Below are 142,310 nucleotides of genomic sequence, written 5' to 3' on the forward strand. Positions count from 1 at the left end.
GGGCTTCAATGAGAGGTACTCGAATGTGTTTTCTAGGTACATAAATGGCCAAAAAGTTAAGTCTATGGCCTAAATACATATTTTCTAATAAGTTTTCTGAGGCAGGTCTTGGTCCTGTAAGACTCCTACCATCAGTAATGACATTCACATGGGGAAAGGTTTGCTCTAGTTTGTACAGTATGGCTGGGAACACGGGGATTTTCTGACAGTTAAGACAACTTCTGAAGCTCACTTTTTTGGTATGCTGTGCTGCGGTTTTGGCATCTGTCCTAGTTTAAGACCTTTAAAAGCTTGGTAGACAATTGCAAGCTTACTTCAAAATGTCCAACAAATAAAATGTGTTAGGGTCTCTCCTCTGTGAATTGCTCTTCTATAGTCCTTGTGCCAGATAGCTGCACTCCAAAAGCATGTTAACAAAAATATATTTTTTACAAATCCGCCCAAACTTTCTGCAAATATCATATTTAACAGCCCTCAGACTGGCAGTTCACCCTTACTACATAGTTAGTGGTCATATTGTGAAATTCTTTAACTTTTTGTTTAATGAGGGAACTGGTTCACAGCCACTGCTGTGAATCAGAGCATGCTTGTGAAAACAGATTTCAGATTTTAACAGATTGTGAAAACTGCTCACTGGACATATTATGTAATTTTTAAAGTACTGGCATGGTTATCTGTTGCTGACGATTAAGCAAATGTACACTAAACTATCAAGCAGAGCCATTCTTGTATCATCGGAAACCCAAAACAGGTACTTCACAGGGTAGTTGTGAACATGTTCCCTTTGGTAAAGTTTATGTTGCACATGACACCTACAAAATACACCTTCAAAAAACTTATTGCAGTAATATCCTTTGGTGTACCACAAGGTTCTATTCTACTTTTTGTTAATAATATTATAGATCAGGTTTATTTGCCCTCTTTGATGGCCCCCATTGCCAGATAAGTGTCAGGATTGACTGCAGCTGTGCTCATCACCGGTGGCCAATCCTGACGGCACATAAAAACCCGAGAATTCCGCCCCTCACATGACCTCTGTGAGTGAATGAATTTGTTTTGAGTTCTGGCAATCGCCACACGCCTGCGGGTTTGTTTAAGTTCTACCCTTTGTTTAAATCCTTTTCAGCCACCGTGCCATTGTTTATTTGTATTTATTTATTGTTTATTAATAAAAACCCTTCCCAGCATGTCATGCCTCTGCGCTTCCTTCCCCCCTCAGAAAGCAGTTGTGACAATAAGACTTAGTAAATGTTCGTAAATGTTTGTAAATATCGCTTCTAGTACACGTAGTGGGACAGTGGTGGCCTAGCAGGTAAGGAAGTGGACCCATAATCAAAAAGTTCAATTCCCAAACCAACAAGGTGCAACTGAGGTTCTATTGAGCATGGTACTCTCCCCACACACTGCTCCATGGCACCTTTTGTGGCTGGCAACAGTTCCCTCAGCGACCACACGCAGAGACCACGTTTCACTGTATGCACTGGGTGCTGTGCTGTGGTGTGTTACATGTGACAATGAATCACTTTCTACTCCAAAAATGTGTTTTACGTTGATTATTTAAATCAGTTGTTGTTTCCATTGATTGATGTTTACACCTTTACCTTGGAAAGATAAAGGTGTAAACAACCTAAGTACCCACTCAGCATGCAGTCCTATTAATTATTATTAATTATTTCTTTTGCCAAATTTCCCCTTGCTTTTGTGTTTCTTTTGCCCATGGCAGCAACCTAAAAGTGGATTTTCAACCAAACCCAATAAATGCTATGCTCTGAATTGAAACTGCTGTCAACCTTTTCCTGTAATATGAACACTCAGTCTTCTGTTTTATTAATCTAACATCATCCATGACAACCAAACATTAAGATTTATCGAGGCAAAGAATGACTTTGGTCATTGCTGAGTTTTCCATTCAAGGGAAATACGTGTTTTTTTTCTACCTTTTGCACCTGGAATCAAGGCTATTTTTTTTTTTGATTGATTAAAATGCTTGCCTATGTTTATTTTTCACCCTATGGGTTTCACTCGCATACACACAAACAGTAAGACTGAATATTAATTTGTGGGGCCAAGGTATATCTACTCGAGGTATATAAATCGATTTGGAACACCACTTTGGGTCAATTTTGAGTCACAAACAAAAACTCAATAGCTGCATCTGCCTTCCCAAGCCCCTTGGTCACTCACCCTCTCTCAAGGATTTGATCTGAGTCTCGGCCTCGTTGCTGTTGCTGGGGACTTTCAAGGAACCTTTCTTGTTCTTCTCAGCCTTCTTGTTCCCATTTCTTACTCCTGAGGCGAGACAAAAAAACAAAACAAGAAAAAGCTGTTGGCCATTGATCACACCAGAGACCCATCTGGTTGAACAGCGTTACTCCAGCATGCTACTTCTTCATGATTGAGGAACTTTGAAACCTATAACAATTAACAAAAAAAAAATCTACAATATATGCATCAAATAATGGGGTTTAATAATGGGTGGAGAAATTTGTCTTTATCTCAGCACTTTCTGATAAAGCATTCCTAGATGCAACTCTACGGCCTACAGAAGCGTTGTATGATAGGTTAATTACACCTCCCATTATGACAAAAATGGATTTGTTGATTTAATAGATGTCCCCTGTGTAAAGGCATGTTTGTGTGGCAAAAAGCACCTTCTATGTATGCCATTTGATTTTCATGTGAAATAATATGCTTTTGTGTACCACAAGCTCAGCTGTCATGATCCTTACATTCACAGTATTCCTGACTGGAGTTTCTTGTTGGACTTGTATTGTGTTCCATGATTAACTTGATTGTTTTTATCTGCTATTATTGCAGTATGCCGTCCTCATTTTGTCATTTTTCTTTTTACCTGTGTTTCATGTATTGATGTCCTATGACTGTGTGAAGGCCACCGTACCCAGTTTAATTTATTTTAAAATCTCCCTGTTTGTTAGTCGTGCGTTTGTGTCTTCCTTCCTTCCTGCCATGCATTCCTGACTTCATCATATTGATACGGAAATGTATTGAACAGATGGCTCTTGCAACTGTGGACTGCATTTCCCCAAATAAGCACATTGAACTAATGTAGTTAATTTTTTTTCTGTTTGGAGAAAAACAAAACAAACAAGTTATTGCCAGTTATTGGTAAATATTGCAGCACATGGTTTCAATGGTCATTAGATTTTCTGATTCTGATGTACAACACATAGCCGGAGGGCTTCAATGAAGGATGTTCAAATGTATCCTTCTATCAGCATTCATTGGTCAAGCACCTCTAGGTACATGAATGGACAAAAAGGAACTCATTAGTGAATAAGATTCATGTGAATAGATTAATATGTGACAGGTCTTGGTGCCCTCTGTGATTTACATGGCAGCCCCTGACAGTAAATTGGGCAATTGGTTATAATTCCTATTATGACATAAATGGATGTTCTTGGGTAGTTCATAACTGCATCATAAGTTATTGCTATGTCATATATATATATTTGAGTGAGAGTGAATTTATGGGATGAAGGGGTGTTCCAAATGACCTTCCCCACAGATCACTGCCCTTTACAATCTGATTCCAAGCACATTTTTGGTCTTTAAAAAGACCTTTAAAAAGGTTCCACAGTCTTCATCTCCATCAATTGAGTTTGAGAAGAAGGGTACATTAGCTGTTGGAGACATTACAGGAATTATGGACACAAGTCTCGTCTCCACTCAATTGCAGTCTAGTAATTGAAAGCTCTTATGCACAGTGAAATGGGGACAGGTTACGCGCGACAAGCCCTACAAGTAATTAAATCAGTAGATTTGAATAGTGGAGAGGCACTGGACTCCAGAGTCATGCAGTGATAGTGTGGCCCAGCCCTGCAGCAATCTTTTGTGTTGGAAATTTGTATTGATTGTGATGAGACGTTATGTAAATCAAGTGAGAAAAACAGACATGCAATTTTCTTAGCAACATTCCATTTTGACCCTCATTTGTCACATGCATAATAAACATGTGACACAAGTAAAAGCAAATAGAGTGATGTAAGGTAGTCACAGAGTAATTTCCATTAAAAAAATGATAAAATAATGAAAAAACCTATGTATTTACAGGCCTGAATTTTGAGTGGCTTAAATAAATCCTGACAACATCATATTTCACCTTAAAATATACATACTTCATGCTTGTTGCAAGGTCGCATCACCTGTTGCTGTCTGAATGATGCAATTATATTACTTAGATAAGATCCCCCAAACCAAGCTATTTCAGTTATGGCTCAGCATGTTGTTTTTTGAGTTGGTGCACTCCCTTAACCTCGATTTTTTGTAAGGTGATCAGGATACTTTTGTCATTCTTTGTCTTGTCTTCATGGTCAGGAAATTTGGTAAAATGGGTCCAGTGTCAGTCAGTTTTTCTTAGAAGCTTGATGCAAAATTCTGTTAAAGCTGATATCTTGCATAATAGCTCATTTAAGGACAGGTATTAAATAAACCCTTCTTGAGAGAAGGTCAATTTAAATGACATTATTCTAAGGAACCAAGACCACATAAATAATGAGCCACACAGGGTCACAGGGTCAAGAGGTGAGCTTCAGGGCTATAATTGTTTTACAGAGGATGCACACTGGACTCGATCACATTGTGGTTGGCTGGATGAAGTGCTTCCAGGCACAGTGTTGCTCCATTGCTGTGTTATAAGAACTACTTAAGAAAACAATTTTCTCTAACCTTCAGCAAAGTCTACAACCTCTGACAGGGTGCCATTGAAAAAAAATGACTCATGTTGACCAAATGAGGCTACATTTACTGTGGTATTCATTATCTTAGCTCAAATAAATTACACTTAGAAGGGCCCACAAATAATTTCAATGGTGTTTTATTACAGTTCTGGGATCAGTTTGTTAAAAACCTGCAATTTTGACTCCTCCAGGCCTGTTGGTTGCCCACTTATGGCAGGTAATGTGCACCCACGTGACCAAGGATGCCCGAGGGATGAACAATTCCATGCACACCTGTGTCCTATTACCTGGCATTGGTCAGCCCTCAGACCGTGCCACCCACCGCAGCCTTTCCAAAACGGCAACCACTCTGCAGAACTCTGTGCCTCACAGGAAGATTATTCAAAATGCAAACCGGAGGAGCTGGAGGGTGTCTGAAAGAACATCCACCGTGGCGCATGCTGCTTTCATTAAGGCATATGGGTGGTAGTAGCCTAGTGGGTAACACACTCGCCTATGAACCAGAAGATTCGGGTTCAAATCCCGCTTACTACCATTGTGTCCCTGAGCAAGACACTTAACCCTAAGTTGCTCCAGGGAGACTGTCCCTGTAACTACTGATTGTAAGTCGCTCTGGATAAGGGCGTCTGATAAATGCTGTAAATGTAAATGTAAATGTAAAGGCATAGTTTTCCAGCATAGTTTTTTTTTTTTTGCTACTGTAAGTGCTGCACAACTGATATGAAGAAGAATTGTGGTCACAGAAACAATGAACTTCAGAGATTAATTTGAGGTTAATTAAAAAAAAATTCTGTATGTTTAATCTTTCATTCACTTCCCTTCACATAAAGCTGGCCATTCACAGGAGGGTCTGGAGGAAAGGGAGCTGCATGACTTTTTAATGGTTTGCTCTTCCTTGGTCCATTCATCACTTGCATATTGTAGTTTCCAGCGGTGCACAGCAAGACTAGGCCAAGAATCAGTGAAAACAGGCAGGAGAGCAAGGTCATGCGTGCTTCCACATCCTGAAGAGCCACGGTGCAGTTCTGCACAAGTAAGGTATGAGAAATGAGCACAATTGAAGAATCTCACTATTCTACAGCACAGCACACGGTGCACACAACAAAATGTGTCCTCTGCATCACCTTGGTGAGCAGTGGGCATGAAAGGCACATGGGGAGCAGTGTGTGGGGACAGTACCTTGCAGTGTATCCACAGTGGAACCTCACTGGTACTTTAGAGGTTCAGGATTTTGAACGTCTTTCACAGTTGCTCCATTCTTCTTTGTTCACAAGAAAGACAGGGACTTCTGGCCAGGTATCGACTATAGGCATCTCAACAATCTGACTATGAAGTGCTACCCCTTGTCTCTGCTGAATTCAGCCTTCGACCTCCTCGCTGACTCTAGAGTCTTCACAAAACTGGACCCGAGATTTTAAGGTGTGCCTGTCACTACATCAAATGCACAAAAATCATTAAAGATCATCTTTCTTTATTGTTTGATCTATACTTTGACTGTACACTTGCAAACAATCCCCACTTTTAAAGCACAATTTGCTCTAGTTTAAAATTGTGGCCCCATGTATCTCAAATTCAATTAAATCAATCCGTCCTTAAAAGACTTTATTTATTCCAGAGGGGCATTGCGTATTTCAACCCTTAAAAGCTCTGAGCACCTCACTTTTAGAATCACAATTAGATGATTTCAATCACTGATTTAAAAAACTGTGAAATTTAATAAACAGGACTTTATTCCACTGCCAAGAAAACACATTGTTGGCCTGCTGCTTAAATTCTGTTTAGAAAGCACAGGAAGCACAGGCTAGGCCAGGATTAAATGCTGGGTGGGTTTACAATTGTTTCTATTATAGTCAGAGCATAAAATAAAGCATAATAAACACTGATCTCAAACCTCCCCTGATGCCTGTCTAGGGCTGCTTGGTTTGAAAGTAATCTGATGCCCTGTTCAACTTTATGTTTCTCCCATGTGTTCAGCAAAAGCTACATGCCCCACATGACGTCATTGTTCGTCATGTGGGGCCGGTTGAGTTATGGTCAGAGCAAATTCAAGACATCCTTCATAATTACGTCATTAAATGCCTTCATCTGTGCATGCAGATGCTTCACGACAAAGTATTGCAAGAACACGTCAAGGCAAGACTGCTAAGTGGCAAGTGGCCAATTAACGAACTCCACCCAAAACCCTGCAACGAAAGCAGAATGGGGTAACAAATTGCAGCAATCATTCTGATTAACTTGCTCATTTATTTACCGTAATTTACTTAAACCCTGATAAAGCCCTCCAGAGTGATGTCATTTACAGTAAATACTTTTAACATTGAACTGATTCTGATTGCAAACTAAAGAGCAAATCATAGCAACACTTTTTTTCATGACAAAACATTCATTATTGTAAATTCATATATTTGATTTTAATTTATTTAAATGTTCTATTAATTTAATTCAATACAATTGAATTTGTACAATAATGTTATAATATAAAATAAAAAAAACTAAGTATATTAATAAGTATTTCTGTTATTTTGGATTATAACATGATGTATATATAATAAAATGTATTATATTGAATTAAAATGTCTACTAAACTGGGCCTATATGCATATGAACATATGAAAGCATATCAAAGAATAAATGTATAGAATATGATCACACTTCAATAACCATGAGATTACTGAGAGATTTGTTGATTCTAGGTGATTTCTCAAATTGGTGAAGGCTTGATCAAGATAAAGCTGCAGCACATCTGTTGAAGCCCTTTCCCAGATGCCTGGGTGAAAAATGTTTTACTGCCCTGCTGCTGAACTGCACTCAGCTTTGGTTACGCATTTTATACATTTCCAAATCATAGTTTCTTTGGGCATGAGAGACTTGATGTGTGATTGACATTTAAAACAAAAGTATATCTGACAGCTACAGAAAGAATAAAACCTTGTGGTCTACCTGCTTTAGCTTCGGTGCCCACTTTGGCTGGCTGTTTCCCATTCTCTGCCCTACTTCTGGGCACCTTCCTGGATGGAGACTCCCTGTTGTGTGACCCCTGGCCTTCGGCAGAGGAGGCAGTGATTTCCTCGGCCGAAGGGACGCGGTGGTAGTGTTCTCTTGTGAGGAGCTCCTGCATGTAGTAATCCTCATCTTCTGCTGGGTAACCATAGGAGACGTAGAGCCCCAGCAGGGACAAAGCCAGCAACATGGGGTAGTGTCCTCTTGTGGCCGGAGGGAACATCATGGGAAGGGGGACTGGGGCTCCAGAGGAGGCATCCAACGACTCCCTTCCGCCTCTTACTGACCCCTCTTCCCTCGTTTCTCCTTTTACAAAGTTCCACGTGCACTCCTGGTCCCTGAGAAGTGCCACAGAGGCAGGGAGTCCATGCAAAAACTTGCCTGTAAAAAAAAAAACTTGCTAGAGAGAGCGAGACGGAGAAGAACAGAGAAGGGGAAAAAATGAGAGAAAGAGGAGGGAAGAGAGTGGGAGAGAGGGAAGGGATAAAAGGGATTTTTTTCCTTAGATGTTGGCAGGTGGCTCAAGCGCAGGAAAAGTTTCTTGGAAAGGGTGCAGGCCTGTTTTGTTTGACACGTCTAATAATACTTTGAAAAGGAGGAAGAGAGGCAGAACACAAAACACAGCTGATATGAACAGAAGGCAAATAAAATGCAAGCAGTCGGCACGGAACACACTGACACTTACAGAGATCCCTTCGGCAGGATCCTCCTTTCGGAGACATCTCCTCCCACTTAGTCTGGGAAGCGTGGTGGCGGCGGTCGAAGGAATGAATCGGCTTAAACGCTGCAGTTCAAAAACTCGGAAATAAACCATGCGTGTGCATACAAATTACATGACCATACGACCATTTACAATAAAAACATGAATGACATTAATTTCAGAATTGTTGGTGTATTTTGATATGTTTTTTGTTTTGCATTTCCCCTAAAATATAGAAACCTGACATTTTGCAGCAATAGATAATTCAAAAATAGTAACATTTTATTTTAATTAGTTCTTTTAGAAAGAAAACTTTTTTTAATGTGTAGTATTGACATGCCGTCAACAATGTTTGTAGAAATTCTTTATGTGTGTGTGTATGCATGTGTGTACTGTCTGCATTTTTAAAGGTAAATGTATAAATATGTATAATTTCTTTTTTTTTTTTTTGCAAAACAGCAGCACATGATGCAATATTTGCAAATCTCAACAGGATTTGCTCAAGTTGGCAAAAGTTTTTTTGTGTGTGTGAGGTTATGTTATGGAGGTAACCTCGGTGTACAGGCTATGGTTTATTTCTGGATTCGAACTAATTGCCTCCCACGTCACCCCCTCATTCTGGAAGCTCAGGCCTGTTTGGACGGGGGTCTAATTTACACATTAGTGAGCAGCTGAGGTAAAGTCTCCTTCTGGGAGCCAAGTCTGGGCACGCCGAACCCGGTGCAGAGAGCGAGGTGCCCCCGTGTCAAAAGCAATCGCATCAGCTGAGGCAGCGGAGGCTTCTCACACACACTCGTGAAAAATATGCATGCTCGTGTATGCTCAAACACAGATGCTAATATGCACAGAAGCGTTCGTGCTCAAATAAATTCACCACGCACTTACACTTGACCCACCCTGCACACACACACTTTTGCTGACTACACACTCCAGTCACCAATAAACTTCACTGATCATTGGCCTCTTTGAACTACTTTTCCGGTGCACATCCAGCTGGCTGGATTCGTTTGATGGATTATATGTGAAACAGTCTCAACCCATCTGATAAGTGTGTGAGTGTAAAAGGGCTTTTATGTCTTGTGTACTCCTTCCTTGATAACATAGCACCAACATGCATTTACATTTACGCCATTTATCAGGCGCCCTTATCCAGAGCGACTTACAATCAGTAGTTACAGGAACAGTCCTTGTGGAAACATTTAGGTCTTGCTCAATGGAAGTAAGTGGGGTTTGAACCTGGGTCTTGTGGTTCATAGGCGAGTGTGTCACCCTATAGGCTACTACCACCCTAATATGCCACTACACAACATCCCTTCACCGTCACATTTAAAGGATTTTGCATCTGCTTTGCAGTACTGCCTACTGTCTTGCACAGCAGTATTTTTAGCGCTACATTATCTAATTCTGTCATTTTATAATTTTCTACAGTCATCCTTTTTGAGTGTTTATTATTGAATTGTGTGTGTCTGTATGTTTGCACTTAAACTTATGGAACAATATTCTGTTCAACTGTATACCCTGTATATGGAGGGATGAAAGGTATAATAAATGTTGACTTGTCGTGGCACGTTCCATGCATAGTTAATAAAAAACGGTTATTGCTCATCTTGTCCATTTTATTGAACTACTACAGTTGTCAGGATTGCCTGCAGCTGGCCTCCACACCTGACTTTAATCCTGACGCCCCATAAATGCCGGAAGTTTCCGCCCGTTCGGGGTCGCTGGCATTTTCGTGAACTCTATGCACGAACTTGACCTTGTTTAGTGTTATGTGTTTTGAGTTCTGGCAATCGCCACACGCCTACGGGTTTGTTTATGTTCTTTATTTAAGTTTAAATCGTTTTCGGCCACCGCGCCAGTCTTTATTTGTATTTCTTTGTTTGTTAATAAAACCCCTTCCCAGTATGTCAGACCTCTGCGCTTCCTTCCCCCGTAAGTCCGTAGTCGTGACAGAATGCCAGCGACCCCCCCAAAAGCGCAGAGGTGGAAAGCAGAGGAGAAGAAACGCCGCGAAGGACGCAGCCCGGCTCGGCGAACGCGGACACCAGGGGAGAGACGCGCCGCCCGTTCTGGTGGAGCGTTTTCTCCCCGAGAAGCCGTGGTACGCGGCGCCGCGTGATGACGTCACCCCCGGGAAACTCCGCGAAACCCGGAAGCGACAACGTCGGCGGGTGAGTGGGCGGAGCGAGGACGTTGGCGTCGGCAGCAGCGAGGAAGTGATGTGGGCAGCGAGCGCAGAAGATGCGACCCCCACGATCTTCGGCATGTCGAGCCAAGAACTCTGCGCTCTGCTGGCCAGGCTCCCCGTGGACTGGGACGACACGGACGACGACGAGAGCACGGGAGACGAGAGTTGGGCTCCGCCCATCGCGCCAGTCTGCGATCGTCGCAAGGTCCGTGGGGACCCACGTCACTTCCAGGGGGGTGAGAAGCGGCAACAACAACGGCGGCGTTCCTCCAGCGAGGAGGTGGGCAGCCTCCAGCCCGAATGGCCAGAGTACTGCCCATGGGAGCTTATCGCGCCATGGGTCCAGGATGTCCGCAGGGTGGACGACCCTTGGAGTCACCGGTGGGAGGACATGGATGACGAAAGCGATGATGACGTGGATTTTCGGTGGGCGGTCGGTGCCGGGATGGCTCCGCCCAGCGTGCGCGTCCGAGATCATCGCGGCGTCCGTGATGACCCATGTGACTTCCGGGGGTACGAGGTTCACACGGACGACGACCAGGATGACGCCGTTTGGGCAGTCGGTGCCGGGATGGCTCCGCCCATCGCGCCCATCCAGGATCGTCACGAGGTCCGTGGAGACCCACGTCCCTCCCAGCAGTGTGAGGAAAGCTGGTGGAAGAGGGCGACGGGAGGTCGCCAGCCAGCAACTGCGCTGCCGGGACTGCCTCGCAGGGAATCCTCCATTCCTGCTCCAGTCGCCGACCCGCCTTCCCTCTGCCCGGACGTTCCCCAGCAAAATGGCAGCGCAGCACCAGCGTCCACACCTGCTGGAGAAGATGTCCACCCCCCTCCACACCACACACCTACCACCATCTCCAGCGACGTGCCCAGCCCCGTGTGGGACAGCCCAATTGTCCCGGGACCCTTCAGTGGGGCAGCAGACACAGACGAGATCACTACCATCCTCAAGTGTCTGACTGGATCAGCATGGGGCTGGAGCACAACCCTCTGGCAGCAGGGAGAGACAGACAGGAGTTTTCGGGACTTCCAACAGAGACTGAGGGCGGAGTTTGATCGGCCTGAGCCAGGGATCGAACTCTGCCCCTCCACCACATCCAGTGCCAGTCAGGATCCGGGGCAAGAAGACCCAGCACTGGTGGGCGACGAGAAGGTCGCTTCTCCCGAGATCCTGGCTGTGCCCCCTGAGGAGGTCCCGGAGAGCCCAGAGAGGGAGCCAGACGACCCTCTCTTCTGTCTGTCTCTGTCTGTGTGTGTCTGTGTGGCATATGTGTCCGTATGTCGCCCCCACTTCCCCTCTTTGTGTCCACCAGATGGCGACCCAGCCGCGGAGCCGAACCCCAGGGAGGAGGTTCCTGACCCGAATGTGCTGGTCCAAGGCGAGGTGGACAAGCCCCAAGGTACCCCTAAGTCCAGCCGGGGGGGGTGCTCCCCCAAAGAATTTTTTGGGGGGGTGCAGTTCGGGTTGGGGACTCCTCCTGAGGGGAGGGGAGGTGGGGAAGCGATGGAGCTGGGTCCTCCGGTAGCCAGTGAGGAGGGCGGGCCAGGCATGGGCCTGCGTCTGCCTCCAGAGGGGTGGAGCGCCATAGAGCCCCCGGGTAGGCATGAGGACCCAGCTGGGACAGGCAGGAAGAGGGCCTGCTTGTCCCAACGGACGCAGAAGGGGCTAGCCGGATGGTCTGGCAATGCCCCCCCCTTGGCACCAGGGCCGTGCAGCGAGAGGGGCTGCATAGTCCCAGAAGGCACCAGCCTGGGGTGCCTGGAACAGTCGCCGGAGGCTCTGGGACAATCTCCCTGCGCGGTGCAGGGGGTGACACAAGACGTGTCAGAGGGGACATGTGGAGACAGGGCCCACACGTACCCAGATGGATCGGCCCTGATTATTGTGTGCAGGTACGGGAGTCCGGGGCCGCCATGCGGGACCACGCCGGGGAGCCAGGCCGAGGGTCCGGGGCCGCCATGCGGGACCACGCCGGGTGGCCAGGCCGAGGGTCCGGGGCCGCCATGCGGGACCACGCCGGGGAGCCAGGCCGAGGGTCCGGGGCTGCCAAGCGGGACCACGCCGGGGAGCCAGCCCGAGGCACCGGGGCCGCCACGCCTGACCACGCCGGGGAGCCAGCCCGAGGCACCGGGGCCGCCACGCCTGACCACGCCGGGGAGCCAGCCCGAGGCACCGGGGCCGCCACGCCTGAACCACGCCGGGGAGCCAGCCCGAGGCACCGGGGCCGCCACGCCTGACCACGCCGGGGAGCCAGCCCGAGGGTCCGGGGCCGCCACGCCTGACCACGCCGGGGAGCCAGCCCGAGGGACCGGGGCCGCCACGCCTGACCACGCCGGGGAGCCAGCCCGAGGGACCGGGGCCGCCACGCCTGACCACGCCGGGGAGCCAGCCCGAGGGACCGGGGCCGCCACGCCTGACCACGCCGGGGAGCCAGCCCGAGGGACCGGGGCCGCCACGCCTGACCACGCCGGGGAGCCAGCCCGAGGGACCGGGGCCGCCACGCCTGACCACGCCGGGAGCCAGCCCGAGGGACCGGGTCCTCCAAGGGGAGGATACAGCAGGGCAGGAGCCCTGTGGTTGCCGCCGTCCACCCCGCCGCCTCCACTGATGGTACTGTTGGGGCTCCGAGGACGTAGCCCTTGGAGGGGGGGCTCTGTCAGGATTGCCTGCAGCTGGCCTCCACACCTGACTTTAATCCTGACGCCCCATAAATGCCGGAAGTTTCCGCCCGTTCGGGGTCGCTGGCATTTTCGTGAACTCTATGCACGAACTTGACCTTGTTTAGTGTTATGTGTTTTGAGTTCTGGCAATCGCCACACGCCTACGGGTTTGTTTATGTTCTTTATTTAAGTTTAAATCGTTTTCGGCCACCGCGCCAGTCTTTATTTGTATTTCTTTGTTTGTTAATAAAACCCCCTTCCCAGTATGTCAGACCTCTGCGCTTCCTTCCCCCGTAAGTCCGTAGTCGTGACAACAGTACACATGAAACAGAAGGAAATCAAGTCATTGACTGATGTATTTCTGACCATTTCTTTCAGGTTGACCTGTTACATTACATACCACAATGAAAGCTGTTGCACACTTTACATATTTTTCTCAATAGACAGACAGGTCCTGTAACCTGACACATTCGCGTTTTCCCCTGAGGATGTAACATGGTTTCCCATGGAGTCAAAACTTTTCAGCTTATTGATTCAGCAACATCAGTGTCAATAAGGGTTACATTTCCTGGCCTATGTAAGAATTTTTCACTGCAAATTAAAACGAAATTGCCAAGAATAGTTCAATTTATATTTTGTTAGTGAATGACATTCATTAAGTACTGACTAAAACCATTAGTCTGACTGAAATCATATTCAATCAAACACGCACACATAGAATGTGATTGGTAGTCAATCTGTTCACCACTCAGCATTGCACACAAGTCAGTTGTTTGTCTGCTTTGGTCTGTTTGGCTGTTTTCCCTACCAAGACTTGGACGAGAACAGTAGTCCGATTAAATGGTACAGTCAAGCCAAAACCTTGCCTCCAACTGTATGTCACTTGCTTTTCAGTGGATAATTTGTGATCCTTATAAACAATATTATTACAGTAGTTTTTTGTATACAATTTAAACAGAATTACTTCCCTTAATGGTTTTATCATCATGATAAATCCATTTCTTTCTGGACAGGTAGATCAGGGTTTGAACTTTGCCGTGTGTTTACATCATATCGACATTTTTATGACTATTTAAAGGCTTATCTCCGCTCTTTTACGGTAGTGTAGCTGCCAATGACTTTCTGGGGGGTGGATGATGACGTGATAGATGCGTGACATCACCTTCTGACTTTTTCTTCGGCGTGAACAGTGGCCCGAAGAAGAGGGGGTGCGAGACGCATGACATGCATCACATGTTGGAGCACAGTTTAAACTCTGTGAGTGTGTGTGTGTGTGTGTGTGTGTGTTTGTGTGCACGCAGAGGTATGTCACACAAAGTACTCACAAAAGGTCGTGTGGAAATTGGTGTTCCACCCACACACAGGAAAATCCAGCCAGATACTGAGAGAGATGGCAGAGGGGGTTTGTGTAGGTGGACAGGGAGACATTTCCCCTTTACCATCGATGTGTCCGCCTTCTCTTCATTTAGACTTTATTTATGAGCAGCGCGCACACACACACAGAGTGAAATTCCCCCAGAAACCCTCTCTTGTCTTATTAAGGAACTTCAGGAAAGTGTACTTAATATGAAGCCAGACTTATTCAAACAGGGGGGGTTAGATAAAACGTTTCATTTATTATAAACCTCCAGGCTCTGACTGAACAGCTGGAGGCAGAAAGTGACTGACATTACTCACAATATTGCAGAAATAGTCAGGATGAGTGGCAGGTGATGGTGGATTCTGGCTTATGGAGGTACACGTAGTTTCCAAAGAGAACAACCACTGCAGTACATATGAACAAAATGTTTCATCACAGCATTTTAGCCATAAGCATTTTTTTCAACAGCTCATTAAGTGCTATTGTATGTGTATTCCTAATATCAGCTAATTCACCTATTACCACTTGTTATCCTGGTAATCTCACTCTTTTAATTTCTTACCAAACCAACTGTTATGATTAACAAATTCAAGATGAAAGATGGCACAAAACTGACACCTCTGCAACACTTTGGTCAGTTAGCTGAAGGAAGACGTTCAGTTTAATACATCATGGCTGTGTATGAATACACACTTGTTTGTATGTAACAAAAAACATATTTTTGTCAGTCACTTTGTTACAATTTTTTGTATATCTGGAGTATTTACCAAAAAAAAAAACAATGTGTCAACAGTGCTCTGAACTTTCTGTGTTTTCTTAATTTTTTTTCGTATGGAAATATTTTAGCATAGCTTGACATCTGACTTCAAACGCTGTAGACAGCATTAAAATATGTTTTCACATTGGTCACACCAGCTACGTATGGCCTATGTTCTGGTCATGCCAGTTTACAGTCTAACACTAGCTAAAACCAGCATTTTTAGCCAGGCAAGCTTCTTTCAAAACCACAACCACTTTGTGGTTTTAGACTGTGGCTGAGTTGGACTTGCTGTTTTCTATGCATCATTTGTTCACTATGGCTGAGCCCTGAAATTGGAGACAGAAAAAGAGATTATGGCTTCTCAGATTGCCAGTTCTTCTTGGCAGTGAAGTACTGTTGCTTAATTAAAAGCAAAATTTTCTTTACTTTCTGCATGTGTCTGTTCTATCTAATTGGGAGCACAGATAATAACAGCCTTAGGCAAGGGTTTGGTAGAATGTGCTAGCCTATTTTTACCTATGCAGGTTTTCAATGCAGATCATGAATGTTCCCTTGCCAAGATGTTGTCTTTCCAACCTACATTGTTTTCAGCTTGATTGTCTTATTAAAGTAGGCCTTGACTGTAGACATTCTCACAGTAACTCCAGTAACTACGATGAGAACCATGACTGTAATGAAGTTATTCTTGTTCTGCAGACTGACTTAATGAATCATGAAATACAGAAGACATGAGCGAGAGAGCACAACCATCTTCACCATGTCACTGTAGCCATATGTTATAGAGACCTGCACCTCCTAATACGTGTTTTTAGTTGTTTTCTAGTGGGACACTGAATTGGACGTGTTTTGTTTCCTGGGCTCCCTCTTTGGAAACTTATACGTCAGCACTCCCTTCAGAAGTTTTCTTCTTTGTCTCATTTGAATAAACTTGACAGGCTGCTGGAAATTAATCATTGTGTTTCTTCACTTTTGGCTCTTCATTCTCTGCTTTTTATTTCTATATATATATATCTCTAGTAAAATCTAAAGATGGTGATATAATTCAGGGTTGATAGTTTTTACTGTCTTCTGTAATAATATTTAGTCACCTAATTCCGTGGGAATGCAACCAATCCCCCTTGGCTCAAAAATGTTAAATCAGATCCAGTAGTTTCTTAATTTAGTGCTGCAATAAGAACTTGACACATAGCAGCCAAATGGTTTCAGCTGAGGTGCTGAAACGGGAAACTTTTGGAAAGTTTGCAGAAGAATAAAACACAAAGTTTAAGATCAGTGACTTTCTTCTGAAGTTCCTTCTCTAATTGGCTGTCTGTGCTGAGGATACTTCAGTAAAGATAGTAGGAAGTCAAAACTGGCGCATCTTTGTGCAGGCTGAATATTTTTACTCTTTGGTACATATCTTAGTTCTCATGCACAAAGACGCTTAATTGCAAATATATTTTTTTCTTTTTTTTTTTTAAATCAAATTAATAGATAGGACACAAACTGATCTGGAATTGATTTAAAAGTGATTGTCAAAGACTGTTAGAATTCTCTGTTAGAATTAGATTACTTGAAGAAGATGAGAATGTAACTATTCCAGATTAATGGCCTTATTTTGGCACGATGGTATGGGGCTTAATTTCTAGTGCAAGGTCAAAGGCGTCAAAAGGACTGATATGAATAACTAAATAAAACAAGAAAGAAACCGGGTTTTAAATGATGTTTGTGCATGTGGCATGTTGACAGGTATGGATTTTAAAGGTCCCATGACATTTTTATATGGGTCTTGGTGGTCCCCTAATGATGTCTCTTTCTGAAATTCAACCTTGGTGCAGAATTACAGCCACTATGAGCCAGTCCCAATGAGATTTCCCCAGGATGCACCTTTTAGGAGAGAGGCAGGATGAGGAGAAGAGCAGCTTATAGAAGTGAGGGGGCAATTTTGGTAATGACTTCATCAACACCAATCACCAACCACAATGTTTGCACAGACAGGAAGTCATGTCGGCATTTTTCCAGAAAAAAATTATTTGGTTCTTCAGAGTTTAATGAACTAAAAAAAATTATTTGCGCTCCTTTTTACATCCAATCACCAAGCAACTACAATGCTTTGCACATTTTGAAGCAATGACTGTGAAATTCTTTTTTTAGGGGAGGGGTGGGAAATTCTCTAGCTGGACAAAGTATGAGAAATGGCAGGTAACCTTTGCCCTTATGATGACAAAAGTGGACAAATTACAGATCTGACCTGCCGCTCTCTGAACGGCAAATGACCAAAGCTCTTGTTAGATATATCACCATTTCTAGCTACAGCAGAACCATAGACAGGATAGGGGAACTCGTATTAATGTTAAATAATCTCACAAAGTGAAACTTGAATTAAACAGGAATTCAGTCATTGGGCTTCTCTCATTTTAATGTTTTTTTTTTTTTTTTTTTTTTCGGAGAAGCAGACCAAACTGTTTTGTTTTATCAATATCTGTAATGGATACACTAGTCAACAAGTGTTGGCAACACTGTGCCCAACACTTGAACCAATTTGAAAATAGTGCCATAAATCTCTATTGATCTAGACATGAAGAGACTTACAGGACTGAGCTTGTCGTCACTGGCGCGTTATGTATAATGAATGTCTGATGTGTAAAAAGGACCATGTGGTGTGGGAGAGGAGAATAGAGTGTGTAGAAAAAACTCTTTCTCCCTCCACACAAAGCACTGTATTCAACCACTCCAATTTGATGTTACCTGGCAGAAAGAGGCATGGCACAATAGAGGTTAAAAATTAACAGTTTCTAATTTATTAACACGGGTAAATAATTATTGTAGTTACATGTGAATATTGAATGTAAAAAGGTACCAAGGTTACAGAGAAAATAAAACTGAGAAGAAAGAGTAAAGAGGGAGAAGAGAAAGAGAGGGGGAGAGAAAGGCTCAGAAGCCTTCCGGCTTCCGATGGAAAACCCCCTGAGCAAGAAAGCTCAAAGGTCTTTTTTCCACATGTGAGCAGACTTTTATACCCCTGGCCTACAGGAAGTTGTCACTGGCCTGCAGGAAGTTGTCACTGGCCTAAACATGTAAAACAGAGGTGTCGAATCTTCACGCACAACCATCGACACAGGAATGTCACACTTCCCCCTGCAGACATCTGTTATGCAAGGCAAAAGCAGGCTCCCGTGATGTCCATTCTTACAGATGTAATCGAGTGGACACATTCATTAATACTTGACCAATACAATGACTTATACGTGTAAGGAATGCACTCCCACTTCACTGAAAACACATCCAACTTGAGGATTTTATTACACCAGCTACAGTTTCACATAACAACAGTTTATGCAATACTCTGAAAGAGTGACCCTGGAGCCTAAGAATAGTCTTATAACTATACCTTAGAGCTTCATACAGATGGCCCACTGCATGGAAATGGAAACCTGCTTTATGTCATTGAGAATTGAAGAACATTGAAGATATAAATTATGTAAGACACCACTAGAGAACATCCAGTTTTGCTTTATTCATTTCTCAAGGCACAGATATGTAGAGAGTAAATTCAGCACAAACAAAAAGAAAACCACAACTAAATCAATTCATCAGAAAGGCTACATGTATTAGGTTTCAGTTATGGCCAATATTTTGTCCTCCCGGAGAGCTTCTTAAGCAAACAGATCCATTTAGCAAGACAACCTTAAAGATGTGATGAAAAAGAAACATTGCCTGCCATTCAAGATGATGGGCTTTACTTTCAGTGTGTCCATGGAAACAGCTGTAAACATAAGGCATGTTCCAGCATATTATTCTAACACTGGCGTCCATTCCTATGGAGTTTAACTCCTTAAGATCCAAATTTTGTTAGCATTTGCTCAGAGAGGAAGCATCTTTCACCACTGGACATCTGCACATACTCCGGGCTCACAGGGTGACCTTATGCCTCATTAATTCTGTTCCAGATCCCTGTGGAACAGCTTTAAGTCGGTGATATTTACCCACAGCAGCTGTACAGGAGGCCCACACAATTTACCAGCTTCCTTAACACGACGGTGGATTTCACTTTATCAACTGCAGAAGGTCAAGAGAGAAATGCTAGTAGAGGAGATATGAGAGTGGAACAGAAAGATGATCTGTGCGGAGCAGCCCTTGCTCCAGATGGTGGATGAAAAACATCTCATGGTCAAATACTCCCAAGTTTTTATGAAATGTGAAACTTAAGCTTTGACAGACCCTCATTCAAAATACAGAGCAATGTGTGTTAATCATGGGCAAAAGGAAAGGTGTCGTTAAGATTTAATTAAAACACGAATTAAAGAAATGTATGCACCATGTTAATGTGAAAAAAGTTATTTATTTAGACTGTTATTTGGTGACTGGTGTCATGTAAATTTGACTGCCAGTTTATTCTGGTTCTTGAGATAGTGGTAATGTATTTTGAACCTGATATCTGAGATCTTTTGCATTTGGACTTACTGACATAACTTTTGAAAGGAATCCAAATCTGAGCTTCAAAACGAGACTGATGATAGTCAAAAGCAGCCAGAACTGGCAAAGAATTCTTGCATAATTTCTCTTCATTACTCAGCCACAGTATGGCAGGGCCTAGGATGCATATTAATTTTTCAATGATTGTTCTGGAACCGTTTTACTCTCCTTCACATCTTGATAACTGTGCTGAGTAACAACAAGGTCTGGCAGTATGTTTCCAACAAAATATGTATTAACGGACCTAAAATTATCACTAGTCCAGGAAGCATAGAGATTGAAGAACTGAATTTCTTCTTTGCCTTTTTCCCTCCAATACTTCTTGTAAAAGCACTTCTGCCCAAATCCATTGATGCAGTTTGAAGCCCTGCAAAAGCTACTAGAGCAATTGAAAGATTTAAAAGTTTAAAAACACGAGTGAGCTATAAAGTGTTCTGAGGACATAGGATTATGTCAGGAGATAAATATCTTACAAGCAGTCTAACCAACAAGTAACACAAACTGAAACTGCATGGTTTGCTGTATGGAGGTCTACATACCCACAGGAACAAACGTAGGGGAAACCCTGTCAGTCAAATACTCCATTGGACAAAATTTGACCATATCCAAATCTGAGGGTGGGTGTAAGGGCATTGCACAAAATCCTACCCAAACAAGTTTCAACATATGTTGTTTCTAACACCTCCCAATCTCCCCATCATCACCTTCATCTCTATTCTCTCCAGGATAGCAAGGACAATGCGAATGCCAAAACAAAGCCTTCCAACTGAGGTCATTTCCAAGGTGTCAGAAATGTTGGCCACTAAATCTGGTGAATGCTGGCTGGAGAACTTTAAAATAAACTGAATGGAAGAAAAATGAGGGATTTAACACTTTAGATGGAGCCTCTGAAATAAAGTTGCCTGAAAGTGCATGGATGCCTGTCGGAACAAGGGGGAAGGGGCAAAATTTGGCCATAGCTATCCACGAAACTACATATAGTAGAAAGTGTGTGGTCCTTGGCCATAAGCATCACATGCTGTGTTTTGGCCACCGTGCTGGAGGGAAATTATTCAGAAACGGCCTTGGAAACGCAATGGGAGTCAGGAATGGAAAGGGGAAAAAAGTTGAAACTACAAGATGAAGTCCAAGCATTTTAAAATGTTCATTCTTATAAAACAGGGAAATTTATATTAACAATGTTAAGATTTTTGCCATTGATCCAGGCCATCAGTGCAGTTTTTAACAAAGCATTAATCTTTAAGTTCACTAAACATATTGTATTACTAAAAAAAAACTAACATGTTTAGAGCATTTAATTCTGCCTATGCAATTAATAATAAATCCATACTTAATGCCTCTGGTGGCTTATTGCCAATTATCATGCACAAAGAATTAACTCAGAACTGACAAATACACATCTAGAACATTCCGGTCACTTTTCCGGAACTTTTGTGGGACTTATGAAGGGCAGACAATTAGTGTAGATGGACCCTGTGAGATAAAACATTATTGGCACCATAAAACATCACTCAGTGTGATGTTGTAGCTATTAAAGTAATATGAAACTTAAAAAGTTCACTAGCCTAATAGAAAATTGGTTTGTTATATTAATTTAGTCCTTCATTAATGTGGCATAAAAAGCTAAATATGCACATCAGTGACATTATAAGATAAGCATTAATCAAAAACAATACAAGAATGCCAAAAAATTAACAAAAGGTCATATTGCAAAGATAATTTACTATTTCAAATATGAGTTAATTGTCAAATATAACAGTTGTATAAAAATAAACTATATATAATACCAATAATCAATTGAATAAATGATCTATATCTACAGTACTGTGTATCATGCCATTGCTTGAATCAGTTCTTTTTAGAATTGAGGTACATTCTGCAGTGTGTGGGGCTTTGCACCCTGTGGATGCCAGCACTATTGTCTGCCTTAACTTCTTCTGAGCACGTGAGATCCTGTACATCAAGCCTTCACATTCAATAGGACCAACTGCTGCCGTGCACCAAAATATGCAGCACCCCTCAGTCATTTTTGCCGCAGCATCATAGTACTTTCAGAAACGTGCAGGCATATCTTGCAATTACATTGATCGATTTGAATCTTTCACAGCTCGTTTGAATCGGATGAGCTTATAGAATTGAGGCATTTGTGGAAATAACTTCATCAACACCATTCACCAACCACAATTACCGGGAGACGTGCTTCGACCCTCGCCTCGCTGGGAAGATACCGCTCAACCAGCACGCGTGGGTCGAAGCATGGCGAGCACCACTGCCTGACGACATCAACCCCTGGGCGGAGCGATGACGATGGCGTCGGCAGCAGCGAGAAGGGACGTGGGCAGAAAGCGCAGAGGATGCGACCCCCATGATCTTCGCCATGTCGAGCCAGGAACTCTGTGCTTTGCTGGCAAGGCTCCCCGTGGACTGGGATGACACGGACGACACGGAAACAACAGTAACGCGTGTTGGGCGGTCGGTGCTGGGATGGCTCCGCCCATCGTGCCAATCCAGGATCGTCACGAGGTCAGGGGAGACCCACATCACTCCCACCAGTGTGAGGACAGCGAGGAGGAAGATGGCGCCAGCCAGCAACTGCGCTGCCTCGCAGTGAATCCACCTCTCCAGCTCCGGTTGCCGACCCGCCTTCCCTCTGCCCGGATGTTCCCCATCTGAACAGCAGCACAGCACCAGCGCCACCAGCCACACTCTCCACCATCTCCAGCTACGTGCCCGGCCCTGTGTGGGACATCCCTCTTCTCCCAGGACCCTTCAGTGGACCAGCAGGTACATGACAGTCATTTATAACATCCTGTGGCAAGAACTTTGGGGATGGAGTCAGGGCCCGGAAGGGTCGGCCCTGATATTTGCGGGAAAACACCGGGGAGCCAGCCCGAGGGACCGGAGCCGCCATGCCGGACCACATCGGGGAGCCAGCCCGAGGGACCGGGGCCTTCAAGGGGAGGACACAGCGGGGCAGTAGCCCTGTGGTTGCCGCCGTCCACCCCGCTGCCTCCACTGATGGTACTGCAGGGGCTCCGAGGACGTAGCCCTTGGAGGGGGGGCTCTGTCAGGATTGGATCCAGCTCACCGCCATGACAGTACTTTTGATTTGTGCATGCCTTTAGTTGAGATTCTCCACATTAAGACGATGTGCAGGACTTGGTAGATGTTTATGGATATTATTATTGTGTGCACTGTGCTGCCCACGTGGGTGGGGGTCTTAGCTTGGATGAGGTTACGCATGTTGGCAGCCTACTGTAAGCCCATGTATACACTCATATTTTTCCAATTTTCACAGACTACCTTCCTGTTTAAAGGCAATGGCAAACAAAGTTGTTTATTCACTGCTGTTTTTCCTACGAGCTCTGTTTGTTCTGCTTTCTGTTATCCGTTCTATGTTAACTCTACATGATTTCAGTTTATGACAGTAATTCAGAAATGTGGACTTCAAAGCTGTGATCATTCTGTTCACCATAGTGCTACACACTGTCAAGTGGTGTGCATCTGTTAAACAAACGTCTCATGGGCAAACGCAATCTTTGCTCCTGCCAGTATCAATACACATCACAGTGACTCAAATATGCTTGCAGATGTTGCTGGCGGTGTTACTGACGAGCCGGTAAACATCAGATTTATTATTTTTTAATTTGTCAGACACTGATGATTGTTATGTGGATCAATCCTGCACTGGACTCCTGATTAAACTTAGTTCAAGAGAGTGAAAAATAAAGTCAAATCATAAATTAATTACAAGACATTTGAGATCACTTCTCACATCTGATGACAGTATGAGAGAATGAAATAAAGATGGGAAGAGCTGGGAAACCGCATAGGAAATGGAGCTATACACAGGTCAATTTTGTATTGCAGTGCATTCCTCTCTGATGAAACTTTTTCTGTTTTCGTAGATGATTGGTGCATTTAATGCCATAATTCATGCATTTACTTTAATCCAGGATGTCATTTTGTGGTGTTCTTCTTCCTTTGGCTGCTCTCATTAGAGGTCACCAAACCGGTCTGGTTGTCCGCAAAGTTGACATGGCTAATGTTTTACACCAGATAACTTTCCTTATGCAACCCTCCCCATTATAACCAGATTAGTTCCCCCAGTCATTCTCTATGGACCCCGTAACAGTATAATTGTAATACCGTTCTAAGCAATGGTTCCTAAACGTTTGACTGAAATGTTCTTAACAATCTTTTTAACAATATATTTCCGTTTCATGGCTACATTTTATATTGACAGTTATGGGTTTAATGGGTGTGCAACTTGTTTGTCAGTTCTGAGATTATTGGACTGCGGTGCCATTTCCTTGTCCGACCACTGCATCTATGATCAATATTGATAGTTTCTTTGTGCCTCTTCAAAGAAGCTTGAACAGGACATTGTTGAAATCTTGAAATCTTTGTCTGGGAAAGACCTTGTTGATGCAGTATAACTACCCTGTGTCTTGTTGCTGTGTTCAGTCTGTGTCATGAAAATGTCTTCCTCAACCTCTTCTGTTCCAGTAAATGACTGATTCAACTGTCAAATTGATGATCATTAGCACCTGTTTGGTATAACTGATTATTTGATAATTGATTGGTATAACTGATTGTTTTGGTATAATTGACTATAAACCTGAATAAAATCTCTGACTTTGTGTAAATGGTCCTGATCTGAAGGCAAAAGGTAAAAACATCAAACCTAATTTTTTTCATGTTGAAATTTTTAATAGTTAAAATTAAACAAATATCATTTACTTTTTTTAATGCATTCGTAGTTTATACCAGCCTAAAATTTGCACAGTACTGTATATGTCAGATTATAATAGTCTTTGACTAAATCATTAAATGTGATCAAGTCAACTTGCAAGTCAACTTGCTGAAATTACATCTAAAATTACATCTAAAATTATTTGTTTAATGGTGTGCACACATTTGCAATCAACTTACTGAGTGGGTGGTAGTAGCCTAGTGGGTAACACACTCGCCTATGAACCAGGAGACCCAGGTTCAAATCCCACTTACTACCATTGTGTCCCTGAGCAAGACACTTAACCCTAAGTTGCTCCAGGGGGACTGTCCCCTGTAAATACTGATTGTAAGTCGCTCTGGATAAGGGCGTCTGATAAATGCCATAAATGTAAGTAAATGTAAATGAGTGGTTTTTAGTTTTCAACTAGCATTTTAACAGGAATGAGTACTATTTTATATCCACTGTAGTCCAAGCCATCCAAAGAGCCTGAAAAAGTATTTTACATTAGATATAAAAAAAAAACATTCATGGGTTTTATGGGGAATATTGTACCATAAACCATGGCATTGCTTTTGATAGAATGTTTTCAACCAGGAAATGAAAGTCAAGAGTGCTGGGGTGGCTACTTTGAGGAAAAACATGATTTGCAAACTACTATTTCAGTGAAAAGCATCTGGAAAAGTACTGGAGTCCAGCTGATGAGCTTGTCTCCTGTATCCATCATGCTGGAGTCAATCAAAGGTAAATGAAAACATTTATCAGTCCATGAAACAATCCAGTCACCCTGTCCCAAATGAGAAGGTGCACTTTGTAAAGTTTTAATGAACAGAGCAGACCACTAAAGAGATTGCAACCAAAACTTGTAAGAAACAAAGCATAGAGCAAGTTCAGCACACAAGCATAACCTGGTATTTGGCATTGGCAAACTTGGACACAAGAAGGAACAAAACAGAGAGTAGTGAAACCAATTAACATATCATGACATTAGAAACAGGCACCAATGTTGAATTCAAAACACCTTGGAACACCTTCAAAACACACATACAAATAGAGGAAAAAGCTGTTCTTATCAGTCTCTGAGTATCCAGAGTTTAGAAAACCACCCATATTTTCTGCGCTGAGCCCTGAGGCAGGTGCAGTGTGTTGAACTCAACTCGCTGTTTTTGAGGGGAACCACAAATCTTGTGGCGAGCACAGTCCGATCTGAAAGCAGCTTTAGATTTATTTCAGTGAGCAGAAAAACTGCCAGTGTCCACGCTCAAAGCGTCCACACGGGTGAACGAGACCAGTGAAGATTCACACATCTAACCACCACTGTAATGATTCCCCATTGGGTCAACAAACTGGCAGTCAACAAACTAATCAGGTGTTAAATATGAAATGCACACATCTGATGCTTTAAGTTTGAATGAGATGTTTTCCTTGGGGAAGACAATTTGAATCCAGAGCCTGTAAACTGTATATGTAATTTGTATTAGATTAAAGGAAATCAGATAAATCAATTAACTTAAAGGATAAGCTATATGCTATATAGTGGGTGAAAATACTTTGCTTAAACTTGAAGGAGGGTAGAAAACCAGATTTACACATCACTCTCACAGACCCATCCCGTTTCCTCGCCTCTCCATTTCACAGTAATGTAATGGTACTCTGCCATCTGCTGTCTACAACTGGTTAATACAGACAGTCCTTGTGATCCAAGCCCATCAAGGATTATGTCCATGATAAGTGGTTTATTTTTTTTTATATTTATGTATAAGTCAGTAAATACAACTAAATTAAATTTGAAGAAGTTTTTAAAGCCTGCTGGTTTCTCTAGCTGTAATTACTTTATAGATCCCATGAGAGTTGTTGACATTAGTTTATATTCAACAATGATCATTGCAAAAAAAAAAAATCAACTTTTGATATTGAGAGAAAAATATAATTTTACTCTCACTCACTATTCACGTAGTCCTTAGTCCTGTTATTAAGGTTCTGGTTCTGTTACTGCCAGAACCAATCCAGACACTGGGTACAGGGCTACAAGACTTACCTACCCTACAGCCAATGTAGAGTCACCAATCCACCAAGTGTACATGACTTGGATGACAGGATGAAACCCATGGCAACACAGTTAAAGAATGCAAATAAGTTCTAAATTGGGATTATACTCACAACCTTGGAGGTGTGAGGCCATGTCGCTAACCACAAAGTATAAGTCATAAGAAGCATAAGTCATATAGTCAAACCCAAGTTTGCTGATGCAACTAGGCTGAATTTGGTTAGTTTTATTGCTTCATTAATCAATCCAAAGGTTTTCAGCTCTACTGAGATCATTGCAAAAGAGGTTCCTAATAATCAGTTAAGCTTTAAATTGACAGAGCTGAAACATAGCATTCCATTGGAAATTCAATAGACTAATAGTTGCTGATAAAGTTCCCCTCTACACGTATGGAGACATTCCTTTTTTCACTTTCACTTTCCCTAGTTAATAGCTATTGCCAGCCACCAGAGTCATTTACAGCATGAACAATGCCTGTACAGGATTCAAAAAATTCTACTTTCAAAAATACGAATTAAATTGATAAAGCAATTGCTTTCTTTAAAGAACAAGGACATCTCTACATGACCCTAAACTTTTGAATGGTAGTTTGAGTAGCTAAATTATTGCTGTACCTACTGTAAACTGCCAGCAAGAGGCAGTATGCCAACACAATGGGACCTAATATTTGGTTCCACTAAGTGAATAAGAGGCTACAGAAATGAAAGACAACGTTAGACTTGGTATTTACCTTTTTTAATGTGTGAATTTAAAATATAAAACAGTGATCCATTATCTTTTTCCATAACTTAAAATAATTTATTTATTAACATGGATTCTCAGGGGATGCACTCCCAGTCCCCTGAAAAATGAAAGGCGTCACTGGCATCAGTGGTTTGGTGATGCGCTTGTTTTATACAGCTTTGGATCGACTTTCCCACAGGAAGGCGCCGTCCCTGAGCACTTTGGCCAGTTTCTTGTTGAAAGGCAGATAAAAATCCCGCAGGATCTCCCGAGTCAGTGGCAGCATTGGTCCCAGGTTTTTATCTGCCAGCCTTCGTGTGTTGGATGCTGGGCTTTTTGTTATCTCAGCTTCTTTCTGTTCAGTCAACGGTCCTGTAAAACACAAACACGTAACACACTTTTTTACACTTAACACTATTTACATTCATTAGGTGCTATTATTCCATAGTCTATATATTTTCATCTGAAAATATTATGTGCATCCTTTTTTATTATTATTTTTGATTAAGGCAGGGTCTTAAAAATTCATAAAAAGCTGTAAGACCATAAAAGCTAGTAAAATTAAAAATACTTTAAAAAATCTGTTTAAAAATTAATGCAGCCTTATTAAATTTACTTTAGAAAAATGACACAACAATTATACTTTTTGAAATTAGGGTCTACTTAACAGCACATACTGTTTATGCCAAGATGCTGCTATAAACTAATTTCTACAAGTCATGGTTTTTCTTGTCAATATAAAACTTAAAAATAAAGATTTATAAGATCAACTGTTCTCACACACACACACACACACACACACTGAACTGAAGAGAACTTTCTCCATGTCACAATAGCGTGCACCTGAAGACGCACCTGGCACCAATCTGCATGACAGCAGGGTGTTTATAAAGGACTTTGTTGAGCAGCCCATTGGGGCTGTGACATTTTGTGGACCGTGCAACATATGATTAGGTGTTTAGTTGTTTTCAGATCTGGGAATCGCCACACGACTGCAGGTTTGTTTTTTTCCCGTTATTGGCCCTCGTGCCATTTTCCTTTGTGTTGAATAAATCATTATTCCCAGTATGTTCCGCCTCTGCACTTTCTTCCCCCGTCAGCTCGTGGACTTGACACTACATTACACCACAGTACACAGATCGCTTACAGACCAAGTTCACAAAAAGGTCCCTTCATCTCTCTGCTCCTGAAAAAAAAAACACGTTATACCAGTAGGCAGCATGCACAGACCAGCTTGCAGAGGGTTACATTTCTGCAAGTGATCCTGGAGCCTGAAGTCATTATTAAGCACCAAATACTGTTTCGGATCAGGTTCAAAGTGGAGGTGTCGGAAGAAGTGAGAACCGATGTCCAATCATGGGATCACAGGCCTGAAAAGACAGCATGAATCTACTGCCCTCTTTTGGTGATTGGCTATAAAAGTACAATTCCACAAATCGAATTAAAAAGGGTTCCAATTGTAAATTCCAATTTACATTTATGCCCAACACATGGTGTGATACTATATTTGCATAATATGTCTCATTAGAAGCACAGATGCAGATGTGAACTTCTAGACTTTCTTTATATGAAACTTAAAACGGCTCATGACCTTCACATTTAAGTAAAATCAGGCCCCAAGTTCCCTGAAATGGGACCAGATTATTATTACATCTGAGTGCCCCTTGCAACTGTTTTCAGGTGAAACATTCTCTAGTCCTAACCTAAGCATCCAACTGGCCAGCCTGCCTGGTGAATTTCTATAGCGGTTTGCAGAGACAGATGGGCTGATAATGCAAGTAGTATGTAGATTGCATTTGCACAGACCTTCTGGCAAAACGTATGACCCTCTGTATGACAATTATTATTAAAATGTGTAACAGCCATGCAAATTAGGAGAGTTTCCTGGTAATGCACTGGAAGATGGCCTTCACTGAAGAAACCTAGGTTATCTTATAGATACAGGACAGATCTGTTACTTTTGAAAAAATGTTCCCTCCTGTCCCTTGCCATCTCTGCATACAACAGAATATAACATGAGGAAGAATGTAAGTTAAAAGAGAGGAGTTACAAAAAAGGAAGAGAAACAGTAGTCATGTAGACTTTATCCCCCAGAGAGGTTTTTTGGCATGCAGGGTGCAGAGAGCTTACACTTGCACCCCTCACTGGGCAGTTTAATGTGGGCACAGGAGCCAGTGTTCACCTCATCTTTATTAACTCACTAAACATGGTCTAGGGGCAACAAACCAATGGGTCCTGGATGGATGCCCGGGTGAAAGCTGGCACCATGTTTCCCTCTCTCAGTTTTCTGAGTGACCAAAGGGACCACATTGCTTCCCCGATGGCTTTTACACCATTATTACTTTTGAAAAAAATGTTGACTTAAAATGACTGTCATCATACCAAGTTTAAGGAAACTGAAGACTTTGTGCATGGTGAACTTCCTGTTGGAGGCGTGGTCTTCCAGTCGAAGGATGAGGAGCTGCTCTCTGCTGAACACGGTCAGCCAGTCCAGGATGTACACTATATATAAGCCCACCTGCATCCGCACCTGCAAAACCAACACTAGTATTAATTTCCACAAGCGACCATGCAACACACACATCCGTTTATATGTGTTCTGTAGTTCTGCATATTGCATTTATACTTTCGTATTTGTCACAGACTATGTTCTCACGTTATGTGCACAGACTATGCCAGGCGTCACGTCCACCATAGATTTAGATTTAAAATGTTTTTCTGCCAAATTGCAGTATGTAGCGAGCATAGATCAGACAATTTTAAGGACTTCAATAACCGAGTGAAACAATCATTTGTTGATAGTTCTGTGATCGGTGATTGACATGTGTACACAATCAAAGACGCTGACCAATGCAAGCCCAGAGCACGGGATGATGGAAAGGGACGGGGAACTTCAATTCCCATTATGAAAATGACAGCATATTGCCCACATATTGCCAAATGCTTCACCCCCATGCTTTTGTCACACATCTATATGAGTCCAAATATTGATTTGGAGATTCATGGGGTGAAAGATTGCATAATGAGTGACCCTGTCATTGTGTCATTGCTACTCTGTCAGTTGTGACTTGAATAGAACAGCAATCCAATGCCTTGTATAGCCTTGTCAGGGTTAAGTGTCACACTTGGGACACAGAAGAACAAAGTGGGATTTGAACCTGTGACTTTGTGGATCAGTTGCACAAGAGACATGATTTACATGCAATTATATATTATTTCAGCCTATAGCTATATTTGGTGCATTTGCAGTGAAAAACTGTAAGTAGGTATGACCGGTCTCCATTTAAGATTAATTTAATGCCGGTGTCCTCCAATCTCCGAAACATTGACAGCGTCACAAAAAGTGTGTGTGTGTGTGTGTGTGTGTGTGTCTATATATATAAAAACATATTTGCACGTTGCTAGCCTTCTCGTCGGGCGCATCTGACGAGTTCACATTCTTCCAGCAGAGGGTATGTGAATGCTGCCAATCAACCTGGTGCCACAACTGTTATTTTCTCCCTCCTGTCTCTTGCCATCTCTGGCATACAGCAGAATATAACATAAAAGAATAAAAACTCTGTCATAGAGTTAATCCTAGCTAATGGAAGAATGTGAGTTAAAAGAGATGAACTACAAAAAAAGGAGGGAACAAGTCATGTAGACTTGATCCCCCAGAGTTTTTTTTGGCATGCAGGGTACAGAGAGCTTGCACCCCTCACTGGGCAGTTTAATGTGGGCACAGGAGCCAGTGTTCACCTCATCTCTATTAACTCACTAAACATGGTCTAGGGGCAACAAACCAATGGGTCCTGGATGGATGCCCGGGTGAAAGCTGGCACCATGTTTCCCTTTCTCAGTCTTTTGAATGACCAAAGGGACCACATTGCTTCCCCAATGGCTTCTACACCAGGCTGGCAATGCAATGCTTGCACACACGGAAAAGATGCCTGGGGCTGTTACACTGGGTTTGTAGGGGTACGCAGCGGGTCACTGCTGGAGCTAATGAGGCTGAGAATTCAGCAATATGATAAAGACCAGGGCTGGACTGCCATTCTGCCCTGCTTCTATCTCTTCCCCCTTCTTCATTTTCACAGTTTCTCTCCCATTTCTCTGCCTTTTTTCAAGACGGTGGTTGTAAATTTATTAAGACCATAAAACAGGGGATGCATAGCTAAGCATTCAAGCTCAGCTTACACAGACAACAAATGTTACATATAGATTTATAGTACTGTGCGAAAATTTTAAGCAGTAGAGAAAATATTTAAAGGCTTATAAAATTGCCACTTTCACTTTGCAATTGTTATTATTTATGTTTACCCTTTTTTTGCACTGCCTAAAAACACATTAAAAATGCATCTTTATACTTTTGTAATAAAAACACATAATACATTTGCTTGTGAAGGTGTGTTTCAGATGAAAAAATTATTATGATGACATGATATATGAAAATTATGAATGATATCTGAAAATATACAGAATCCTGAAAATGAATGGCAATCCAGTTGTTTTAAATGGTTATGCCCTCTTTGACAACCTACCATGTTGTCACCAAGATGTCATTTTTAAAAGAAAAATGCAATGAGGTAATGTTTTTTGTGCAATCATACATGTGGACTGGTTTGGAATTTCTGCCACTTGAATGGGAAATTCTGCAACTCTGGAGGGTGGGGTTATATAGACAGACTCACAGGCATGGCGCTGTTGAGGGTGCTGTTGTAGACACAGGAACGGATGGAGAACTCCTGCAGACAACCTTCAAACAGCTGCAGAGACTCCGTCACCTTCTCGTGGAAGTCTTCCGCTGACTTGTTGGTGATGCCGAAGTAAAGGTAGTCAGAGTAGAGTCTGGGGGGAAAAAAAAATTAAAACAGCTGTTGGCCTGCATTTGACTCTGAATTAGAAATGCTTCTCAATAATTCATAAATTTGGCTCTTAAATAAAAACTGACTTGCACACTTTAAAAATAGTTTTGGAATCCTGCCCAAGGACTAGAACATACCTCATATGATGCATCTGCCTTCACCTGACCAAATCTTTTCATTTATGAACTTTAAAGTTATGACTTTTTCTGACTTGTGACTGAAGCATAAGGGTTCACAACTGATTGGCAAAATGGGTGTCACTCATAAGAAGTAATATTAAAAATGATGCAAAACTCTCTCACGAAATAGGACTTTTTTGCGCAATGATCAGTTACCAAAAGACATCCAGAAAAAAAAACAATTATGGATTTAGCAATAGATTGTTACATGTTGTCATACGCCTGCCCAAACTTTGGTGACATTTCGGGTGACTGGTGATATGCTCAGTTAACCTGTGTTTAATGATCAAATGAATGGATTAAATTAATGTAGCTACATGCCAAAAATTAATCTGAAGGTCCAACATTGCTGTAGATCTAAGCCACAGCTCAGGTTATTTGGTTAACTTGGCAAGTGACGATTTAGGTCAAAGTTGTAGATTTTTCCAATACAGCAGCAAATAATGCTTGACAGAATGGAAAATTAATTGCATGCTTGCAATTTGAACACTACTATAGTTTGACTGACAGGACCATTTAGGTCTATCAAGTTTAATGATCCATATTCCCACAAATGTCTGGAGGGCTTTGGCAGCAACCTGTCTTCTGGTATAGAAGGTCCATTAGAAATGGAGAGTGATTTGCAAATTGCAAACTTATCACATAGCAATAACCATTACAGCTGGACAACATGCCATTGCAGAACATAAATATTAAGAAGCCTACAGCTAAAGCGGCAGCTGTAGGCTTTATATAAAATGAGATTCATCATTAAAACCATTATGTACTGCCCAGCTTTAGAATGATTACCTCCTCTGTCACATCTGGTGGTCAGTAGGTGAGTTAATGTGGTCAAAAGCTCTGAAATGCAAAACCACTCTACTACTATGTCAGTATGTAAAAAAAATCACTTTGCAGATCCCTACTGACAAGGAGTCAAACTAAAGTTGCAGTTTCTCAAGATGTCTCAGAATCAGTCACAGAGAAAGTCCTGTTGCATTTCAAACTTTGCATTTAGTCAAGTACCGATGGAATGCCTGTCTCTCTTCTGCTCCTCGGCTCTGGAACACAGATTTTAACAGTGTTTATTTATTTATTTTGTAAGATGACCTAGGGTTTTAGAAAGGTGCCCTGAGATAAAATGATTATTATTATTATTATCATTATTATTTTTATTATTACCACCAAAGCTGCATCAGGTGGTGAATTGGGTAGTCAAATTACCTGGACGTTTTAGATGGAATTGGAAAACTGGCACCATGATGTAATGTATAAAAACAATACAATAACTTGTTTGTTGCTTCTGTTCTTCACTTTATTTGAAGTTATGGCAATGTTAAAATGCAGGGAAGAGTCTGGAATTCTTAGCTGAACTCCCTAGAATGGTATTTTTGATTGGACGTACACTGCATTTGGAAGAAAATAAAAACAGAAACCGGTCTAGCGTTAACTGGAAGTATTATTTTAAATAAACATTCTTGGTGCTTCTCATTAATATTCCCAGGAGTTCTACCCTTATTCAAAGATTTGTATTAGAATCCATAACCCTAACTGGACATGTTGACAACATGACAATCTGGCAATGCTGCAATAGGTCTGATGTCCATTTCATTCACTTCAATAAACACTGGAAAGAAAGTAAAATAGAGGTCGGGAGATTTCCCTAATATTTAACATATTCTTCTGCATTAGGTGTGCTATGCTGTGGTTTGAACTCTGACCTCTCTACAGGGTCCCTCAGAATGGCGATGAATCGGGCATCAGGCTGAAGGGCATGCACATAGTCCTGAATAAGAAATGGAGGCTCATCCCTGTTGGTGGCAGTGTTGTCATGGAAGAATGTCCAAGCATTGTTGTCCCACATGGTGGAGGCACTGGCTTCTCCTGTAAAAAAAAGTGCTAGAACTCAGTGCTAGAACTTTTTGGTGGTTTACAATGTTTCTCAACTTCAACACTATTTCCACCATACATCATACATCCAAGGTCCCACTGAGCAAAGTACCATGAAATACAATATGTAGTATCAAGACCTTTTGTCATGATTTTGTTGGTTCTGACTTTGTGTGCTGTGCCATGAACAGGCATGATTTTTAAGTCTTACATGTCTTACATTTTTTTGCTTTTATATAGGTCTTAATGGTCTCCTAATACTATATCTGAAGTCTCTTTCCGAAATTCAGCCCCTTTTAGCCAGTCCCACAATGAGATTTCCCCCGGACGTATTTCGATGTGTGTAGCTTTAAATACAAATGAGGAAGAGAGGGGTGTGACATGGCAGAGAGTAGTCTACAGAAGTGAAATGACATCATCAACACCATTCACCGACAACAATGTTCGCCACAAACAGGAAGTCGTGTAAGCATTTTTCCAGAAAAAATTCTAGCATGACAGAACCGAAAAAATACATTTGTGCTAATTTTTACATCCAATCACAGAGCAACTTCAATGCTTCGCACTTTTTCAAGCCATGACTTTGGAGATACTTCTTTATGGGAGGGGTGGGAAATTCTTTGGCCAGACAAAGCATGAGAAAGGAGAGGTGTCAGGATTGCCTGCAGCTGGGCTCCACACCGGAACCCAATCCTGACGCCCCATAAATGCCGGAAGTTTCCGCCCGTTCGGGGTCGCTGGCATTTTCGTGAACTCGCTGCACGAACTTGACCTAGTTTTGTTTCATGTGATTTGAGTTCTGGCAATCGCCACACGCCTACGGGTTAGTTTTAGTTTATCTGTATTTAAGTTAAATAGTTTTCGGCCACCGCGCCATTGTTTCTTTGAGTTTATTGTTTGTTTATAAATAAAACCCTTCCCAACATGTCAGACCTCTGCGCTTCCTTCCCTCGTAAGTCCGTAGTCGTGACAGAATGCCAGCGACCCACCCAAAAGCGCAGAGGTGGAAAGCAGAGGAGAAGAAACGCCGCGAAGGACGCAGCCCGGCGCGGCGAACGCGGACGGCAGGGGAGAGATGCGCCGCCCGTTCTGGTTGAGCGTTTTCTCCCCGAGAAGCCGTGGTACGCGGCGCCGCGTGATGACGTCACCCCCGGGAAACTCCGCGAAACCCGGAAGCGACAACGTCGGCGGGTGAGTGGGCGGAGCGAGGACGTTGGCGTCGGCAGCAGCGAGGAAGTGACGTGGGCAGCGAGCGCAGAAGATGCGACCCCCACGATCTTCGGCATGTCGAGCCAAGAACTCTGCGCTCTGCTGGCAAGGCTCCCCGTGGACTGGGACGACACGGACGACGACGAGAGCACGGGAGACGAGAGTTGGGCTCCGGCCATCGCGCCAGTCTGCGATCGTCGCAAGGTCCGTGGGGACCCACGTCACTTCCAGGGGGGTGAGAAGCGGCAACAACAACGGCGGCGTTCCTCCAGCGAGGAGGTGGGCAGCCTCCAGCCCGAATGGCCAGAGTACTGCCCATGGGAGCTTATCGCACCATGGGTCCAGGATGTCCGCAGGGTGGACGACCCTCGGAGTCACCGGTGGGAGGACACGGATGACGAAAGCGATGATGACGTGGATTTTCGGTGGGCGGTCGTTGCCGGGATGGCTCCGCCCAGCTTGCGCGTCCGAGATCATCGCGGCGTCCGTGATGACCCATGTGACTTCCGGAGGTACGAGGTGGACACGGACGACGACCAGGATGACGCCGTTTGGGCAGTCGGTGCCGGGATGGCTCCGCCCATCGCGCCCATCCAGGATCGTCACGAGGTCCGTGGAAACCCACGTCCCTCCCAGCAGTGTGAGGAAAGCTGGTGGAAGAGGGCGACGGGAGGTCGCCAGCCAGCAACTGCGCTGCCGGGACTGCCTCGCAGGGAATCCTCCATTCCTGCTCCAGTCGCCGACCCGCCTTCCCTCTGCCCGGACGTTCCCCAGCGAAATGGCAGCGCAGCACCAGCGCCCACACCTGCTGGAGAAGACGTCCACCCCCCTCCACACCACACACCTACCACCATCTCCAGCGCCAGTCAGGATCCGGGGCAAGAAGACCAAGCACTGGCGGGCGACGAGAAGGTCGCGCCTCCCGAGATCCTGGCTGTGCCCCCTGAGGAGGTCCTGGAGAGCCCAGAGAGGGAGCCAGACGACCCTCTCTTCTGTCTGTCTCTGTCCGTGTGTGTGTGCGTGGCATATGTGTCCGTATGTCGCCCCCACTTCCCCTCTTTGTGTCCACCAGATGGTGACCCAGCAGCAGAGCCGAACCCCAGGGAGGGAGTTCCCAACCTGACTGCACCGGTCCAAGGCGAGGTGGACGAGCCCCAAGGTACCCCTAAGTCCAGCCGGGGGGGGTGCTCCCCCAAAGAATTTTTTGGGGGGGTGCAGTTCGGGTTGGGGACTCCTCCTGAGGGGAGGGGAGGTGGGGAAGCGATGGAGCTGGGTCCTCCGGTAGCCAGTGAGGAGGGCGGGCCAGGCATGGGCCTGCGTCTGCCTCCAGAGGGGTGGAGCGCCATAGAGCCCCCGGGTAGGCATGAGGACCCAGCTGGGACAGACAGGAAGAGGGCCTGCTTGTCCCAACGGACGCAGAAGGGGCTAGCCGGATGGTCTGGCAATGCCCCCCCCTTGGCACCAGGGCCGTGCAGCGAGAGGGGCTGCATAGTCCCAGAAGGCACCAGCCTGGGGTGCCTGGAACAGTCGCCGGAGGCTCTGGGACAATCTCCCTGCGCGGTGCAGGGGGTGACACAAGACGTGTCAGAGGGGAGATGTGGAGACAGGGCCCACACGTACCCAGATGGATCGGCCCTGATTATTGTGTGCAGGTACGGGAGTCCGGGGCCGGCATGCGGGACCACGCCGGGGAGCCAGGCCGAGGGTCCGGGGCCGCCAAGCGGGACCACGCCGGGGAGCCAGGCCGAGGGTCCGGGGCCGCCAAGCGGGACCACGCCGGGGAGCCAGGCCGAGGGTCCGGGGCGCCAAGCGGGACCACGCCGGGGAGCCAGGCCGAGGGTCCGGGGCCGCCAAGCGGGACCACGCCGGGGAGCCAGGCCGAGGGACCGGGGCCGCCACGCCTGACCACGCCGGGGAGCCAGCCCGAGGGACCGGGGCCGCCACGCCTGACCACGCCGGGGAGCCAGCCCGAGGGACCGGGGCCGCCACGCCTGACCACGCCGGGGAGCCAGCCCGAGGGACCGGGGCCGCCACGCCTGACCACGCCGGGGAGCCAGCCCGAGGGACCGGGGCCGCCACGCCTGACCACGCCGGGGAGCCAGCCCGAGGGACCGGGTCCTCCAAGGAGAGGATACAGCAGGGCAGGAGCCCTGTGGTTGCCGCCGTCCGCCCCGCCGCCTCCACTGATGGTACTGTTGGGGCTCCGAGGACGTAGCCCTTGGAGGGGGGGCTCTGTCAGGATTGCCTGCAGCTGGGCTCCACACCGGAACCCAATCCTGACGCCCCATAAATGCCGGAAGTTTCCGCCCGTTCGGGGTCGCTGGCATTTTCGTGAACTCGCTGCACGAACTTGACCTAGTTTTGTTTCATGTGATTTGAGTTCTGGCAATCGCCACACGCCTACGGGTTAGTTTTAGTTTATCTGTATTTAAGTTAAATAGTTTTCGGCCACCGCGCCATTGTTTCTTTGAGTTTATTGTTTGTTTATAAATAAAACCCTTCCCAACATGTCAGACCTCTGCGCTTCCTTCCCTCGTAAGTCCGTAGTCGTGACAAGAGGTAACCTTTCCAGATTCAAACGTCTGAGCTGCCGCTCTCTGAAGGGCAAAGCAGAATTACCAAAGCACTCTTTGTACATATCACCATTTCTAGCCACTGCAGGACCACAGACAGGCATCTAAACTTCCAAGTCAGGTGACCTCTAGGTTACAAAGGCCCTATTTCAGTGATGGACAGGCAGTGTTATTGTGATTATTGCATGTCAGGTCATAATGAGCACCATCAACCAACCTGGCTGTCACTTACTCTTGACCTAAATGTGTCATTATAATACATGGTGCAAATGCAAAGTGTTAAGCTACCACTGCGGTAACACAGCTCATCGACATCATTGTCATCATCATCACCCACTCCAGGCTGGGCTAGCAGCCAGATCACATTGCTCCTTCTGCCTACAGTGGCGATTAGAGCAGCAAAATCGGATCATTTGTGAAATCTGATGAGAATGAATGTGGAATTTCCTGACGCATCGAGATTCAGGCCTAATAACTGTGCCTAAATCACATTCTATTTCAAAGAGGATCTGCTAATGGCTAATGTTTGCCTATTTCTGATTAATTGCCACACTGGGAAATGCTTGTGAAGGGCTGAATGACTGCAAATAGCCTTCTTATAATACGACTGTCCGAGTGTAGCTTGGGCTTCATGAGATCCTGTCCTGGGAAGTAAGATCTGCCAGTGGCCTCTGAGATCTCACTGGGAATATTAAGGAGGGCTTAACACAGTCCGTCGAACACGGATTTACACAAACCCCAAGCTGCATGCAAAAACCAGGCTCAGGAGGATTTTATTTTGTGTTTTTGCATGCTCCCAGTTCATTTTGTTTTAGCTGTTTTGCAAATGAGGACAGATATTTGTAGCACCCCCATGCCACTGGAACAGACATGCAATAGAATTAACATCACTATGGGGCACCCTGAGTTTGTAATATTATTACTGGTAACCCAGTATTTGTGTTTATCAATTATTTTGAGTGCTTTCTCACTGGACTGGATGTTTTTTTAATTATTCAGCAGCACTCAACGTACATTATCACTATAAAATATTGTAGTTACCAGTCCGGTTAACTGATATCAGTTTTATATCTAGACAATACCATCTGCTCATAACCCCTTGCTCTCACTCTCTTTCATTTTAACCAGTCATGGTTCAAAGCTCAATATACAAGTTCAAACAATAAAATACAGAAAATAAACCTTTAAAAAAGAAGTGAAAGTGAAGTGAAAGTGATTGTCATTGTGAAACACATCACAGCACACAAAATGAAATGAAATGTGTCCTCTGCTTTTAACCCATCACCCATGACAGGAGCCTGGGGAGCAGTTTGTGGGGACAGTGCTTTGCTCAGTGGCACCTCAGTGGCACTCCGAACCAACCTTCGGATAACGGGTCAGTTTCCTTACCAACTAGGCCACCACTGGCCCTTAAATAAAATACAGGCCTTCAGAAAATAAATACATGTCAGCATAGTATCTTCAGAACTTACATTTCTTAATATTTCAAATTAGAACAAATGTAAATATATAAAGATACATATAGCTACATAGGACTACATATGAAAGCAAGGGGATAGAAAGCGATGTGGAGATAGAGAGCGTCTCTTCACGCTTTACTTGTAATGGAAAAAAAAAAACACAAAGACAGGGCGAAATAAAAAGCTGATTTGATCTAGCAGGCACTTTAATGCGACCGTTGCGGCACACCAGGTTGCACAGTGTCACTGTCACTGAGACAGGCTCATCTCTGGCCGGCGGTGCCGGATTACCTAATCAAGCGTGTTGCAGCGGGAAATGAGAAAAGCGGATCGATCGCTGCAGGAACAAATGGGGTGTGAAACTCAGGGAAGATGGAACAGTGGTATATGTCAGCCCCAGCAGGAGCGCAGGTTCAAAATTTGTGCTGTTGGACATGGCTGTTCATAGCATGACGGCAGTCATGCTGGTTCAGTCAAAAGGCTTAAGTATCTGAACGAAATACAGGAAAAATATGCCACAAGTCATACACGTGGGTTAAAAGGTCAAGGTGACAGCAATCAACTTTTCATATATCTCTGAAACGAAACATCCTTCCCTTGGTTGATTCTATTCTTTATATATGTTTTATTGATATTTGTCATATTAATGTCTGTGTTATTATTTTATTGTTTTTGCATCATTCCAACAAGGCAAATTGCTCTATTTTTATTTTGTTTGATTCTGAATTTCAGGACCAACCATGTTCATTAAATTGCATTGTGGTTTCATCTGACCTAAGCACTTCATCTTATATACTTTAAATGATCTCTAGATTATGTACATTATAATTAGGGCTGGATGAAATATAAATATTATATAGTGATTGTGATCATTCAAATAATCAATAATTTGCATTTCAAGATCCTGGGGATGTAGTATTTGTATAATATATAAATTCCAACATTCTGTTTCCGTAATTTATCACATGCTTTATCACTGTCTCATTCTGTATAAGTATTACTACAACTTTTTAGCCACCTGATATTTTAATGTTTTAGTGTTACATACATGACATGATATGAAAATCATTAAACATATTGATTTGTGTCACAGGAAGGACCAGAGGGTGGTCTGTGTATTGGTAATGAAAGTAGGCAAGCAATGGCAATGGTACGAGTGGAGGTACAACAGGGCTGGGCTCGAAGCAATGATCCATCACAAAAAGGGTAAGCAGCAACAAGGCCTCTCTGGTCACCAGGAGACCCCAACTCTGTCTCCCGGGTGAAAGATCAGAGACGGCCTCTGGCGGCAATCTGTCTGATGCCTCATGGTCACTGCCATCCAGTGCATGATGGCCCAGGCACAAGCGAAAGGTTGACATGGGTCCTTCTGCCATGTCAGTGGGGAACCAGACAATACGGTGGCCTGTGGATGATTCAAAGTGTGAAGTGGTGGTGGAGACATGTGGGTTCCTGGGGAGCTTTACATGGAGGAGGAGAGAGGACCAGCTTGAGGGGCGGGATGAACAAAAAAACAGAGGTACTTGGTTCTCTTGGTTGAGAAGTTCAGTCTGGCCATTGGCAAACAGAACCGTGCAATGAATTATGGGCCACAGTCTGACAAACAGTCTGTTGGCAGTCGGTAGTCCTCCTCTTCGGAGTTTGGCTGTCTGGGCTGCGGTGGGGAGACAGGAGAGGGCAATGAAATAGCCCACCTTAGTAAATCTGTCCACCAGGACCAGGACTGGGGTTTTGCCATGGGAGAGGGGCAGCCTGTTAACAATGTCAAGGGAGATGTAAGACCAGGGGCGATGGAGGTGGAGCACGGGAAGAAGATGTCCCTGGAGTCTCTGTGTCTCAACCTTGTAAGTGGCACAGGTGGGGCATGCCGCCATTTCCCCAATTCCTGAGTTCTGTGGTGCCCAGGATGCTCTGCCAGTGAATCGTTGTGCCCCCATCACAGTACTTGAGGGGCAGATGTCAGTGGGAACATAGGTCCAGTCAGGAGGCATGTCTGGAAGTGGGGGTTTCTGGGCGTGACCGGCCACCACCACCTGGTGCAATCTCACAGTACAGTGGCCAGAATGAAGGGTGCTGGGATGATGTGGTCTGGGGTCATCGTGTGTCCCTCTTGAGTGTGACACCATGGCACCATCTGCCTCGTCTTGTGGACAAGGACAATGAAAAGATGCTCTGCTCCCTCCAACCAGAGCCTCCATTCTTTGAGCACCATCTTAACCGCCAGGAGCACGTGGTTCCCCACATTGTAATTCTGCTCAGCTGGAGATAACCACCTGGAGAAGAATGCACTACATGCCCCTACTACAAGGTGTCAGACTCCACCTTGAAGGGAAGTTGGGGGTCAGGGTGATTGAGGATGGGAGCCAAGGTGAACCTGTGTTTCAGGTCGCAGAAGACCCTATGGGCCTGGGGATCCCAGGAGATATGGGCGGGCTTTCCCTTTAGCAGTGCTGTCATTGGTTGTGTCTCCAGATTCACAAATAGTCAGTTCTGCAGCAGGTAACTCAGGACTGTGTGGATTTGGGTGACATGGGTTTCGTGATCAGGGGAGAAGATGAGTATATCATCAAGGTAGGGGTGATGAACCCCACCTTTCACTCGTCACCGTTCCTGATGTGCAGCACCCTGTGTTACTGAGGTCCAGCTTTGTGAAAATCTTGGCCCTCCTGATGAGATCAAAGGCTGAGGTCATTGGAGGTGGAGGATATATGTTCTTATTTGTCACCTCATTAATCAGTGCAGGGCCTGAGCACAACATCCTTGCAGCTGGGGATGTGGAGGGGCAGAAGATCCCACTGGCCAGTGAGGTGTTAATGCACTCTTCCATGGCTGCATGCTCTGGGCATGCGGTTCCCGGCAGGAGCTTAACATTGTATGGTCTATGAGGGGGAAGCTCAGATGCCCTGTCCCCCTGCAGGACGGTCTTTTGTGTAACGGGAAACAATGTGACACTTGGGGATCAGCTTGAGGGGGAGGAAAACAGGACCGGGCTGGTGATTCTGAAACTGGTCTCCCCAGAGCAAGACTGTTCCAGTACTCCACTGTTTCTGGGGTTCATGAGGTACCAGCCAGGGGTACATGGCAGTGATAAAAAAAAAAGACTATAGTGTTTGTGGGTGTCACGATCCGGTCCGAAAAGGGGTTACTCCGGTCCGGGATCCGGAGTTTCATTGTTGTCATGTGAAATGTTCCCTAATCGTTTTCACCTGTGTCAATTGTATAAAGCTGCCCTGTTCGTTTCTGTTCGCCATCAGGTCTTTGACGTTATGTTCCGTGTTCACCCATGTCAGCATCTCGAATGTCTCTGTCCTGTGATTCACTATTAAACCCCTGTTTCGTGATGTCAGGTGATAGCGTCCTTCATTTCTTGTCTGCTCTCCGTTCACCTGCCTCGTCGTGCCCGCATGGACGTGACAGTGGGTGGCACCAAATGTAATTGAAGGCGTGCGGTATGAAAATGTACATTGGGCATCCATCTAGACCTATAACGGCTCTGGGGGGATTGCAATGGATGCAACAGGTGATGGCAAAATCGAGGTCAATCAGATTCATGGCCTTGGTGGATCAGCGGCCGTGACCGTTTGTTATCTATCACCTAGCTTGAGTATGTTGCTACAGAGGGCCAATTTTTGGAAAAAGTGAACGTGAAGTGATTGTCATTGTGAAACACAGCACAGCACATGGCGTACACACTTCTGCTTTTAACCCATCACCTTTGGTGAGCAGTGGGCACCCATGAAAGGTGCCCGGGGAGCAATGTGTGGGGATGGTGCTTTGCTCAGTGATGCCTCAGTTGCACCTTAGTAGATCTGAACTGGCAACCTTCCGCTAGGCCACCACTGCTCCAATTTTAATCAAATCATATCTAAGATCTGACTAGTGGATTTATTTCCACTAGTACTTTTAGCAAATAAAAGCAATGCTAGTACAAAATCTCATCTTCATTACCAATGATTATGTTATGCTGCTTTGGGCCTGAAGAGGCATTCACCGTCAGGCTGTCCTGGATTTGGTAGGCACCCAGGTCAAAGAGGTCCAGGTAGTCTTCAACAGGGTAGCGGTCATGGAAAGCCTCGTTAGGGCGAATGATCCCTGAGGGGAGATAGGAGAATTTTAGCAATAAGCCCTAATGCATGAATAATCATTAAAATAAGGACAAAACACTTATGTGTTCCATGCTCATTGCAGGGGAATGAGGGAAAATCACACTGAAACCTGCATTGCACTAAAACAAAAGATAAACAAACTTAATTACAAAAAAGCTCTGAAGTGAAAATGGGAGCCTGGCATAGCCCCAAACCAGTTAGATGAAGGATTTTGACTGTGTTCACTGCAGTCAAAATCCAGATGTACTTCACGTGTCTAAAGATGCAGGAAGTGTATTCTAATCAACTAATGGACTAATAAAGCAACATAATTAAAAGGAAACACAATACAGCTACATTTTAGATTTGTTTTAAGATTTTGAAGATTTTCTACACATAATAAATTAAATAAATGATGCACCACACATGAAGCTTACATTTTAGTGCTAGAGGTCTCTGGTTGAGATTTTGTGTGGTAGAATGTTACAGATCCAGTAGGAAAAAGAAACCTGGAGATGGAGGTTTGCCATTTTAACAAAATCCTTGAAGGCTCTATCACTAGTGTACCAGTGTTGTCATCGAATGGGCTCGGTAGTGATTATTTCTATAAATATATTCTAAATATATTCTATAATTTCAAGCTGTATAATAATATAATGTATAATAAGATGAATAATAACATAAACAATGTTATTATTCCATGCTCAGGCAACAGTGGGGCAGATTATGTGTCAGTGTCTAGACTATGTGATATAATCATCTATGAAATCTGAACAATGACCCTCAGATTAATGATGGGGATTCATTCAATCCAGACCTGACCAGTTGAAACAACCCCAGATCATAACTGTAGGGACTAGTCATTAGGGACTAGGTATAGAAAATATTCATCATTGAAGTAATTAACCAAATCAAAGAGACTCTTGTCTCTTTGCTAATTTAAATTCAGGAGGCAACTTGTTTGTATTTTAACAGGGTGATGTGGAAGGTGAAAGACTGAGCAAGTGAAGATGCAGAGGGGGAGGTGCACTTGAAGACAGAAAGGATAAAGGATGTGATGATGAAGAAAGAATTTTGTGAACTAAAGAAAGCAAGCGAGGAAAGGTGCGTGACAGGTAGAGCGAATCAGACAAAGACAAAAAGGAAATGCGGTCTAATGCACTGAATAGATTCAGCTCTGGGGAAATGGGGTCAGTCCAGACTCCGGGGGTCTCTGTTGTTTGAGGGTTAAATAATGCAGTTACCGAAGTGTCTACGATGCAGCGAATATGCTTGCACGAATTGTGGCAGAGGGGATGTCATCACATGACCTCAGTTTTGTTTTTGAGGGATACAAAACACTTTTTCACTCCCACGCATTAGTCACACACACACACACACACACACACACACACACACACACACACACACACACACACACACCACTTACCACAGCTTCCTCTCTTTAGAAAACTAGACCTTTGCATCAGACAAGCACATCAGAGCATCCAATGCAAACCCAAAACAAAACAGATTTGGCTTGATTTTACTATCACACTACTAAGAAAAACGTACAACCTACACCGTTTAACAAGCCTGCTGCAAAATATCAACAAGTGTGATGAAACTTTCAGAAATGCCGGTTACAAGCACTTCCTCTTAAACAAGTTTGACATGATTCAAAAATTTTAAAGAGCATATAAAGAACGAGTTCTGACAAAGCACAAAGCTGCAGTTGTAGTTGTGGGTGATACAATGTTTTTGGATATCAAACGTGTGCTACAAATAAAAATAATAGAGATTTTTTAACTTCGGGAGAAATAAAAAAAGTGAGACATTTCAGAAATAGTCAGGCCCTGAGTCAAATTAAAGTAGGACAGTCTTACATAAGCAGTTAATGTTCTGAATACGCTTATCCTCAAGGCCGTGCACGAAAAAAACTAAAATTTAAAGCTTGAGTTCAGAGTTGAGAGTATTAAATGGCCTCATTATTAAGCAGCATAAGCTTGATTCAAAAAGATGTCTTCTAATTGTGAAAAATACAAGGAAAAATACAAAAATACAGTGTAATTTGTGTGTACCTAAGCAATCAAAGGAAATCATGGGCTCCCTCAAAGTTTAATAAATATTTGCAAAACTCAAATAACTGCAAAGAATGTCATTGTGACACCCCGGGCCATCGGGCCGTCACAGCCGGTGCCAAGGCACCTAATCACGGATTAAGCACGATTACTCAGGACAATCACAAATCACCCTCCTTCTCTCACTCCTGACCGGCCAAACCATGGAGGCACTCGCATCCGGGTCGCTCACCTAACATGAGTTTGTCCCCAAATTAAAAAAACACTTTTTGCCATCCGGATCTCATCTCTAACGTAGTGAGGTGTTGAGTCGGGAGATGCCGGAAATGCTGGTGCAACTGAGAAACGCCACTCTGGCTTCTCTAGCTCAGCAACCTCCCCAACCTGCACTCTCACCGCCTCAAGCCACCACCAACCGTCCCAAAACCTGTAACGCATTTCCTATTCTGTGGGTATTAGTGTGGTCTGGGTTTTGGGACGGTTTCATAACCCATTCCGCTCGGCCAGACCACACTAATACCCACAGAATAGGAACAGCGTTACAGAGAAGGGCTCTGCGCTTACTGGACCTCCAGATGGACGCACAGAGCCGTCCACACCTACGTCGATGCCTGTGCTGTTTGTGTCCATGCAAAGAACTCCACTTCACCTCCTGTGGGACCACTGCAACCCCTGGCCATTCTTTGTCATCCTTGGACTCATGTGGCAGTGGACTTTGTCACTGGTCTGCCGGATGTGGAGGGCCTCAATACCATCCTGAACATCCCCAGTTCCTTTCGGCTGTCTGGAAGGCATTCTGCCATCTTGTGGGAACCACCTGCAGTCTCTCTTCTGGCTACCACCCCCAGACCAACGGCCAGGTGGATAGAGCCAACCAGCAACTGGGACGTTTCCTGCGGTGCTTCACCTCTAGCCATCAACTGACGTGGCCCTGTTTCCTGTTGTGGGTGGAGTTGGCCAACAATCTGCAGATGTCCTCCTCCACCAGCATCAGCCCTTTTGAGGTCTACAACAAATACCAGCCCACCTTCTTCACCAACCAGAAGCCAACAGGTGGTGACCCCTCTGCTTTGCAGCTGGTTCCGGAACTGTTACCAGGCCTGGACCAAAGCAGCCATCCAATCCACCAATTGTCACATCACATGCCAACACAATCGACGACTATGGTTTCAGGTCAGAGACTGGTTCTGGCTCTCCACCCAGGACCTTCGACTCCATAACAAAGCCAATAAACTATCCCCACATTTCATCTGAGTGTACCATCATCCTCAACCAACTCACCTACCCCTCCATTCATTTGGGTCCACACCGTATTCCATGTCAGTCGACTCAAGTCCATGTTCATCACCTCACCCCTTCATCCACCTGCATGCACCCGCCTGCACAGTAGAGCAGATTCTGGACTCCCGCCGTCGGACTGGTTCACTGGGCTGGGTCCCAAAGAAAGGTCCTGGGTACCGAGCCATGTTATCCTGGACCCAGATCTGATCACAGACTTCCAACGGCACTACTCCCCGTTCCCAGGGCTGTCGAGTGTCAGCCATGGAGGGGTGGATACTGTCAAGTGACTCCAGTCATGTGACTGCAGGAACACGGTGACATAATTCCTATGTAAACCGGCGGCGCCATCACATCAGCGCACTGTCATTGTTTGCTTCTGCACTCTATGATCCAGCTCATCTCAGCTTAAGGGAGCCTGATCCATGTCTTTGTCTTTCTCCAGCTTTCCCTCATCCTGATCTGTGTTGTCGTATTTTTGTACTATTTTACGAGCGTTAACATCTGTGGGTGTTACAGCGTATCTGGTAAATTAATGGAGGTTATTCACCCTCCCCTTTGCGCTGCATCTGCAACTGGGTTATTAGTCTCCTCCTACATCTGCTCTTTCTCGACCCTGTGAATTTAGGGTCAATTTACATTGTGCACTTTATTTCCATTAGGTACTCAATGTGGACACTGAAAAGGTCCACCATCTCTACTGTGCATAGTGTTTTTTGTTACAGTTTTGTTTCATAAAATGAGGAGACTGGTATCCTTGCATTGATGCAGCATCCTGTCACGTGTAGTTGCAGATACATTTGAATACAAGATGTTTACAGGAAATTGTTAGTTAGATAGCCACAAAGGGACAAATCAAAGTAGAATGTGTCTCAATGTTCGCATTTGAAGAATCCTACCAAATGTGACAGGTATTCTAAAAATCTTCGCTCTGGCATATGCACTCAAAATATGTGTGCATCTATTTTTCCTGACATAAAAGCATATTTTGCACACAGTCCCACATGATAATTAGCACCCAAATGAAATCCATGCTGGTAATCAGGATTTACGTTCTCTTATATTCCACTTCATTTAATAAATGATTCACTCAAATACAGTGAGATATTTTCGTCTTAGTTTTGTTATGAATATCGCACAGTCAGGCATCTCCTAACCACATTAGTTTTCTCTTTATAAGGAGTTAACATTTTTTAAATTCCCCTCCAGTTTGGAAACAAAAGACATGTTCCTTTGTGTTATTGTAAGGTTTAGGTGGCATATCTTTTTTTTAAAACTATTTGCAAGTGTTAGTAGTAGTTAGGGGTGTGCATTGGCAATGATCTCACAATAGGATACGTATCACGATACACGGGTCACGATACGATTATCACAATATATTGTGATACATACACCTATTGATCGGTCTGTCACGTTTTTGATTTCACTGCCAAGCAGTTATTGAAAGTGCCCAGCTGTACAGTGCCATCTACAGGAGTGGAGGTTGTAGTTGTACGCTAATTCTCATCTCTGCTGATCTCACTACAGAAAGTGCTCGACAGCACCACCCGCTGGACTACATTTGTATACAGAAAAATTGATTTTTGATTTTGATGTCCCTGTAACGAAATCAATACGTGAAATATCACAATACATTGCTGTATTGATGTTTTCTAACAACCCCAGTTGTAGTGGTTGTAGCCTAGTGGATAACACACTCGCCTATGAACCAGAGGACCCAGGTTCAGACCCAGAGGTGGAAAGGTAACTCACATTTACTGTACGTTACTGTAATTGAGTAGTTTTTGTAAGTTTTGTAAGTAATTTGTGATTTTGAAATAGGTCATTTTACTTTTACTCAATAAAATTTTAAGACAAGTAAAAAAAATGAAATGCAAAAAAAAAAATTTTGTGCAGTTTGGCCCATTCCTCTTTGCAGCACCTCTGAAAGATGGGAAGTGTTGGTCACAGCCATTTTAAAATCTCTCCAGAGATGTTCAATCGGATTCAAGTCTGGGCTCTGACTGGGCCGCCCAAGGACATTCAGAGTTGTCCGAAGCCACATCTTTGATATCTTGGCTGTGTGCTTAGGGTCGTTGTCCTGCTGAAGGTTGAACTGAACAGTCTTGAGTTCAAAAGCAGGTTTTCATCCAGGATGTCTCTGTACATTGCTGCAGTTATCCTGACTAGCTGAAAAACATCCCCACAGCATGATGCTGCCACCACCACCATGCTTCACTGTAGGGATTCTATTGGCCTGGTGTTAAGCAGTGCCTGGTTTCCTCCAAATGTGACACCTGGCATTCATACCAAAGACTAGAGAGTTTTGTTTCTCATGGTCTGAGAGTCCTTCAGATGGCTTTTGGCAAACTTGTGTCATGTGCCTTTTACTAAGGAGTGGCTTCCGTTTGGCCACTCTACCATACAGGCCTGGATTTCTGCATACATTGTTGTCCTTCTAGAAATTTCTCCTCTGTCCACTCTGGAGCTTTGACAGTGTGACCATCCAATTCTTAGTCACCTCCACGACTAAGGCCCTTCTCCTCCGGTTGCCCAGTTTAGGTGGACGGCAAGCTCTAGGTAGAGTCTTGGTGGTTTTGAACTTCTTGCACTTATGGATGATGCGGGCCATTGGGACCTTCAAAGTAACAGAAATTTTTCTGTAACATTCTCCAGATTTGTGCCTCAAGCTAATCCTGTCTCGGAGGTCTACAGACAATTTCTTTGACTTCATGCCTGGTTTGTGCGCCGACATGAACTGTCAACTGTGGGACCTTATATAGACAGGCAAGTGTTATATTTTCCACAGGTGGACTCCAACTAAGCTGCAGAAACATCTCAAGGATGATCAGGGGAAACAGGATGCAACTGACCTCAATTCTGAGTTTCTTGGCCAAAGCTGTGAATAGTTATGTTCTTGTGCTTTCTCAGTTTATTTTTAATAAATTTGCCAAAACCTCAATTAAACTTTTTTCACTTTGTCATTATGGGGTGTTGTGTGTAGGGTGAATTTAATTACGCAACATAACAAAATGTGGAAAACGTGATGTGCTGTGAATAATTTGCGGATGTACGGTACATGTTTTTATTATTACATATTCTGTACATTACATTGCTCAAACTAAACAAGAGCCTTAATGTCTAATGCTGTAGTATTATGTGGGGCAGGGTGCTTTATTTATTTTCTTATATCAGCAGTCAGTGTGCCCATTTTGCAGTAAAAACAGCCAATATACAACTGTTTGCTACAGAAAGAACAAAAAGCTCAGGTTTTTTTTTTTCAGAAAGACGATCTTTCTTTTTGATACATAATTTTATGCAACTCATTTACAGGCAGGCAAGTTTAGATCCAGAATGTAGAAGTAGTGTGCTTGAGAGCTGCAAATCATTGGGATCCACACATTTTAAAACCATCTATTTATGTAAATCTTAGGGACACCTATTACACACAAGGGCTGCACTTTTAAAATAGTTTAAAATAGTTTAAAATGCCCCAGGTCTCCTGAAGGTAGGGTTTTTTTTTTTGCCATCAAGGTCACCTTGTCCCAAAGCAATGTTTCTACACTACACAGTATTTTATTTTTGTTTGGAATTTTCTGATAAAGATAAGCAATCACAAGAGATTATATTAGTATGAATGTTTGCCTGTAAGCCATTTATCTCCTGACACCCATGCTTATCGCAACATTACAAACAAGCAATCTTCGATGTCTAAAAGTGTACATCAAATGGGTCCCCATGTTGGAAGAGATTATTAGGGTGAACTCTCAAATATCTGTAACTTGAGAAGAATGTAGGGCTCCTCTAAAGCTTGATCAATCAATCACAAATTCTAACACCAGGCCCAAATGAAGAACAGTTATGTGATATTAAACATTAAACTGAACATTTTTGCAATGTCCTTCTGTTAATAATTCTTATGATGAGCTTTTTTAAATCTGCAGCCTTTTCCATTAGGATTAACAGACATCACACTGATTCCCATGTTTTCATTGTGAGGATTAATAAGTAGTTTAGTGTACTCAAACCAGGTAGCATATTATAGATGATCAATCCACTCTCACTTACCAAAGCGCTTCCTGGTCCACCAGTGTGGCTCTTTAAAAATGGAGAACCGCACCTCCGGGTGAAGTCTCAGTCTGTCGTATAAGTCCGTGGTGCCACATTTGGGCTGGCCAATAATGTAGAAGTAAGGCAAACATCGGATGCGGAAATATTTCCCATTGCGCTTGAAGAAGTGTTCTCGGAAAGCATTCCTCAAGTAATCAAACACATTGCGGAACCTCTTTGAGTAGCGTGCATACTGGTTTTTCCTATATGGGTTAGCTGTGATGTTCCCAGAGTGCTCCTCGTACCAGCAAGGGTTCTTCACACCGGGAAGAAACTTTTGAGGGATGACAGAAAACATCTGGGAGAAGAAGTAGCAGAAAAGTGGTATATTAGGACCACTGAATTCACTGAAATAGCCTGTGAATTTTACATTACAAATATGCAGTTAATTAGAATTCATTTGGCACAATAACGTCAGAAACTATTTCATAATGTGTGAAATATTGCATGAGATATATTTTCAGATGGCCCAGAAAAAATTAAGACCATAACATTAAGGGCCCTGTTTTGGTGATCTGACAAATCAGATCACCAAACGCTGCCCTGCTGCCTGGCTAAAGCTCAAACAACATTCATGGTCATATCTATTGTGCTATTTTGGCAACAGAAATACAGACTTTGTGCCAGCACATGTGTGTTTTGGTGTTTCACTGGATTTCCCTGCCCTTATAAAAGCATTCAGCCACACCTTTTGTAAATCACTCTAACAAAACACACAAATGAATTTATTGTTTTAAGGATCAAAGCTCAGCACTGTCTATGCACATCAAGGCATAGCATATTTATCATATTCATATATATCTGTGATCTAATAATATGTATCAGGAATAAAATTCTTCTGCAAATGAAAAACTGTATCTGCCTGGCTGAGAGCAAACATCAACATGTATTAGTATAGAGTTTAATTCAGCAAGGAGGCTTTGGCAGTAGGCAAAAAACATTACAAATGTCAAAGACTATAAATCATAAAGTATTACATCTAGTCTATTAAATTTAGTCTATTAAAATTATAAAGTAAGCACCACTATATGAAGGGTCATGAAATGTATCAATCAACCCATAGTGGCCAGTTAACTGTATAACTGAATGAATAGGAACGTGGGGATATTATGTGTCTCATGTGAATGTTAATGCTAATATAACAATGCCATAGAACATATATTGACAACATTCAGATCAGAATAGTTTGACATCCCTAATAACAGCACATTATAACACCATACATCTTCATGATGTAATAGAAACCAATATACACCACTGGGCCAAACAGATTGTGTGCACTGGCTGAAAGGATAAACAGAGGTGAGAGGAAACATTATTTCCTGGATTGGAACAAATCATTTGTGAGTCTTGAAATGGGAAATTTCACTGCCCCTTCTTCCCAGTGAAGGTGCTGATTTCTGCTGGTAGGTGACAGCAGTAACACAAGAGCGAGACAGTAAGTGCAGCCACCTCTCAGGGCTTATGATTACTCTTTCTCTGATTTTCACTGCCCTGCTGCTACCACTGTATTATATTCTCACTTTCATTAGCTCATGTGCTGCCAAATTAAGAGTCACATGAATGCCTCTTTGATGGGTCACCATGACTGGTATTTACTATTTAATTGAATTCCAGCCTTTGGTTGGAGGCAGAATATGTTAGGGTCAATCTTAAGGATGATCCCGCAGTTCAAATCCCATAAAGAAGATTGCAGTCAGGCGCTTAAGAAAAAGCAATTAATGTGAGGCTCAGAAATGGGTCCCTGGACACTCGGGCAGAAATAGATTGTGCCTTTCGGTCACCCACATTAACAATTTGAATGAGTGGCCATAAAATCTGCCTTCACACTCTGAAATGAGTGTGTATGCCTATAGGCCTGAATAGCAAAGGTGAGTTTGAATATGTTCAATTCAAAATTGGCCAAGTACACACAAGCACACACACAACGAATTTGGTTCCTGCTATTATGTCTCTCTCAAGCAACAATTTTTTTTGCAGCCAATTTTTAACCTTTAATGTTCGGACAATGGCGTAACGGCTGAGGGCTGATGGGGGAATGAAGCGCAGGTGAAGGAAATCATGTTATTTATTATGGATAGCGGAAATGGCTCGATGGCCAAAACAGGAACAAACGTAGGCTAGCCCTAGTATGTGGCAATTGCCAGAACTGAAAACGCACAAACAGTAAGTCTTCCAATGCACATCAATGTAGCAGCATCCTCCAATGGCTTTCTCTCTCTATTTATGGAGCCCTGACTGATCAGGCTGGATTGTGCTCGGCTATAATCAATCAGGGCTCCCCAATCAGGTGCATGGCATCCTGCTGTGAGCGCCTAGTAGTCCCCAGGCTTCACTGAAACAGTGAACACAAGACAGTGAGCAGTGGTCAATGCTGTGATCACACAGTTGTACAGAAAGAAGGTAAAATGTTTCAGTAGATTTCTTGCTGTGCGCTTGCTGTGTGCCTTTTTTTATTGCAAAAAACTTTACAACATTCATTGTCAGTCATTGTTTTCTTTCATAAATGTGATTTAAGGGAGCAGAACATTTGTTAAAGGTGGCATTGCCAGCTCTTGCAATAGTGTAGAGCTGGCCCCGTGCAAGATTCTGGAGGGACTGATTTAGGTACAGTACGGTTATTTATGTATACCCCCCCCCCCCCCCCCCCCCCCCCCGTATGTGTGTTTGTACAAGATTCTAACAGATCAATGAATGTACAGTGCATCCAGAAATTTATGTTGCAGCCTTATTTCAAAATAGATTACATTAATTTTTTCCCCAGAATTCTAAACACAACATCCCATAATGACAACGTGAAAAAAGTTTACTTTAAAAAGGTGTCAAATTTAATAAAAATACAAAAAAATCACATAAGTATTCACAGTCTTTGCCCAATACTTTGTCAATTCACCTTTAAGTCTTTATTAATATGATGCCAAGCACATCTATTCTAGGCCAGTTTCGCCCATTCCTCTTTGCAGCACCTCTCAAGATATATCAGGTTGGATGGGAAGTGTTGTGCACAGCCATTTTAAGAAACCGGATTCAAGTCTGTGCTCTGGTTGGGCCACTCAAGGACATTCCCATAGTTGTCCTGAAGCCACTCCTTTGATATCTTAGCTGTGTGCTAAGAGTCATTGTCCTGCTGAGAGACGAACCGTTGCCCCAGTTCCAGTTCAAGAGAGCTCGGGAGCAGGTTTTCATACAGGAAGTCTCTGTACATTGCTGCAGTCATCGTTCCCTCTATCCTGACTAGTCTCCCAGTCCCTGGCACTGAAAAACATCCCCACAGCATGATGCTGCCACCACAATGACTCACTGTAGGGATGGTGTTGGCCTGGTGATGAGTGGTGTCTGGTTTCCTAGAAATGTGACACCAGCCATTCACACCAAACAGTTCAGTCTTTGTCTCATCAGACCAGACGATTTTGTTTCTCATGGTCTGGAAGTCCTTCAGCTGCCTCCAGACAGTCTGCCGTGTGCCTTTTAAGGAGTGGATTGCTGTCTGGCTACTTTTTACCATACAGTGACCATTGGGACTTGGTCACACCCTCCCTGACTAAGGCCCTTCTCCCTCTATCGCTCAGTTTAGGTGGCCAATCAGCTATAGGAAGAGTCTAGGTGGTTTTGAACTTTGTTCAATTATGGATGATGGAGGCCACTGTGCTCATTGGGACCTTCAAAGCAGCAGAAATATTTCTGTAACCTTCCCAAATTTGAGCCTGGAGACAATCCTGTCTTGGAGGTCTGTGATCTGATTGTGATCTGACATGAACTTCTAACTGTGGGACCTTATATAGACAGTTGACTGCCTTTCCAAATCAGGTCCAAATAACTGTTTTTCCACAGGTGGACTCCAAGCTGCAGAGAGGAGGGACAGCAGAGGAGAGAAGGTAGTACTGGCCTTTTAATATCACAAAATTCGTCCTTCACACCAATGCCTCTCCCACATCTTAATATTTCTTCATTTGTATTCCATGCAGTCTAAGTTTCTTCTCCAGCGAACATCCTTCTCATTGTCTTATATCACCCTCCAGGGCCACTTTTATTGATGAATTGGACACTCTGCTCAGCATTTTCTCCTTAGACATGCCCCTAACTTTCCTCTGTGACTTCAACCTTCCACCCGTCAAACTCCAATCATCCTGCCTTCTTCCCCTTCTTCACTCTTTTTCCTTGACCAACAGCAACATCTCTCCCACACAAAAGGAGGGAATGTCCTGGACCTGGTCTTCAGTCATCCTTCTCCAACTTCTCCTTTCTTCCACTCCACTTCACATCTCTGACCACCACTTCCCGACCTTCACACTCATTCTACCTACAGGTTCCACAACTGTCCCCCATCCTTCCTTCATTCAACACAACCTTCACACTGTCTCACCTTCATCTGTATCTTCCTGTATTCTTTCATGTCTCCCAACCTCTGACTCATTCTTCTCCTTATTACTAGAGACAGCTACTAACTCTCTCCTCACCTCACTTTCCCTTTCCATGGATCACCTCTGTCCTCTATCTTCTAAACCAAAAGGACTTCTCCCCCTGCACCCTGGCTCTACAATACATTGCGCAGTAATCAAAGACTACTTCGAGCAGCAGAGAGAAAATACAAGAAATCACAGCTTGACTCAGCCTACTGTATTACCAGAATCTTCTGCACAAATTTTCCACTAACCTCACTACTGCTAAAACTGCTTTCTACAAGGCAAAACTGGAAGCCTCTGCCCACAACCCTCAAACACTCCACACCATATTCTTATCCCTACTCGACCCCCCGACTCCCCCTGCCCCATCTTCCCTAACTGCTGATGATTTTGCCAACTTCTTCACAGGGAAGATTGAAAAAATCTGTGATACATTCTTCGCCACAAATCCTACTCTACCCTCTGAAGATTCTACAACTACTCTAAATCAGTTTTCTAAGCTCACATCAGATGAAATCATTCAGATAATATCTACAGGCAATCCAACCACCTGTCCACTAGATCCAATCCCTTCTGCAATGCTCCAAACCATCTCCCCTGACCTCATCCCTTTCATTGCTTATATCAGCTCAATCTCATCTGGCCATTTACCATCTGCCATTAAAACAGCCACAGTTCTTCCAATCCTAAAGAAACCAACCGCTGATCCTACAGACATAAACAATTACCGACCAGTTTCTCTCCCCTCATTTCTCTCTAAAATCCTAGAGCGCTGTGTCTACAATCAGCTATCACTTCATCTGTCACAAAACAACCTCCTGGATCCTAACCAGTCTGGCTTCAGAACAGCTCATTCTACTGAGACGGCCCTTCTGGCTGTTTCCGAGCAGCTACATGTGGCCAGATTGGCAAAACTGTCATCTGTACTCATTCTCCTTGACCTCTCTGCAGCATTCAACACAGTTAACCACAAGACTCTCTTGTCTATCCTGAAGATAGACTCAGCAGGGCTCAGCATCGCACTGGTTTGCTTCCTACCTTGATGAGCAATCTTACAAAGTGACTTGGAAAGGATCCACCTCTACCTCACATAGACTCTCCATTGGTGTCCATCAAAGCTCAGTGCAAGGTCCTCTCCTTTTCTCCCTCTAGACAAGATCACTTGGTGAGGTCATTTCCTCACATGGGTTATCTTACCACCACTATGTCGATGACACACAACTCATCTTCTCTTATCCTCCTTCAAATCTACATGCTTCCAAATTCTCAGCATGTCTAACTGACATTTCAACTTGGATGGAATCCCATCACCTCAAACTCAATCCCACCAAAACTGAACTAATATTAATTCCAGCAGATTCTTCACCACATCAGGATCTTGCTATTTACCTGGACAACTCACAGCTCTCTCCTCCTACAACAGCCCGCAACCTTAGAGTAACAATAGACAACCAACTCTCCTTCTCGACTCACATCAGCAATCTTTCCTGCTCATGTAGATTCCTTCTCTACAAGGAAGGAATCTACTGCTATGATCTCTCTACTGGCTACCAGTAGCTGCACGCATTAGATTCAAAATACTGATGGTGGTCTACAAAGCCAAACATGGATAAGCACCATCCTACCTCACAGGCCTTATTACACCTCGCACTGCACCTCGTATTCTCCGAGCCTCCAGTACTGCTCGCCTGGTCCCTCCATGTCTGAAGGTAAAATGAAGACACTCATCTAGACTATTCTCTATCTTGGCCCCGTCGGTGGTGGAATGAACTTTCAAACGGCAGCTCAAGACCTTCATCTTTAGAGAATAATTAGATTTACTTGTTACCTTTTTATTGTCTGACTTATGTATAGAAACTACTACAGAGTGAATAATAAGATTGTATTCATAACTGGGGGTCCTAGTGAACTAGAATTGATCACTTCATTGATGGTAATGCGCTGTAAGTCGCTCTAGTTAAGGGTGTCTGCAAAATGCCTTAAACATTTCAGGATGATCAGGAGAATCAGGAGGCACCCGATCTCAATTTTGAGCTTCATGGCAAAGGCTGAGAATACTTATGTATTTTTAATTTCTCCATTTTTTTTTATTTTTCATAAATTTGCCAAAACCACAAGTTACCTTTTTTCACGTTTTAATAATGGGGTGTTGTGCGTAGAAATCTGAGAAAAAAATTATTTTAATTAATTTTGGAATTAGGCTGTAACATAACTAAATGTGGAAAAGGGGATGCACAGTAAAGTGATGTAAATGCATCTAAAGATGTTGATTGTGCTTGAATGGTCAACTGACTGCAATATAATAAACATCAGTCTAATTAATATTTTGTTAACAGTTTATTTTGGCTAGAATAACCTACAGCACAGTTCATAAACCCACGCCGGTCGATACTCACATGTGGCTCACTATGAACCAGTTCCTCCAGATCTGGACGTTTCCTTGGGCTGAACTCCACTTTGGAGACAATATTTCTCACCACCTGCTTGATTTTAGCTAAGCCCATGGGTGTGGAGAGGTTGAAGGTCAAGGATGCTCCCGGGCTGACCAAAGTACTGCCAAAATTGTAAGGCAAAGGTGTGAGCAGGAGCCCTTTCCTTTCGCCTGCCAGGACATAGGATGCCATGATGAGGATGGTGACGACCAGGATGAAGCCAAAGCCACAGAGACGGATTTTGGAGAGGCAGGCCAGGTTGCCACAGTACTGTTTGTGGTTCTCCCGACTCACTTCCAGAACAGCGAACATGCCCAAGGGGCTGTCATCCACCTGCAGGAGAAGTGGTCTTCGCCGGTGGTCTTCAAGCAGGCTGTATTTGTAGTTGGTCAGGGTCATGGTGGCTGTTTTTGGCAATGTTGACTGCAGTACCCACTCTTAAGCAGGCAAAGAGGACAACAATGTCCTCAGTCTGGGATTTTGTTCAGCCTAAAAAGAGGAAGAAGGTATTAGCATGAATTTATATTCTGTTCTAATGATATCAAGCCTAAAATGATTTCATTTCCTATAAAGATGGTCACATGCAGCACGTCATAGAAAAGTGAAACCTCGACAGATTACTGCTTCATTCTCCTCTTTATGCTCACCCATGAGGCTGAATTCAGCATAAGACATTAATGTCTTAACAATGAAAATGCAGTTCCTTTCATGCGTCTTATGTCATCAAAAATACCCATAGCCTGAAGTAAAAATGCAAGGCTAGGGTTCTTCCACTTTTCCACTCTGACCTGCTTTCTTACTGAGTGCATTACTGGCTGCAAATGAGTCATTTGAGTTATAAATGATGTACAAGACCGTCACAGAGCGGATGGAGCTGAACTGAGGATGTTGTTCACATCCTCCAAAACTGCTGACTCGCCTAAATGAGTAAATAGCAACCAGGTCAGGATCGGGGTAGGTTGCACTACTACTGATTGAAGCCACAAAGAGTTCAGCAGTTCCACTTTAAAGAGTGGGAAATTAGCCCAGTTTTTCACAGTTTCATAATACACAAATATTAAATCTATTATTTATATTTGTTATATTATTCATATATGGTTTTTAAAATCTGCTTTTTAAAAACCATATCCTGTAGCACAAGGGGGGGTGCTGCCTTCTTCATCTCTAAAGAATAAATCATTGACAGGCTCAGTCCAAGTACGTAAATGGCTATTGATAGCTCTGAGAAACCTCTCCGTGTCTCAAGGCCAACACAGCGTGTACCTACATTATCAGAAAATGACATTTCCTACTGACCCGCAGAAGAGCGCAAGCTGCAACATTCCGATAAGGAAGAATGTTTGCTGTTTCACTGTTTGCTCTCCAGTGGTCTTCATGCGAACAGTCGCCCATCTTATGACTAGATGAATCCAGATAAGTCATACACTGATTCTGAGCATTAGTCTTCTAAATGTGTGTAAATGTACATGTGTGAATGATTATTATTAATAAGGACATTTGAAAAGATCCACTGCTTCCTGACACAGGCCAAATCTAGACCTGTCCATTATGTCACCAACTGCACATATCATGTAGAAGCCAACTTCACCAGTGCAGAGTCTGTTTATTCTGCCAATTACATAGCAAAATGGAGTTGGACATGTGGAGTTGGATTTTGTGCACTGTGCACAATAGATTAAATTGTCAAAATAGGGCCCTTGTTCATATGTGATGTTAAACTAAGGTCATTCTAGATTTCTAGGTGTTTTTCATAGGTTTTGTGGATTTAGTGGTGTAATGCAATGAAAACAAAAACAGTATTTGAGCTCTTCAGTTCCCAACTCTTGCTAATTCAGTATAAGATGGAACAACATGCCTGCATAATAAGGATTTGTATGATGCATTAAAGGTACCAATGGAACCCTTTTCCCCTTTCTCATGGCATCCCTTGTAGTTGGGGGGAAAAAAAACAAGATGTCACTGCATTCAATGAAGGCGAGGAAACCAATTTCAAAATAAGGACAGCAAATCACAGACTTCTATCCCTCTGGGATTGTATATAATCAAAGTAATCAGGATGGGTTTGATATTTCCTGCGATGGCTGTCTGGTACCTGGTATGCAGAAGTTAATGACAGAGTGAACCGCCTCTCTGTGGCAAACACCACAGCATCCCAGCTATTGACTGTTGGCTCCATACTCTATCAAGGCGAACTGGCAGTTTTTTAGGCTGAAAAAAAAAGATAGGAAAGGGAAATGGATGAGTGGGAAGAAAAAAACTGCCCTTCATCTGCCTGAAGCTGTCAAACGAAAGCTGTCAAATGAAAGGGCACAATTATACTGTCACAAAACCTTTATACATAGGGGGTGGGGGAAGTGGTTAATAAATCTTTCGCATTTCTTGTGAAACAGTAAAAGTTTTACAGATGTGGTGGGAGGGGGATGAGGAAACCTTGAAAAGACCTGCTGCCTGTTTATGTTATAGAACCATGACTGAGCTGATGAGGAGATGGAAAAAATACACAGCAGTGCTAATTGACATCCGATGAGAACGAGGAGCATGCGGTGTGCGGTTGCCTGTTTCCTGAGATCTGCTCCATTTGTGATACATCAATTCGCTATTTCCAGCCTTCCCGTGGAGCTCTAAAGCTGCCATCTAAATACGAGAGTGATGAAGTGGCTGATCCTTTAAGACTCATTAGAGCAGGCTTAAGGAGGTTAACCCTGTCTTGCCCACTGGCTCACTAGAGTTTTTAAAAAGAAAGACATTCAGCTGTCTTTTTCATCAGATAAGAAAGTAAAGTCCCTGTTTCCCACTGTTGTTTGGCATATTTCTGTATGGCACAAAGTGAACAGTCGTTTAATGAAAATGCATTCATCTTATTCACTTTTCAGTAGCTCAGTGTGACTTTTGATTCACTGAATGAAAACTATGCAAATTACGTTTTTTTAAATATTCATACATTATGTCTTTTTAATGACAACAGATATCATGCAACAGCTGCTGAGAACTCAAAAATGCATAAATAGAAAGCTGCTCTTAGTCTAAGAATAAAAATACCAAAACTCCTCATAAATGAGTTTCATGAGTTTCTTTTCATTCTTTTTAATGCTTTCACCCAGAAGGTCCTCAGAGGCTGCAGCGACAGCACAATGAAATAGACATTCATAAAACAGGAAGACAATGATTCTTCCTGTCGTTCTTTTCACAGAAAGTAAAATTCAGTCGTGTCTGTTGACGTCTTTGTGTGTTTTATTAAAGGCATTATGACTGCCCCTGGAGCAGAAAACTGATGGAGGCCGTGTTGCTCAGGAGGGCGATGAAATATAAGCTTAATACCTTCCACTTCAAATTTAGGACCACTGAGACCTTGTCAGCACGCACAACAAAAATGTTTTTGTTGTTCCTTATGTTCTCCATAACACGAGCGAACAATTCCCCACGTTTAGCATGTACAGTGCATCCAGAAAGTATTCACAAATGGTGCTGCCAGGTGCTGCCAGTAATATGCACACAAAGGTTCTAATCACCCCACCTGCTGCTCAATGTGCATAGGTGATTAGAACCCTTTATATGTTGGTTTTATTCCCTCACACCCTTCTCCTGCTTTGATGATGTTGTGTTGCACTTCTGTTTGGGTTTCTTTGTGTTTTGGCCATCGTGCCATTTTCTGTTCCTTTTATTAAATTCACATTTATTTTCGTTTTGCGTCTCATTCACACCCCGTGGCATGACACAGCACATCACTTGTCACAGCCTAGGCCTGCATGATTATGGCAAAAATGATAATCATAATTATTCATTATCCTAAGTATAACACATTTTTATTGCACTATTTTGAAAACAAACAGTAAATTACTGAAATGGGAAGACAGATGCTCTGGTCCGAAATATGAATAACGTTATTTGTCGAACAAAACTTAAATTAAAAATTCTAATTTTATTTATCACCTACACGGTCATACACAGTATGATATGCAGTGAAATGCTTGTGAGACTGTTACTGACCTCAATATTTCAAATATTGCAAGTATTCAAGTGTTACAAATATGCAAATTTGCAAATATAAACAAATATTATAAATGTATGTTTGTAAACATAAATGATATATATTATTATATTCAATTTGTTGAACATAACATTTCGTAACATACAAGATGATTAAATAAAATCTTACTTATAAAACACAATGGTCATCACATGTCCAGCTTCTCGCTTGTATCGTCAGAGAAGCGTGGTTGAATGAGCTTGGAACTCTTATTCCTGGCCCGAGCCAAAAAGTTGCCACTGATACAGTCTATGCTTTTGTTTGCTCCCTTGTAGTTGACTGACTATTGGTCGAGAAAGTGCTTGATTTGATATGCAACAGAGTCTGCTATTCAAATGTTAATATCGTGTTCGGTCATCTAAATTTAATTGTGCAGCCCTATTACAGCCTTCCAAAATTAAAAAATGAATTACATTAATTTTGTGGCCTTAGAATTCTACACACAACAGCCTATAATGACATTTTGATGTTGATTTGGAAAGGCCCAAACTTGTCCATATAAGGTCCCACAGTCTACAGTTCATGTCAGAAAACAAACCAAGCATGTCAAATTGTCTGTAGACCTCTGATACAGGATTGTTTCAAGGCACAAATCTTGTGGAAGGTTACAGAAAAACTGTTTTGAAGATCCCAATGACCACAGTGGCCTCAATCATCCATAAGTGGAAGAAGTTCAAAACCACCAGGAGTCTTTCTAGAGCTGACTGACCACCTAAGCTGAGCGATCGGGGGAGAAGGGACATGGTCAAGGACAGGTGTGCCAAGCATGTGGCATCATAGTAAAAAAAACTGAGTGAATACTTTTTATTTTTAATAAATTTACCAAAACCTCAAGTAAACCTCAAGTCATTATGGTGTGTAGAATTCTGAAGAAAAAAAAATCTAATCAATTTTGAAATAAGAGATTACAAAATGTGGAAAAAGTGATGCAATGTGAATACTTTCCGGAAGCACTGTAGCTCTGCGCTTAGCACCAGTTGGAAAATAGTGGCCATGTGCAGCAGCTTAACCCAACATGAAGCAACACTCTGCTGTAGTCATTAGACCAGTTTCCGTTCATTCCTATTCACTCACTATTTAATCATCTTATATTTGTTGTGGCAAAATCTTCTATGTTAGAACCACTTTAGACTGTTTAGTCTGTTGTAATTTCCTCCTCTGAATGCCGCTGGACAAGTCCCAAAAGGCACAAACAGTGTGTTCTAACATACAAGCCATGTGTTCTAACATATGCGCTTATAAACCAACCGTAACTTTTGGAAATCTGTAACTCACACCTGACACCTAAATTTAGATTTTAGATTTATCCAGCATTTTCTGTGCAATTCTGATTTAGGAATCAGGAATCTGCTCAAAGACAGTCATGAGCAAAAAGGTAAAAAGCAGCTAAACATCAGTGTTAAAAGCTCAACAAGGATGCTGAACAAATGCAATAAAGCAATTTCACTTCGAAACAATTCAAATTAAAGTGTCATAAACCAGCTACAATCATTACATACACTAAAAAAATAAACAAGAGCAGTTACCTCAGCTATTTTTTACCTGTAATTACGCCATTCTGTATAGATGATTGCTCTTTCACTATGGCTTCTCTACGTTAACTCAAACCATTTAAAATAACACCAATGTCATATTTAAACAAGAGTTAAGGTCTCATTCCCCTGTGTGGATGCTTTGGTTTTGTCACGTCGGCGAGCTGATGGGGGAAGGAAGCGCAGAAACTGGACGTTCTGGAAACAAGGATTTATTAATAACAATAAAGAAACAGAGCACGATGGCTGAAAACAGGGGAAATGACAGGGAGAACGAAAACAAGCCCGCAGGGGTGTGCCGATTGCCAGAACTCCAAAACTAACTTCACACCAACCGTTGCACGGTCCACTAAAGGAGGTCATCTGCGGTCATTTTAACTCCTGGCCCTTATTGGCCCCAGGTGATGTCTCCAGTTGACGCCAATCCTGACAGGTTTGCTACAAAAAGCAGAAAAACTGTTGCCGTTCAGTCCGCGCTCACCTTGTGACAGTCGTTAATACTGGTAGTACTCCTTTTAAATGTGGGCGGAGATAATTATCTGCCCCGGTCCTGATGCAGATTGACTCTCCACTAGAGGTGTGAACCTTTAACGGTTTCATGTTTCGATTGCGATTATCAATGCCTCCGTATCGATGAATCATGATTCATGCCATAAATGTGTGGATGCTTTGATTTTCTACAATGAGCAGAAAAATGTTCTGTGTTCAGTCCGCGCTCCTCTGAAGCTTCAAACGGCAGAAAAACGCCTGGCTCAGAGGTCCGAGGCGTCAGGTGAACACGGACCGGATTTCTGCTCATTGGAGAAAATCTAAAGCCACTTTCAGACCGAACGCAGAATCTCCACGGGGTTCACCGTTAAAAAGTCTGCTTGTTTTTCTAAACTCCCACAAGAAGATCATGCCATGTTGTAGAGCAGATCAGCTTTTTCTCCATTCCAGCTCTGTGTGTGTGTTTCGAAGTTGTAGAAAGAACACTGGCCCGCTTGGTTTCTATTGGTTCTATTGGTTCGCTTGGTTTCACGGCCACCGGGTGCCTTGTCACACAGCGTGAATGTAGATCAGGCAGCCTCAGAATGCCACCACCAGAAAATCACCAAGCAATGTCAATATGATATAATTGATTAAGCTCTCCACTGCATTGATATCCACTGCATAATCGTCCACGTCTGCATCATGATGCATCAATTATACAATTCATTTCAACACCCCTAATATACAAATGTATACATTTTAGTGAAGCTTGGTAAGACATTTGATACATTCTATACATACATTAAGTTTAAGTTTTAAAGCAGGGAACTGGTAACATGCAGATAAGTGCCATTCACCATATTTAAACTGTGAAGAGTTATGAACATCAAACTCCTTCCACAAAATGCCAGAAGGACTCAGTAAGAAATCCCACAGTGTGATTTGCCCCAAAACACCCATAAAGTATCTTGTCTTATGCAGTTTTTAGTCAGCTTTTCTATGTAGGAAGGCTATATCAGCACATTGCCAAACCTGATCTTTTATTCATTAATATAATGCGCCTGGTACACCTCCTTCGATTTAAACCTCCTTGCAAATTTTCTTAAATGCCAATGAAGATGTAAAAATATGGCTAGAGGCTGAATAATTTATGACCATAATCGATGTGTAAAGCATCCCACAATGTGGTGAGGGTGGAGGAGCCTGTCTGGTAGTGAAAAAATACTGTGAATGCTAATATATTAAATCTTGGTGTGTGTGTGTGTGTGTGTGTGTGTGTGTGCACATGATTAGGGGGGGTCATCAGTATATAGAGAAATCTGGGACATCCTACCAAAGTAATGGCTTGAAATTTTCTACTGTAATCAGAAATCTTTTTGAAGGTTGGTCTTAATATAATTTATGAATATTTCATCCAACTGGCTTTTTTACACAACAAAGAATTAAGAGTTCTTGGGGAAGAGATCAGGGGCAGTCTGAGTTGGCCGGGGGAAGAGATGTTATATTCACAACAGCTTTCAATGAATTATTCATACGGTCAAAAAAACAACTTGACTGTGCAGAGCCTCTAGCTCAAGCTGTCCTGTGTATTAGAAAAACAGCAAACAAAGATTGCAAGCGATCATTAACTTCTGTCATTGCCTATTATCATCATGCTAAACCCACACCTGTAACTGAACAAAATCATGAAGTCATGATTCATATAGAAGTAATTGAAGTAATTTAATCATTCATCATGCACTCTAAAGAACTACTCTCATTAACACAGTACCACATACAAGCACTGTGCACAGCTAAACCCTGCCTTGCATGGAACTGAACCTGTTGCATGCCACCCTCCGTTGATCCAGGATGGCAGGAGGATTACTATTATTTGTGTTGATGTGGGGAGTACAGGAAGCATGGACGAAAAACACTGATGTGGTTTCCTCCTTCTGCTGCAGGGAGAATGTGGATATACAGTCATGTGAGAAAATTAGGACACCCCATTAAATAATCAGCTCTTTATTAGGAAAAGTTCACATATCAATGTCCAATCATGTTTTTATGTATGTTTGGAAAAGAAATTGACTTAATTACAATTAAACAACAAAAATTAAAACTTTTTTTACACATCAAAAAAAAAAAAAGATATGAACAAAAATATGTATTTTAATGGAGGAAAACGTTAGGACACCCTACCCCCTAATAACTAGTGTTGCCCCCTTTGGCTGATATAACTTTGGTGAGAAGCCTTTGGTAGCCTTTTACCAGTCTCTGACATCGATCAGAAGAAAGTTTGCCCCACTCCTCAACGCAGAATTCTTTCAGCTGTGAGATGTTTGAGGGCCCATTTCAAGTCACCCCACAGCATCTCAATGGGAATAAGATCAGGGCTTTGACTTGGCCATTCCAGGACTCTCCACTACTTAGGTTTTAGCCAGTCCTTGGTGGATTTGCTGGTATACTTTGGGTCATTGTCATGTTGCAGTATCCAGTTCCGCTTCAGCTTTAATTTATTTGCAGATGGTTTTACATGTTCTTCAAATAAAACTGCCCTGTTTGTGTCTGTTCGCCGTCGGGTCATTGTGTGGTGATGTTTCCCCTGTCCTGTGTATTATGTATTAAACCCCTGTCCTGTTACGTAGTGCGTATGAGTCCTCCTTCATCGCAATGTCCAGCCATGGTGACACTTCCATATATTCCAGATTATAAAACACTACTTGCTTTGAGAACTGTGGCTTTACATTTCCATTTATATTTACAGCATTTAGCAGACACCCTTATCCAGAGCTCACTTACAATCAGTAGTTAGTCCCCTCAGGGTTAAGTGTCAGGAACACAATAGGTAATAGGTGGTATTTGAATGTGGTTCATAGGTGTGTTGCCCATTGGGCTACTACCGCATTCACTTTTAGAATCATGTGACTAAATTATGGATATTTATAGGCCAACTATCTTCTAGCTGACAAACAGGTCACAGTGGACCAATGAAACGGTTTTGGCAAACTCTCTGTAATGGTCATCACATGTATGTGACTTTAAGGCACTCATCTTTTAATATAAACACTGGATGGGCACTCTCGAAAGGAAACGAGAGGAGAGTTCTCAGTCAAAATGCAGAAAGGAGGAAGAAGACAGGGTTCGAGAAGGCCAGTTGTAGCCCCTTCTCATCCATGTCTTTCCCAGTGCAGTGTATACCGATCCTACAAGTAACACTATGGGTGTGTGTGTGTGCTTATGTCTTGTAACCGTTTGTACGTGTTTGATTTGTGTGCTAAATAAATGTGTCCAGCTCCAGTGCACCGCACACTCTGGGCAGTACAGAGCATTACATACTGTTAAAAGCAATATCCTGAAAAGCATTTGCAGTATGTATGTAGTCTTGGATATTACCGGAATTTATTTAATTCAATGTTTAAAAAATATTTCCTTATAGACAAGTGAGGCTTATTTATAATTACTGTTATTTTTTTAAATAGTATGTGCAGCCAATAATTTTATGATATTTTAATTTTTTTAACAAATCAGATTTACAGCCACCAATTCTGTTTCAGATTAAACCCCCCCTATAGTGTACCATCAATGACCGTGACCTTAGACCACCAAAATGCGATCGCTTCCTCCAAGGGAATTGATGTGCCAAATCTAAAGAAATTCCCTTGAGGTAGGGCAAATATATCATGATATCACCTTCAAAAGAATAATATATCCACAAGGCCAAATTACCTCTAACCTTTGACCATTTTAGCAGCTAAATAAAACATAATCATATATGGAATGTGTTCACCAATGTCACACATAAATTGGCTTGAATTAAGTGGTTGATAATCTACCTTCATATTTGGTTTGGTATAGAATATTAGGAAGGTAGAGAACAGAGGGAAAGTGTACATGGCTGTTTGCAAATTTGGACTCTTATTTCTTATTTCTATCTATTAATTTCTGAAAATCCAGAAAGCTGTGAACATTAGCAAACACTCTCCATGTGCAACATCTTATTAGATAATGTGGCCCTATGCATTCATAAGAAAGAAATGGATAGTCACAGCACAGCACAGAGGCATGAAGATGCCATTACTCCATTACTCCTTTCAAAGGACTTCAGTACCAAACAGCGGAAAACAAAAATGTCCCACTCACACATCATGCTACCACACAGAGGTGTTGCCTCAGACCGAAGCAGATGCAGAAGCGGCTTCTATTTACATTCAAAGGCGTGATTAAGACAGGGGCAGACAGGGCCTGGAACTGCCGGCGGTCTTGAACAGTCATTCTGAACCACCCCCACACTCAGGGACAGATTGGCGGTACAGTGACAATGCCAGGCTCACACCGGGCGCTTTGAACAAGACCAAGAACCAGATCCTGATATCGCAAAAATGATTCAGTTTCTTTCAGAGTGGCTTTGATCATCCTTCCATAAGCTGCAGCAATATATATATATATATATATATATCTCTCTCTCTCTCTCTCTCTCTCTCTCTCTCTCTCTCTCTCTCTCCCCCCTTCAAAGCAAAATGTACAAGCACGAATGAGACTTTTATCTGTGTGGTTTCGGATTTGAAGTGGAGAAAAGCTTGACTACCATTTTATACAAAAAAAAGCCATGACAGGTAGCAATGGCACTTATCCATTGAAATATCACATTATGCTGGCTGCATTTTATCCAGGGAGTAATAAACAATGTTTATATGTACATAAAAAGACTTGACTATCGCTCTCCCTCAAAAGACTTGAGTGGGTCTCATCAATCAGGGGTGAAAGTAAGCTGGTGCAGCACGGCACTACATACTACTAAAAGATTCAGAAGGGTAAAAAGATTCTATCTAATCTGATGATACTGATGCTCCACACATGTAGCAAAGACACTGAAACCTGAAATACCTAGAAGGAGTAACAGAAAAATATACAGAATGTGCATAATATAAAATGTAGCAAATGTAACTTGAAACATTTTGAAAAATGTGCCCTGTGTTACGTCACCGCAGGGGCAGGACGAGGCACAAATCCATATGCATGTGTGCAATCAGCACAGTCATCAGTGAGCAGGTGCATCCTGGGAGCACCCTGGCATCTCACACTGCACGTAATTATGAAAGACAGTGGGAACGGAAAGTATTCAGTATCTTCTTAAATTCTTTACGCTTTGTTATATAGCAGCCATTTGCTAAAATAATTTCAGTTTTTCTATGTTAATAAATCTCCAACAATGTTGACTATTTTTTGTCAATATGGGGTGCTGTTTACATTTAATGAGGGGAGAAACTTAAATGATTTTAGCACATGGCTGCAATATAACAATATAGGCACAACTGTAATTTCAGGCTTAGTATTTAGGATGAGAAATAGCAGCACAATTTTTTTTGACTCACGATTAACGCATACACGTTCTATCATTATGTCGGCCCGTAGGTTTCCTAGGTTTGTGTATCAGAAAGCTATGCCGGAGTCTTTTAATTGGACAGTTCAGGTTTAAAGTAGTGGTGGGCGATATGACTATATTAAGTCACCGTGAAGACGATCTATGTGTTGACGATCTGCTGAAGCAGAGAGATTGTAGTACAGTCTGTATAGGTTACATTCTATCTATCTATTGAAGTTCTTTGTGCTTTTTTCTGTTAGTCCACTTAATGCCCACCTTATAAAAAACAACGCTTAACCAACTAAAGTGAACAAGTGAACCAAAGTGAAGTCATGCGCTGCAAGGTCACGGGGTCACAGCGCGCAAAGTGCGACCTCGCCCATACCCCTGGCTACATGAGGGAATTTTTCTGAGGGTTAACCAACTAGCATTCCAGTAAGTACTGCTAAAGTATTACACTTTATTTTTACATCTAAGTTCATATTTATGCTCTTTATTCCCCCTTTAAAGAATTATTTTATGGTTTAACCTTAGGAGGTATTGTCATGTTAAAATGACTGAATAATTTATGTATTAATAATTTATGTAATGTAATAGTTTAATTGCATTAGCTCATTAGAGTTTTTATTATTTTGCTTGAAACTGTGTCACGATTGGGTGCACCTGGCGCCAATCTGCTTGACATCAGGGCTCCAGCCATGGAACAGGGGTGGTTAATTAGGTAGGCATGGGTGGAGCCTGGTTAAAAGGACTTTTTGAGCAGCCCACCAAGGCTGCAACATTTTTATGTGGACCGTGCAGCCCATGTGTATTTTCATGGTGTTTTCAGTTCAGGCAATCGGCACACGTCTGCGGGTTTGTTTCTGTTAGTTCCTTTTGTTTCCCCTGTTTTTGGCCCTCACGCCGGTTTGGTTTTTGTTTAATAAATCATTGTTTGCAGCATGTCCCGCCTCTGTGCTTCATTCCCCATCAGCTCGCAAACATGACAAACTGGCTTGTTCTTGGTGGTATTTTATTCTGAAGTATCCTAGCTTTTAAAAAAACATGTTGGAAAAATTGCACAAAATTATTCAAATATTTTCAGAAATGTTCTTTAGGACTATATTTTTACAAAGGAAAATAGATGGGTTGTACTGTTCAGTAACTTGCAAAATATTTTTAAAAATCTATAGTTCCAAATCTATGTAAAAATCATGATAAACTCGAAATCATGATATTTTGCCATATCAGATAGACAGAAGCTACAGCTTGCAGACTGATTTACATTGTGGAGGATGAGGGTCCTCACCAAGGAATTACTAATTTTAATTCCAATTCCAATGTTTCATTCATTTTTTTGTTCAAATTTATTGTTTATAGTATTTTTCATTGTAATTTTAAAAATTACTTCTCTGTCAAACATAAACATAAATCTGCACACGGTAAACATAATTGTCTACTCCTATGTTGATTAGAGTATTAAAAACAGTATGTTTAGGACAGGTGCGATTAATCATGGGTTAACTATGTCAAACATGAGATTAATCGTGATTTAAATCTTTTAAACTGACACTGACAGCCCTAGTTTTTACATTTATCATTTATATCCCACAAAAAGCCCTTTGAGACATATTCAGACGTTTTAAAATGCATATTTAAAATTATTACTGCAAAATTACTACTGAAACTAAGGAATATTCACCATGGGTTCATTCTCATCGGTTGGATGGATAAAACGGTCACTTACACAAACATGGAAGTTAACATTTTCAGCATTAAATTATTGCAATGCATGTTCTGGTATGTGGCTTGTACTTGAGAGGCCAGCTACAGCAATGACAAAAGAATGGAGGATGACGAGAAAAGTGATGACATTGTTCCTCTCAACCATCCACAGTTCCTGCAGTTTTAACCATTTACTGTCAAACACAATATCTGTTTTCAAAAGGACAGTAACCAAACCAAAAACCACCAACCCCCAGTTCTGTTCACATCTGAATCCTCATGAAGTCTCTGTTGTTTAAGAAATCACTGAACGGGAAATTATTACATAAGGTTGATAATCCACGTCTATGGAATGACCTACCCGTCAATGTCATATAGGCTCTGTCAGTCACTGTGTTTAAATCTCCCTGGCTTTTAACCCAGTGTGATGTGGTTCTTGTATGATGTTCTTATGCAGTGTTTTATGTGGCTTCTTATGCAGTCCTTTCCTAACTCTTTTAATATGTTGTCTTAAATATTCTGTGTTTTATTCAACCCCTTGTTTATCTCAAATTGCTGCATGTTTTATTTTATCCTGTTTTTCTTTTGTTCTTAATTTTTACTGAACTTTTTGTCCATGTCTGTTTTGTTCCTGGTAATTTAACTTCTCATTTTTTATTTTAATGTACAGCACTTTGGTCAGCTCCTTTTGTTGTGTTATTTATTTGTAATAAATATGGTATGGTATGGTAACCCTTTGGTTTCCAACAACATTCAAATCTGGTCATGCAACATGAAATAACCGGGACAAGGTCTGTAACGGTTCTACCAGTCAATGTAAACAGGCCACTGGACCAAGAGCAAAGGAGGCACAGTTCCGGAGATGCACACAAAACCAGGCTCCCATCATGTGAGGGAGCAGTGTGTGGGGACAGTACCTTGCTCAAGGAGACCTCAGTGGCACCTTGACTGTTCAGGATTTGAACCCCTATTGCGGTAGCAAATTACGAGTTCGCTTCCTTACCCACTTGGCCACCAATGCATTTGTGTATAGGCTGCAGCCATAATGGCCATGGCCTTTCATTGCACATACGTATGTGCTAGTATTCTCATTAACGACAGATAAGACAGGTTTCTCATGGCTCCCTCTTTGTAGTTACTGCCCAAAGATTAAAGACCCATGTGGTCCATGCAATCACAAGAAAATGAAAGGGGGCTCTGGAGTGAATTAATGTTTTAATAAAACGTTTTTTTAGGGTGCCAGACATCTAACCTCAGCAGGGTTACTAAAAGGCTAAAGCACCAGTGTCTTAAAGGGCAAGCAATAACTGACAGGTCATGGAGTCTAACATCAGCTTCTGACATGTTTAGTCTGCTGGGCAGAACAAATCTGAAACCTGACCTTTCACCCAGCACAGGCTCAAGGCCCAAATGCACAATGGGAGAAATGGAAAGTACCTGCCAACACTGTGTTCACCTGCACCAGACGTCAAACAGAGGAAATGCCAGCCCCTGCAGGGAATCCCTCCGCCTGACATCACCCAAGTTAGAGTAAAATTTCTCATTTACTTCCTGAGAATAACACAGAATACTAGAACAAAGAACAAAAAATGCTGTTCTTTGTAGAACAAAGTAGTACAAAGAAAGCTGTTTCATTTGTAGCTTTAAGCAAAATAGGGCAGAGGTAATTGGAATATGAACACCTCTCCTCTATGATCAGCAATGACAAGGGTGCAGCCAGAAGAAATACATTAGAGTGACATCTGAAAGACAGATAACATGGTGCGGGTAGGCGTCTGTGTCTCTGTGGGAGGTGGAGTGGGAGCCATTTTTGCTGATTCAGGGGTTTCTGTAACTCTTCCCAAGGTATCAAGGCATCTAAAGATGTTTCATTGCTTATTCAAAAGAGAAAGAGAAATTATTTTACAGAAAACAGTAGTTCTGTTTATGACATGGAATTTATCAAATACATTGCTCAATGTAAATGACTGGTAGTATCAGGATTGGCTCCAGGTGATCACTACAGCTGAAGCCAACTATGACAGCTGTTAAAAGTCTGTGACTCCGTCCCTTCTGCAGTGATGACCTTTTCGTGGACTCGGTCATGAACTTGACTTTCTGTTGTGAACCCGTTTTGTGTTTTGAGTTCTGGCAAACGCCATACGGCTGCAGGCTCGTTTATGTTCTCCCCTTTATGCCCGTTTTCAGCCATCGAGCTGGTTTTGGTTTCAGTTATAAATAAAATCCTTGTTTCAGAGTGTCCCGACTCTGCGCTTGCCTCCCCCATCAGCACACCTTCGTGACAGAATTTCGCCGCTCTACCCAAAAGTGCAGAGAGAGATGGCAGCGGAGGACGACTGAGAAGAACTCAGCCAGGCGCGGGGAGTGCGGGCACTAGTGGAGATTGCTGGAAGGTTGCCCCTGGCGTTAGGAAGAACGAGCGGCGAGACGTTTCAATCCTTGTTTCCGCGAATGTCCCGCCTCTGCGCTTCCCTCCCCCGTCAGCCCGTAGTCGTGACACTAAATCATTATTTCCAACTTTATTTCTATAGCATTTCATATTAAATGAGTAATATTTTCTATTCAAATTAAGTTTCTTTTTTTCTTATTAATTAGAAATTAAAATGTTCTAAATTACCCTAAATGTATGCATGCAGCTGAACCCATTCGTGTTTATAGGGTGGTAGTAGCCAAGTGGGTAACACACTCGGCTATGAACCAAAGACCCAGGTTCAAATCCCGCTTACTACCATTGTGTCCCTGAGCAAGACACTTAACCCTGAGTTGCTCCAGGGGGACTGTCCCTGTTACTACTGATTGTAAGTAGCTCTGGATAAGGGTGTCTGATAAATGCCATAAATGTAAATGTGTTCATTGTCAACCCATAATCAACCCAATAATCCAAGACTTGGCATCAGCACCTGGCATCCCACAGGTTTCCAAAATATACTGTCTATGCAGTATTTTTAAAGCTTTCGATAGGTTTGTGGGAAACAGGGAGGCTACCCAACATCTCGTTATGGTTGTGATTTTTAAAGCTTCATATCTAGTTTTTTGGCATTAGTTTTCCTTTCAAACTAGAAGTTACTTGAAAAATTTATTGTATGGATCATACATTACTGTAAATCTAATTTTTTTATAAATGTGCAGTTTCATAAAAAATGTTGCCCTCTCTTGCTCTCTCTCGTATCTGATTAGTGTCAAAACAAAACTGTTCTAATATTAAGCAATAATCTAAATTCTTACTGGTCGATGACGGGAAGCCCTGCCCACACAAGAAATTTGAGTTAGGCAGCACAAATGAAATTAAATGGGAGAGGTGTAATTGCAAAGCCTACAGTGAGGGAGTAAAAGTGCGAGCTGTAAGCAAAAACCTATGTGGTCAAAGAAATAAAAAAAAAAAAAAGGATTATTTATAAGTTTTTCTTGTCAATTTTTATAGCTTCTCTTTTTGTAAAAAAAAAAATACAAACATATTTCTGAGAAATTGTACAATATAAGTAGGCATCATGAAGCCCCTATTAACATGAGGAAGGCTCCGGGAATGGCAAGGAGATAAGGGATGTCTGCACAATCATGGCCGATCATGCTCACTCAGCTGAAAGCCGAACTGCTGCTCTGCTTGTCTTTCCAAGTTTTCCATATTGGGTTGGGTGACTGTTGGCATGCGTTTTTTTTCTAATATTAGCACATTCGGTCCACACCACAACCTTTCCTTTATACAGATCACTTCCTAAAGGTTATCATGCTCTCCAATTGTTCTTGGATTCAAACAGAAATGCACCTATGACGGTGCTGTGGTGTTTGGCCTTATTACCCATGATTCTGCGCTCGCAGCAGTACAAAGAAAATATTTCATTAAACAGGCCTGACTGCTCTATGATAAAATTGTTATTACATTTGTGTGTAATATTTAGATGTAATAACAAGTTCAAGTTCAGTTTATCCAGGCTCTAATTGTGTTTTCTGAATATTGACCCCAGTGGCAGTATGTAAAGTAAAAATAAAATAGGGCCTAAGATATATAGCCTTGGGGAACTCCAGATGTGAGGGTAGCTGGAGTAGCTGAGGTGGCATCACCTACACGAATAGCAAAGTCCCATGGTCCACAGTATCAAAAGCAGCAGTCAAATCTAATAAAATTTAAATATCAGAGTTTCAACATTATCAACATTATAATCTATAGGCAGTGTGAACAGACAGACTTAAAGCCATAACAAGAAACAAGCAGGTATTTTTCCCAAAAGCCATCGATCAGATTGATGAGTTGTTTAAAAGAAGCTCAGTTGTATTCTTGATTGCTCACCACTAATCATTCAAGGAGTGCTGCCACTCTCTGAGTCAGGGTGCTGTCAGCTTGGCACACTGTTGCTCTTGTCAGAAGTGGCTAAGTGACATTTCCTCATGAAAAGGCCCATCAATCAGCCTCGCACGCAAAACATGCAGTATTGTCATTAATGTCACAAGTACAGTACATTTCAAAAATGTTGCTGTAGTAATTGATAAGTTTGACAGACTCAGAATAAAAACAAATGACAAATTAGCCGTCACTGCATTCAAAAGAAAATATTTACACCTACATTTCAGAGGATAATTTTTTTTTTTCAAATAAAAGAACAGCATTTAGAGGACTATTAGCAATTTCGGATTGGCATTTAAGAACTCATTTAAAATCCTTGCATGGCTCATGCATATGAATATGTGGACTGTTTATATAGTGATATGTGTAGACCTGTGTATACATCTGTTTAGACCACGCCTAGAGACTTTGCTGTTTGTGTTTGGCCCCTGTGACTTATTGCTTTGTGTTTACCTTCCTGAACAGTCACCATGTCGTGCAACTGGGCCTCCTGCATAAACTCAGGCATGATGCTACGAATCTATAGGTCTAAATAAAGGAATTTGTTTTCTTTTAATTTTTTTTTGCCATGGTGAATAAAGATGCATTATGAGCGCATAATTTCACATCCATGTTATAGGTCAGACCCCACATTACTATATGTAAATAACTATAATTTTTTGCTCAGTTTTGAATGTATTTTTGTTTTATTACTTACTGTGTTGTATTTAGTATGCAAATGTTCAGTAGCTTTTCAAATACATTTTAGTTTTACTTACTAACATTAGTGTGAAGAACATACCCAAGGGCACCTTTTTTATGCCTTTGTTCACAGAAAATACATCAGCAGCTAAAATAAACAACATTGAGAGGCAAAAAAACAGCAAAAGATAGATATAAGGAAATAATAAAAAAAAATAACATAACATGTTATTTGTGAAACTGTAAGATGGATGTGAAAACCTAACTTTGCTGTTCCTGGATCAGAATCATACGGTGATTCTTTTGGGAGCCGGAAAACCATGAGACACTACAATTCCTCTGATTCTAGAACTCTTTAGCAAAAAGCAACCAAACTAAAAGACATCTGGAGATGGAAATTGGACAAGAGTAATAGGGCAGAAACACTATTAGGGGGGTTGTTTCCAACCCGTTGAGTCAGACCGCTATGATATAAAGCAACAGACCAGAGGGACTTAAGTTCAGGGTGAAACTAATTCCCAGGCAGTGGGATGAAGGGCACAGCAACTGGAGTTGAAAAAGTGAATTATGTTGCCAGGGAGGTTCTATGTGCTGGAAAATAAACAGTTTGGATTCCTGTTCCTGGTGCGGGAACAGCTCCCCCAGTATTTTTTTTATGTTTTTGGTGTAGGTGACTCCGTCATGGGTTCTTCATCAGAACTCCTCAAAAGCAAAAACACATAAGATTTGGACAAAACGTTTCTTACTGTCTACTCCCAGAAAATTAGAAAAACACTGGAACTAAAGGAATCTAGAGTTTGGAAAGCAAGCTCTCTCCATATCGGCCTTTAACACAGAAAAGTTTTAACCATCATCAGTTTCACTGATCATAGCCGTATTCCAGACAAAAACGGCAACAACATGAAATGGTGAGCAGTGACTGCATGTAAATTTGCATTTCTTTTCTTACAGATGGGGACGGTAGCAGACTTCACAAATCATTCTCCAAATCAGCGAAGAAGCTCTTGTTTAACTTGACTCACTAATTGAGTATAATTAAATGTCAGTGAAATAAAAAGAAATGAACAGATATCTTCCAGCATGCTAATGGCCACATGGAGTAAGAATTTAGTAAAAAGGAAGCACATGCAGGTGTGGGTTTGAATCTAAAGCATGTGCACGAACATACTAAATAAACTACAATGGATACTAGCCATATAGAGACTGAATGCACATTTAGATTTTGCTGTTGAACTGTTAGACAATTTGATTTTGCTGTTGAACTGTTTTGCCATTTTGCTAAGTTCCAGGAAAAAAATAATCACATTTTTGCATGCAAGTTTTTCATTTATTTTTAAGAAAAGTTGGCTGCAATCCCCTGAAAGCCTGTAAAGTCCTAGAAGGACTCTTATTAGAAACACCCACCAAGTGCCTACGCACCTTGGCTGCATTACAGAATAACGGCACACTGATTCTCACATGTGTTGCACTGTTCTTGATATTTCTGTAGATTTCTATTTTTGTGGTGTGCAGCAGGTGCATTGGAATCATTGCCTGTTCGGTCTTGAAGGCCATCTGCTGCTGTGCAGTTTGCCAGCCAGCCATTATGCACCAGTGCTTATTGTCTAACCACAAGAACAACTGCTGAAAATACCAGAACAGCTTACGTGCTTCATTCTGCTTCTGCATATTATAACTTTGCTGTATTGATTGGTGCCACCCAATCATATACCATGTTGCTCATATGCCTTCTTTAAGAATGAAGGTCTTGAGCACCATCTTCAGCTGTTTGTCTTTTCTCCATTTATACTCCATTATTTTGAGTTGGCGAAAGATCCAGCACCACAGACAGCTCTAGTGAAAGTGAAGTTATTGTTATTGTGAAACACAGCACAGCACACAGTGCACACAGTGAAATGTGTCCTGTGCTTTTAACCCTAAAGGCCATGAAAGGTGGTTGAAGAGCAGTATGTGGGGACTACTTTATTCATTCAGTAGCATGTAAATAAAAATAGGCATCTGTGCACCCCATAAAAATATACTCGACAATGGTATGTAATCCACTGAAGGTGAAGAAAAATGTACAAAGTTTCAGCTGAGTATGCATAATATTGAGTATTGTAAATTGGAAGACTCATGCAAATTAGCACTGGTGTGGATACTTAAATTCCAGTTTTGCATCCGTTTGCTTCATGGAAATTGCTGGCAGACTACAACAATTCTCATCAGCCAATGCAGCAGGCAGCCCCTCTCCAAGTTACCTGGAGGACCTAATTCTGCAACACCAAGCTAGAAAATGTAAAGAGCAAGAGCACTGTTTGGGTTGGGTCAGGTTCGGGCTCAATTATAATTTTAGTCAGGCTCGGTCAAGTCGTGCTTGTGCAGTAAATGATCATTTAGCAAACACGAACTTCTGGTCTATATTATCTATGCTTTCCATATGATGCACTGCATGTAAATTTGTTTTGGTGATTTGTAAAATTGTTTTACATGTTGTAAATTTGTTTGTTCATTTGATTTACAATTCTCGGCCACTGTCATCATGTGATTCGTTTTAATTATTGTGACAGAGATACATAAATGCTGAAGAGGTGAAACTAAGTATAGCACTCGTAGCATGTACATTCGGGCAGAATTCTGTCAGGCTTGTAAAGGAGTGGCTTCACAACAACTCTGTGACTGTTCTTGAATGGCCCAGCCAGATGCCTGACTTAAACCCAATTGAGCATCTCTGGAGGGACCTAAAAATGGCTGCCCACCAACGTTTACCATCCAACCTGCCAGAACTGGAGAGGATCTGCAAGGAGAAATGGCACAGGATCCCCAAATCCAGGTGTGGAAAAACACTGTTGGATGTATTAGATCAAAGGGTGCTTCTACTATATACTGAGCAAAGGGTCTGAATACTTGGGACCATGTCATATTTCTGTTATTCTTTGTAAATAAATCTGCAAAAATATTAACAATTCTGTCAATATGGGGTGCACATTAATGAGGAAAAAAATTAACTTGATTTGACTAAAATGATTTTAATAAATGGCTGCAATATAACAAAAAGTGAACAATTTAAGGGGGACTGAATACTTTCCATACCCACTGTATTTCTGCCTACTTGTCAGGTCATCCTTCTCAGGCCTATAAATTCCCAGGAATCTCAGATTTGCATCAGACTGAAATTCTCTGTGTACATTGATACTCTGATATTATTGACAAAAACAATCATGTAGTGTACTTTGCTTGTTGGTTATAGGTGTTACAACTGTGCAACTGCCATGATCTTGTTCTTTCTATCTTTTCTGATGCTGAATTCTGGGGAAACAGGAGACTTGCATAACACAAAAAATCTAAATAGACATGGGGGCCACTGGCACAGCTGTGTTAACTGCAATAAATGGGGAGACTTCAGTACCCGAACCACAAAGGCAAAAGAACAGCAGTAATTGTAGAGATCATGGTAATGTGTAACCACTCTACATTTCAAGAGGGTAATAAATGTGAACCACGGAAGAGGAATTCCCTGAGTAAGGGGAAATATACAGGCAGAAAATATCTAAACATCTGAGTTGGAAAAGAATTCTCCAAATCTAGGGTGCAATTTGTGGCTGGGCGCACAATCTCGACCATATGTCTGAGATTTCGGGTAAAAAGTTGGTGCCCTGAACAACTCTGCAGATGTAAATACCTATACTTTATATATAATAAAATACTATACAACAAAAATACAATAATCTTATGAGCCTATAATAACCTTCAACTTCCCTTGAACATCCTGACACTCTACCAGACTGCCTTCCTGTTTCTAAATGCATTCGTACTGAAAGCAAAAAAGAAAGTGAATAAGCAGAGATAGAAATCTAAAATTGGAAACCGGCTTTATGTAGCAGAAGAAAAAGAAAAAAAAGTGCATGCATGGAGGCAGATTTGTAGTAATTAACCATAAACCAGGCCCAACCAGCTTTAAATACATTAGCCCTTTATTATTATTTTATTGTGCTAACTGGATGAAAAGAGCTAAATATTTTTTTTCTGAGGTGCCCTTGTGTTGGTATGGCTTTGTTTTTGCTCAAACAAGAAGAATATAGAGTTAATAAAAATACTTGTGGTTGTCGGTTCGAATCCCGATCCGCCATGGTTCCACTGCGGTGCCACTGAGCAAAGCACCGTCCCCACACGCTGCTCTCTGGGCACCTGTCAAGGCTGCCCACTGCTCATCAAGGCTGATGGGTTAAATGCAGAGGACATATTTCGCTGGGTGCAGACTCACTTTCATATACTTTTCATATGGTCATACTACTCTGACCATTGGTTTAGCTTTGAGTTGCACAACTAAATAATAAAAATGTAATTGTTCTGGGATAATAGATGGACTATTTGTTCAAGTCCACTATTGATACTTTTGGATCAGCATTTATGAGTAGCAATTTAGAATTTTTTTTATAAATTACAATGGGCTAAAATTTTGTGCAAAACTTCAGAAACTACAAACTACAAACTTCAGTATACTTTTGCCTCTTTGGGTTTTTAGAAATTTGTTAACTGAACGTTTTTAACTGTTATAAATTTTAAAAGAACTGAAATTAAACATGACGTTGTTTGCCGATACTACAGTACAGGCCAAAAGTTTGGACACACCTTCTCATTCAATGTGTTTTCTTTATTTTCATGACCATTTACACTGTTGGATTCTCACTGAAGGCATGAAATTTATGAATGAACACATGTGAATGCAAAGAGTGTGCAAAGCCGTAATCAGAGCAAGTGGTGGCTATTTTGAAGAAACTAGAATCTAAAAAACGTTTTCAGTTATTTCACCTTTTTTTGTTAAGTACATACCTCCACGTGTTCATTCATAGTTTTGATACCTTCAGCGAGAATCTACCAGTGTAAATGGTCATGAAAATAAAGAAATCTGTCACGATTGCTGGACATGGCGAGGAAAGAGGGCGCATACGGCCGACGTCACGAGACAGGGATTTAATACAAGACAAGGGAAGGGAAGGGAAGGGAAGGGAACCGAACCGAACCGAACCGAACCGAACCGAACCGAACCGAACCATCACATCACCAAACAACGACCCGGCGGCGTACAGACAGGATCAGGGTAGCTTTATACAATTATACACAGGTGATAACAATCAGGAAACATTACACAGGACCAACATGAAACTCCGGTCTGAACTCCGGACCCGGAGTAACTCCTGCCGGACCTGATCATGACAAAAACGCATTGAAGGAGAAGGTGTGTCCAAACTTTTGGCCTAAACAGTATATGAACGTCTATATAAAAAAAAATGTTTAAAAGTGCACCGTTGTCATGATTAAATGCGGTTGTGTGTCTCCTCAATGTGACATTTCTCCTGTCATCCCAGAGGTCACCAGGGGTCACCACCTCTGTCTGCGTGCACCTGCGTTTATTCTGCTCAGCCAACACTGAGACGTTCAGACCTACACCAGCGAGAGCGGCTCCGTTTTTCAAAAGATTTACAGCCATTTTCGCGAGACGTCGGTGCGCGGATTCTAAAAGAAAAAAAAGCCTCCCAAACAATAACACAATAGTATTAAAAATCACAGGAATATTAATGAAAGTGTTAAGAGTTAAATTGAACAAGTGTTAAATGTAAGGGCTCGAAGCTACAAGTGAGCGGGGGAAGAAAGCCGGCGCTACGCAGCAACTCCTTCATCCCTCCGCTCCTCCGCCAGCCCGCGAGCCGGGACACGGAAAGTTCCCGAGAACCGGAACCGCCGTCTTACTGCAGGTAAAAACACACCCACGAACATGTACAACGTGACAGCGCTGTGCGCTACAGACGCGGCGAGTCTACTCACCATGGGGCGCCGCGTCCGTGCTCGAGCGTCCGCCGGTTTCCTCTCTCCTTCCTGCGCGGGGGCGCATGGCGCGTCCGCGGTCCGTCCCTCCGTCCGCGCGCGCGAGCGAAGTTCGGGCTTCAGCCGCCGCCGCCGCCGCGTTCGGCTCGCGCACCGTGACCCTTCCGCGCCCCCACTCTCCCGACTGCTGCGCGCGCCGCCCCCCTCCCCATCCTTCTGTCCTCAGAGTTCTAGACTGAGTGAGTGGGGGTCACACAAGAATACAAATCATTTTACCATAATGTCACCCATATGAAGTGAAAGTGAAGTGATTGTCATTGTGAAACACTGCAGCACAGCACACGGTGACGCAAGGAAATGTGCCCTCTGCTTTTAACCCAGCAGTGGGCAGCCATGTAAGGAGCCTGGGGAGCAGTGTGTGGGGACCTTGGCGGCTCGGGATTCGAACCGGCAACCTTCTGATTACGGGGCCGCTTTCTAGGCCACCACGGCCCTGCCAGGATTAGGTTCCTGTGTCACTAAACCTTGAATAAAGAAAGAAAAAAGATTGTCTAGATAAATGAAAGTTGGAGATTTAGATTAATATTAGATAATATTAATGTTAAAGCTGTTACTTTCACTGCATATAGAACAGATTTTGTGATTTTGCACACGTTTGTCTTTATCTTTCACTGAGGTTAAGTGCTGAGGGCGGGCAAGTGGGACCACTCTGCAACGTCCCAAAGATCTCAACTGGGTTAGGATCATGACCCTGTGGTGGACAATCCATGACCGTAAATGTTGTCTTGTGCTCTGTGAACTATTCTTTCACGATTCGACCCGAAGGTGGGAAATTCAGCTGTCAGATTTGTCAGGTCACGTATCACAAACACGTGGAGGCAATCACTTCATGCTCCTCACATCTCATCAGGTCGCATGACCTTTTTCGGAGGTCCGGAATCCAATCTTTGTGTTTTTACAATTAGCCTCACTAACAAGTGTCTTATGTCTACACATATTTTGGTCCAGATTTTGCATGTGCAGAAATGATTTTACTTTTACTGCTACCAGGTTCAGCTGCCGGATTTACGGCTGAGTATTGAGTGATTCCTGATCTCTGACCTGCTGGAATCTCTTTATTTGATGGGAAACAATTGGTGCATTAAAAAGACATTGAATGGAATATCTGCATACATGTAGAGAGGAACTTTATCAGCTATTAGTCTTGAGCTCCAGTGCAATGTTCGTTAAACTTTAAAAGCTCAATTGATTTTTAAAAAATCCCATTTCAATTATTTTAGTATAGCTGAAAGCAGTTTAAGCAATAAAACAGGCCAAATTAACACTAGTACAGTATCTAGTGTATCAACAGATTGACCAAAAGGTTATGTCAAACATCAAATAATTATTTGTAATTCTTTTTATAATTCAAAGTCTTTTCATGTTTTTAAAATGTCTAGATTGTATGTCTGTGTATTTCATGTATATATAGATTGATATAGCTAATATTAAAAGAGTGAATAATCAAGAGCCTTTGAAAGAAAAAGAGATAAATCTCTGACTTTCTTTACTTTTTCCTTCCCCAATATGTTCTGGTATAAGAAATAAAATGTTGCATCAGTACAGTAGCACATTGATTTAGAGATTAAAAGCTCTTCCATACTTTTACCACAGCAGTACTTTTACACTTCCAGCAGTGAGGTGCATTTACATAGTCACTTGCTGGATAATTAAGCTATTAATCAAAATAATAATGGCTGTTGTCTCGTCCCGTGGTACAATGCTGCCGCGTAATGGGCTGAAGAAGTCCATTTTCATGAATGGTCTCTTTGGGATTTTGCGTAATTCAGTGAAGATCCTGGAAGTCATGCTTTCAGGGAGACTCTTTCCGAGTGATCAGTGTGGACTGACCTGGCCCCTGATGTCCTGCTCCGAAGGTCAGATCCTGCTGTCGGGATCGGTGTGTTTCCACCAGGCGGACACGCTCTTCTGCCATGAAGGGCTCTGATTGGAGTTTCACAGAATTTGTTTAGGCTGCAGCCATGTGATTAATTTGCCACCATAAAAGCGTTCGGCTTTATTGTGCCGTGTATTAGAATTCATGACATTCCCCGAGAAGGATGCAGTCGATTTTTCACAATCTGCACATAACAAGTGAGGATTTTTTTTTTATAATAAACGAGCATACGTGTGGTTATCCTTTACGAATATTGCAGTAGAGTGGGCCAGAGTATTAATTTAGGGACAATATAGGTTAAGACGATAGAGAAGGCCACAATTTTTTACTTGTTTCACAATTTCATATCTCTTAAGCCAAGACACCCTAGATAAAACCCCAAACCTGGAACAGAATCTCAAAATGATGGCATTCAACCTAATAATTTTTATATAACTGCAATGAAATGCGATATAAATGTCAGTTTAATGCTTTTTTCAAACTTATGCAAAGAGGTGTGGTTAACAATTTGTCAGGGAGGTTCCAGTGCCACACCTAGAGTTTTATATAGTTTTTTATACCTGTACAGTGTCCTAAAATGTGTGGCCAGTGTGTTTGCGGGTTGTGGAATGACCTTTAGCTGATTTGACACAAATCCAGGTCTTCAACAATTAAAATCTAATTTGAGAGCAATCTTCCTTTTCTGGATTGAGAACCTCTACCTTATACCACATACCATAAACACAACCCTAACTCTAACCTTAGGCACACAGACAAATGTGTACATAATATTTCATTACACAGTGTAAAGTTACAGTGTATTTTATGCATCATAGCCACCGTCCGGCCTCCAGCCCACCAGAGGGCGCACAGAGGACCACGCCCTGAACAAACCGAAACACACACACACACCCACGACACCAGGCAGTGTAAAAGTGGCAGGAAAAAGACCAAACAATTGCAAACTCATTTGTCATCCTTTGTGTCACGTTTGCTGTAAGCCTTTCTTCTGACTTCCATTGCCTCACGCCGACCTCTGATATTGATGTTGCCAACCGTTTCTTCAGTACAGGACCACGATTCCAGCCCGTCATCTGATGCCGATTACGCCTCTGTGATTACCCCTGCACGTCAGGGTTACACATTGCCTTTCAACAGTGAATGTTTTATCTACCTGATTTACTGGAGTTCGTTACAGAACGGCGTTCGGCTCCACAGTGGTAGGACAGGCACATCAGCAACAGAGGTTGAGACGTTAGAGTGGCCCGGGACAGAGAAAGGGTTTGGCAATGTTCGGACACAATAATCCATTAGAGCTTTTCAAAGAGAGGTGTCGAAAAACAGACAGGGTCGTCGAAAGTCAAGATCAATCAGTATTACAGCTAGCAACTATGAGGGTAGGAACCAACAATGATTTGGGGGCATTCAAGATGGCCACCAGCATTTTATATGGGACCTTGAACTTGATCTTGATCTACATTGATCCTATGTATTTAAATCAGAGCTTTTGTACACAGAGCTTTTTTTCAGTGTTACGGTAAGTTTTCTGAGGTTTTCTAAGTACTTGTATAAATTTTATAGCTTGCATGTCCTATAGATCAGTCCAGAATTTGAGTAAACTTCTCTACATATAATTTCACATCTGACATGTTGTACTTGGCTTTTGTGCCTTGATATGTCCAGGGCCATCTGCTCAGAACTCTATTTCTTGCTTTCTCTCTATTCCTTCCCTTGTATATTGCTCTTTAATTAACTTTTCCTGGCATGAATTATACATACTGCATTGATGTTTTTTCCTTTGGGCTTGAATCTCATTGCCTCGGTGTCCTCGTTTTCAACACTCGACCACTTTCCCTCACTGTATATTGTGCATGTGTTTACAACAGCCAGCCCAGTCCAAATGACAGTGATCATATTCAGCCATGGCAAATTTAGTGCTGTTACAGGACCTATACGCAGCAGAGAAGAGATGCAATATTGCAAAGAGTCGCACACAGGCCACGGTGAAGCTCTGCATCAGAACAGCTGGAGGAACTCTGTTCTATTAGCCTGGAACAGTGAGTGACAATATTTTGCTATTAAAATAAGACAGACTGTTTTTAGACATTTTATTCGTGTTTATAGTCTTTTAATGTTCCATTAATTGAAATAAGAAGGTTTACATTCATTAATATCCTACCCATCCCAGATTGTCTCTGCAGGACTTCTTCAGTCAGGACCCACGGTCCTGGTGGCCGTCCGGAATGGAAATCTGAAAATGGACACCAACCAGCTCTGTGGGGCTGCATGGTGCCTGGGGTGAAGACTTCAGTACTTGGTGTTGGATCATCTGAATAAAAATCAGCAGGTTTACATTTGTATCTGTTCAATAAAGGAAAGGAGAGGGATGGGGGTGCTCTGGATAACTATTTTGTCTTATACCTGGATTGCACTCTGTCAGCCCACTACCCTGAGACCTGTCCAACTTTGGTGTCCCACCTGAAGGCTGAGCTTAGGGTCGGCGAGGCACACAACCCCCCTGACCACAATAAGGTTGCAATCCCTCATATCCCTCAATCAACTCATATTAATAATCACAAAAAGTGAAATCTTGTCATGGGACCTTTTAAAACATAATTACCTAGCCTCCGTCTAGCCTCCATTTTACTTCCTCAGCATCCATTTTGCATTATCCTTCTGATAATTAAAATGCATCACCTAATGACAATGGCTGAGATTTGTAAATCAATGAACATTTATTTAAAAAATTTACATTTCATAAAAAATCAGCAAAACAAATCATACGAAAAGGACAAGTACTATAGTCCGGAAGTTTGTGTTTGCTGACCGCTCATTTACCGCACAAGTTTGACATGACCCGACCCAAGCCAGACTAGATATTGACCCAAAGACTTAGAGCTCTAACAGACGGGTTGAGCGTGGATTGAGACAGAAACTCATCTCTAACAGACTGAAAACGTGAGAAGAACTAGCTCCCTATTGACTGTACAAATATAGATGTGTTTTTAGTTGATTATTATTTCACCCATTGCTAAGATTTTGAAGACAGAGATGTGTCACATTCTCTAAGCCTCCCGCTCATTTTGCTCTTCCCTGCTTACTGAGAAACCTGACACTGTCTCATATGCATACCAACAGCGATGGGCTGTTTAGCTAGGGTGAGGGTCAGTGGGGATCTGCACAAAAACCGATGGAAAGAGCAAACAAGAGGGGAAACGTGTCATCTAATTTGAGTCTTTTCCTGTAGATTTTCAACCACTTGTCTATATTTCTTGTCCATATTTAGTTTGTGGGTAATTTATTCTTTTCTTTCTCAACTTCTAAATGTTTGATTTATTTTAGAGCCATCCTCGTAAGACATGGCAGGAAATCACAGTTACGCTGTGTGTGTATCCAATTAAACAACCTTAAATATAAAAAATTAACATTTACAAAAGTGTTTATATGCAGGGTGTAACAAGGAATCTAAAATATGCATGAGCTGACGATATTTGTGCAGGCAAATGCCATCATTAATTTGTTCTGCTGCTTCGTGGGGGGGCCTGATTTGTTAGCCTTGCTTCAGCAGATGCATTATGTAAATCACACACTCCCTCACCAGTCAAACTGAAGGCTTGTGCCATTTCGGGGACAACAGAGCTACGCCGCAGATACCCCAGTTTACCAATTTATTGATTTATGTTATGGATTTGTTGGAGCAGAGACTTACTGAAACCTACTATAGCTTGACGAAGTGTGCACAACACACAAGTCATACTCTGAGAGGGAAGAACAGCTATGGAGCTTAATATTGTGCATATCTCCAGGGAGCGAATGTGACATTAGAAGACAGTTAGTTTTTCTCCTTTTGTAAATCCAAATCAAATGCACAATTCAGTCATTGCTCCGAATGGGTCAGCACTGCACATATGATAAATTTGGTGCTCTTGCTTTCTGTGCTGGAGTTCCTTTTCATGGTCCCTTCTGCACAACCACCTCAATCCCCACAACCAGATGGCTATTTTCTAAGCCAAGTAAAAACTCAGTAATGGCTGGCGGTTCAGCCATGTGCAGGTGTGGATTGATGGGGTAAGGGGAAAAATGACTGCGTGTTATTGTCAAACATAAGAAATATGTTTAGCCCTGGTGCAAACACCAGATGAGGGGCTGATTTATAGCTTATGGTTTAAGCCTGTATGTGCCATGGGTAACTGAGCTGTTTCCATGGAAACCGAATGGTATACAGAATGATATAGGGGTGTCCAGGAAGACAAATAAAAATGATTTTATTGCCCCAACAACTACGAAAATGTGAATACGTGTTTTTGCAATGAAACTGCTTACTCCTAATCTGGTATATGGCTGTTGGAGCCCATACCGGCAGCAACCTACCACAGAGTACACACACACACACATGCACACACACCATTCAATCACACCTTTGCAGAATTTACTCACAAATTCACCTAGTGTGCATGTCTTTGGATGGTGGGAAGAAACAAGAGAACCCTAACACATCCTGTACACACAAAGCCAGAGCTGGAATTCAAACTCACGATCTTTGACATGTGGGTCTACAACCAGCATGCCACGGTGTGGCCCAGATGAATGTTACTTCAGTTAAACATATGTGTTTACCCACACCTGCACTCAGTATGTCTTACCTAAAATGTTACATTACAAAGTTTTTGGTTGTTCCTGCCCTGTGTGCAGACTTGGACAATTTTAGGAAACAAATGGCTGGACAGAATTTGATGAACTGCTTTAATAACACACAATAATTACTGTACATATGTTGGTGTTCTGTCAAAAATTCACTGAATGGTTCAGAGAGCAAAATAAAAAATAAAGTTGTGGAAAGGTTAATGTTGACACCTGGAATTTTTATTCTGCCTTTTTATTATTTATTTTTATCTGGCCATCTGCAAGCATTTGCCAAATGGACTGTAACGGCCCACTTTGTTGTTGTGTTGGCCAAGGACAAGCCCAATCTGCAGGGTTCATTCCTGTGGCCATTTTTGTCAGTGCTGAAGAACCCACACTGGCTGTTTTTAAGTCCATCTCTTAATACCATAACAAGATTTGCTCCTCTCCCTATGCAATATCCTCCTCTCACAAAAGCAGCTTCTTTTGGATACGTGTCATCTTGAATGAAATCCTTTTGGCAAACGATGGCACAGATGGCAGCCGCTCAGAATGTCAGTTCTCACTTTTCAGCAGAGCTAATTCTTCTACAGCCTTGCCTTATGATCATTGCATTCTCTCGGTCCACTTAATCAAACCACTCTTTAAAATAGTCTGTGTGCACTAAACCGGATATCTAAATGGCAAACTTATAGAATTTCGATCCTAATCATTTTTTCTGGTGAGCCACTAAATCTAAAAAACAAATTAACAGCATCTAAAACAAATCAATAATCATTTGCATTCAAATAAGTCTTGCAGCGGGCTTTTTGTGAAGGACAAACCATGACTTATTGCGTGAATGTAGCAAGTAAATTGCTTGCATAGTGTAGGGCCATAACGCACACACACAAACACCACAAAAAAGAGTTCAGAGAAACACAAGGCATGTGCAAAATTCATCTGAGAAGAAGTCGATTTAAAGCAACTGAGTGAGTTCTGTGCACAGTTGGAAAAGTGATTTGCAACTTCATACTGGTTCAGGGATCTGTCAAAAAAAAAAACAGTCTAAACAAACTCAGTCTATTTAGACAGCCATGACTGAAATTATTACATTTTTGTTATCAAAGATCAAAGTCATTCACGAGGAGTCCTTGATGTGCAGATAATTTCTGAAATATCAATACTTCCAATCCTAACATTTTCTATTATAGAATATGAATACCTAGAATATTAATACTGGTTTCATTTCTGTCACAGTGTCTTTTGTTCAAGTGAAAGAAACTTGAAGACTCTCTCAGCATTTGGCTAATATCAGACTCTGCATACTGTCGCCATTAACACAATGCATGCTGGTTAGAAATGATTAAGCTTAGTGAAGTTGTCATTATGAAACACTGCAGCACAGCAAACATTGCAGAAAATTTGTCCTCTGCAATTAACCAATCACCCTCAGTGAGCAGTGGGCAGCCAAGAAGGGCGTCATAAAAGGTGCCGGGGTACAGTGTGTGGGGACAATACTTTGATAAAGGGCACCTCAGTGGCAGCTTGGTGGTTTGGGATTCCTGTCTTTCGATGCCACTGTAGAATTTCACCATGTCACATTTAAAAACTTCAGAAAAGCAATTTTTCAATTGGCTGCAATATCCCCAAAAATATGCAATTCACTATTTTTAAATGTCTGAATATTTCTCATGAAAATTAATAGCATGAAGACCATTACAGTGTACAATCACCATTTGCACACACTCACCCCTTTGTCATTTTTGAGTATGAGAGTCAGAAGCACATGCAAATACAGCCAAATACAGGGTTTACATTCAAACCCCATATCATATCGCTTATCACTTCCAAATGAGAGACATATGAGGTCACAGTGATCTTGACTTATATTATCTCTTGCCACAGTAGGCATCAATATAGTGAAAAAATAATATATACAGTGAAGAAATAATATAAATGTGCATAGCTCTGAACCGATACCTTGGCTATCATCACTCTCAGTGTTAAAAGTGTATTAAAAATGAACCAAAAACAACTATCTGTTTTTCTTTTCTGACCTTTGAAATAAACCCCTGAATAGCTTAAATTGTTCTTAAACTAGCTGGTCCGGGTCTCCCTGGAGAAACCCTTCCAGTCTCCAATCCTTGTACTGCCACTTCATCCAGGTGACACTGTGTGCTCCTAAGCCAATAAGGTGAATTCATTTCCTCTGCAAACAGAAAGGTATTTAGTGAGCCTGCCAACAAACAGGGTGGAGCAGGAGAAACGGATGAAAGGTTAGATGGAGAGAAAATATCAAGGAGAAAAAACAGGCCAGGCAAAAGGAAAGACGGGGAAAACAGGAACATCTGCAGATGGTGGGTGAAACCATTTCAGGTGAACTGATGTATTGTTTTTTTAATCAGATGTCATTATATTTTATTTTAAAATAAGGTTCACTCAAGGATGTGGTACCTCAGGAGGTGCCAAATGCTTTTTTGCCCCTACTTTAAATGTACTCTGCTCAAAAAATAAAGGGAAGACTTAAACAACACAATGTAAGTCCAAGTTGATCACACTTCTGTGAAATCAAACTGTCCACTTAGGAAGCAACACTGACAATCAATTTCATATGCAGTTGTGCAAATGAAATAGAAAACAGGTGAAAATTATAAGCAATTACCAAGACGTCCCCAATATAGGTTGGGTCCTGCAGGGAGTGACCACAGACCACTTTCCTATGCATTCTGGCTGATGTTTTTTAATTCTGGCAGTGCTTTCAATCTAATGGTAGCATGAGACTGAGTCTACATCCCACACAAGTGACTCACAAGCTGTGGCAAGAAGGTTTGCTGTGTCTGTCAGCGAAGTGTCCAGAGCTAGGAGGTGCTACCATGAGATCAGGAGATATGGAGGCCATAGGAGAGCAACAACCCTCCTTTGTGCAAGGAGTAATAGGAAGTTCACTGCCAGAGCCTTGCAAAAGGACCTCCAGCAGGCCACAAATGTGCATGTGTCTGCTCACACAGTCAGAAACAGACTCCATGAGGGTGGTATGAGGGCCCATTGTCCATAGGTGGGGATTGTGCTTACAGCCCAACACTGTGCAGTATGTTTGGCATTTGCCAGAGAACACCAAGATTGGCAAATTCGCCACTGCCACCCTTTGCTCTTCACAGATGAAAGCAGGTTCACACTGAGCACATGTGACAGACGTGACCAAGTCTGGAGATGCCATGGAGAACATTTCCATTTTGTGTGATTTTGTTGTCATATATGTAAAGAACATTTAATAAGAATATTTAATTTATTCAAATCTATGATGTTTTCTTTTTGTGTTCCCTTTATCTTTTTGAGCAAGGTATTTTATATATTTAAGTAACTTTAAATTATTACATTATATGACATTCATTGTGTTTCAGTCTGGTTATTGACAGCTCTCATGCAAGTTACTTCCTCATTCCAGATGATTAGTCATTTTTATTATTCATGTGTTTCATAACTACAGTCTTGTTCAGTTCTGCCTATGATAAATTCAGCATATCGCAGACTGAATCTTTGCAATTCTAGATTATTAGTGCTAATTTTTTCATGCATCACTTCGTGTAAATGCAGGTGTCATAGCAACATATCACAGTATTAAACTATAGTTACATTATTCTGTCAGTCTAAAAGCATATCACAAGCAAATCGGAACTGAATATCACAGTATAAAACTATAGTGTAGTTATTGTCAGTGTAAATGCAGGTATCAGAACACCATACAAGTACTTTCAACCCATAGATACAGTTATCAGTTTGCACTATCAGTAGGCTATACTAAGAAAGAATGCAAATCAATTAGAACACCATTCGTGTATTGTGGTAATATGTATATAAATATACTTAAAGCTGAGTCAATAAAAGTTAACAATACAATATTATTTCCCAAGGGTGTCTTTGAATGTGAAATTTGTCAAGGGTAAGTGGAGTCATTTTTGTCTCAGCATTTTCCAGACTGCCTTTGCAGATCAACAGATCAGTTGAAAAAGGTTTAGCCACGCAACTGTGGAATGCCAAACAGAGGGCTTGGCAAAGTCAAACTCATTTCCCTTGGAATAGGTGCTAAATCCATCTTGTTCCACTTTATAATACATTTCACAGTGAACCAAACTTTTCATCATGTTGTACGCCTCCCCTGCCTTCTTTGTTACAGCTTCCCCCTTTTTTTTTTTTTTTTTTTTTGCTTCTTAAGGTTCCTTTCGAGGGACATAAAAGAAAGTAAAACTCTTTGTTTATGATAACATTGTAGAGGAAATTCTGATCTATTGAACCTTTGTTGTAGACAATGTGTGCTTTTGTGAAACTCAGAATATGAAGAATATCTGTGGCTAAACCAATAGGATTAAACTGGCATTTTTTTTCCCATCCATGGCAAACCCTATAGAAAATGCACACCTCCTAATTAGACAAAATGATCCAGCAAGGAATTTTCTGCATAAGGAGAAGTGTGAACACTGAGGCTGTGTGAGCTATCAGGTCTCAACAAAAATCACAACACAGCTCAGCAGTACTTGTCTGTGGGTTCAGTACAAGTTTTTTGAAGTGAGATAATGAGGTAATTCTGATATAGCACCATTGTCTGTTGAAGAAGGCATTGCTTTGGTTGAAGCAGTGAAAGAAGATTAGCTGGCATTGTGTTGCCTTAAATAACCTAAATTAAATGCAGGGGTGTCTTATTTTGGGGGCAGTGGTGGCCTAGCAGTTAAGGAAGCAGCCCCGTAATCAGAAGGTTGCCGGTTCGAATCCCAATCTGCTGGGATGCCACTGAGGTGCCACTGAGCAAAGCACCGGCCCCACACACTGCTCCCCGGGCGCCTGTCATAGCTGCCTGCTGCTCACTAAGGGTGATGGGTTAAATGCAGAGGACAAATTTCACTGTGTGCACCATGTGCTGTGCTGCTGTGTACAACACATGTGACAATCACTTCACTTTAACTTTAATTTTATTTTTCCTATGTTAATACTTACAAGGTTTTGGGCTTATGGTGGACCCCAATTCTTGTAGCGTGGAGAAGACAGGAGGGCCGTGGCCTGAGATAAGACGAGAAAGGATCACTTCTGGACAATGAAAATAGGGTCACATTGTTCCCAGGTGCCCTACAATGCCATGGCTGATTCCTCACAACAACATTTATTTCTTATATAGCCCATAATCACATACAGTATGTCTCAACAGGCTTTGACAGGCCCTACAGTTGACACCCCCCACACTTGACCCTTCTGCACCTAACGAAAAACTAAAAAAAAAAAAAAAAGGAAAAACCTTGGAAAGTAGTGATACAGAGAGGGACACCCTTTCAGGGTAGAGTGAGCCTGAAATTGGTAGAAACGTCCAAAGTGTAGTAAACAGCATCTGCTGAAGCTGGTATGATAGTGGTGGCTATGGTGACCCTCTGGTACATTGAATGCTCGTCTTGTCAGCAGTTCATTGCTTGGGACTAGGATTAATCTGGTAGTTTCTTTATTGGACAGTCCCGTGCTTGCCACTACCTTCCCTGTCAGGCCTCAGTTGGCTCTAAATATTGGCCTCCTCCTCCCAGACGCTCACCTTGCACCCTGGTTGTGTGCCTTTAGGGAAGAGGGGTACAGTAATGTACTGGCACTTCTGGCACACCTCACTCATTTGTCTCCCTGTCATATCCATGATTGGTAATTTCATGTGTGTCACATTAAAATATTTATATAAGCTCTATTTTGATCACCTTTCCTTTTATTTCCTCTGTGGTACATGGTACCATCCCTGCTGTTTTGGAGTATTTGAGTTCTATTTTGATATTTTGTCAAATATTATTTCATTCAAAAAAATGCAAATTAATGTATGCATTATTTTCTGTCTTGCACTGTTACAATAAACCTACTATAATAAACCTCAATGTATGTTGATTCCCCAAGATCCTTCACTTTAAGCAGTGCTTTCTTGTTTCTGTTTGTGTATTTCTGTGCTATGTCTATTATTGCATTCTGTAAATATGGCTCCTAATTTTCCCACAACAATAATTTTCACCTACCTTTTCCAAATGTAACTTCCTATTCCACTCCAGATCATCATGTCTAAGCTGCATGTGCATGATATTTGTGTGTTGTAATTTACATTTGCATCTGCATCTTGTCAGCAGTTTGCATCACTTTACAGTTTTTCTGCAATTGTAGGAGGACAGCTGGTTGTCCTGACTGTCCTAATTTCAGTGGTTTAGACACAGAACATGTCATTATCCAGCCAAAACGTCCTCAGCCTCATGTGGAGAGGGAGGGAGCAGAAACAGATTCGAAAAGCCTTCATGTTTATGTGGGGAGTTATATATTTTCATTTAAGTCAGTTTATCAATTTATGGTCAAAACACTAAGATCCTGTCTATTGTGTAAGATGTATTGATGCCCCATCTATTTATAGGGGTAACTGAAACTATATAGACCCTCTTCCACACAAGTACATAAACCTGGAGCAGCGATTCAACAACCAACCATGAAACATAATAAATGATACACTAAATTCAAGAGCAGGAGATGATAATTTAATTCTTGGCCTGTTGCAAGTCCATTTCATAATTTTGATTGCTTAAGAAACTCTCAAAAAAGCTTTACTTTTTTGGCCATAATATGAATGGCACATCACTTCACAATCTATGAAAGACTCTTCTGGCAGAAATAATGCTAGCGCTTGAAAACAGGAAGAGGTCAGTCATGGCGTGACATCACACGTCATTTAGTTACATGCACATGGTGATCTACGAAAGACTGTTATTATGAAAGGTTTGATATTATAGATTTCTCTAACTCCTCATTTGTGGACAATATGCAAATATATCAAAATGTATAAAGCAAAAAACGTGTCCTTCAGCTCCACTGGCAGAAAATCCACAGGGTAAATGTTCCACTTAAATACCTTTTAATAATGTGCCACTGGCTTTAGAGGAGAATTTTGTTTGTCCAAAGCACAACGTAATTTTGCTGCCTTAAAATGCCAACAAGCTGACAACACACACAGCCACAACACTCATACCAGTGTGAAAAGCACAAAATCATTTGTTATTTGGAAGGTAAAATGGTAAAACACCACCAGAAACCAAAGCTAGCTAAAAAATAGTCCATAGAAATATATATAAATAACCAAAGCCATTGGTCAAAGTAGATGTTCACTCATTTAAGTTCAAAAAGAAAACTTCAAATGACTATTTGTTTGACTAGTTTTTTTGTCTAAATAAATATTGTAAGTCAAGTCACCAATATTTAAAGCATTTTCATTTGTTTTATGCATAAATTTTAATGCTATTTGTAGATGGCTTTTTTCTCAAAGGCAATGCTTTCAGTCTCTGTGAACACAATGGATTTTGTTGCAATACACTGTGCAGAGGCTAGAATCTTGCCAACAAATTGCAATTTAGTTTCATCATCTATAATGTCCAAAAATATGAATTCATTGTGCAGATAAATAAATAAACAGACAATAAGTGCATGTAATACTGCAGTGAAGAGAAGTCATCTCATCAGGCTCAATCAGTGGCAGTGATGTAGAGTAAACAGAGATTATCTTACATTTTATGCAAATTAGGTACAGGTGAGGTGATGGTCAAATCTTCCAAAAGTCTTTATTCAGTTAAAGATCAAGGGGAACTGGAGTCTCTCCCTGCTATCTATGAGCACAGGCAAGGAACAAGAGGATTTACAAATGCACACACACACACACACACACACACACACACACAGAGGTAATAAACCCAGAGCATGTAGGCTGAGGTTCCAATTTCTGAGCCTTGTTTTTTTTGTGTGTGTGTTTTGGTAAATAAGCAACTCGTAGTTCTTTTTTTGTGCATCATGGTATCATAAACATTGCAAAACTTGAGTATAATAGAAAGTTTTAGAAATATGAACATTCAGATTTGAGATATTAACATAAATTAACAGAATTAAAAAAAATTACATATATAGGATTTAATGATAAATAAATAAATGAATGTACAAATGCAGAGTCTATATGACTCAGAAGGTTACTTGAACATTTTCTGGTTACTCTGAGCATTTCCTGAACCTCTCTCCAGATACCTATACATGGGTTGAAGCTTTCTGTATCTTGATTGTCCTTATGTGGTTGCCATGATATTAGTCAGTCATTATAGAATAGATTGAAATTAGTCAAAAGCCTGAAGAACCATTGGGAACTATTAGAACTGTTGTTTGAAACTAATTCTGGTTTTAGCCTCTAATTCAGCCTTAATGAGAATTTAATGTGTTTTCTGGGCCCTGTGTGTGTGTATTAGTGACCTGCTGTGTCTCCAGCATATCTGCACAGGAATATAACATACTCAACATTTCACTTTTGACTTGGTGAAATAAAATTGAACTCAAAACACCCAAACCAACTAGTTGCAGTAGGACTGTTCAATCAACATAATGACCTTGTAGGAACCACCAGAACATAACTTGATGAGTTTGTGGCTATGACACTGCATTACTCTACAAGCCTGGTATTTATTAAAGCAGTAAATACCCTTTTATTGAGCCTTGCAACTCAGCAGAGATCATATTGAATTCCTAACGTATAATACGTGCAGGAATTTGTCCAAAGGATAATTATAAAGCTGTGATTTAATGACTGAATGACTGAATTATGATGGATCTGAAGCACTTATATTATTATTGTTTTTTTGAAAAAGATCGATTTTTCTTGATTGTATACTACTTAAAATGATTGGGTTCCTAGATTGTAGACTCTGTTTTCTATTATAAAAAAGCAACTACTATTGCTGCAACGCTGCATCCTGCAGTACAGTAAATAATGACAGCTGAACATGCACATGCACTTCAGACATACTGTACAATAATGTACTGATTCACCAGATGCATTAGAGTTTCTCTGACATGCAAAAGAAAGACCGCTGACTAGCAGTTGAGTTTCATTCCATGAAAACTCTCAGAAGCTTTTTACAATATGATGGAACAGCAAGAATGAGAGTTTTGAATTTTTCTTTTGCTCTAGCATGCTATTACAGCACGAAATTTGGAAATTATGGGAGGAATTATAACTGGAAAGAACGACCATCTGAGCTCTCTAAGGGTCACCAAAATGTCATAGGACCATCTTCCTTTGGGCTTCTAATGTTTGGGGGAAGGGGGAATGTCACTTACTGGGTAGAAATATCCACCATGTGTATGTAACTAAATGACGTGTGATGTCACGCCATGCCTGACCTCTTCCTGTTTTCAAGCGCTAGCATTATTTCTGCCAGAACCGGAGAGCAAAAAAAAAAAAAAAAAAAAAACAGAATATGTCAAGAATGTCCACAGTTTAGTCACATCCAGTCCCACCTGCCAGCAAGCTGTCAACATCTCAAAAACATCTCAACGGAGAGGGGCATTTAGCAGGTATAAATATTGTACTTTGCCACGCTAACCCTGCCAGTCTTCATTTGCCTGCCTGGTGTACGGAAAGTAAATATTTTATTGAAGTGAATGAACATTGAAGGCTTTCTGGGCTGGAGGTCAGCAAAACTGGCAGCATACCTTAGCCTCCCTTAATAATAAACTAAAAGCACGCACAATTATTTAAAATGCAAATAAACCCATATTCACTGGCCCAAATCGTAATTAATTAACCTGGCATTATTGTTAAACAAATTACATAATGATATATTATCTTCAATTTCTCTCTGTCAAATTCAAATCAAGACAAATTAATAGAATAGACTACAAGTGTGAACAATTACAACACAGTAGTAGAGGTGCTCTATTGGCAAATGTTTAGGTTGTTGGTAGTAACATCTACATGAATGCAAGGTGTGCCGGCAGAACATTTTTCATGTTCTTCATCTACCATCTAATTCGTCTAATGAGATCTGGTGTCGCTGTTGCATGGTCCAGTTTCAATGCTCACCATTGATGGTGCATTTGAGGATGGAAATGGATCAATATTGGCTTTCTGTAATGACCAGTGGTTTTCGACAATTCGCAGATTTCTTGCTCTCCATTGAGCCTTAAATATCCATGACCCTGTTATTAATTCAGCAATATCCTTCTGTGTACCACTTTGGTAGGTAATTACCCCTGCATGCATCACACATGCTGGACCTAGAGGAGATGCACCTATACACTACAAATCAATTTTTTTTATTCCATGTGGAAAGGGTTTGAATGGAAACTTACAAAAATAAGAATAAATAATCACTGGCATTGAGTTGGAAATAATGATGCAATCGAAACTAAATCTGTTGATGCACTAGATACTGTACTAGTGTTAATTTGGCCAGTTTTACAGTGAAAGTGATTGTTTTGTCATTGTGTTACACAGCACAGCATATGGTGTGCTAAGGAAATGAGTCCGCAGCATTTAACCCATCACATTTTTTGTGAGCAGTGGGCAGCCTGACAATCATTGTGTTGGGACGATACCTTGTAACTCAGTGTCACCTTGGTGTATTGGGATTTGAACTCGCAACTTTTCAGTTACAGGTCTGCTTCCTTAGCCTCTATGTCACCACTGCTTCATAGAAAATGGTTTTCTAATACTGAAAAAAGCTTTTACAATGATACACTTGAGTTAACAAACACACTATAATTCCTCTATACATGTATTCTTATATTCCATCATTAACAGACATTTCCAGAGTCATTTACAACATCAACAATGTCTGGCCTGGACTTTTCCTACATTTGTCTTTTTAATGCAACAAATAATTGTTTCCCATCCAAAAAGGACATGACCATAAACTTTTGAAAGGTATTGTAATAAAGGTTTAAATGTTTTGATTAGGGACACAGTGGTCATAGAAGAAGAGTCTTCTTCTGGATCTTGATTATCACCATGAGAAGCTCATAAATATTATTGAGCATTTCCACATATCACACTGAACGGAAAAAGCCTTGATATTTTTGAAGACTCATCTCTCCGTTTGCCCATTGCTTCAGCTCAGTTTTAGAAAAGAGCAGATTGATTGAGAAGATAGACGAGGGATGAAAAGGCCCGAGCATCAGTGCAGGAAAGCTGCCGGGCTAAGAGATAAAGCTCCGGCTGCTGAATATTCATGACTGCGCCGTGCTTAATTGTAGATAATCCTTTACCAGCCCGCCGCATTTATAAATATTACACGTGGGAGGTGTTCCACCAGGCAAATGAGACGAAATCTCTCGTCAGCCTTCAACCACTGTCCCTTTTCTCTTTAATCAAACCAAGTAGGTCGATGAACAATCAACTGAAACCGCTCTCCCATCTTGTTCTGTTTTTAGGCGATAAAGACCCAGTCAGAGTATATCTCATGCATACATATGACAAAGGTGTTCTAAAGATGTTTTTTATGTTGTTCTTTCCCAAAGCATCCGTCTAATGCCACTTATAGCCTTTTTCTATGATCTTCAAATGATTTTTAGACTTCTGGATTCTTGTACTTCTGATTGTATAGAAAAAAAACAAAGACTTTCTGTGGAATGCATCTTAGTTCTGTATCTTTCTATAAATATCCCATTCAGCGTTTTGCTTCGTCTCAGCATTACTGCCTGTACAGGTCAGTTGCGGGACACCCCTGTCTGCCTTGAGACAGTAGACACATTGATTTTAGAGAGCGTCGGACAGCTGACGGCTCTTTGCAGCTCATTCGCTGCCTGGTCCCACAGAGCCAAGGACTGAGAAACAGTCAGCCGACCGCTGCAGATCAAGTCTGGGTCAGACAGTCAAAGAAATCCCTGTGAGAAATCCAATAATGAATGCATAACTCTAAAAACCGCTGGAGGCCCGGCTCACAGTGTGTGTTCCCCCTGCAGCCCTGCTACTTTGGGGAAAAGGGAGAAAGTTGATGTCTGCTGCTCTTATGAACATATTTGCCTTAGAAATCACAGTCTTCACAGGTCCATAGGTTGTTCTTGCAATTAAAATTGCAATTTAAGTTTGTTTCCAGCCTATTTGGCAAGATACGTCATGTGCCTTCCTTGGTTAGATATTATTATATAGTCCATATATATATAAAAACCAGTATATAGCCCAGTTCTAAATAGAGTATATATAATCAATTTTTTGCTCTGACATGGGGCAACTGCAACTTGGACAAGGGTAATGAACCCCCATCTAAATTCAGAATAAGATACATGGAAAGTAGAGCCGTTGAACTGAACATCCATTCTGTATTTCTTTTTTGTACTAGTAGCACTGTTTTAAAATGATTGGTCCCTGTGGGACAGCTGTAGTCTGATTAATGTCAGGAACCCATTGTCAGAACCATACCTTGTTCTCAGTGGAGCGGTGAAAAGTGTTCTAGTGTGCATAACATCTGCATAGGTTCTTCTAGAGGCTTTTTGGTATTCTAGTTATGCAAAATGCATGAATTTCCTGTATGTGGCACAATGGTCTTTTGTAAATGGGCTTAGGGATCGCACACACATGTTGAAGCATAGTTGTTACATATACTGTAATTGTATCTACAAGGGTTTTCACAAATCAATCTTATTAAATTGAAGGCACAAAGGAATTATATCTGATGACATATTTCATTTTTATTAAAGAAATTATGTATTGAGGCCAACATGTTACACAAAACAGGGTCCACCCAACTATACTATTTTCAAAAGCTATTTAAAATATTGCTGCCACTTTAATAATTTCTTTAAATATGGGAACAGAATAGCATAACAATTATTACCTATGTATAAATACATGTTCATTTCAAAATGGCATTTTAAAGACAAAATATAAGAATTACAAAAAAGTTAATAAATCAATTGTTTGCAAGGGGCAACAGCACAAAACAAAGGTGTCAAAAAATGAGCAAAAAGAGAACAGCATAGAAACAGTGTACACGTTTCTTTAAGAAGACCTTTCAGAACTGTGTTTCATACATATATTTATCTCTCAGACAGATCTGACCATTACCTAAACATTTCCATGCTTGGCATTTCAGTGGTCCAAACTAGTTAAACTGACAAACAATAGCACAGCTATTATGATTTCTGAAATGTCAGATTTAAGAACTATTGAATTAAAAATGCTGATAATCTATTTTACAGTCTTTGGTTTGCAGGCATAGTGGCAGCACCATAAACAACTTTTATTATGTGGACATTAAGCAGATAAATGGGGGAGGAGGGAGGAGGGAGGAGACAGGATCGTGTGCTCGGTGTTGCCAGATTGGGTGGTTTTGTAGGAACTGAAATGTATTTAATAGTCAGGCAGTCTCTTATTAGATAGTTTAGGTAGCTTGTGCATGTGACAAGTCTTTCTACCATAATAAGAGAGAGTTTCCAATCATTACCATGAGCCCCTCCTATTTTAAACAGAAAACTTTAAAACTTCACACCAATAATATAGTGTAATGCCCAGGGGCTGGGTGCCTGCAGCTGCTATGCACATGGCTGATTAATGGGGCCTGATCGTTCTCAGATGAAGCTTGTTGAGTGGGCAGAATTATGCCCTGTTAAATACAGAAGCCGAACCATGAACCCTATGTGTAGTATATCAGTTCCTGGCAATCGCCACATGCCTGCAGATCAGTTTTGTGTTCGTCCCCCTTTTTTGGCCCTTGTGTCATTTCCTTTGTTCCTGTTCAAAATCCCTTTTTTGTATCACTGTCCTTCACCTGCACTTCCTTTCTCCTTCAACCTGTGGTTGTGATACATAGTTTAATGTCTGTTCTTAGTTTCTCAAATAGCTACCCAACATTCTTATTACAAATCTGCCTATTTATTTAAATACTGAGGAACTTTGACCACACACTAGTGAACAAGCCCCACACATCTGTTGAAATAATAAAAAAATTGAGGATTTCATTGAAACATAGGGCTCTATCACCTGGATAACTGCTGGGCAGACCCCAAGACCCATCTGAAACTGTCCTCTTGCTCAACTCAGGTTAAAAATTGGGAAGAGGGCAGGTGCCTGTGCCACCACCCAGAGCGGGGGTAATCGGTGTGGAAGGTAGAGGAGTGTAGCCTGAAGAGAATTTGTTCCAGCTGACTGGGCGTCAGGTGTTGTCTGACCCACCGTCCTGTCAGACGCACGCTTCACTCACGGTCACAGTCACAGGTCGCGCCAACGGCCGGTCAATCGCTTCACCGCGGCAGGGCAGAAAAAAGCTATTCTCGTGCCACTCAGTGGCCTTTTGTTCCCTCCTTCGAGATCCATTGTCTGGTTCACCGTTGAGTGAATAGCAGAGTTCCAACCCATCAGAGGCTCTCTGCTATAGATTAAATACAATAAAGTGGTTTTACTTTATTTATATGACCTCTGCAGAATAGCCATTTTGGTCTTTTGTTCATCCGTCATGTGGACCATGACTAGATACACCGAATTCTATCTCTATATAGAGATGTGTGTGTACAATTTCACAATAAGGTAATGTTTCAATTATTATAAAAGTAAAATTATGTGTACCACAGAGCTTGTTACGTGGCACACTTCTTGAATGGTTGCTTCAGATTAGTGAATAACTCAAAAATTCCCCAAAATCCTTTGCAAATTTCAACATTGTTCAATCTTTCAGAGGACTCTTGGTGAAAGCAAGAAAGTCTGAATATATGGAATGAAATCTGACGTCACCAAGCCATTGGCGCCATTTTGTGGGTTTTTTTAGAGTTACTTCACTAAACAGGAGAATTGTGAATTAAGTGAAATTGCACCAAACCTACTGGCAGCAATTTCAAGCAATGACGACATAATACACACAATGCTTGCAGTTACACTGCTAATAATTCTACTTACATTCAGCATAGGACCACTGATGAAGAGATTTATTCAATGTTTCCACATCAGACAAGCTTCCCACCGCAATTCCTACATAAAACCTCCATCCATCAATACGGAAAACGGAGGTAAGTAAATGGAGGAATTACAGGGCACCCGGAAAGAGATGTCGAACAAGTGTCAACAGTACAAATTAATTTTCGCTGCCCGATCCCAGCATGCCCTGGAATGTTTAGATTCAGGCTGCACACACAAAGTTTATTCTATAAGTTTCAATATGTTTTATATTCAATATGTTTATCAACCTGGTCAATATTCAATATGTTTATTCTATGTTACTGCATGACGTCGGATTTCAGTCCATATATTCAGTTCCCTGTTATTATATATATTATTTATTTCCTGTTTGACACCTTTGATTTAGCTTCATCTAACCAGGAATAAAATGGAGAACCCAGAAGGGAAACAGGAGCAGAATAAAATAAGCATTGTTTCATGTAAACTCATGCAAGATCCGTCTAGGATCATTCGGATTCCCCTTTGGCCGGCTCCATTCCTCTGAGGTGAAACAGGTGCTCCAGAGCTTCCACATGTGGTGTTTAGGCCAGGATTCGTGAACTGGAGCGCCACGGCCGACTGTTTAAATTCCCGAGTTGTAATCATTTTTTTAAGCACTGTGTGATTCCAGATGCCGACCCGAATTGGTTGTAGCAAGAAATGACTTCTGTTGCTTTAGAGACCAAGTGCCTGTGCTACATAATTACGCCAACAAGTGCTTCTTCGTTGTGTTTGCAGTCTAGCAGCAGAACATTATGCAAACAGAATCCTGACTATTAGACATCCTTCAGTACATCTGATAACAGAAGGATGAAGACTTGGGACTCTGAAGGACAATGAAGGTAAAGCAAACAAGCTTCTTTTAAGAATTATGTGGTAAATGCATTTGTAATTAACATATTGTGGGTTTTTGTAAATAAATTGGAATAAGTCAGAAGGTGGAAGAACAAAAATGAGCTGAGGGTTTTCAATTTCATCAGGAAAACAGACTGACCCTCAGAAGAGGAAAAGCCTGCGCTTCCTGGCAGAGTTCTGAATTCCTTTTGACACTTTCCATGGCATTCCAGATGGCTTTCATCCTCCTGACTGGATCCGCCAGTCAGAAAATCTCATTTAAAATGTAAAAAGCGGCCTATCAAAGCACACACACAAACATCAAAGGTGCATGTCTGGCCATGGCAGCCAAAGACATGTTTGATATTACCCCATCTCTGCCCTATTCGAGGGGGTAGTTCAATTCAGTCCTTCAGTCCTTCATGAAGCAACAGCAACATGATGCTGCCACCACCATGCTTCACTGTAAGAAAGCATTGGTGATGAGCGGTGCCTCGTTTCCTTAGCAGACGCCCTTATCCAGAGCAACTTACAATCAGTAGTTACAGGGACAGTCCCCCTGGAGCAACTAAGTGTCTTGCTCAGGAATACAATTGTAGTAAGTGAGGATTAATGTGTAATTTTGATTCATAGGTGAGCGTGTTACCTGTAGTGTAGGTCTAGTTACAGGCTGGTATTGTATAGGTGAATTGTGACAAGGAGTGAGGGTTTTCTAAAATGCATAATTTGTGGCAAATTACTGCCCCCCAAATTATTATTGTATTTTATATGTGGAAAGTGTCTAAGAGATGGCATGGCAATGTAAGGAACTACTTTCCTAGGTTTACCTGAGGGTGCCACAGTACACACAGGGACAAAGCGCATGAGAGTAGAGAGTGATGGCGGAGTACAAAGCCACAGGAACGGTCCAGAATTTTATGAAATAAACCCTTTTTCTGTGTTCATCTGCTGCATTTTCTTTAAATATGCTGCACCAGAGTGGGTGGTTGTGCGACACCCAGTGTATTGCCTTTTGGCAAACTCCATTTGGGCTGTTATGTGCCTTTACTGAAGAGTGGCTTCTGTCTGGCCACTCTACCACACAGGCCTGATCAGTGGAGTAGTGATTACCCTTCTGGAAGGTTCCCTATATTTCATGGTATATCTAATGCTGTGGAAATGTTTTGTACCCTTCTCCTGAATGATGCTTTTCAATTAGATCCCTCTGCAAACCCATGGCTTTTGGTGTATCATGCAATTGTGTCAGGAAGAGCTGAAAATATTGGAGCTTACCCTGCGCATGTGATGCACACGTTGCAGGGCCCCAAAGAGTGGAAATTTGGCACGACCAGATCAAAATAAAATCAGTGCTGTTTGAAATGAGTTGAGTTTTAAAGTAATTTGCAAAAAAATTGGAAATATTACAGCAAGCTTAATTTCTTTGCAATGAATGATGCTAAAGCATTCAAAAGCTGAAGTGAACATTTTAATAAACGCCATCACACAAGCTGTTAAGACATTGGGCCCCTTGTTCTTTTCTCGTCTCGATCTCTGACTGAGCGATGGCTCTGTGCTTTGGCCTTAGTGACACTGCAGGGGAACCCTCCTAGTTCCATCTTCCCTCATACTATTTCCAGCCTTTTTGACAGGGAGCAAGAAATGAGACTAAATATAAGTGTGGGTGTTACTCCGGGCTTGGCCAGACCATTCGAACAGTTGTGACAGTGTGCAGCTACACCACAGGAATTTTGCGATGGAGAAGGAAAGCCTGGACCCCCACGCGGAGGGTAAACTCCACCAGTCTCGGTCACTGCACCCCCAGAGAGTGGCTGAAGAGGAAAAGCAAATGCTGGGCCAGACTTGCAGGACGGGAACTCATGCTTTATATTTAGGGCAGGGTATGTTTGTCCTCAGTGTGGACAAACAGCAGTGTTACAGCCAATCAGGTTTCAATAACTTTCAATACTAAAATATTTTTTATCATGTTTTACTTCCTTTTTTTTACTAGTGTTTGCTTCCTTGGGAGTCATCGTGGATCATGAGGTCATGGCTGTGAAGTTTATCTGACTTCAACTGGGAATTTCATTATGGGATGGACTGTAGTGGAAAAAATGACTAAAGTAAATTGTTTAATTTCAGTAGAGTTTCAATTGTATAGTTCATTCCAGAGAAAAAGACAAAAAAGAGCCTCCTGCCTCTTTGGTTTGGGAGTTTCTTTTCAATGTATTAATTTTTTTTGGGGTCTGTCTGTGTTTTTCTTTTCTAATTGAACATTGAGTGAGCTTCTTGAGGGGAGGGGGTGTTTGCTTTGTTTTTGTGTCTTTCTTTTTTGCTCAATAGAATGTTAATCCATATTGAATGCAGACACACACAGAGCTAAATAAGCCCTGAGGCTGGCCATGCTGTCATAAACAGACATCACCCGTCTTTCAATTCATCATCGTGCCAAATTTGCTCAGGGTTGAAGGAGCGGCGCCGCTCTAACAGGCACATGTCATTCTCAACTCCACAGGGCCGCTGATAGCTTCATCAAAGAACTACTGAGAGCCAGTGACGAGGGCAACTGCGGGCACACTTTGGGTTGAACAAACTACTTCCAAACTGCCAAGATAAGCTTCATTAGGTCTGCTATAAAACTTGGTGCACTATTTTCAAACTGGCTATGTGCTAAACGTGGGGTTTGCTAGTGTAAGCCCAAAAAGCATGTACAGGATTTACATAAATAAACAGGTCAAGTGTGAGTGTAAGTGAGTGAGAGAGCTGTCAATCATCTTGCTTCTCCTATTTTAAACTATGTTTATAAATACATTGTTAAAGATCATGTTCTGGTTGATAGATCTATGGGGATGCCTTACCCAGTAAAGAGGGGCTTTTCTTGAAATTCATTGGTTCATTTTTAAGTGTGTTAAGAAAGTGTTAAACACAAAATGGTGATAAGAAGGCTGCCTTGCAGCACAGAGCAAACTAGCAACATGTACAGTAATATTAACAGTAATATTTAGTGGTTTCCCACCAGGTCTCTGGAGGAAAACTACTGGAGGAGACCACGTGTCTGTCTTTGGCAGGCTTGGATTATAATAAACGTAAGTAGTGGGTTCACTGGACAGCTCTCCACACAGCATGAGGGGGGTCAAGGTACCTCTCCATCCCACAGGGTAAAGTAGTCTGACAGCCAGTAGGCCAGTAGCGCACCCTCCCACCCTGTCATTAGTCCTTTGCTTTTCCTCACTCTCAGTACAGGTTCACGCCTCGTGGAACAACACGAACTTAAGAGTCCTGTTCAGGGGTTGGGACTCTGGTTCTGTGGCTTGGTCCATGAGTTTTGTAATGTCCTTTTTGTGTTCCTGATTGCCCTGTTTGTGTGTGTAGTATTGTATAAATATCCGCCTAATGTCCTTGTTTGATCATGAAATGTTGTGAATTGTATTGGTGTGTTCTAAATCTCTGAATGACAGTAAGTCACACTGGATAAGAACCCCTGCCAAATGCTCTAAATGGAGAAAGGGACATGGCTTCAGCAGACATTGCCCCAATTTTGTCTTTATCTTTATCTTAATTTTATTGAAATGTGCTCTTAGCCTTTTGAAACAATTTGACTGCAGTTGTGCAAATAGAGCCGAGATTCAGTCTTGTGATTCCCACCCACTCCAGCAGACTTTTCCTATCCAGTCCAAGTCACATGGTCTAACAGTGAACTTGAGTCCCATTCCACTGAAATCCTGTCACCTGCCTATAGTTGTCATCATGTTTCTTTTGGGAGCATTGCACTGCATCAACATTTTTTTTTTTTTTTTTTGCAGTATGACAAACATGTATACCATGGGTGACATGATCTGACAGCCCTATTGCATATTGTATATTCTAAACAAAACAAAATTGTTTAACAGATCGATCTTCAGAATTGTTAGATTTCATCTAACAAAGTTTTACAATGACAAAGATGCCATAACAATGCAGGTCCTTTCTCATCTGCTTTCCTTCTCGATATCTGTTGCATCCTGCTCGACAATCTGACAGCTTGTTGACACCCGAGGAAGGAGTTTAATTGAGGGCAAACTGACAATAGCATACTGTTGCCATGTCCTCCAGAGTACGAGAGGGGATAAGAGCCGGTGCCAGCTACTGCAATTTGGGTCTAGACCTCAGATGATGCACTTTCATCTCGTCCGGGCTGACAAAAGCCTTCAAATTTGCAGCAGTAGTGCGATGAATTACAGGTCACCATGAAGTCTAAGAGGCTAATTGGCACACAAGTCGATCTGGTCAGTACACTTATTTGCTTTTTGTTCTGCTTTAACCCCTCTTTCATGAGTAACATCATGTCAGGATTATGAATAAATGCATTTTTATAAATGCAATAAACACTGAACCCTGGCAAGTTGTTTCAAATATCACCGAGTGCCAGCATTTCACTCTTGGCGAAGCAGGGGGGAATCAAACATCATGCATTATTCTGAGCTTATGTGTCACTGGGTTGACAGCTTGGGTTCCAGGAGCTCCAGAGAGAATGAGAGCGAATGATGCCATGGATGCTCATGGCAAAAAAAAAAAAAAACTGTATTGCCAGTCTTAACAAAGATGTCACATGAGAAATTGCAGCAAAAAAACTTTTCAATGTTCAGAAAAAACATACTAGAAGAACTAGAACTATGGGTGGTAGTAGTCTAGTGGCTAACACACTTGCCTATGAACCCAAACCCCACTTAGTACCATTGTGTCCCTGAGCAAGACACTTAACCCTAACTTGCTCCAGGGGGACTGTCCCAGTAACTACTGATTGTAAGTCGCTCTTAATAAGGGTGTCTGATAAATGCTGTAAATGTAAAGATCTAAAGGTCATAGCTTTGTAAACATTAATAATTCCCTATAAGCAAAAGTGTGTAGATAAATAAATAATATTGTATTATTTATTTAGAATAACAGAGTTTTTACTGTATACATGTAATGTCATTTTTAATAAGAAATTTGAAAATTATGCAATTTCCTGTGATTGTAAATAAATATTTGAGGGTTTATTGTTACAAAATTGCATTTAGATACAGCTTTCACAACATGGTCTATAAATTGTTTTTGCTTTAGTTTGCAGTTATTTCAGGTGCAACAATTACAAATGTCATTTATGAAATAGAATTTATTAATTTAATTGATGAATGTCCATGTTGGAATCCTGGATTTTACGAACAAGGCTTTTAAGGGTTTGGGTTTTTTGTTAATTTGACCAGTTGCTATCTTGTCTTTTGAATTTGAATTACAATACTCTTTCAACTAATATTTTTACTCATAGATCAATCTGAAAAAATCTGAACAAAACATATAGTATATATTTAATTAATAGTATATGCATACATTCAGTCACTCACTTTTCCTACCTGATTAGTCCTTCACAGGGTCACAGATGCCAGAGCACATCCTGGGATGCTGGGTGCAGGGCAGGGCATCAGCTCAATGCAGGGCACCAACACACACCTATGCAAGTGTGGCCTATGCAAGTTGTGTGATTGGCACAGTCAGTTAGTAAAATATCTGGAAGTGGTGGTAGTGCAGTAGTGGCAGTCATGCCAATCAGATGCAAGTTACATGTCACTTCACTACATTAAATTTAGGCAAGTCCAACAGGCAGCGATTTTATAACGAACATGGTTAATGAATCATGCTAGAACACTTTGATTGATTAAACAGTGCAGATAAAAGTTCACTACAGGACTTCTTCTTCTCTTAATGCCACCCCAAGTTGGGGCCCTTGTGCAAACCACACTGAACCAATCTCTCTGGTACTCAACACATTGGTAATGCCACCCTTGTATTTGTCCCCAGGAGATTTTTCCCCCCTTTTCACCAGTGATGACAACACATTCAGAACCTGTGACCCGTGCATCTGATCAGGACTTTGAGTCCTCTTTTATTCCTGCCCTGCTCTCTGGAGGAAATGAGCCAGTATCAATTAACAAGGGCATTTTTGGCCACCAATTTAAATAAGCGTCGTGGTAGACAAGGCACTGACCGTACTGTTGGGTATTGCATAAGTATTTGTTTGTGGTGGACCCAGATTGACAAAGCCTTTTCTGAAAGACGAACAGTCTGCGAAGCAACACATGGCCAAAAGACAGATACTGGAGTAAGAATACTACTTAGGTTTGGTCTGGATACATCCAGTTTATACACGCAAAACACAAAAAAAGCAACAGATAATCATAGATTAACCATTTCAACATAAAGTATATATAGACTTTTTGAAATAAGCACTGCAAAAAGCAAAGTGCATTATTTACCATTGGGTTAAAATGATCAAAATAGGGCTCTTTAAAGTTTCTATTGTCATTTTATCTATACAAAAAATAATTTTACACAGACGTGTACTTGGCAATAATGGAAGTAGCCATTTTCAAGAATTCATCTACATTCCATTTGAATCCTTCAAGTACAAACTAAAACAGCCGTGGGAGCAGCTGAAAAAGAAATTTGACAAAGGGAAAGCTTGAACAGTTTATGTGGTTGCAGTGGAGACAGTAATGGGGGAAAAAGAAAGGGACACAGAATCTGTTTGACTTAACCAGAGCTGAATTGGGAAGATTGCGTTTTAGCCGTGAAAATGTCAGGGAGGATAGTGTTACTGGGAAGCGATCAAGGCGTGGGCCAGGGGGAGTACAAGCACTGAATCCACTATTAATGCCGGATCAGGAGCAGACAAGAAGGGCTTCTGTCGGACTCTGTTTTGGTCTAATTCGTACAGATAATGGCTTTTCCTGGCTCTTGGATAGTGGTCGGGTCCAACAACCTCCATTGAAAGTGGGCTTTGTCAGACACAATGGCAAGTTTTGTTCCTGCTTTCAGCAGCATAGCAGACCAGCATCTACCTGGTCCAAAAATGGATGTGTTATGTTTTTTTTTATAGCAGCCTGCCAAGTGCAGAAAAGTAGGTTTGTAAGATCAAAAGGGGTATATACGCAATGTGAGGATATTGAGATGAGTGAGATAAAATGTAAACATCTTATACATATTTAAGGAAATAAAATTGAAACCTGAGATTGTAAAATAACAGTAAACAGTTTATCATCACCGTTTTGGAAAGGAGCATAAATGATGGCTGGAGCTATGTTTTGTTTCCCAGGATGACAGGATTTAAAGAACAACTCAATGTCCTTATTTAAATTTCCCATGAATGGTCGTGGGTGCTGTGGTGTATCCCAGCCATGACTTTCGTGCTAGGACTCCTAACAGCTCTCAGATATTTAAAATGGATCTGTGACTGTGCAGACAAATAAACTAACCATTATTGTGTTCTGTTCATTACTAATATCTTAGTAGGTTATGCTAAAATTTTACTACTCCCCCAGTAGTAAAGAAGTCAAATATTGTTGATGTGTTTTACTTCCTGCTAAAAGCTTAGAGATCTTGGATCAGTCACCTGCTCTGGCTGGATTCAGATGTTTTTAGGTGATAAGGAAAGGGGAATGATGGGCCACAAGACAACACAAGGTACAGCAGCTGTCATAGCAACTGAGGCTGCAAGAACTGTTGCCATGTTTGTCTCAGTACAAATGCCAACCTTGATGCTATCGCTGACTGTTCCGACAAATGCCAGGTGCCCACAAAAGGTCCACCGGTACATCCTGTCGCAGGGATTAGATATTTTCTCTCCTGGTATATGTTGACTTTTTCCAGTTGAGACGTGGCAATTGGGGCAGATGTCAGTCCTGTACTCCAAAAAAAAACTTCCCCTGGACCTCAGCCCACCTGCCCAGTTCACCCTCAGTTGTCTTGAGACTCCTAATATTCAACATTCACCTGCACCTGATCCACCTTTACAAAACCATACACCATCACACTAGACTCAAAAGGGTGGATTCTACTGTTGTTTATGGGCCGTGGGATCTTTATGGGATCTTTTCTTGTTTTGTAGGCTTCCAAGGTTTTGTCAACACAAAAAAATTTAAACAGTTGTGAAAAAGGTTCTCCTCCTTGAACCGTCACCTTATAGTGGTGGAGGAGTTTGAGAGCCCTAATGATCCTAGGAGCCCATGACAAATTGGTCTTAAGTAAAGAGCGAGACAAAGAACGGTTGCGGTGTGACGCAAGGATTCAGGTAAGTTCCCTCCGAGAGCAAGGAGTTGAGAGGAGATGAGAGGAGAAGAATAGGAGCGGTCTTACTTTTAGTTGAGAGATAGGAGCCGAGTCGAGTTGATTGGTGTCAATCAATGACTGAGCGCCTGACGGTGGCCATCTTGCCAATCTGGTCACGTTACCTTGTTTCCGTGTTGCTCCCAGTCACATGGATGGAATCATGTGATAACATGGAAGGAACAACAAGGAGTCAGAGTACCCTGCCCTGAGGGTTACCGGGGTCTCACCCTGATGCCAGACCTAGGGTTGGGGTCTGTGAGGGAGCACCTGGTGGTCAGTCTTTCGCCCATGGGGCCCGGCCCGGCCCAGCCTGAACCGAATACATGGGCTCATCCAACTGTGGACCAAGGTTATTATAGTTAACCAAAAACGAACGATAAAACTAAAACTAGAATTGAAAAAGCATTTTCGTTAACTGAAATAAAGAGTTAAAAAAAAAACGAAAACTAACTGAAACTGTTTTGTGTGTATACAAAACGAACTTAAACAAACTAATATTATAGCAAAAACATCCTTCGTTTTCGTCTTTGTAATAAGCCTTTTGGGTTGAATTAAAATCTATTTACTTCACGCTGCCAGTTTTAAGCCAGGTTTTTGACCATTATGGTAACACGTGGTCTGTGACGTCACGTGTCCATAGTCTGTCCGTGACGCCGCCGGCTAGCGTGATGGCTGCAGCGAAAGTCGGAAGAAAGTGGAAGAAAGTCCTATTTGGGATTTCTTTGATTATGACAGTGGCAAAAATAAAAGTAAGTGCCTTGTTGTAGAAGCAGGTGATACAATATGTGGAATTCTTCTCAAGGGGAAAAACCCCACAAATCTGAAAGTCCATTTGAAAAGCTCACACAAAAAGGCGAACCAAGAGTACCTGAACAAGCTAGCCTCTCGCCCGCCCTCCGCCGAAAGAGAAGCAGTAGCCAGGCCAGGTAACATGGGAAAGGAACGTGATACTACAGCATCCATAATGGACCACTTCCACCGCCGACCAAGTAGCTGCTGGCTAGTAAATACGCAGGAACACCACAAATGAGAAGAAGCATTGGTAAATATGTTTATTAAGACTGGAATGTCTACACGACTGTGTGACTCGATTACCTTCAAAAAGTTCACCACTTCACTTGAACCACCCGGAGCTGCAAGAGTCAATAACCTTATCGGAGCTAAGATGGATAAGGCTATTCTGGTGATTTTGATTCATGCACCTGACAAATATCCTAATTTACAAAAAAACTAAACTAAAACTAAGCAATTTCAAAATATCAAAACAAATAAAAACTAGTAAATCTGCCTCTAAAAACTAATTAAAACTAACTGAATTTGAAAAAAAAAAATTGGGAGGAACAACCCACCAGATCTGAACTCGGGTGGTGTTTCGTTATTGGACTTCTGTGCAAGCCACAGTTTGGCCATAACAAACACCATGTTCGAAAATAAGGATGTCCATCGGTACACTTGGTACCAGGGCAGCCTAGGTCGCAGGTCGATGATTGACTTTGTAGTCGTGGTCTGTGGCTCGGTGGGGCTCCAAAAAGGTTCTGGCAAACCATCCAATGCCTCAGGAGAAAAAGGCAGCAAATCACTCACACTGTTTACTGCTGCTGACGTCAACTGCAGCTATAGTCAGGCGGTGGAAGGAATACTTTGAGGAGCTCCTCGATACCACCAACACACATTCCAAGCAGGAACCACAGCTGGGATACCTGGGTATGGACTGTCCAATCTCAGGGGCAGAAGTTGCTGAGGTAGTCAAAAAGCTGCTCAGCGGCCATAACACGCCACCTGCCACAGATCAATCTCTTCGTCGCATCCTCATCCAACCAATTGGGTGTTCACATCACCAGGAGGGCAAAGAGGAAGACTCACCTCTTCCCGGGTCTTGCTACGCAAGGACTGGTGAGCGGGACATCAGGTCTTCCGGACTCCTCTTCGCTGCCTTCAGATTCACTTGTTTCCGTCCACATGTGAAATCAGTCCCATAACTCGCTAAAAGCAAGGTGCTTTTCACCTCGCTGCAGCCACCACATGGCAGTCATTGTATGAGTGTCCATGTGCTTTTGGTTATTTAATAAATCCTCTGTTTTTGAGAGTCGTGCAAATGCATCCTCTTTCACTGCATTTCTGCTGAACCCTGACAGATCCTGAGAATATCCTGAATAATATTTGTGTGATGCATTTGCACTTCTACATGGAGCAGCATTCTTAACGTGTCGTTACTTATCCCTGGCCTTTGCTGTTTTATATGGAGCAACAGCATTACCCCCAATGAGTCGCCTCACCAGACTCATTTAACACAGCATGGACATCCACTCAGCAGAGAGGTCATTTTCTCAAAGTCGTTTCAGTTCTGTCACGATCATGCTCATTCACAATGGTGTCACAGCAAAAACCCTAACTGAGCAAATAAGCACTGAGTTTCTCATATTTTTTAGGTGAAAAAATAATGCATTACATATTTTAGTACTTGTATGCCCAAGATTAGGATATAAACGTTTGATTTTCCTGTGCTCCTGATAGGTCTTTACCCAAGGTTAATCTGATGCTTCGTTGGGAAGTAATCTGTCTCTGGGTAGGTGGCACACGGCATGAAACCTTTTAAGGTTGATTCCTACTGCTTGCCGTGGTGAATAAACCTCAAGTCTGCTCCCATTGCTCTTTCTGCCCCATGGTATTTCTGAAACAGACACCAAAGAAGGCCAGGAAACTGAGAAAAAGCGACATTTTAGATCTTTTTTTTTATCATTGGATATTACTTATCATAAGGCTCACTTGCTTTGATAATGATGTGTCTTGTGACATTCAGCCAAGAGAAGGTATTATTAAATTGAATTGATATGAGAGGAGAGAGCCGAAGAAAGACAGCCTGGAAAAGCCTAAACGATCCCTGCAATGTCACCACCATGTATTATAGGCATACTAATGTGCGCCTTCTCCAGCTCCTGGATTGCTGGAAGGACAAGGGTAATTATGAGGCAGTGCTTCCAATCTCAGCCCCAACGTAGGGCAGATTGGATGGCTGTCTGGGGCACCCAATCATTCCGAAGTCGCAGAAAAATGAGGGGTGGCAGGGCCAGTCTTTCTCTGATAGTGACTATTTTTTCCATCATTGCCACCTGAAAGAGACAAAATGGAGCTGAGAATATTTAATGGTGGTGATTTTATTGTTGTTACTGACCTGACAATTTGGAGATTAAATAGTTAATGTGAAAAATGACAAACAGCTCAGATTTCTGGCTAATGTAATTTCAATTTGGATACATTTCTTATGATCAGTTACTACTGTATATATATTTCTTATTCTGTGAAAAATATGTTTTTTATTTTTTGCAAGTAACAAAAATAACCATTTGGTCATAACCCTTTTATGAATTTAGCATGATTTCTTTCAATCACCACAAACTTTCCACAGATTTGATCAACAAGCATTGTGCACTACTGCCATACGCATTATGAATATGCATTTACGTGTCTATTAATATTTCAAAATGTAATGTAGAAATGTAATCTGAATGCTTTTACAGATAGGGCGCAGTTCACTGGATGTCTGAATGTAAATCAAAATGCTGTCATTTATTCAGTGTCCATCCCCAAATTCAACACCCATTTCGTCTTTTAAATTTTGACAGGAGCATGTCTCTCAGATCGTGTATGCACTTTCTTACACAGTGTCACGATCTGGTCCGAAAAGGGGATCCGGACCGGAGTTTCATTGTTGTCATGTGAAATGTTCCCTAATCATTCTCACCTGTGTTAATTGTATAAAGCTGCCCTGTTCGTTTCTGTCCGCGGTCAGGTCTTTAATGTTATGTTCCGTGTTCACCCATGTCAACGTCTCGTATGTCTCCCCTGTCCTGTGATTGACCATTAAACCCCAGTTTCGTGATGTCAGGTGATCGCGTCCTTCATTCCTCGCCACTCTTCGTCCTGCTCTCCGTGCACCTGCCTCGTCATGCCCGCATGGACGTGACACACAGAGGTAACCAAGCTGTGTTAGAGAATAAATTACATCATAGGTAGGCTAAACAATTAAATAGACCAACTTCAATAAAAAAAATGGACAGTCATCATATTAAACCATGGAAGACCGTGGCCGTTAGAGGTTAGGGTTATGATTAGGTTTAGGTTTAGGGACCTCTCCACATTCATCAAACAGGAGAGTTTAAACCTCAACTTTAACAATGTTTGTTCAAAAGTAACCTCTAGTGATCATGGACACTGCTAAGCCAAACATTGAGATTATTGGCACTTTATTCAAGCATTCTGCTAGGGAAGATTCCCAATTCCCCCAAATAACAATGCCCATAATGTGTCATTAGACCCTACATTGGACCATAATTATTGAAAATTATTAAAATGATTAGCAAATAAATTAGATTAATTGATCATCACATTACACTGAAGAATATGTTAATAAGGGCAGTCACCATGCTATTTGTATTTTTTCACTTGGCAGTCTAGAGAGTATAACAGCAGCACTTTCCAGTCAGCAGTATTTCACTCCTTGTGTAAGTGTGAATCTTTTAGATTTTGCACAGGCATGCAAGGCACAGTGTTATAGCAAAACATCCAAAAGAACACAGTCGCTCCACTCCCATCCACCCACACAAAACCTCAGAACATCTCAGCAGGGAAGCTGTGGCTTCTTTCATCTTTTAACTCTGTTCGATGCCACTGTGGCGATCCAAAGCTCAGATAATTAGGCACAAAGCAATTGGGCTCCATTACAATGTAATCCCCCAAGGGATGACGATTATATAAATATCTTCATATCAAAGTACAGCTCAAGGCATCATGGGATCTTGAACTCATATAATCTTCATTGTAATAATTCTGCTCTGCACTAATTGTGGTTTAATAAATACTGACAGGTTGACAACAGTTAAGGAAACTATTGTTAAAACTATTAGTAAAATCACTGCTAGGTAGAGTATGGAAATGATACAAATGAAAAGATTGTGTCAGGTGAAACTCCAGGAGCAGGACTGATTAAACACTGACCCAGCTTGAAACACCTACTTACAAATCATTTATAAAGAATATGGCAACAAGAACATTGCTTTAGACTAAATGTGGATGTCCTTTTATATAACACACCCATCATCATTATATATTTTAAATAATGATTTTCACTAAAGATTAATTGAGTTTTATTTATTTATTTAATTAGCTGCATTTAATTTAGTCCTTAGTGTGGACTAAAGAGTAGTGGACCTGATTGTCTTTGTGTTAGAGTTGATGTTTCCTCACCCATGTGTTGTGGACACTTCCCACATTATGCATTCTCAGCCATGCCAAAAACAACAAATATAATTTTTAGAGATTTCATAAAGGAAGAAAGTGCTGAGATAGCAGCACTGTGTGTTTTGGCCTCTGAGTGTTGGCAAACACTGGAGCTGAATTATTGCTCTGAGTGAGTTTTCATGAAATGCTTGTTCGTCACGTCTATGGTGTGGTGTTTTGGCCATAGCGAATGCATAATGCTAGCATTTTATAACCTGGCAGCGTGCCTTGTGCGGCTGGTTGGCAAATAAACAATCAGGCCATTTAGTTGCAATATTCAATTACCTTTCAATTATATTTAGAAACTGAAATGGCTTGATTAAGTTTGCTCTTAAGCAATGTAGCCAGCAAATTCCTGTAAAGTGAAGTGATGAATGGATGACTGTTTACTTACATTTGAACTGCTGTTTTCAGCTTTAAGAGTGTCCAAATGTCTAGTGAGAATCACTTACAAACGGAGCCTTGGAAAGGGACATTGTAAGAGTTTTTTTTTTATTTTGTTTTTGAGTGTGTACAAAAAATATCATTCTTTTATTTCTTTAGTCAGAATTACTGACTAAAGAAATACAATTATTAAGAGTTTCACATTATATCTGGTTCATTATACTTTTATTTACTTTAAATACATGCTTATATGTTTTTGAACTCATAGTAATTATGTTCTTTGTGGTTTGTGTGTCATCATTTTCTTTTCTGTTATTAAATTTTTTTCTTGTTATTTTGCTTATTTCACTCTTTGTCATTTTTTGCCACAGCGTAATGGAACAGTGTTTAGAAAAATGCATTACAAAAAGTTTCTTGTAGCTGGCAATGTCATGCCGGAGTCTTGTTGGGGAAGGATGATGGACGGCAAGGTGTCAGGGGAAGAACAGTTTATTGAAAGTGAAACAATAAGCCAGGGAAATGTCCAAACTAACAATAAACCAAGCCACCAGGGAAGGGCCGGAGTCCCACTCGACCCTCTGGTTGGCACGGCGCTCATCCGGGAAGTCCTCACTCACGATAGCTTCTGCGTGAGACGTCAGGGGTCTTGCACGTTTAACTAACAAACACTCACTCATCAGACACAAAGGGGATAAGACTCCGGATGTCGCGTTGGAGAATCGCTCTGTAGGCTCTGGATCACACGGGTCTTTTATTATTAGACGTAACCAGCCGCACCTGACGTGTTGAGGAGCCCACGATCCAGGACTAGGGAATCGGGACTTACCCGGGCACCCGCAGCTACACGACGTGACACGCAGACACGTACACACAGTCTAATACTCTGGGGAAGGTGAGCGTGTTCGGGGGGGGCGGAGCAGGCACGGCCGTGACAGGCAACAAGGATTGAAGGTGGGATTTTGTCCATTCTTCTTTGCAGGTACTCTCCAGGATATTTTCAATATCCTGGTTGAGTGAAGGAGATTATCAACCAAGATTTGATGGTACACTGCCCCACCCATCCTTCCTTTGATGCAGTTGTTGTGAGATCTTGTGTGGAGCTCCAGACCAAGGGAGATTAGCAGTTATTTTATGTTTCTTACACTTGCAAATAATCGCACCAACTTTTTTAATGTTTTCACCCAGTTGCTAGGCTAAGGTCATGTAGGCCTTTCCAGCTGTCAGGATCCGGTCCGAAATGGGGGTTACAGTTTCATTGTTGTCCTGTGTAATGTTCCCTAATCGTTTTCACCTGTGTTAATTGTATAAAGCTGCCCTGTTCGTTTCTGTTCGCTGTCAGGTCTTTGACGTTATGTTCCATGTTCACCAGTGTCTACGTCTCGGATGTCTCCCCTGTCCTGTGATTCACCATTAAACCCCTGTTCCGTGATGTCAGGTGAAAGCGTCCTTCATTCTTCGTTCCTCGTCACTCCTCGTCATCCTCTCCGTTCACCCGCCACGTCATGCCCGCATGGACGTGACAGAAAGACCTGACCCACATTTGGACGCCACCTGACGCAGCCCCACTGAGATCGGAGGAGCCGCGACTCGCCGGGAGGACGCCGCCAGCTTCCTTGTCCCTGGCCTTCCATGGCTTCATGTTCAGCAGGGTCACGACCCCTGCCTCTCGGTCCCGTGTCTGGCGGCGTTGAAGGTGAGGAGCGGCCATTCAGCGGGGCGAGCCGGACGGCGGACGAGGTGCCGGTACCAAACTGGCCCGAAGCCGTCTGCGCTGGACATCCGCCGCTAGTCCATCTGGAATTCCGGACCATTCATTCATTCAGTCATTTATCATTCCTCTCCGTTCATCTCATCCTTTCTCTCCTCGAATCGATTCCACTCGATTTCTCTTGTCCAGTCAAACCCTTCAGACTCTGTGTATGGACTTTTCCCCCCCTCCTTCAGGGACTGCTTCGTCTGGCCCGCCAGGCGTCGTGCCATAGGAGGGGGGATTCTGTTTAATTGTTGTCCTGTGTAATGTTCCCTAATCATTTTCACCTGTGTTAATTGTATAAAGCTGCCCTGTTCGTTTCTGTTCGCTGTCAGGTCTTTGACGTTATGTTCCATGTTCACCAGTGTCTACGTCTCGGATGTCTCCCCTGTCCTGTGATTCACCATTAAACCCCTGTTCCGTGATGTCAGGTGAAAGCGTCCTTCATTCTTCGTTCCTCGTCACTCCTCGTCATCCTCTCCATTCACCCGCCGCGTCATGCCCGCATGGACGTGACACCAGCCTTGTGTAGATCAACAGTCTTGTCCCTGAAGTCCCTGGAAAGCTCTGCTTGGCCATGGTGCAGAGTTTAGTATCTGGATAGATTAATTGCTTCTATGGACTGGTGTCTTTTATACAGGTAATGAGTTGAGAAGCTCCCAATGTCAGCTCCATACCTGAGTAAAGTACAACTTGGAGCCAGAAATCTTGCTGATTTAATAGGGGATAAATACTTATTTCATTCATGAAAATGCAAATTAATTTGCAACTTTTTTGAAATGCATTATTATAGATTATTTTGGTTATTGTTCTTTTGCTCACTGTTAAAATAAACCTACCACTGCAATTGGTTAATAATTTCTTAGTAAGCAGGCAAATTAACAAATTCAGCAGGGAATCAAATAATTACTTACTCCACTCTAAATTGATTTACAGTCCCCTACTGATCTTTGCAATCTGAATATCCATCAGGCCATTTGGGGTGTATTTGGAGGAGCAAAATAGTTTTGAAAAAAGTAAAAAAAGAGTCAAATCTTTTTCAATGAAGCATCTCTGGAATAAGGCCTGTCTCCATGGTGACTGAGAAATATAATAAATCCCCCCCAAAAAACTACACACCCATGCAAGCTGCTTATTAGTTTGGCACAGAAAGAGCACCTCCATGCACCACTGAACGCCATCCAGCTATGGAGGGGCAACCAGGTGGATGGAGCAGATGAAAGCTGCAGTCTTCCTCCCTGAAGAGCTCCACCTGCACTGGGTCACACATTAGACTGTGCCAGCAGTAGTAGGACTTCAGCCGACTAAAGGAGATACAACCATTCCATTGTACGTATTGTTTACCGTGGTTATGAAGTGGAAAAATTATGCACTCTCCAGTTCAAATGCCAGGTTTTTGTAATGTAAACACAAAAAGTAAAAATATGTTAGGGGAAACAAACAAATAAAAAGAAAGACATGATTATGCTGGTTGCATAAGCACACTCTTAAACTAAAAATTTGTTGAAACACCGTTTAATTACAACATTCAGCCTTCTTGGTTACTCAAGAACCAGGCTCTGATTAACCCCAAATTAACTGTCCTAATAGGATTTACCTGACATTGCCAAGCACTGGACATTCCTCCAAGAGTCATAAAAAGACAAGATCAAAACTATCTCGGGAGGCAAATATATATTTTTTACACACCAAACATACCTTTTGGAATTGTTTTACTGTATGTCACATTAGAAAGGTAGTGAAACGCACTATCACAAGACATTTAATATGGTGGGAGAGAGTGAAACAACAGTGTTAATGAGAACCTCAGCCTCTGCCACATGCAGTGTAAACACAGCATTAAAAAATGATAAGGGGTGTTGCAGATGAATTGATAACAGCCCATGGCCATGTTTCTTTGCCTCTTTTCTCTGTCTTTCTATGATGCAAAAGATGACTCATCAGCAGTGGTGGAATGTAACAAAGTATTTGTACTTTGTTACTGTACTTAAGTAAATTTTTACGTATCTGTACTTTACTTAAGTAAAAATAATAATGCATACTTTTTAATTTACTCCATTACATTTTGCGGCAATTATCTGTACTTTCTACTCCACTACATTTCTACAATTTATGCCGTTACTCGTTACATTTTATGAACACAATTTCCTCAAAATCTTGCATGAAAAAATACTTAGCCTATTGCGTTCTGGCGTTGTTCGCCATTTCCTACCAATCAGGCTTTATTAACTCCAATGATGTGTTATGTTATGTTAACATGTTATGACATGTTATGATACTATTATCTAGCGAAATGTATGCTGACATACAGAAATAGTATAAAAATCACACCAGTGTAGCTTCATTATTTTTTTAACATGGTGGTAGGATAAAACTGGTTTATTAGCTCAGGGAAGATAGCTTAATGTCTTTGCTAGCATAATGTCCAGCTCAGTGTTGTGCCAGTTCACACTGAAAAAAAAGTAGTTCATGTTCACAGTTAATTTTTTTAAATTTTGAACCAAGTTCACAGCTCAAAAAAATGAACTAGTTCACGTTCGTTCTTTAGTTTTTTTTTTCTTTTTTAACATTTTCATTACGTCTTTTGATCTGAACCTCCTTCAGTCTTCTCCTTCTATCTGTCATACCTAGTAGATAACTTGTCATCCACATAATTCTAAGGTACACACAGTATTGCAGAGTGCACACACAATAAGCACACCAAACTTTCCAATACACATATACTGTATAATTGCTTGTAATTATTACGAGCAATGACATCAGTACAGGCATAAGTCAGTATATGTACTATGCTTTTACAAAATGGCACACCCCAGATGTTGAGACAAACCATTGTGTGAGTACTTTTACTTAAAAAATACTTTAAAGTAAATTTAAAAGTAAGTACTTAAGTAAGATTGTTGATGTAGCACTTCTACTTTTACTTAAGTACTAAGCTTCAGTACTTCCTCCACCACTGCTCATCAGTGAGCAGTGTGCATTTTAGCAAACTTTTACATTAAATCATCATCCAGACTCTGCCATGTAATCCAGATAAGATTTGACCTTTTACTCCAAATAATGCTTCCAAAGGTAAGAAAATTTTAAAGAATTCTATCCACACACACTTTAGAAGAAGAAGTGGAGTGATTGTCATTGTGAAACACTGCATCACAGCACATGTTGACACAGTGGCACCTCAGTGGTACCTTGGCAGATTGGGATTCAAACTGCCAACCTTCTGATTACAGGCCGCTTCCATTTCATTTTAATTTTAATTGTTCTATTTTAATTTAATTCTTCGATAAAAAAAACATTTCAACTAGGATAACATAAGGTTGACAAAGGAAATTAAATAAAAAATGTAATTGCTTGTCTGGACCTCAGAGCACACAGTATATCACATACACTATATATTTACATGTAAGGCATTTAGTAGACTCCCTAATCCAGAGCGATTTACAACATATATAACCTTTATTAGTGATATGGTGGAGTATCTAATGATAGTTGTCATTACTTTTTGCAATTAACAATTATTAAAACTATTGTGAATACAATTACAAAAGGAGACTAACATTATCTGCAAAATAAATTACATTTACATTTATGATATTTAGCAACTTCCAATTAGCAACTCAGAGTTAAGTAATTAATAATTTAATGGATTCAGATTATAATGTAGGTATTATAAAGTAGGTTATAATGGCACTCTCAATCCAAACAATCAATCTATATTTTTTGTAGCAAGCTTGACTGCAGTGCAAACGCAAACACACTATTCCAAGCTAAAACAGGGATTTAATGACATAACAGGATACACAGTAGGGCCAAGGCGACAAGACAAATGCAGGCACATATACTAATACAACAGGTGATAACATGCAGGGGCAATCAGGCACACAGTGGACAAAAAAACGAAAGGAAAACCTGCCAGGACCAGTGCGGGTAGTGACGCTTTCTCTTACAGTTTTCACCACCTCCATCTGTTTTACTGTTATGTGAAATGATTCTTGTCTCACAAGTCACCTACTCAGACATCTCATTCGTATCTTTTTTGCTATGGCTTTCAAACTGGCTTCATAAAAATTCAGCTCAAGGGGGATAGATCTGATCTGCCAGGGGCCAAGTTCCACATCCTGCCATGATTGAAATGTCATGGTTCAAAGCTGTGTGATAAATGTGAACAATGGCCCACTCTGACAAATAGCCTGTTTTTCAAACGAACCAAATCCTGATGCTTGATTAAAAGCAAAGTGCCGTTTTACATGCCTGAAGGTATGACCCCAAATCTTTTGCAGCTCTTCGCTTCAGAGGGCCATGCCAGACATAAGTACCTCCAGTGAAGAATGAGCCAAAGAGCCCATCGCCAAGTAATTACATTTAGAGTGCAGTCATTTGGCCTTTGCCATTGATTTTTGCTTAGATCAGTGACTGGAGCAAAATGAAAGTCGACATGTTATATTTTCTAATTAGCTGGTGGACAACAGCGGCGTTTTCATTTCTCAGTGCACTATAACACAATTAGAAGTCTTTCCTACACACACACACAGTGGTGTCTAGCAGGAAAGGAAACAGTCTTGTCACCAAAGGGTTGCAGGTTAAAATCCCAAACAGTCAAGGTGCCACTGAGGTCCCCTTGAGCAAGGTTACGTCTCCACACACTGCTCCCCGGCACCTTTCATGGCTGCCCACTGCTCACTAAGATTGATGGCTTAAATGCAGAGGATACATTTTGTTGTGTGCACTGTGTTCTGCGCTGTGTATCACAATGACAAAAACAACCACTTTCACTAATAGAGTTAATTGCTGAAGGCACAGGGATTAGCATTTATCTGACAAGTAGAAGGGAGTTAAGAATTTCTCTCTTCACAAGGGATACAAGCCAGACCAAAGAAATTGATGGAGAATCAATTTAATTTGTACATTTTCCTAAAGCTGATTCAGATTCTAATGCATAAACATAAACACTTTCTGCCCTCTGCCAGGTTCCACTGTATCAAGATAATCAAATTTATTCATCTCAGCCATCAGTGAACCTAATATCATGGCTGATCCACTATTCTACTGATGAATGTAATAATGGAATGGGCAGTTCAAATCTTAATTAGTTATCAATTTTCCCCATGACCATTTTTATAACACATCACGTAACACAACATAATTAAAATCAAGCATTTAGCGAAAAAAATGATAAAGCAAGGGGGACATCAAATTACATTCAACATTTTTTTTCGAAAAAATGTGATGTCCAGGTGCCAGCCAGATTGGCAGTCTGGCACTGGTTCATCTGATTATTGGGATTCTTAAGAGGACCCTTTAAGTTCAGGGATTCCCACACTCTCCTGTTGATCTTTCTGTGTTACCACTATCTGTTACCACTATCTGTGTTACCTCTATGCTGTCTGCTTTAGTTTGTATTTGTTACTCAGACCAACGTGCCATATTAACAGTCACTTTTGAGTTCAAAAGATCTCGCGCTCTAGTGTCTGCACCTCTCACCCTTCCTGGCATGACAGAAAGATAGACCCAAAAAGAAAAAGACACAGCCGACTCTGCGTTCTTCATGTGAAGAATCGTGGCAGGAGGAGTGTGTACCCCCCGGCTCCCAAACAAACCTGCCCCGATTTAACGGACTCTGACCTGACTGACAGCGAAGACTGGGATGAGTCGTGGGGCGAAGAGGCGGACGTCCCATCTAAGCTCATGATCTCCTAATCAGCCTAATCGGTGAGCAGGTACAAGTGGGAAGACTCATGGGGTGAATGGGATGAGGGTCTGGACCCACCTCCCTGCCTGCAGCCATGAGGGTCGCCACTTCGGAGTCTGGGCCCACCACCAGTGACTGCTGTTGGGCGCTTCGTTGTTGGGCCCTTTGAGGGGCTTCTGGTTCATCTGATTATTGGGTCCTGATCAGTCACTGCTGCCATTCATTTGCCACAAGTTGTTGATCTTTATGAATGTGTATTACTGCTGCATGCTCTTTAGTTTGTATGTGTGTCTCCTTATTAAGGTCCTTTCCATTGTCCAAATAAGTATAATGTTCAGGTATATATACTTTACTTTGCTATTTATTCATGTGACAACATTTAACTTTTACTTCGTACATATTAGCACAAGCATCCATACTTTCTACTCCCTACATTTTCAAATCTGTGTCATGAAAATCCACAGACTACAGACACTGCAGCGCATTCCTCCATAGATATATTCTGTTTTTACCTCTTGCCCTCGGTGTCTCACATCACGTGACTGTAACACAGCTACTGGTGCATTTGTATTTGCATGCACAAGACATTGAACGTAAATAAGAGAAACAAATATATAAAACCAGTCGGCAACTCAGTGGGAAATTAAATTGTTCTTGATAGTGGCAAAAAGCATAGCTCAGCAAAATGACTGACAAAACTGGTGAGTGTTAGTGGAGATTCCTTGGGCGATGGAGTCAAGGCCAGCAACACATCCCACATCCCTGTTTGAAATCACTGGCAGGAAGAAAGATTTATGGAAAATGTTTTATAAATTATTACAACCAAAACTTCAGAGTGGCTTTGTCTTTATTCAGTGACCTTTTCAGTGACAGAAGATTGTTGTCTTGCTCTGCATTTCTCATCATCAAACATCAGACAAACTCCTAAATCTGACAAAGATGCACAGTAAAGTCATTTGTTCAGTGGGAGATCTTTTTTTTTTATTTGCTATTAAATAGAAGTCATGAGTTTAATGTTACCGTCTAGGCTTTGAAGTCTGACAGATCATATTTGAGTAGGCTAATATCTGTACGCATACCAATCAAGTTTTTGAACACCATGGACACTGAGTTTCTCAATCTTTTACAGCAGTTTTTTTTATTAAATATTGATGTCACGAGTGGGCTGGACATGGCATGAAGGAGGACACATTCGCACGATCACAGGACAGGGGTTTAATACAAACTTCACAAGACAGGGGAACATCTACACGCACAATGACCCGACGGCAAACAGACACAAACAGGATAGTTTTATACAATGATATAAATAGACAGCAGGTGAACACGATCAGGGAACATTACACAGGATGAACATGAAACTCTGGTTCGGACTCCGGATCCGGAGTCAACCCCTGCCGGTCCGGATCATGACAATTGACCAACTAAGCTTTTTGAATTCATTTCACTTCAGTTTCTCTGCTAGCACTTGGAAAATATGTGATTTTGTCCTTTGCAAAGTTACATTAAACTTTATGTTTCAGAACCTGTACTTTTTACTTTACCTTGAGTAAAAAAAATCCAGTCAGTACTTTTACTGGAGTCTTTTGAAACCCACGTATCTACACTTGTACTTAAGTAAAGAATGTGTGTCCTCTCTTCTCCTTCACTTCCAGCAAGACCTCTGCCTTCAGAGTCTCCCGAACCTGCTGCCAGTCCTCAGTGGACTGAGCCATTATGAGGGCTGAAGGGGGCACATATGCCTGTCTTACATTGGCTTGCTCCGCACAAAGATTCTGCTCTTGTTCCACCGCCTTGCCACAGATTCTTGATTGGATTTAGATCTGGACTTTCACTGGGCCATTCTAACACATGGATATGTTTTGTTTTTAACCATTCCATTGTTGCCCTGGATTTATGTTCAGGGTCATTGTCCTGCTGGAAGGTGAACCTCCGCCGCATTCTCAAGTCTTTTGCAGACTCCAAGAAGTTTTCTTCCAAGATTGCCCTGTATTTGGCTCCATCCATCTTCCCATCAGCTCTGACCAGCTTCCCTGTCTCTACTGAAGAGAAGCACCCCCAGAACATGATGCTGCCACCACCATATTAGACTGTAGGGATGGTGTGTTCAGAGTAATGTGCGGTGTTAGTTTTCATAGCGTTTTGCATTTTGGCCAAAAAGTTCCATTTTGGTCTCATCTGACCAGAGCACCTTCTTCCACATGTTTGCTGTGTCCTCCCACATGGCTTGTGGTAAAACGCAAACAGGACTTCTCATGGTTTCTTTTAACAACGGCTTAGAAAAAATTCTATTTAATATATTTAATAATATTCAATGATTTGGAGCATTTAAATGTGACTAACATGGAAAAACGTGGAAAAACAAAACACTTTTCACACCACTGCTAGGCTGTGATTAACTTTGTGTCACCGAGTCTGTGTTGTTGTCATTGAAGTCAGCCCCTGTGGTTTTGTTCCATATTCTTGGGTGTAGTTTGCACTCATGCTCATTACCCTCAGCAGGGACGTAGAGGCTGTGCTGTTTCCCCCCACCGGTCAGCGGATGAGTGCTGGGATATGATTATGCACACAGAGGCTTTGTATGCTACTGCCGGGTCTGAACCAGGTCACCGTCAGGGGTGGAGTATTTTCTTTTCTTTTTTTTATGTGTGTTTGTTCAGCCGACCACAGAATCCCCAGTACATCTTTGCACAACTGTCACCTCTCGGCCGTTTTTTTCTGGCTTTTCTCAGCAGATATAGTGCTGTACAGGGCATATCATGAATTTATTATCTTGTTCAGCACACTGCAGAGGGGCTGGGAATTTATTACTAATGAGACAAGGTTTTAAAGGACTATTTATTACCATGATAAATTAACATGGTGCTCAAAATATGGCTTCTGCAGTCCTAAAAATGAGATATTATCTGGGCCTTTTTATGGTGTGACATATCACCAAGACAACGGAATAAAGACTTGGTCCTGCAATTTAATTGATTCTATATTTGCCATACATTGCATGTGTGTGTGAGCCTCCGATTTGAGGTACCTGTGACAAGTTCATACACACACACACACACACACACATAAAAACACACACATTTTTACTTCTTTATAAGGACCTGACTTATGGGGATCAAATTGTTCCACACATTCGATACATTTTACCAAAAAAAACACAAACACACACAAATAGAAACAAAGACTCACCCCTCGCAATCCTGCCCCACCCAGCAGCCTGGCTGTCTGAGGCAAGAGAAAAGGGCTGCTAAATGCTGGCAGACCAAAAATTGGTTTTCAAAAAATCACATGCGGCCTGTGGCGTCGAAGAAACGAAGCTTCTAAAAATACGTTGGCAGGAAAACAAAAAACAGGTTTTGCACTGTGTCATTTGCTTCCCAAAAGAAGCACGTATTTTGAAGTTTTCTTTTGTCTTTAAGCTTACAAAAGAAAATATAAGTAAACACTAAGATCCTGGTCAAGTTGGTGACAGAACCTCCTGTAGGGTAAATTAAACCCAAATGCGTGGTTGAGACCCCGGGAAGGGAACAGGTGATAGGGCCGTCTTTAGGAGTGAGTTGGTGTCAGTGAGGGCAAAGAGGATGGGTAAGTGTGACATCAGGGGGCAGGCTAGGAATCTGGTACATTGAGGTCCAAACCTAGGTGTTAAAATGGATGCACAGGTTAACAATTTGGTAAAATCATGCTTTCTTCAGCAGAGGCGCCTGGCCAAAGTCAGTTCCAAACTCGCCTTCAATTAGTACAAAATGCAACTGTACTTTTCTCACTGGTACAAACAGGCGATATCACATAACCCCCAATCTTAGCCTCACTACACTGGCTCCCCGTCTGATATAGAGTCCGTTTTAAAATTATTTTATTTGTTTTTAAAATCACTGAATGACTTGGCACCAACCTATTTGGCAGACCTATTCCATTCTTACACTCCACCCCATTCTCTCAGGTCTTCAGACCAGAGACTATTGTCTGTTCCTAGGTCACATAGGTGACAGGCCCTTTGCAGTAGTTGCCCACATTTATGGAATGTCCTACCATTCAGTGTTCTGCAGACACCGTCGATCACTGCATTTAAATCTAATTTAAAAACTCACTTTTACACCAGTGTGATGTGGTTCTTATACAGTGTTTTATGTGGTTCTTATGCAGTCCTTTCATAACTCTTTTACCATGTTGTTTTAAATGTTGTTGTTTTCTGTTTTATATTTTGTTTTATTCGACCCCTTGTTTAATTCAAATTATTGCATGTTCTCTCTTATTTTATTTTATTCTTATTTTTAATCTTTAATGTACTTTTTGTCCATGTCGGTCCCCTCCCTGGTACTTTAATTTAATTTTTTTATTTCAATGTACACCACTTTGGTCAGCTCCTTTGTTGTGTTAAAGTGCTTTATAATTAAATATGGTATGGTAGCAATCTCATGGCTGGGTCCTGGGTCCACCTCCAGAGGGAACGGAGTGCCACAGAGCCCCCTGGAAGGCAACGAACGCAGAAGGGGCTAGCCAGAGGGTCAGGTGAAGCCCCAACACTGACACCTGAGACACCAGTGGGAGGGGCTGCATTCCCTTCAATCAGGTCTACTTCTGAATGGCATCCGACTTCTACAAGTGATAAAAAATACCACGCTTCCTCCACTGGCTCTCAGTAGCTTCTTGCATTAGATTCAAGCAGCAATGAAGGAATGAATTCAGAACGATGAGCCTCCGTGCGCCCTCTGCTTGGTTGGGAGGTGAAATGGGAACCATGACTCCTTTATTATTACTCATATTGCACACATTACTCATATTGCTCACATTCTCTGACCCATTATTACTGCTCGCTTGGTCCCTCCACCACTGAAGGTACAAGGAAGACACTTATCTACTTCTCTGTCTTGGCCCCTAGGTGGTGGAATGAACTTCCCTTTGAGGTCAGAACAGTACAGTTGCTGAGTGTTTTCAAATGGCAGATTAAAGACTTTCCTCTTAAGAGAATACTTAGACTAACTTGTAACTTTCTTTTAGTCTGACTTATGTAAGGAAAAACTACAACAGAGTGGAAGAAAATGGTTTTATTCATAGTTGCCGTCCTAGTAAACCAGTAATGGAAAAGAATATTGTCTGAAGCAGTGACTGGGGAGTGATCTGGTAATTTGACAGCTCTGTTGTGGTCTGTTGAAGTAGTGAAGTATGTGGTGACTGGAGTGAGTTGGATTAGAGGCAATCTTGACAGCAGGGAAGCCTGCAGTCAGTGATTTTCTGAGCAGTGGAAATGACATGTTACGCAGGAAGGAGAGGTTTGCTGATCCAAACCAGACAGCTTCAGAGGATGTTCAGATTCTCTTGATCACAGGTCTGTAGAACCTGGTTTATTTCACAGTTTCTTCAGCAGGTTTTTTGGAAAAATACAAATTTATAGCACAGTTACTATTGCTGAATTTGTGGTACCCACAAAGCCCATCGGTCTCTCAGACTGACTAGTTATAGGAACACCTGAGGAGTTCCTCTAATAAATTATTTGATCCTAGGGTCATTTGACCTCCAGTCAGAACTACTAAATGGCATAAGCTAACAGCAACATCACTTAAAATTCCCATGTCAAGAAAAATTCACTTTGGGTGACTATTTAACGTTAATATGAGTTCCCCTAGTTTGCCTATAGTCCTGCAGTGGCAATAAGTGGCTAATGAGGCTAAATGGTGGGCAGTGGTGGCCTAGCAGTTAAGGAAGTTTCACTTTCACTTTAAAAATGTGGTGTAAATAGGTGTAAAGAGTGCATTGGTCATTCTGCTTCATCGTACAAAGAGCGGCCCCTCAGACAGCCGGATCTGTAATTTGGCCCCTTATGTCATCATTCTTTTCCCGCCCAGAGAATTTCATACCCCTTTCTTTAAAAAGTAGCCAACTGTCATGGTTTGCAACCATGTGAAGCATTGCAGTTGCTTGGCGATTGGACATAAAAACCAGCACAAATTTTTGGGTTCCATCACAGGGGCCTCTGAAGAAACAGTAATAATTTTATCTCTCCTTGTCATTAACATTTACAGCTACAATCTCATTGTGGGACTGTAATTCTCATTACAGTGGCTGTAGTTCTACACAAAGTCTGAATTCCGGAAAAGAGCTACAAAAAAAATGTATTGCCATGTGATCTTTAAGTGTGACATTTACAATGTCAACATCAAACCATTTCTGATTACTGTGATTTTCATGTTTGTAAGTACATCTAGAAGTAAATAAGCTGTGTGTTTTTCAAATTCAATGCATTTCAAATAGAATGCATTGGACGATCAACATATACTGACGTATCCTGGAACAGGAGCTGGTTGTTATTATAGGAGTGCCTGTTTCAGTTGGCTTGACAGTGGATGAAGTAAATAAATAATAAATATTCATATTAGCAATAGCTTTTTGTGTCAAATCGACTATTGAAATAGGCTTAAGCGTTCATTTCTTAAAACAAAATGACAGGACTTGAAGAGCCAAATGTTTATGGAGATGCATTTGTCATGAAACATTTGACAACAACTCGGCTAATTTTTCTATTTTTACTTAATTTTGACAACATCTGACAATCATCTATCTGCTCCGATACTGGGGTGTCCCAGCTACATGTTTTCACCTCGGTGTCCCACACAGTCTCCACTGTGTGATGGCAGAACTGTTGCGCAATTGATCAGACATGCTCATGCTTTGCCTCTAGGCCTTCAGATCATTATGGCGTTCCCGTGCGTGTGTGTGTGTAGGAGTCTGTAATCCTCTCATTATTCCCGCTCGAAACGATACACGCTCATTTGTGTCTAATTATGAACACCATTCTCGGCCCAGTGCTCCCCCTTTCCCCTGGTGAAGAGAAGATGTGTCTCGCCCCCCTGCTGGCTGCTAATGCCACCTCCAAGTCAGGCAATAAAAACTCAACAAATTTGTCCACAGAGACCTAACAGGTGCGAACCTCAATCGAGGCGTCCTGATTCTGCACGTCTCAGTTGTCCGGCGCGTGCCAAAACCCAACACACCATCGTTTTGAATACAATGGAATGTGTGTTTGCTGCAGTCGGCAGAAGTAATTATCCCCTGTCAAGGGAATGGCCGTGTGTTTTCAGCACAGCTATGTTTAGAGTTCCTGTGGGAATGTCCTCTTGGGAGATGTCCAGTGCTAATCAACGTACTGAGTGTCCTCTCGGTCTAAGAGAAGGAAATATCCACCCGGTGTAATTTCTTTCTTCATTCATTGAGCTGTGGTCACCTTGGCTAGAGGACTGTATTAATCAGAGCTTTGACAGATAAGGTGACTGTTCTGGTGTATATGTGCATGTTGTGGTATTTATATTTAAGTGGGGACAAAATGGCATCACAAATGTGGGCCAGTGGTGGCCTAGCGAGTAAGGAAGCTGACTCGTAATCAGAAGGTTGCCGTTTCGAACCCCCAGCCACAAAGGTGGCACTGAGGTGCCACTGAGCAAAGTACCGTCCCCCAACACTTCTCTCCGGGCACCTGTCATGGCTGCCCACTGCTCCCTCAGGGAAAGGCAGAGACCGCATTTCACTGTCTGCCCAGGGTGCTGTGCTGTGGTGTGTAACATGTGACAACTAATCACTGTTCACTTTCACTTTCAAAAATAAGTAGTCAAGAGATATGCCTTTGGTTATTGTGGTAAGTTCTAATTAAACACATGATTTGTGATGTACAAATGTAATTATGTTAAGAACCACTGACTTTGCATATGCTTTTGTCAAATGACGCTAACAGAATAATTGCTTTTTTTATTTGTCTAGTAGGCATCTCTCTAGTAGGCATCACCGGTCAAGTACAGTATTCAAGATTCAGGACAATGAGAAAAATTCATAACCCATACATTATATTCCATTGATAATCTCAAAGATTTGTGGGCATTAAATATGTCAGAATATGTTCTCACAACTCTAAGGGTATGAGTTTGAAGGTTGGTTCGGTTTCCACCGGTTTCTCTGGTTTCCTCCGCTACTCAAAGGCATGAACACTAGATGAATTGACAACAGTAAATTGTCATAGGGTGAGTCCCTGGGTGAGCCCCCTGCCCTGTGCCCACTGTCCCGGGCCTGATGGGGCCTGCAAGCCTTAACCCTGAGTAGGGCTAAGTGGCTAAATGGTTTCTATACCACAGTCTAAAGTCATTGTTAAAGTGCTAAATTGACTTATTTACCTTGTTTGCATGTTAAATTTTGCACTGAATACATTTTCACAAGCTGAAAATGCTGAGTCATATTAATAATCAAATATATCAGATTACCTACATACCAAGCCTAGTGTGCACCCTGCAGGAATTAAAAATAATTGACCTCCAGTACATGACAATAGTCATAAAACCATGATGAGTACTCAACACAGCACTGGCAGTATCGTGGAGAGGAGAAACTAGCTACCCACGAACCCTGCCCCAGGAGATGAATTTTAAAGACGTTTAAATTAATTCAGTTTAAAATAGGAGTAGCCTTTAGTGATGATAGGCAAAGGTCTGATGGGCGTTAAGTGCTATGCAGTAAATCAGGGTGTGTGAGGAAAAAAAGGTATGTATGTGAGTGCATTAATTAAAAAATAAGAAATTACCTCCTCCACATGAGAGGAGTTATAAATCCATCACAAGAACTCTTTCAACAGAGAAAAATCAGGTCACAATTGTAAAACAGACTTTATACATTACAAGTCCCAAAAGACACAGTAAATTGTAGTTACAAAAAATGTAATGCACCAGAGCACTTGACTAAGGTAGTTAGACTGATTTATGCATTGTTATATGCAGCTAAATTAAAGAGCTGCTCATTCAGAACAGACAGCTGCTATATTTCTTAAACTGCCAGTTCACTTGCATGCAGTTCTCATGAGATATGAACAGATCCTGGCTACAGATTGAGAAAACAAGGCTCATTTCGACTCAGTAAAATATAAAAATTACATTTATAATCACGTTAGCTTCAGATAGAAGTTAGAAAGATTGAAATCAGATATAGAAGCGTCAAAAGTATATGTATTATGTATCTGCTGTCAGTGTTCTTCTGTGTTTTTTTATGATGTTATTCTTTTTATTTTCCATGGCAAAAATTCTCTTTCATGTATTCTGACCTCAGCTAGAACTATGTATATTTTAGCACTGTGGTCTGACACACACACACACACACAAACACACAATGCATGTGGAGATAGAATAGTAACGGATTGCTCCTGAGCACCGTGGGGACCGTTGAGGCTACAGATGACCTCATCGACCCAGGAGAAGCACAGAGGTCAGAGCTGCTTCCCTTCCCCACAATTTAGATTGAGCTCTGAATCACTGTGAGCTACAGAAATGTGAGCATGGCTCACCAACGTCATTGATCTCAGCATCCACAGTAAACTAATAAATCAGCTGATTTCACAGTGAGCTTTCAATTTTGTTATCTGAAAGAATCTGCCGACTGAAGTTGAGGAGGAATGTACTATACATATCAGGGTATGTGTCCGTGGTTACATTTGAAGACATAGTCATTCATCTGTGCCACGGGGTGGTGCAGCAATTAGTGACAAGGCCTGGCATTTCCAAGGTGGTTGGTTTGAGTGCCAGCTTGAATCGTGTGAGTGGTGCGTGTGTGTGTGTCACACGTCGTTCGCAACAACATATAATTGTTTGACAATTATAAACGAGACTAAAGGTGGCTTATAAAATAAAAACTGTACTATATTTTAACTATACTATATTTTAATTGAGTTGAGAATAGCAAATGACTGGGGATTAAAAGGCAAAGCAACCTTTGGACACCCTGATGTGGAAACAAAAACAATGAAAACACTTTCTACCTTTGTGTCCCTGAGCAAGACACTTAACCCTAAGTTGCTCCAGGGGGGGACTGTCCCTGTAACTACTGATTGTAAGTCGATCTGGATAAGGGCGTCTGATAAATGCTGTAAATGTAAATGTAAAAAACATTAAACAAATCAGAGCGTCTTCTATGTTGGAAGACATCCATTGGAATGGATGTCACACCTGAGGTCAGAGAGAGAGGAACGACGGATGACAACGTGAACAAAAAGGAAGGGAATACTATGGTGCCCAAAAGAACCACCACACCTCGCAATGGGGTTCTTCTCTGTCCTGGACAGTCAGTTGGCACCGCCTTCTGTGGCTGCGCAGTCCACAGGTCCACCTCAGTGACTCTCGACCAGCCAGCTCTTAGAGTCCACGTGACTTGTCACTATGCTGTTTGATCACACACAAACCTGGCACTTTCACAAAACAAACCAGTATGGGGAGTAGGACACTTGGGCTCAACGTGTCGGAGATCAGCTCTCCAGACTCCAGATCATGCTGGGCTTTTGTAGGGGAGCGGAGGAGCCACAACAAGCCGCACCGATGCTGATCCCTATCCAAGAGGACCTGGGGAGGGAAGGTGAGAGAGGCCACGGCAAGTGCACGTTACAGGATTGGGACTTACCAGCATGCCCACGGCATGACACACAGACACAGTCACTGACCCTAACACTCAAAGGAGGGGGAGCGATGTAGATGTAGAGCATTCTTAATTCTCTAAGGTAACAATAATATAATAAGTAGGAGTAGGGCTAAGTGGTTAGCCAACAATAATATAATAAAAAATATAACCTTTTTTAAATTGTGAAATGGCTTTGACTTAAAGAAAATATAGTTTTTGTCTATTGTACTAGAAACCCCTATTAGGTACTATATAGACTTTTGAGCTTTTGTGTTTGCTTCAGTTCCTGGCCAAGGTGCCACTGAGCAAAGTACCGTCCCCACACACTGCTCCCTGGGCACATTTCATGGCTGCCCATTGCTCACCAAAGTGATGGGTTAAATGCAGAGCACATTTTGGTTGTGTTAGCAAGGGCTAAGTTCCCTAGAGCAACCCCAAGTGCAGATTCGTAAAACTATTTACACTGGAAGATATGACTGACATTTGTGTGTTCTTTACACACAAAAAGCAAAAAAAAAAAAAGGATGAGGCCCTTTTTCTAGGTGTGAACTCAAAGGCAAAGGGACAAAGCCTGGCAATTTAGCACAAGTACTCACACATGCAGTAACACAAGCATGGTTTTCAGGTTGACACAGTGATCCCCACAAACCCGCCGTTGGGTAAACCGGAGTTTTTAAAGTGAAGTGTGCACAGGTGAGGTGTGAGTGTGAAGTGGGTGTGACTGTTGATTATTCATCAGTCCACTAGTGACAGTGCTTGTGAGCGTGTGAATGTGGAATTGGCTGCAGCAGTGGCATCACACCCTCTTCCTGCTCTACAGGGTTAAACACTGTGCAGTGTCAATTTTACACTGCCATATTCACATTCAAGTATGACATCAGATGGGTCAAAGGTTAATGAGACTTTCCATCTTATTATACTTAAAATTAATACATCATGAAAAAAAAGATAACTTCTTCTTCATCGGCTCCTCCCTTTTCCTTAACATTTTCTCAGTCTTGGGGCAGTCACCAAGAAATACATTGACATGTGCATCCACAGTGGCTGGATTAAATAAATTATAACCACTGTGGAATATGAACGATATGAGCGATATGACCACATCACCCCAGTCTTACAATCACTGCACTGGTTACCCATCAAAATTAGGATTGACTACAAAATCCTACTTTTAACCTATAAAGCTCTAAATGGTCTCGCCCCACAGTACCTGAGTGAACTTTTGGTTCTTTACAAACCGCCACGCCCCCTTCGATCAATGGGTGCGGGGTCACTACTAGTACCAAAGGTGCAGAAGGTCACAGCTGGGAGCAGATCCTTCTCCTATAGAGCTCCGTAGTTGTGGAACAGCTTGCCTGTCAGTGTCCGGGACTCAGACACAGTCTCAGTGTTTAAATCCAATCTCAAAACCTATCTGTTTTCTCTGGCTTTTTGTTAAAGTCTTAGACCCTCATTTCACTTCACTTTGACGCAGTGTCAATTATAAAGTCCAGTTTATCACAGAGTCCCCCTGTTAGACACAAAGTTAAATTCACCCTAGTTAGGCTGTCCTAGTTAGGGTACCGGGCTACTGTAGCACCAATATACCATTATAACCACATATTTCAGTATCGGTCGTACAGTGTAACCGTCTGTCGCTGCTTCTGTTTGTTTTTCTCCGAAAGCACCCAGACTACTGGCAGACCCCAGTGAAGAGACCAGCAAATAAATCCTGGTTCCTGACAACTGCTTAACAAGGACATACCATGAAACAAACCAGAGGGTCACCACAATCTAGACCATGACACTGACTACATCCTGGACTTCTCCAACCCGACACCATTTGCAGGCTCACTCTACCCTGGAAGGGGGTCCCTCTCTGTATCACTCCTTCCCAAGGTTTCTTCCTTTCTTTTTTTTCTCTCTCCTAGAGTTTTTTTTGTGTGGAGTTTTTCCTTGTGTGCAGAAGGGTCAAGTGTTGGGGGTGTCAACTGTAGGGCCTGTCAAAGCCCATTGAGACATACTGTATGTGATTTTGGGCTACATAAGAAATAAATGTTGTTGTTACTTAAATGTGGGTCAAAGCCTTGTAAAAGTATACTGTAAATTAGATCTTTTTTAATATTCTGTATAGCCAGGGTAAAGAGGCAATGGCAAAGGACCCAAGTGCAGAAGCAGATTCACTTTATTTTACACAAATACAAAAAGGCTAACACAAAAATGGGGTCGATGGACGCAAAGTACTCTACCAACATGCTGGGTATGTTATGTTTCGCTTTCATTTACTGGCAAGGGTTCGAAGAGCAGACAGCCACTGACAGGTGTCCTTTATATAACTTTGCGCAGCACTCATACCTTATTTGCGTACGTACATAAAGTAAATGTCAGATTTCTCCGATTTCTACACACAATATACCCTTTATAAATAGTACTCTACGTGGGGTTGTTCGCAGGTAGATTTTACATTGTAAGATGGGACGTCGCGGAGCCATGACATTTCTGTGCTTTTGTTGTGGAGATTCAACACCTCAGTTTTTGCATGTCTTTGTCAAACAGCATTGCAACATTTGGCGGCCCTCCTCCAAGACAAACGTGTGAGGTGCCGGCCGTCGGGACCGCCTGCTCTCTTTGTCGGGTGGCACCGGGGGAGTGACGTCAGAAACAACAGTTTCTGATTGGTCTGTGACAGCTTCCTGTAGGCCAGGTGTAGGAGGATTTTTCGGTTTTCGAGTCTTCTCTCTCCTCTCATTTTTCTCCTGGATCAGGTGATGTCTCTGAAGCTTGGTTCCGGCTGTACTGTCTTTTTCTATGTTTTCCTCCTGTCTTTCATTTTGGTTTTCTCTGTAACATTGGTACCTTTTTATATACAATATTCACATGTAACTGCAATAATATTTTACTGGTGTTAATAAATTAGAAACTGTTCATCCTTTTAACCTCTATTGTGCCATGCCTCTTTCTGCCAGGTAACATCAAGTTGGAGTGGTTTGAATACAGTGCTTTTGTGTATAGAGAGAGAGTTTTTTACTCTATTCTCCCCAGTTTTACAAATGGTGACCCCAACGTGATGCCTTTGTTCGAATGTGGATCTGCCACCATAAGTCTGTTTTATCTGAATTTTACTGCATATCGAGGAATAGAATCTCTGTGTTTTAATTTAAGAGAAAATGATCTACATATCCTAAAAAAGCCTGGGACTGTAGAATCCGAGGCATTTCTAAATCCAGATCCACTCCGACAAGGTATAAAATGAACATGATAATAACTGTATCAATTACAATGTAGCATGTAGATATGGCTGGCACAATAGATGAACTCACAAACCAAACTGTAACCAGTAATAACCAAGATTTGTGACATTTTAGATTACCGGTATTACATTGGACATCATAAACAATGTCCCACGGGATTGGAAATTGCACTGTTAAAATTCATAGTTTACAGTTTAAATTCATGTTCAGTATGATCAACATGTTTAGGATCAGAATTTATATTTATGTGAAACTGTTTTTTTCTCTGAACACCTCAACAGTGCCATAATCTCAAACAATAACTTTTAGTCATAAAGATGTAATTCTCTAATCACATGGCAACAAGCAGGACTTTTTATTTGTATTTATTTTTCCGGCCACTGTTGTTGATTGGGCTCAGTTGATTGGGGTGGTAGTAGCCTAGTAGGTAACACACTCGCCTATGAACCTGACACGCGAACCGGGACCAGAACGAGAGAGACGTGTAGGAGGAAACGAGAGACCTCAGTGCGGTGGGACGCAGGGAGGCAGGTAAGTTCCTCCACGTTAATCTGCGAACGTGGACGGCGCGAGCCGCAACACCACACTGATGTTGTCGTTCGCGTATTAAGACACAAGACAGGGCAGGACAGGGTGACAGGAAGGAGTTCAGGAATCAGGAGAACATAGAGGACAGGTACGGTCTTACTGGGAGCGGGTTTTCGGAGCCGAGTCGAATGGCGTGCGTCATTCAATGACTGAGCAATTGGCAGCTGCTCTCCAGCCTAATATATAGGAGTCACGTTACCTCGTTTCCGTGTTACTCCCGGTCACATGATGGGATCATGTGACAGTACCCCCCCCTCCAGGGCCGACCCCCGACGGCCCCGGAGCGGCGGCGGTACGCTGCCGGTACTCAGCCACCAGAGACGGGTCCAGGATGAAACGACTCGGGATCCAAGACCGTTCTTCTGGTCCATAGCCGGTCCTACTGTCACATGATCCCATCATGTGACCGGGAGTAACACGGAAACGAGGTAACGTGACTCCTATATATTAGGCTGGAGAGCAGCTGCCAATGGCTCAGTCATTCTGACACGCGAACCGGGACCAGAACGAGAGAGACGTGTAGGAGGAAACGAGAGACCTCAGTGCGGTGGGACGCAGGGAGGCAGGTAAGTTCCTCCACGTTAATCTGCGAACGTGGACGGCGCGAGCCGCAACACCACACTGATGTTGTCGTTCGCGTATTAAGACACAAGACAGGGCAGGACAGGGTGACAGGAAGGAGTTCAGGAATCAGGAGAACATAGAGGACAGGTACGGTCTTACTGGGAGCGGGTTTTCGGAGCCGAGTCGAATGGCGTGCGTCATTCAATGACTGAGCAATTGGCAGCTGCTCTCCAGCCTAATATATAGGAGTCACGTTACCTCGTTTCCGTGTTACTCCCGGTCACATGATGGGATCATGTGACAGAACCAGAAGATCCAGGTTCGAATCCCACTTACTACCATTGTGTCCCTGAGCAAGGTACTTAACCCTAAGTTGCTCCAGGGAGACTGTCCCTGTAACTACTGATTGTAAGTCGCTCTGGATAAGGGCGTCTGATAAATGCTGTAAATGTAAATGTAAATGCAGTAAGTCAGTGCAAATCCGCAGAGTTATGAATTCCCTAACAAAAGTGGAAATTCTCTAATCACATGGCAACAAGAGGGACTTTTTATTTGTATTTATTTTCCGGCCACTGTTGTTGATTAGATTTAATAAGTCAATGCAAATTCGCAGAGTTATGAATTCCCTGATATCATTTTAAGCATCTCACTATACTTACATGTCTTCGCAATACAATATCTGATCATTGTTGTCATTTATTTTTCTGGTTTAGTTTTAATGTACAATTTACACTGTTTTTCTACATGTACAATCTGTATGACCTTTTGACTTCATCAGACTCCAAGCAAAGAACCCCACCAAGTCTTCAGACTCCAGACAGAGAACCCAACCAAGTGTGCAAAGCCTTTGATCAAGTTGAATATTCTACGTATGCTGCTGTGTTTGATCTCTGTCAAGAAGGCAGGTTTCCCTACAAGTGTGATCTCAGACGCCTGAAGACGCGTAAAGGACACTGAACCACCACTATCGACTACATTTGAATTCCCGACTGACCAGGAAGGAGCAGGACAAACAAGCAGATGCACAATCATGTCTCAATTGTGATCCCCATGGACCCTGAATACTCGAGTGCCCCAGGGGATCAAGCGGCCGTAAGATGGGACGTCGCGGAGCCATGACATTTCTGTGCTTTTGTTGTGCATGGAGATTCAACACCTCAGTTTCTGCATGTCTTTGTCAAACGGCATTGCAACATTTGGCGACCCTCCTCCGAGCCAAACGTGTGAGGTGCCGGCAATCGGGATTTATAAAATATATAAAAGTGGCAGCCTCTTATGTGAGTTCCTACAATTATTACCCCTCTACCTATACATAAACTCAAAACAAGGTGGTTGTTTTATGTTTTTGCAAAAGATATCAATGTGGTGTGTGATTATTTAAGCTTGCACACATAATCGCTGTAATGAAAGAGCCTATGCTATGTTATACCAACTGAAATGTGTGCAGAGTCAAAATGCAGCTAAAAGGAAGTGGATTGGGATTAGGTCTGCTACTGCAAAGGCAACTTAGTCGTTGTCTCCCTTCCGCTTTTCTCGTTACGGGTAGCCACAGCGGATCAGTCATGTGTGGAAAAAAATTGGAAATTTAAAGGTTTTATTATTTCTATCACTGTTTATAAGTATTGTTTTGTGGTGTTTTATAGCCTGTATGTAAAGTGCAAAAAAGAAAATCTACAGTGCATATGAATGTTACACCCTTTTAGTAAATCCATATAAATAATGAAAAGAAGAACACTGGTCACAGAACATGAAACAAGGGGACTTACTGAATTAAGTCACAGTGCAGTAGATGCTATCTTTCACTTCCTCAGCTCCTCGTCGTCCTCCTCTTCTCTCCGGTGCTCTCATTAGTCTTGAGTAGCCCTGGGGAGCCGAGGGGGAGACAGGTGAGGAGACTGATGACCTCGTAGACCAAGGAGAACCTCGGAGGTCAGGATGCGGGGCATTTTTTCCTCCTGTGTACATGACATGCTTTGGTCACCAGCTTCATCAATCACAGTGTACGTGGGCGCTGTCAATGTAAACTAACAATTAATCACGAGATTTCAATGGGGACTCAATACTAAAACCAGGGGTGAAAGTAGGCTGGTAAAAAGTACAATCTTGTACTGTGTAGCGCTACATGATTCAGTGATGGTACACAGTACTGAAAACAAGATGAGAGTGGCTTTCAAATCAGCCACGGACACATCTGGTGAGGTCATCTGAAACAACGTTCTGAATCAATTCTGCCCTGTCCATGCTGGATGAAGCCCAAGTGCCTTCTCTTTTGCATTTCTAATTTTGCTCTATTCCATATAGGTGAATATTGTTGTATCGGAACCAGCAAAGAGGAAACTACTGTTGACTACTCTGCATTTATCACGAAGGTATGCACAGATTTAATGTCTACTCATTTGTACGAAATGCTTTGCAATATTACTCAGTAAAGCATCCCAGCTACATCCCAACAAAAGATCAGGAAATTCTGGACAGACTGGTCTGCATAGAAACACCGCTCATGCCACCAAT

General features: G+C 41.9%; 2 protein-coding genes and 2 long non-coding RNA genes across 9 annotated transcripts in view; 2 read left to right on the forward strand and 2 right to left on the reverse strand.

Annotated features, from left to right (window-relative positions):
* Positions 1 to 8,364, reverse strand: part of cpxm2 (carboxypeptidase X (M14 family), member 2) — a 52,367-nt gene extending 44,003 nt beyond the window's left edge. The window contains exons 1-2 of the mRNA XM_028970156.1: positions 7,638 to 8,364; positions 2,185 to 2,289 (exon numbers count right to left, since the gene is read on the reverse strand). Of these exons, the coding sequence (XP_028825989.1) occupies positions 2,185 to 2,289; positions 7,638 to 7,923 (391 nt within the window). The 5' untranslated portion in view covers positions 7,924 to 8,364. The remainder of the gene's footprint in view (positions 1 to 2,184; positions 2,290 to 7,637) is intronic.
* An 18,955-nt stretch (positions 8,365 to 27,319) lies between these two features.
* Positions 27,320 to 81,902, reverse strand: chst15 (carbohydrate sulfotransferase 15). Of its 5 annotated transcripts, XM_028970691.1 has the most exons (9): positions 81,711 to 81,899; positions 59,900 to 60,015; positions 57,772 to 58,296; positions 50,931 to 51,270; positions 43,409 to 43,552; positions 34,050 to 34,212; positions 31,997 to 32,153; positions 29,709 to 29,856; positions 27,320 to 27,698 (listed from the first exon to the last, which is right to left on the reverse strand). In XM_028970691.1, exons 3-9 carry the CDS (start codon positions 58,204 to 58,206, stop codon positions 27,496 to 27,498), a joined length of 1,590 nt encoding a protein of 529 aa, XP_028826524.1. In that variant the 5' UTR covers positions 58,207 to 58,296; positions 59,900 to 60,015; positions 81,711 to 81,899; the 3' UTR covers positions 27,320 to 27,495. The 5 variants fall into 5 exon arrangements, with proteins under 5 accessions (XP_028826524.1, XP_028826523.1, XP_028826526.1 ...); XM_028970690.1 differs by lacking the exon at positions 59,900 to 60,015; XM_028970693.1 differs by lacking the exons at positions 59,900 to 60,015; positions 81,711 to 81,899 and adding an exon at positions 79,982 to 80,030.
* Positions 81,903 to 82,136: 234 nt separating this feature from the next.
* On the forward strand, positions 82,137 to 88,470 carry LOC114784371 (uncharacterized). Its single transcript, XR_003748848.1, has 2 exons — positions 82,137 to 85,682; positions 85,814 to 88,470. It is a non-coding gene; the product is annotated as an uncharacterized LOC114784371 (long non-coding RNA).
* Positions 88,471 to 139,116: 50,646 nt separating this feature from the next.
* On the forward strand, positions 139,117 to 141,154 carry LOC114770124 (uncharacterized). 2 transcript variants are annotated; one of them, XR_003743307.1, is made up of 2 exons: positions 139,117 to 139,178; positions 140,578 to 141,154. It is a non-coding gene; the product is annotated as an uncharacterized LOC114770124 (long non-coding RNA). The 2 variants fall into 2 exon arrangements; XR_003743306.1 differs by lacking the exon at positions 139,117 to 139,178 and adding an exon at positions 140,099 to 140,157.
* The last annotated feature ends 1,156 nt before the right edge of the window (positions 141,155 to 142,310 follow it).

This window comes from Denticeps clupeoides, chromosome 2 (genome assembly GCF_900700375.1).
Source record: "Denticeps clupeoides chromosome 2, fDenClu1.1, whole genome shotgun sequence".
In the NCBI taxonomy this organism is placed as follows: Eukaryota; Metazoa; Chordata; class Actinopteri; order Clupeiformes; family Denticipitidae; genus Denticeps; species Denticeps clupeoides.

What these genes read in the sequence shown, in the direction of transcription:
- chst15 (XM_028970690.1), bottom strand. Translation starts at nt 58,206, where the DNA reads ATGACCCTGACCAACTACAAATACAGCCTGCTTGAAGACCACCGGCGA. An exon ending in TGGTTCATAGTGAGCCACAT is followed by an intron (nt 51,271 to 57,771) that starts GTGAGTATCGAC and finishes TTCTTCTCCCAG; the next exon opens with ATGTTTTCTGTCATCCCTCA. An exon ending in CCCTCAACAGCGCCATGCCT is followed by an intron (nt 29,857 to 31,996) that starts GTGAGTCTGTCT and finishes TTGGTTTTGCAG; the next exon opens with GTGCGGATGCAGGTGGGCTT.